General features: G+C 44.8%; 1 protein-coding gene, 1 long non-coding RNA gene and 1 pseudogene across 4 annotated transcripts; 1 reads left to right on the forward strand and 2 right to left on the reverse strand.

Moving 5' to 3' along the window:
• Positions 1-2,368: 2,368 nt before the first annotated feature.
• Positions 2,369-110,580, reverse strand: ANAPC5 (anaphase promoting complex subunit 5). 3 transcript variants are annotated; one of them, XM_073585970.1, is made up of 17 exons: positions 110,528-110,580; positions 102,737-102,816; positions 87,191-87,300; positions 86,854-87,082; positions 85,707-85,773; positions 84,428-84,529; positions 81,743-81,933; positions 63,664-63,745; positions 44,842-44,934; positions 44,579-44,760; positions 37,301-37,436; positions 35,304-35,378; positions 25,172-25,293; positions 24,967-25,074; positions 17,094-17,241; positions 14,885-15,047; positions 2,369-4,283 (listed from the first exon to the last, which is right to left on the reverse strand). In XM_073585970.1, the coding sequence occupies exons 2-17, from the start codon at positions 102,805-102,807 to the stop codon at positions 4,072-4,074; spliced, it is 2,091 nt and encodes a 696-aa protein (XP_073442071.1). In that variant the 5' UTR covers positions 102,808-102,816; positions 110,528-110,580; the 3' UTR covers positions 2,369-4,071. The 3 variants fall into 3 exon arrangements, with proteins under 3 accessions (XP_073442071.1, XP_073442070.1, XP_073442072.1); XM_073585969.1 differs by lacking the exon at positions 110,528-110,580 and adding an exon at positions 104,490-104,932; XM_073585971.1 differs by lacking the exon at positions 110,528-110,580 and adding an exon at positions 103,657-103,675.
• Positions 89,784-101,167, reverse strand: LOC141098384 (DEP domain-containing protein 1B-like; annotated as a pseudogene).
• LOC141098316 (uncharacterized) lies at positions 104,659-106,316 on the forward strand. Its single transcript, XR_012234209.1, has 2 exons — positions 104,659-104,785; positions 106,062-106,316. It is a non-coding gene; the product is annotated as an uncharacterized lncRNA (long non-coding RNA).
• Positions 110,581-144,179: the final 33,599 nt, after the last annotated feature.

Below are 144,179 nucleotides of genomic sequence, written 5' to 3' on the forward strand. Positions count from 1 at the left end.
ATATCATTCAGAGGTTCTGATCCACGCTGCAACTTGCACACCCTAGTCATATTTTCCAATCCATACAGCATGCTCCTTACTTAAACACTTATCGTATCTCTCAGCATCCATTCCTTGGCATTCCTGCCTTTTCAAGAATTGTCAGCGGTATTGTTAACTGCTTTATAATCCTGCCCATGACGCAGGTCCTTTATCTTATATCTCGGATCCGTAGTCTGTCCTGACCTGGTGTGCCTAGCACTCATAACAGCTGTCAAAGGTAGTGACCCCTATCTTCAGACCTGTTATGTAATAGCGGGATCCCACTGGACTACTACAATAGCCAGCAATCCTACTATCAAAGCAATAACCTGAACCGCAGCTCTCTGTTCTATCCTGATGCTGATACTCTCCCAAACAATTAGACAGATTACGGTCAACAACACAGTTCCAAACACAAGCGCTATATACTCATACATCTGGATCTGAGCCCTTACTAGACTCTGAATATGCAAGGTCTATTTCTGAATCCACTCCAGGTTCAATAAGATAATATCCGTGCGTGATATTATTGTGCCACCTTGGCATATACCATCTAGAGTCCAATACATCTACCCAGCTTTTAAACAATGCATATGACAAGAATATACTCTGCATCCATACCTTTAACACTGATGGTTGCTAGTTAGCTACTGTACAGAGGAGAACATATACAGTACAGACCAAAAGTTTGGACACACCTCATTCAAAGAGTTTTCTTTATTTTCATGACTATGAAAATTGTAGATTCACTCTGAAGGCATCAAAACTATGAATTTACACATGTGGAATTATATAATTAACAAAAAGTGTGAAACAACTGAAAATATGTGTTATATTCTAGGTTCTTCAAAGTAGCCACCTTTTGCTTTGATTACTGCTTTGCACACTCTTGGCATTCTCTTGATGAGCTTCAAGAGGTAGTCACCGGAAATGGTCTTCCAACAGTCTTGAAGGAGTTCCCAGAGATGCTTAGCACTTGTTGGCCCTTTTGCCTTCACTCGGCGGTCCAGCTCACCCCAAACCATTTCGATTGGGTTCAGGTCTGGTGACTGTGGAGGCCAGGTCATCTGGCGTAGCACCCCATCACTCTCCTTCTTGGTCAAATAGCCCTTACACAGCCTGGAGGTGTGTTTGGGGTCATTGTCCTGTTGAAAAATAAATGATGGTCCAACTAAACACAAACCGGATGGAATAGCATGCCGCTGCAAGATGCTGTGGTAGTCATGCTGGTTCAGTATGCCTTCAATTTTGAATAAATCCCCAACAGTGTCACCAGCAAAGCAGCCCCACACCATTACACCTCCTCCTCCATGCTTCACCATGGGAACCAGGCATGTAGAGTCCATCCGTTCACCTTTTCTGAGTCGCACAAAGACACGGTGGTTGGAACAAAAGATCTCAAATTTGGACTCATCAGACGAAAGCACAGATTTCCACTGGTCTAATGTCCATTCCTTGTGTTCTTTAGCCCAAACAAGTCTCTTCTGCTTGTTGTCTGTCCTTAGCAGTGGTTTCCTAGCAGCTATTTTACCATGAAGGCCTGCTGCACAAAGTCTCCTCTTAACAGTTGTTGTAGAGATGTCTCTGCTGCTAGAACTCTGTGTGGCATTGACCTGGTCTCTAATCTGAGCTGCTGTTAACCTGCGATTTCTGAGGCTGGTGACTCGGATGAACTTATCTTCTGCAGCAGAGGTGACTCTTAGTCTTCCTTTCCTGGGGCGGTCCTCATGTGAGCGAGTTTCTTTGTAGCGCTTGATGGTTTTTGCCACTGCAATTGGGGATACTTTCAAAGTTTTCCCAATTTTTCAGACTGACTGACCTTCATTTCTTAAAGTAATGATGGCCACTCATTTCTCTTTACTTAGCAGCTAACAGTCTATTCAGTAGGACTATGAGCTGTGTATCCACCATACTTCTGCACAACACAACTGATGGTCCCAACCCCATTTATAAGGCAAGAAATCCCACTTATTAAACCTGACAGGGCACACCTGTGAAGTGAAAATTATTTCCGGTGACTACCTCTTGAAGCTCATCAAGAGAATGCCAAGAGTGTGCAAAGCAGTAATCAAAGCAAAAGGTGGCTACTTTGAAGAACCTAGAATATCAGACACACAGTATTTTCAGTTGTTTCACCCCTTTTTTGTTAATTATATAATTACACGTGTTAATTCATAGTTTTGATGCCTTCAGATTAAATCTACTATTTCCATAGTCATGAAAATAAAGAAAACTTTTTGAATGAGGTGTCTCCAAACTTTTGGTCTGTACTGTACATAAACTCATATGCATCATTAGACCAGATTTTCAGAAATATATTGCATATACTCAAAAACAAGGGTTCATAGAAAGAGAACAGAACTCAGTAGTTTATTAGAAAAAACTTTATGTACAACTATTAATGAGTGCCGGCATATAAATTGAAGGGGTTGTCTGGGACAAAACAATTGACAAATGTGATCGGCGGGGATTCAACACACAGCATTCCCACCAATCATCTAAAATCTGCTCTGGCCCTGGCCAGATCTAAGCAATGTAAGTGGTGGAGCACCTTATCTTCTATTTAAATGAATGGAAGACAAACTACAGTAGTCAGCAGCAGACACCAAGTGATGCACAGGGCTGCGGTGTTCTGCTCCATATATTGCTTGGATCTGGCCAATTCCGGAGCAGATTTCAGCTGTATGGTGGGAATGGCAGGTGTTGGAGTTGATGCGAGATAAACGGCAGTACTGGGCAGTAACCACTAAACGATGGACAGAGCTAGTGTTTCGCTGCCGTGTTCCAGCCACTCCTAGAGCACATTTCACTGATTTGCAGGGGTACCAATTGTCGGACCTCCACCAATTACGGTACATATTATTGACCCATCCTATGGTCATCATTTGTTACATTCAGGGAAACCCTTAGAATTATTTTACATGGTGCATCAATTTTTCAGTGAAAATTCTGGCACCAGGAACTTGTAACTACGTAGTATACATATAAAAAATGTTTCCAAAAATCTAGTGGAATTTATATTCAATGTCCCTAAAACAAAGCTTAAGTTCAACATAGTATCCCTGCCATATAAAAGCTTCAAAGTCAGTTAGGCCAAATCTTACCTGACATCTGTGACCACCCACGTGACCACTACAGCCATTCACTGGCTCCAGCAGTGCTTCGCTTTTAGCAAGTGATTTGCTGCAGTGCTTACATGGGTCGTCAGTAACTGCAGGACAGTATCCAATACCCGAGGCTGCTGCATTAATGATGTGCCCAACATCTCCACAGGAACAATGCAGCCAATCACTGACCTAAGCAGTAACTTTATGCAATGGTCACATGGGTACAGCATCACTGCTGGAAAGACCAGAGCACTCGCATTGGACTGTTTAGGCAAGTAACCTGTTTTTCCTTGTCTTTTAACTGAATACACCCTATGCACGTGATCTATCAAACAAGGAGATGCACAATGTGCCAGAACAAGATTTACAACCATGGGAATTCCCATCATTGGAGAGATCAACCAGTGTCCTAATAATGGATATATTATTAAATCAGCGGCAAATTGCCTGTTATTGTGGTAAATATATTATAAAACTGATAAACAAAAATTGCAGTGTATCCTACAATGCAGTAATGGAACTAGTAAACTTTAAATGGCATTTTAAGAGTATGTTTACACATAGCAGATTTGATGCTAATTTTTCAGCAGTGTATCTGCATGTATTAAATGTGGCCATGGATTTCATGCTTTGCCTTGTAACAGATGAAATTTGCACTCTCGGCACAGATATGGATTTTGAAATTTGCACTACGCTTTCCTCAATGTGTACATGAGGTTTGCAGAAATCTCATCTATTTTATTACACTGCAGAATTTTCAAGTGCAAATCTGCAGCGGCCATTACACGACGTGCAGAGCATTAGTGCTCTGCATTCCTGATACCCGCTACTGCCGGAGGAGACATCAGCTGACTCATGACGGTGCTGGACCTGCATCCATCACATATGGATAGGTCAACATTTGTACAGTTTGTGGCAACGTGTGAACATGGCTTAAAACTCTTCATAAACGGATTAATAACGAGACTCCATGGCACGGTAGCTCCTGATGTATCTGTCGAAAGAGCATGGCACACTTGTTCCTTTCTTGCATTTTTCCTAAACTATTGTACAATCTGGCTTGTAAATACAGGATGTCTCGTATCTGTTCTTTGCAGTCCACTTTAGAAAAGTAGGTTTTAGCTTCATCCAGATTAAGTATGGCTGATTCCAAAGCTGCAACAAAACAGGAAAGCCAGAAGTTAATTGTTAAAAATAAAACCTAACTACATTATATAGATACACGTTAGCACACACATTAGTTCTAGGATTAGAATGACCTGTGTAAGGGGAAGGGAAAACAACCTGAGAATTTATAGTGTCATGTTTATTGGTGCATGGATGGAGCAAATGGGGGTCCTTTCAATTTATGTACCGTTATATTAAGAAAAAACAGTTCACACAGCCATCATGTCTCCATCACTACCTTTAACAGAAAGAGAGGAATCATTCTCATAAGCTGTGAGGGCCCCAGAAGATGGGCCCTCACCAAACAAATATCAGATACATGGAAAAACTCCTTTAATCCATGTAATAATTAGTGGGATTTGTACTGTCTTTTCCATACTGTGTGTATATATATATATATATATATATATATATATATATATATATATATATATATATATATATGTTGTATTGTTCTAGGAATCAAATATTCTGCTATTGTCTACCACAATAGAAGCTACATATTTTTGATTCATGGTGTTTATAGCGCTCATTATGCTGTATGCAGCTTACAATTGCTAAATCACGTTGACATGTAATATTCTTCCCAAATATATCAAACACTTTCCCTCCGTTGTAGGGTACATATGCACTCGCATCTCCCCTCCCCCTATTAAACATTCACTATGTTATCCATCCCTATCTGCTGCAATAAATTATGTCAATCGGTTTTTATTATTAAGGAGTATATTAGGGACTCTGGGCTTGGGCACATTTTTAGTTTTTCACAAACAGGCAGGTAGTTGCCTGTTGTGCTCAGTGTTCTTCATTGCAGACACAGAGCGGTCAAAGACCTTTTCTGACGGGGATTCAGCTGCATGTGCTGATGTCACGTCGAAACAACATGCTGCCGAATCCACGGCAGAAAAGGTCTGCAACCTCTCTGTCCCGGGCAAAACAGGCAGGTACAGTTATGCTCAAAAGTTTACATACCCCGGCAGAATTTTTGCTTTCTTGGCTTTTTAGTTTCCAGAGAATATGAATGATAACACAAAACCTTTTTCTCCACTCATGGTTAGTGATTGGGTGAAGCTATTTATTGTCAGCCTACTGTGTTTTCTCTTTTTAAATCATAATGACAACCCAAAACATCCAAATGACCCTGATCAAAAGTTCACACACCCCATTTCTTAATACCGTGTATTGCCCCCTCTAACATCAATGACAGCTTGAAGTCTCTTGTAGTAGTTGTGGATGAGGTAAATAACTAACTATAGGTAGCAACTACCTTGCCTGTTTGTGAAAAACAAAAAAATGTGCCTAAGCACTAAGTCCCGGGTTCACCCTTTCATTGCCAGTGTCTATTTTCAAAGAAAAAAAACCGAACCATTTAAAAAAAAAAAAAAAAAAAGCAGAGAATCATGAATGGGCAAAAAATTCTGGAATAGAATTTTGTCAAATAGGTTAAAGAAAATACTTAAAACCATGAGGTTCCATTGTTCAAAAATATTTTCTCTGTGTGAATAAACCCAAATGTTCTAAAGGGAATGATCTAAAATAAATAGCCATTGCCTACTCTGTTAATCTCCTGTAGCTGCAGCGGTCCTTGCTCGTTAGTGGAAGGGATGATCCATCAGTTACATGTCTGATGCAGACTCTCTCTTTGCTCTGGTGGAGTAATTTGCATGCATGACAGGTGACAGTTGAGGCCACTGACTGGTTAAAGAAATGTGACTGATCGACGGAACGTCAGCTCTTTTAGCATTGGAGAATTCAAAGGGTAGGTAAAGCACTTTTATTTTATTAGTGTCCCTACTCTATAGCAAATTTTGAAATGTTTCAGAAAGTTGTGAACCAAAATGTTTTGGCTCTTTAATATATTATATCACAGAATAAAATATAGCTAATTAAATGTAGACAAAAAAAAAATGGGGAAAGATTCCGGAACAACCATCCAAGGACAAAATGGATTCTTTATTCAAACGAAGTTGAAACATTAAAAGGCGAGGCTCGTACCTGACGCATTTCAATTAGCCTATGACTAAGGGTGTGTATACACCTGAAACTCGTCAGGTACGAGGCCTCGCCTTTTAATATTTTAACTATGTTTGAATAAAGAATCCATTTTGTCCTTGGATGGTTGTGCTGGAATCTTTGCCCATTATTTGTCGACTTTACTGTGATCACCAGTGGAAAGGGCACCCTCAGGAGGAACTCCAGGTCAAGTTTCCCGCTACACATTCTCAGCATGGTAAGCTCCTTCGTCCCTCTCCCTGCATCTCACTAATTAAATGTAATCTGTGGAAAGAGTATGACACGCTTGTTCCTTTCATGAATATTTCCCATTTAACTATTTTACTCAATTATATAGAGCCATTAATTCCACAGCACTTTACAGACATTATCAGCACTGTCCCTGATGGGGATCACAATCTAAATTCCCTGTCAGTATGTCTATAGCAGGGCTGTGGAGTCGTGGAGTCCGAGTCCATTTTGCTGGAGTCGGTATAAAATGGACCGACTCAGATTCCTAAAATATATAATAAATTGGGTACAGTAGTTCAATGCAGTTTGTGGGAAATATTTTTTTCATAAGAATTTGGGAAAATTATGACATGTCCTATAAATGTCTGTCCTATTCTTGATCTAAGGACTAGACTTTTAGCTGAGATGAATCTGTGCTGCAGTTTATGTTTATGATAAGTAGTGAAGCTCCTCCTCTACAGATAAGGGGAAAAAATAAAACACACAGGGAAGGAATGCCTGCATTCATCTCATAACCTCTAGAGAGAACAGGAAAGAAGGATTAAGGTAAGTACTTCTTAAAGCTTATCTAAACTTTCAATACACTGTGCATAAATCAATAGTCCAGTATGTGGCGTCTCTGTATGCTTGATATTTTACTTTGTTTTTCCTCTTAGCGCATGTTTGGGGAAATTAGCTGCTCTGATGACTTCTATACACAATACATAGACTATAAGGGGAAAAACTGTTTTCTAACATCTCAAATCTGGAAATACAGTAACAGGATCGATGAGGACATGTATATTTGTGTGTATGTGTTCTGGAATATGATTCAGGTAAACATACTCCCTCCCTCCTCCCCTCCTCATAGACTGTGAAGAAATATGATGTGAAGCATTTAGTGAGCTGTAACATGAGACAAGCCTGACAATGAAAGTTCAGAGTAAAGCTATCTAACAACATATTTTACAAACTTTATACTTATCATCTGTCCTATTGATTTATGCAAAGATTGTTTAATTTCTATCCTAAATTATACAGTGCATGATTCTCTATTCTTGCAAGAATTACAATACACCATTTTTTTTTACAGGACAAAATTTTTAGAGTGAATTTACATAATTATAAAGTGTCTAAGAAGCATCTTATGAAGTCAGCTGTATTTGAGCATTTCAGTGACTCAAGATAAAAAAACATTTTGTGTGTCAGTGTATAAGTGACCCAGATGACAACAAATGCTGTGATGCCAAAATCAGTTCACACTCCGGCAGTGATAAAAATGTTCCTTCAATAGCTACCAATCTAAAAAAGATATTTACAATGCTGCCACCCAGAAATTTACAAAGCTGTGATTGAAAAGGATCACCCCCAGCACCAAGAAACCAGCACCAAGAAAGAGCGCCTCAAACATCAATTACAAGATATTTTGTAAGTGACAAAGTTACTGTAACAATGACAGCAGATGTGTTTAAAAGACAGCTCTGAGCTTGTAGTGAAGGACGGTGTACCATTATCATTATTTGCATGACCAGCTTTTACAGCTCTTAATGGAGAAATGGCCCGCAAATTTGGTGTTTCACTGGAAAGAGAAAGTATTAGAAAATTAGTGATTGAAGAAGCCCTTAACCAAAAGGAAGATCTTAAAAAGACTCTCAAGAGATGCTTTGTATTTCTTAACCCCTTAAGCCCCAAGGGTGGTTTGCACGTTCATGACCGGGCCAATTTTTACAATTCTGACCACTGTCCCTTTATGAGGTTATAACTCTGAAACGCTTCCATGGATCCCGGTGATTCTGACATTGTTTTCTTGTGACATATTGTACTTCATGTTAGTGGTGAAATTTCATTCATATAACTTGCGTTTATTTGTGAAAAAAACGGAAATTTGGCGAAAATTTCACAATTTTCCAACTTTGAATTTTTATGCCCTTAAATCACAGAGATATGGCACACAAAAACTTGATAAATAACATTTCCCACATGTTTACTTTACATCAGCACAATTTTGGAACCAAAATTTTTTTTTGTTAGGAAGTTATAAGGGTTAAAAATTGACCAGCGATTTCTCATTTTTGCAACACCATTTTATTTTTACGGACCACATCACATTTGAAGCCACTTTGAGGGGTCTATATGATAGAAAATACCCAAAAAGTGACACCATTCTAAAAACTGCACCCCTTAAGGTGCTCAAAACCACATTCAAGAAGTTTATTAACCCTTTAGGTGCGTCACAGGAATTTTTTGAATATTTAAAAAAAATGAACATTTAACTTTTTTTCACAAAAAATATACTTCAGGTTCAATTTTTTTTATTTTACCAAGGGTAACAGGAGAAATTTGACTGCAAAAGTTATTGTGCAATTTGTCCCGAGTATGCCGATTCCTGATTTGTGGGGGGAACCACTATTTCGGCGCATGGCAGACCTCAGAAGGGAAAGCGCCATTTGACTTTTTCAATGCAAAATTGGCTGGAATTGAGATCGGACGCCATGTCGCGTTTGGAGAGCCCCTGATGTACCTAAACAGTGGAAACCCCCCACAAGTGACCCCATTTTGGAAACTAGACCCCCCAAGGAACTTATCTAGATACGTGGGGAGAACTTTGAACCCACAAGGGCTTCACAGAAGTTTATAACGTACAGCGGTACAATTAAAAAAAAATCATATTTTTTCCACAAAAATGATCTTTTCACCCCCAATTTTTATTTTTCCAAGGGTAACATGACCCTAAAAGTTATTGTGCAATTTGTCCTGAGTACGCTGATACCCCATATGTGGGTGTAAATGACTATTTGGGCGCATGGCAGAGCTCGGAAGGGAAGCAGCGCCATTTGACGTTTTTGGCTGGAATTGAGATCGGACACCATGTCGCGATTGGAAAACCCCTGATGTACCAAAACAGTGGAAACCCCCCACAAATGACACCATTTTGGAAACTAGACCCCCTAAGGAACTTATCTAGATGTGTGGTGAGCACTTTGAACCCCCCAGTGCTTCACAGAAGTTTATAACGACCGGGCGTGAAAATAAAAATATCGTATTTTTTCAACAAACATTTTTTAGTCACCAATTTCTTTATTTTCCCAAGGGTACAAGGAAAAATTGGACCCCAAAAGTTGTTCAATTTGTCCTGAGTACGCTGATACCTCATATGTGGGAGAAAACTACTGTATGGGCACACGTTGGGGCTCGGAAGGGAAGTGGTGACGTTTTGGAATGCAGACTTTGATGGAATGGTCTGCGGGTGTCATGTTGTTTTTGGAGAGCCCCTGATGTACCTAAACAGTGGAAACCTCCCACAAGTGACCCCATTTTGGAAACTAGACCCCCTAAGGAACTTATTTTAGATGTGTGGTGAGCACTTTGAACCCTCCAGTGCTTCACAGAAGTTTATAATGCCCAGGCATGAAAATAAAAAAATCGTATTTTTTTTCCACAAACATGATCAATTAGTCTCCAATTTTTTTTATTTTCCCAAGGGTAACAGGAGAAATTGGACGCCAAAAGTTGTTGTCCAATTTGTCCTGAGTACGCTGATACCTCATATGTGGGAGAAAACTACTGTATGGGCACACGTCGGGGCTAGGAAGGGAAGTAGTGACGTTTTGGAATGCAGACTTTGATGGATTGGTCTGCAGGTGTCATGTGCGTTTGGAGAGCCCCTGATATACCTAAACTATTGAAACTCCCCACAAGTGACCCCATTTTGGAAACTAGACCCCCCACGGAACTTATCTAGATGTGTGGTGAGCACTTTGAACCCCCAAGTGCTTCACAGAAATTTATAACGCCTGGGCGTGAAAATAAAAAAAAAATCATTTTTTTCCACAAAAATGATATTTTTGCCCCCAATTTTTTATTTTCCTAAGGGTAACAGGAGAAATTGGACCCCAAAAGTTGTTTTGCAATTTGTCCTGAGTATGCTGATACCCTATATGTGGGGGTAAAACACTGTTTGGGCGCATGGCAGAGCTTGGAAGGGAAGGAGCACCATTTGACTTTTTCAACGCAGAATTGGCTGGAATTGAGATCAGACGCCATATTGTATTTGGAGAGCCCCTGATGTCACCAAACAGTGGAAACCCCCCAATTATAACTCCAACCCTAACCCCAACACACCCCTAACCCTAATCTCCGCCCTAGCCCTAACGGGAAAATGGAAATAAATACATTTTTTTTATTTTATTTTTTTTCCCTAACTAAGGGGGTGATAATGGGTGGTTTGATTTACTATTTATGGCGGTTTTTATGTTTGGCAGCTGTCACACGCTAAAAGACGCCTTTTATTGTAAAAATAGTTTTTGCATTACCACATATTGACAGCTATAATTTTTCCGTATTTTGACCCACCGAGTCATGTGAGGTCTTATTCTTTGCGGGACGAGTTGACATTTTTATTAGTACCATTTTCGGGCACGTGACATTTTTTGATCGCTTTTTATTCCGATTTTTGGGACGCAGAATGAACAAAAACCAGCGTTTCATGAATTTCTTTTGGGGGGGTGCGTTTACACTGTTCCGCGTGCGGTAAAATTGATAAAGCGGTTTTATTCTTCGGGTCAGTACGGTTACAGCGATACATCATTTAGTTTTTTTTTGTGTTTTGGCGGTTTTATGCAATGAAAACTATTTTATATAAAAAATTATTATTTTTGCATCGCTTTATTCTGCGAGCTATAACTTTTTTATTTTTTTGCGGATGATGCTGTATGGCGGCTCGTTTTTTGCGGGACAAGCTGACGTTTTCAGCGGTTCCATGGATATTTATATGCGTCTTTTTGATCGTGCGTTATTGCACTTTTTGTTCGGTGGTATGATAATAAATCATTTTTTGCTTGGTTTTTTATTTTTATTTTTTAAGGGGTTCGCTAAAGGGGTTAACTAATGAGACAGTTTTATAGGGCGGGTCGGTACGGACGCGGCGATACCAAATATGTGTACTTTTGTTTTTTTTTTGGTTTTTTACTAATTTATTTAGCGATTTTTTTAAAAATTATTTTTACACTTTTTTTTTTTTTTTTAACTTTATTACATTGTTCCAGGTGGGACATCACTGTCCTGTGACAGATCGCTGATCTGTCACATCACAGATCACTGTGACAGATCAGCGATCTGTCACAGGCACTGCTGCAGACTTCCTCATGCCTGCGCTTTGCAGGCAGTGAGGAAGTCAGCTCCCTACAGGCCCCCGAAGGTCCCCGTCGCCATCTTGGATCCAGGGGCCTGTAGGGAAAGAGCCCCGCGCAGCAGCGCTGCACATTGCGCTGCTGTGGGGGGCTCAGGGAAGCACGGAGGGAGCCCCCTCCTTGCCGATGCTTCCCTTTAACCCCCGGTACATCGCGATCGTGTTTGATCGCGGTGTACAAGGGGTTAACGTGTCGGGGGGCGGTCCGTGACTGCCCCTGACACATTGTGCCGGGTGTCAGCTGTGATAATCAGCTGACACCTGGCCGCGATCAGTGGCGCTCACCACGTGGGCGCCGCTGATCGCTATGATGTACTATCCCGTCCCTGGGAATTAAGTCCCAGGGCACATGGACGGGATAGTACGTCTGATGGCAGAAAGGAGTTAAAATGGATGCCTGCACATGTCACAGAGTGAACTATTTTGCTAACAACGTTCTATAGGTTTGTGACAACAAAAAAATTGTTACTAATACGTAAGAGATACTAAAGCTCATCACAGCAGCCAGTTTCTCCAGACCTTAGTGGAAAAAGTTCTGCAAGATTATGAACTCACAAAAGAACAGGTTTTTGCTATTGTAACTGATAATGCTTCAAACATAAGTACACTAAACTGATGAATGAGAATAATGAAGGTGAACAGCAGCCAGAAGAACATTTCACATTCAGTATGTTGGAGATGGAAGGCCACAGTCCTGTTCCAATAATGAAGGAGCAAACAGATTACTACAGAAGAACCGCAAAATGATTCTTCACAATTAGATTATCTGGTTGAAGCTGCTTCACACCTCTTTCCTTTTCATCACATGCGCTGTGTTGTGCACACGCTACAGATGGCAATAAGAGACAGTTCATAAGAGGGACATGCTGGAACTCTGATTAGCAAAGTGAGGAAATTGGCTATTGCTGCAAGAACACCTAAAATTGATTCTATTTTGAAGAGACCTGCTGGAAAAGGGGCAATTGTGGAACAAGCCACTCGGTGGGGCAGCACTTATTTAATGATTGAGCGATTGCTTGAGCACAAACCCTTCCTTGTAGATATGGCCAACCCTTAGGTAAAAATTACATGAAGGTCAACGGACACAGGTGCCTAAATTGAAGGAATTGCTTCATTACCCATTTACAGCAACTAAAAAGTTACAAGCTGATGATTATAACTCCTGGCATTTTTATAAAGGCGTGGAAGAACTTGTTGTTTTGCCTGTCCCAAAGAGGTTTAATCGCAGAAGGCATTGCTGCTTCAATGAAACGGAGACACTATTAGAAAATAAAATTCTTGTGGCAGCTGTTTATGTGGGCACGAGTCATCGTATATTGATGGATGATCAACAGTTTACTAAAGGAAAAGAAGCTCTGACTGAGGTAGCAGTTAGGATGAGTGGGCTACAGGACGGCCAAGAGCAAGAGGACTCGGATCCTGCCAGTGCTGCTGCTGCCGTTTCGTCATCCTCATCAGATGAGAAGTTTGATTTCGAAAAGTATTTGGATGACATGGAGCAGGCATAGTGTTGCCGCAGAGAAAAAGATTCCACTCCCATAGAAAACAGACTGACCATATTTCAGCAACATTTTTCACTTGCTCTCAAAGAGTTCAATCGTTCATCAAAACTGACTGTGCACAAGGCAATTCCTTTATACCCTGAAATTGTTAGAGATGTCCATGTGGTCACTGCTTTGCCACCAACCTAAGTTGGTGTAGAGAGGTTGCTCTCTAGCTTTAAAATTATTAGGTCAGATTTGAGGTCATCTATGAAGGAGGATCTGATGGAGGCGATACTATTTCTCAGAACAAACTCAAAGACTGCACAAATGCTATTCAGTACTTTTTGTTGAAAACTGTTTTTTCCCACTTACTGCAGAGTGTATAATAAATTGTAAATATGCAAAAGTTGTATTCCAATAAATACATTTTATGTTCTATCTAAATGATTTCATTATTGTATCATAATAATGATTAAAAGCCTGATGACTACAGAAAATGTATCACTTAAACATGAGCCATGTATGAGGGAGTCGTGGCGTCGGAGTTGGTGTCGGAGTCAGAGGTTTGGCTTACCGACTCCACAGCCCTGGTCTTTGGAGTGTGGGAGGAAACAGGAGTACCCGGAGGATACCCACGCAAACATGGGGAGAACATACAAACTCCTTGCACAGATGTTGTTACTCATTTATATAGTGCCAATAACTCCTCAGCGCTTTACAGACATTATTGGCACTGTGCCCGATGGGGCTCACAATCTAAATTACCCATCAGTACGTCTTTGGAATGTGGGAGGAAACCAGAGTACCCGGAGGAAACCCACGCAAACACGGGGAGAACATAAACTCCTTGCAGATGTTGTCCTTGGTGGGATTTGAACCCACTGAGCCACCGTGCCACCCCGTACTATTGTACAATCTTCTGGCTTGTAAATACTGGATGTCACGTATCTAATCTTTGCAGTCCACCTTAGAAAAGTATATTTTAGCTTCATCCACACTGTTATTTTCTGCTTGATTTTGGAAACTTCTTAGAAATTAATAGCGCTCTCACTTTTCACCAGTAGTTTGTCTTAAAGGGAATCTGTCACTAGGTTTTTGCCACCTAATCTGAGAGCAGCAAAATGTAGGCGTAGAGACCCTGATTCCAGTGATGCTTCACATACTGAGCTGCTTGCCATAGTTTTGTAAAAAAAAAATCTTCACTTTATTAGCAGTAAAGCCTGTGTGTGTGGCTGTGTGTGTAAAAAGGACCTGCAGTGAGGTCATGACCATGTGATCTATACCTCACCTGTTGTCTAGTTATCACTAGAGGAGCAGTAGTCATTCTGCCATGTAGTCCTCCATATTTATGAGCTCTGTATAACCCTGCCCCCCCCCCACCGGGCAGCAACTTTCAGTGTTCACTGTGCATAGGCAGAAAGCTGCCAATCAGTGGTGTAGATGCGGTTATACACCGCTCAGCATTCAGAGAACTGGCAGAGCTGTAACTCTCAGGTAGCGTAGAAAGAACCTGGTGACATATTCCCGATAGTTAAGTTAAACTTACATTAACTTTAAGTGAAGTACAATTTTGTCTGCCGTTCCTGTAGGAAGTAATTTTGTATCCGGCTACATAATAATACACTGAAACCGCAAAAAATAAAAAACACATTTTTCCATTATTAAAAAAATATATAAAGTGTTAAAACGGTTACCATCAGTCTTTTTTTGTGAACTATATGATGCTGCTGATGCTACTTGACACTTGGCCACAAGAAACATTGCCCGGCCTTTATCCAAAACAGCTCCATGAGCCAGAATGGGCTCTATTGCCATGTGCAGGATATTCAGTGCTTGCTCCGGGATGCCAAGCATCAACTGTAACAGTACAATAGTGTCAAAGGGAGGGCGGAATGCAGACATTAGTGGTCAAAAGAACAACTGTACGTAGCAAGCTAAATTGAGAAAATTATTTCTGCTAAATTAGTAAGTACGTGGAAAGAGATTTCTGTACATTAATTATATTATATACATTTGTATTATTTATACTATTTACCCACGTAAATAATTTATCTAAATAATACAGTGAATAGACAGGGAGGAGGAAATAAGAGGGATGAGGAGGTAATGAGGAGAGAAAATATGCATTTCCAGAAAAGCTCATTAAAGGGGTTGACCATCCCTGAGGGGACTTTCGCCTGTCACCTGCTCACTACAGTCTCAGCATCTCTTCTTAGAACATTGTGAGAGCAGCAGTTGAGACTCTAGTTAGCATGTGGCCACAACTATGTAAATCATAAACTTGCAATCGTGTGATGATAGGTAGAATGACTCCTAACTGTGTGTATATTACAAATTACGAGGATTTGGTAAACTGCAGGGCTTGCCGAAAGTTTCCTCAGTACTGGTCGATGTGTTTAATGACAAAACTTCTTGCTGCATTATATTTAATATACCATATTTTTCAGACTATAAGACACAACTAGGTTTTAGAGGAGGAAATTAGGGAAAAAAATTAAGCAAAAAATATGTGGTCAACTCTGTACATAATATCCCCTATCCTTTTAAATATGGTTCCCTCATCCCCATCCTGATACACTTGGCCCCTAATCCCTATCCTGGTATGCATGGCTCCCTCATCCCCATCCTGGTATGTATGGCTCCCTCATCCCCATCCTGGTATGCATGGCCCTCTCAACCCTATCCTGATATGCAGGCATCCTTATCCCTAGCCTTGTAGGAATGGTCCCCCTCATCCTTATCCTGGCAGGAATGATCGCCCTCATCCTTATCCTGGTATGCAGGCTCCCCATCCTTATTCTGGTATGATTGGCCCCATCCCGATCCTGGTATGAATTGTCCCATCCTTATCCTGGTATGATTGGCACCACCCCCATCTTGGTACGCATGGACCCATCAGAAAAGATTAACAAAAACCAAACCATTACACTTACCTTCCTCCGCTCCCTCGCAGTGTCTTGGCATGGCAGGGACGTTATGCGCTGCTCACAAGCAGAGCACAGCTGCCAGAATACTCACCGGGACTGTTCATCGCAGAGATCAGTGAGTATTCCTTGCTCTTCAGTAGCGCGCAGTGTCAGCTGGAGCCTTCCTGCTGCTACCGGTGGTCACGTGCCGCTACTTAAGAGAAATGAATATTCAGAATATTCATTTCTCTTAAGTAGCGGCACACATGACCGACAGTACAGTAGCAGCAGGAAGCCGGTGGCTGACACTGCGCGCTACTGAAGAGCAATGAATACTCACTGCTCTCTGCGATGAACAGTCCCGGTGAGTATTCCGGCAGCTGTGCTCTGCAGGTGAGCACTGCATGACGTCCCTGCCATGCCAGGACACTGCGAAGGAGCGGAGGAAGGCAAGTGTAATGTGTTTTTTTTTTTTTTTATCTTGTCTGATGGGGCCATGCATAACAGGACCGGGATGGGGCCAATCATACCAGGATAAGGATAGGACCAATCATACCAGGAACGGAATGGGGCCAATCACACTAGGATGCCAAAAAGAAACGAATATTCATTGCCCTCCAGGCTTGGAATGCTTGGAATGCAGTGAATATTCATTTCTCTTCAGCAGCGGGCAAAGGAGTTAGCCGCAGTAGCCAGCTCCTGCCTCTGTGACCCGCTGCTCTGCCAAAACTGCTCCCCCAATTCCCCGGCACAGCTAGAGCCGGTACATCCAGACTATAAGACGCACCCCCCATTTTGGGATGAAAAAAATGCGTCTTATAGTCTGAAATATACAGTACATCTAAAGCTCGCTGTAGTTTATATTTGCAATAATAAATGCACCTAAATGCTTGATGTAGTCTGAAATATACAGTACATCTAAAGCTCGCTGTAGTTTATATTTGCAATAATAAATGCACCTAAATGCTTGATGGAAAAAAAATGTAACTGTTCCCACCTGTGAAAAAGCCAAATTAAGCACTGTCTCAGAGGCCAAGTACTGTAAGCGGTATTCTCTAGATAGAGCTAGTGCTTGGAGTAGCACAGGCAACGCTACCGGGTGACATGAAGACATGAAGTGGAGTTCTGCTAAGGAAACAAGGACTCTGAAAAGACAAAGCAAATACAGGAACGTGTTTTCTATTTCACTGCAAAACATCAGGGTGCACAACCCAATATTAGTACATAAAAAGGCATCAAGCGCTCGGGACGTTTCAATTTCACTGTCCACTATTAAACTAAAAATGAATGATAAACTTCAAGAAACATTTAAATGAATCCAGCAGAAAAGGAAATATTGCCACATATTGAGACATTTCTCACACTTAAAAAAGAGTCAGCGCTGTTTATTTTCAAATATTTTGATTAGAATTTTAAATTTATGTAAGGGAAAAGGGGAGGTGTGGAAGGGATGGAACATCTGAGGAACAATAAAAGTTAGAAAGCTCTTTACAATACTTTGAGCAATATCATTAGAAGATAATCATACAGAACGACAATCATAAAATATATCTAAAGTATTGAAAACTTATGTTTAAATGTGATCGATGATCAGCTCATACTAAAAGGTTTTGTAACTGGACACTGAGACGGACATAAATCAAAACACGAATGCTATCTGGCAATTTAGAGTTTGTTGAACATAGTTGGTTCTAGTCAGCGTTGTTTAAATTATTTCATAAATCAACTTTAAAAGATGGCAGTTGCTGCTCCTATTTCAGCAATAGAAAAGTCTGTATTCACTCAAGACAGATTTTACCCGTCCTCACAAAGAACAATGGCTTTATCCAATTCTTTAAAAAGTGATATCCTATCCAAAATACCCCCTTACACTTTAGACCAATGGAAGCCGAACCCCCTGACATGGACAGCTTTGGCCGACATTGTAATATGTATGGAAGCCCCTAGCAGGCGATTGTCAGGGAAATTAAGGATTCGGCACACCCGAGTTCGGACTGTCAATCCTTGTGTTCTCTAGGAATAAGCTGCTGGCAGAGAGGTCTGTAAATGACCCTCTCATAAAGAACACAGACGTGCTCAGCAAAATGAGCATTCCAGTGAATTGTGGGCCAAAATGCGGACAGTGGTGGATTCCTAAATACTGGTTTAGGAAAATGCACAACATCTTTAGAGATTTGGTGTGGAAAAGAGGGACCCCAATTGTCTTACAATAATTGGGAGGGAGGGGGATTTACGGGAGATACTGGAATCACACAAATTTGTAGGTAGCCCAAGTATATACCCTATTCAGTCACTGGTCCATAAAATTTGGTGGACATGTAAAAGACTGTTTGGGATGAAATAAGAACAGAGAAGACAGGCTAGCGGGGCGCTAAGCTGGCGGTCAGTAGGGACAAGAAGGAGGAAGTTCACTGCCGCTCTTGCCGGGTACCTCAGAAGAGGAATAAATAATAAGATGCAAAATATCCCGGCTACAAGGTAGCGCAAAGAACACAGATGAGGAGGTAAAAAATTTCTTTGTTTATTAATATATTAATAAACAAATATTTTGCACCTTGTTTGAGATGAGAGACTGCTCAAAGTGCACCCCTATCTGGAATAACTTTAATCTAGAGGAGTTGCGGAGATTGGAGGGATTTGGAGAATGGAAGAATCGGGGATTGAAATACGTGCATCAGTTATACTCTCATAACCATTTCAAGTCATTTGAACAGCTGAAACCGGAGTTTAATTTGATCAAAACTGAATTCTATAAATACTGGCAACTAAGACACAATACAGGCTCAGGAAGCCATCTCTGATGTTTCTATATGCTCTAATGAGCTGTTAGACTTTGTACTACAGGCAAAAAAACTACGAGAATAGAATCATAGAGTTGGAAGGGACCTCCTGGGCCATCTGGTCCAACCCCCTGCTCAAAGCAGGATTCGGTAAATCATCCCAGATAGATGTCTGTCCAGCCTCTGTTTGAAGACCTCTATTGAAGGAGAACTCACCACCTCCGGTGGTAGCCTGTTCCACTAATTGATCACTCTGTCAAAAATTTTTTTCTAATATCTAATCTGTGTCTCCTTCCATTGCTTCTAGTCTTTCCTTGTGCAAATGAGAATAAGGATGATCCTTCTTCAATGTGACAGCCCTTGAGAAATTTGCAGACAGCTATTAAGTCTCCTCTCTTTTGCAGGCTAAACATTCCCAAATCCTGCAACCTTTCCTCATAAGACAGGGTTTGCAGACCAGTCACCATTCTGGTCGCTCTTTTCTGAACTTGCTCCAGTTTGTTGATGTCTTTTTTAAAATGTGGCGCCCAAAACTGGACAAAGTATTCCAGATGAGGTCTGACCAAAGAGGAGTAGAGGGCAATAATGACTTCACGTGATCTAGACTGTATGCTTCTGTTAATACATCCTAGAATTGCATTTGCCTTTTTTGCTGCTGCATCACACTGTTGACTCATATTCAGTCTGTGATCTATTAGTATACCCAAGTCTTTTTCACATGTGCTGTTGCTTAGCCCTATTCCTCCCATTCTGTATATGCTTTTTTCATTTTTATTGCCCAGATGTAGTACTTTGCATTTTTCCCTGTTAAAAACCATTCTGTTAGTTGCTGCCCATTGCTCCAGTTTATTTATATCTTTTTGAATCCTCTCTCTCTTCTCTAGTATTAGCTATCCCTCCTAGCTTTGTGTCATCAGCAAATTTAATCAGTTTACCCTCAGTTCCTTCATCTAAATCATTGATAAAGATGTTGAACAATACAGGGCCCAGAACGGAGCCCTGAGGTACCCCACTTGAGACATACTTCCAACTGGATGTGCAGCCATTTACGACCACTCTTTGGGTCCGATCACTAAGCCAGTTATGAATCCACCTAACAGTTGCCTTGTCCATTCCATACTTAGTCATTTTTTCAATAAGGATTGTGTGAGATACTTTGTCAAATGCTTTGCTGAAGTCAAGATATACAATATCTACAGCATTTCCCTGATCCACCCAATCAGTGATTCTGTCGTAGAAGGAAATTAAGTTAGTCTGACAGGACTTATTAGTTACAAACCCATGCTGACTCTGTTTATTCACTTCATTCTTATCCAGGTACTGACATACATGTTGTTTAATAATTTGTTCAAAGATCTTTCCTGGTATACAAGTCAGACTCACCGGCCTATAGTTGCCTGGGTCCACCTTCTTCCCCTTTTTGAAGATAGGAACATTTGCTCTTCTCCAGTCTTCTGGGACTTCTCCTGTTCTCCAAGAATTTTCAAAGATTATGGAGAGTGGTTCAAAAACTTCTTCTGCCATCTCCTTCAGTACTTTGGGGTGTAATTCATCTGGACCTGGAGACTTGAATTCATTTAGGTTAGTCAAGTGTTTCCTCACTATATTTCTGTTATAGATATTTTGGATTCTTGTATTCCCTTAATAGGACAGTGAAGAACAGTTGATGTTACATTTCCTTTCTGAGAGAAAACAGATGCAAAATAGGAATTTAAAAGTTCAGCCTTCTCAACATCCTGTCTTACCATTTCATAATTTTCATCCTGTAAAAATCCTATATCATCTTTGGCTTTTCTTTTACTTTGGACATATCCCAAAATCCTTTATTATTGCTTTTGACATCTCTTGCAAGCCTCAATTCATTGTCAGCTTCAGATAATCTGATTTGTGCCCTGCAAGTTCTGCAGACAGCATTATATTCTTCTTTAGATATGCCTCCCTCTTTCAATTTATTTCTTTCTTCCTTCCATTTTAGCATGTGCTTAAGTTCTGTGTTCATCCATCCTGGTTTCCTTAAATGCTTCCTATTCTTCCTTCTTTTCGGAATTGTTAACAATTGTGCTTTGAGAATTTCATTTTTCAAGATTTCCCATCCTTCCTGGACATTTTTGTCCTTAAGGATATCCAGCCATTGGATCCCTCCAATTCTCTTTCTGAGTCCCTTAAAATCTGCCTTTCTGAAATCTAACCTTGACGTCTGAGTCTTCACAGGTCTTCCTCCTCTAGTTATCCAAAATTCTAAAATAGCATGGTCGCTACCTCCTAGGGTCCCAGCCACTTTTACCTCCTCAACCATTTCCTCCCTGTTTATAAGGATTAGATCCAAGGTAGCAGTTCCCCTTGTTTTCTCCCCTACCTTTTGGAAGATAAAGTTGTCAGCAAGAGAGAATAAGAATTTTCTTGACCTGTTAGTTTTGTCTGAGAGAGATTCCCAACAAATGTCTGGATAGTTGAAATCTCCCATGACAACTATGTCATATTTTTTGAAGAACTTGGCCATTTGATGCATAAAGAGTTCATCCATATCTTCAGCTTGCACAGGCGGCCTGTAGTAAATGCCTACAATAGTGTCCTTTCCATTGTTCTGTCCTTGTATTCTTACCCAAACAGTTTCCACAGAACTCCCAGGCTCTGAAGCTTCAATCTCTGTGCAGATATACGCGTTTCTAACATACAATGCGACACCTCCTCCTCGTTTATCAAGTCTGTTTCTAGCAAATAAGTTGTATCCTTCTAACCTTGTATTCCAATGACATCATATTTCTTTTCCTGCGTTAGTAGTTCCAATTCTCCTTGTTTGTTGCCCATGCTTTGTGCTTTAGTATAGAAACATTTTAGTTTGTGATTGGTTTCTCTTTCTCCAATATTTTTATTATTTAGATTCTTTTGTCTTTGTTCTTCCTTTCCACTTCTAATAGCAGAGTTCTCAATAGCATTTGTCAAGTGTATGGCTTTTTCTGGCCTTTTGCTTCCCTTCCCACATTGTTCTAGTTTAAAGCTCTCCTGATGAGTGTAGCAAGGTGACTTCCAAATACATGCTTTCCAGTCTTCGTAAGGTGCACCCCATCTCTAGCAAGTTGTCCATCGTATAGGTAATTCACTCCATGATCCAGAAATCCAAATCCTTGCTGATGGCACCATCGACATAGCCAGTTGTTCACCTGCAGAATCTTATTCCACCTCCTTGTTCCATGACCATCCACTGAGAGGATGGAAGAGAAGACCACCTGCGCTCCCAGTTCTTTCACTTCCTTACCTAAGTTTTCAAAGTCACTGCAGATGGTTTCCAGGTCATTTCTTGAGGTGTCATTTGTCCCCACATGCATTAGCAGGAATGGGTAGTCATCAGTAGGTCTGAAGAGTCCTGATATCCTGTCAGACACATCTTTAATTTTTGCACCTGGAAGACAGCACATTTCTCTTGAGGTTATATCCGGTCTGCAGATAGAGGCCTCTGTTCCTCTTCACAGGGAATCCCCCATGACCACCACTCTCCATTTCTTCTTCACAACATTTTTCTTTCTCCATCCAGGAGGATTCTGAAGGTGTACCAGGTTGCTGTTTGTGGGCAAAGTTTTATCCTGATGTATTTCTTCATCGTTCTCCTGCGTGAGAGCCTGGTACTGGTTCCTTAGCAGTATGGGCGCTGACCGCTTCCCGATCCTCCTGGTTCTCTGGGTCACATGCTTCCATTCCTCTGTTTCTTCAGGTGCACTTCGAATTTCTTCACTTTCTGTAACATGAAGAGATAATTCTGCTCTAAGAACTCTTCACCTTCCTTAATGATCTTCAGTGTAGCTAACCTCTCTTCGAGATTTTGCAACATTTCCTCCATCAGGGACACAAGCTTGCATTTGTGGCATGTGAAGTTTGGCTTTTACCCTGGTAAGTCTGTAGCAAGAAATGCAGCTCACCAAATGGCTCCTGGCCTCTTCCATATTGTTATTGTCAAAGAGATTTCAAAGTGATGAAAAATGAGCCGATTTCCTCTTTTCAGCTGCAACAGCCAAAATCCAGTGATCGTTGAGCTTGCGGAGACTCTTCACTTATCCCAGAAGGCACTGGGAATATGCAAATTCTCACCTCAGGACTCTTCCCCTGGTTTACAACTCATTGTTGCTAAAGATTTTGGGTAACCCAATGGCTAAGGTTCGGAGTGAGTGGGAGGAGAATGTGGGCAATATTTCTACAGAGGAATGGGAAGAGGTGCTGGAATCTCCAAAGTTGCTTTCAATAAACACGACGCAAAGAAGATCAACTGTTTCTAGTCCATAGAGGATAAAGGACCCCCCAAGGTAATATATAGAATGGGCCTAAAGTCTGATGACTGTTGTCCCCGTTGCAGGGAAGAATATGCGGACCTGATGCACATATTTTGGACATGCCAGAGACTGGTGGGGCTTTTTTTGGTGGGAGGGGGTGGGATGGTAGAGTAATAGCAGAAGTGTTTAATATTCAAACCGTGCTTAGAACAAAAACTTTTGTGTTACAATTAACAGCGAAGGTTGGAGGATCTCCCCAGGTACAGTTACCTATTGCTAAAATACTCTACGAGACTAGAAAATCTATAGCCACACACTGGCTGGCAACCGGACCTCCCTGTGTAGAAGAAGTGGTCCAAGCTCTCAACTATATTATTTTAATGGAAAAAGGGTTTGGTATGGGGAGACTGGATAAGGTGCGCAGCTGTGGTTTCGGAGGAGCTGGCTAGAGAGGTCTTATTTAATTTACTAATCCTGTAAATTATGATTGACACCTGTCTGGGTAGCAGGATAATGTATTTGACTAATTGTCTAAGACTAACACCTATGTCAGTATGGGTAAGGTTTTATTGTACTGCAGACTGGGGGAATGTTAGTTCTGGGTTGGGAAGGGAAAACTGTATGGTGGTTATTTAAAGGTCATTGAATTAATAATTGGATTATATAGGCACCATTCCTGTATATCTACTGTATGACGACATGTAAAGTAATTATTCTGCTGTAAACTATGTTACTTGGTGTTCTGTCAAAGTTTTATTGATTTAAAAAAACCCTCAGTCTGTGGGAAACTCGCAGCGCCTTTTTACGATCAAATGGCATGTGATGCTCGGGTTAGGGCCAAGTCCTTTCTAATGTTTACCAGGCACAGCTCCATACTTTAGAGGGGCATTCCCATATCCAAGATCCTATCCCAATATGTAGTAGGTGTAATAATATTAATATTAGCAAATACGTCCAATCAGAAATGCAGTATAGTTTTTCTGATTCGCCAAGTCTCTTTTCTCACGTGCAAACATTGCAGGACCTTGGGTATTCATGGTTACGACCACTAGCAATTAGCTAACTAACTGTCACTATATCAGTGGTCATAACCATGGATACCTAAGGTCCTGTAGTGCCTGCACATAAGGAGAGAGACATAGCAAATAAGAAAAACTATACTGCATTTTTAATTGGAGGTATTTGATTACTATTATTACACCTATTACATATTGGGATAGGATCTTGGAGATGGGAATACCCTTTAAGCAGCTGCTGTACCTGGTGTTGTTGCTTAGTCTCATTTATTTAAATGTGATGAAGCAGTAGTGAGCTACTAAGATATGTAGCAGTGCCTGCGAAACAATAAAGGAGAGTGGTTTAGATCCCACCTATCAAATATTTAAAAGTGTTAAAGAATTGTATAAGGCTAGTTTCACATTTGCGGATGGAGGGCTGCGGACTTCCTCCGTGAAGCCCCGCCCCCTGCTGCGCCTCCTCCTGTTAGCTCCGCCCATTTATGTGTGCGGCCCCTATCTTTAACATTGGGTACGCAGGCCGTGCCGCAGCATGCGGATGCTCACGGAGAAAGTCCGCAGCCCTCCGTCCGCAAATGTGAAACCAGCCTAACCCCTCTAAGGTCTAAAATATAAAACTTTTCTGGGCTATCTAGACACGTAGAATAATGACAAGTGTGTCTTTCAATGTGACACATGGTAATGTGAGTGACTTTCTATGTCCACATTTTAACCTCTGACTGTAAAGTCAGATAAATGCTCCTCCATAAATTCTGTAGAAAATTAACCCTTCCCTTCTGAGGAGCACTTGGCATACGTTAGCTGTAACTGACCTTATAACCATCTCCATGTTCTTTACTTTCTGACAGTGAGTCAGAAGCACTTGTAGAATTTTATGAGCTTCTGCTGTTTGGTTTTGTGCTTTTAGAACAATGGCTTTCCTAAGAAAAGAAAGAAGAAAAAAAAGGAAAAAATCATTTCAGAAGTGTTCCTGCTTCCAGTATAGCAGAGCACAAATGACGTAACAGCTTGATATACCTGTACAATCCCTCAACGCTGTTTAGGGCGGTGATTGCTGTCACTAGTGATTCAGTAATGTGATACTTCCCATCATTCATGGCTCGATCAAATTGTATTTTCTGATCAAACCGCATCCACAGCTGAAAAAAATAATACCAAGCAAGTGAACCTTTTTTTTTTTAATTTATATTTAAAACTTTAAAAGGTGACAAATTGCTTTTTGTGAGAGATCAAAGTAATAGATCAATTATCACTGAAAGGAAAAGGTACATTTATAGTAATAATAAAAAAATTTATTTCTATAGCGCCGACATATTCCGCAGCACTTTACATTTCAGAGGGGACTTGTACAGACGATAGACATTACAGCATAACAATAATCACATAGATCATAACAGATACCAAGAGGAATGAGGGCCCTGCTCGCAAGCTTACAATCTATGAGGAAAAAAAAAAGGTAGACATGAAAGGTGGGTGGTAACAATTGCCCTGATTGTTTGGACCACCCATAATGTTAAGTGTGTAACAGTACAGACACAGAGGGCTGATAGACGCATAAAGCATGTGGGAACATGATGTGAGGAACCTGGTTATGGTAAAACTTTTGGCTGTGCCACCCAGGGATAGATTAGGTTAATGTGTTGAGGCGGTAGGCCAGTCTGAATAAATGAGTTTTTAGGGCACGCTTAAAACTGTAGGGATTGGGGACTAATCGTATTGACCTGGGAAGTGCATTCCAAAGAATTGGCGCAGCACGCGTATAGTCTTGGAGACGGGAGTGGGAGGTTCTGATTATTGAGGATGCCAACCTCAGGTCATCAGCAGAACGGAGGGCACGGGTAGGGTGGTAGACTGAGATGAGGGACGAGATGTAGGGTGGTGCTGGTGCTAGTACCAGTGTAGCACAGGACAGCCTGACATACTGGCTGTCATTTTTTATGTTCAGCTATACATCTTCATGTCATTAACAATTTCTTCCTGATAAGTCAGAATGCTTGAATATCTTACATAGTTACATAGGTTGAACAAAGACCTAGGTCCATCAAGTTCAACCTTTCTCCACCAATTGTACATTTCATCACTAATTTAAAGGGAAACTGTCACCACTTTTTTGGCCTACTAGGTAAAAATATAATTTAATTGAGTGTCAGCTATGCGTTCCACAACTAGTTGTAAAACCCCGACTCATGCATCACCCATCAAACCCATGCATCACCCATAAAATCCTTTTTTGTCCCGCGCTGTATTGTAATCTAGATACAAACCAGACAGGCCTAAATGCATCTGCACTAATACAGGGTGCAGCGGACCCAAGTAAAATGGCAGCTGCACAGGTGCATAAATACCAAATGAAACAGCCAGCCTACAATCAGGGATTGGCCGTGTGGTACACCAGTGCAGAAGAAATAATCCGCATGTGGCAGCGTTCACACAGGAAAAGCAGGGCTTCTGGTTCACAACCTCTTAGCAACACCATATAGGGGGGCTGCCCAGTGCCAACTAGAATGCATCCCGTGTGAACAGAGGCCACAAGTTTGCAGAATCATTTGGGCCCAACTGCACCCTGAAAGAAATATAAAAGGTTTTCACGCTAGAGTAGGACTGGCAAGTGTAAGGAACTTTGACGCAGTTTGCCAGCTTCCATATTAAGGCCTTAATATCAACCAATACCTTACATATATATTGATATGTTTTTTGTGCACTTTTTATATTTCTTTCAGGGTGCAGTTGGGCCCAAATGATTCTGCAAACTTGTGCCGGGTCAGGCTTCAAGATGACTATCTTCTAGAATTTTGGTCAACGGTGGCGCTGTTGATAGAGCCTGAATACCGCTTACCCTGTGAGACTATGCTAGCGCCGCTAGAAGCACAGTTTTAATGATAAGATATTAAGGGGAGCTGACTGGATAGGTTCAAATGGGGGACCTGTTAGTGCAGATAGTACAAGATTCGGGTCCCATGATGGTAATTTCAGGCTAACTATTGGCCTAGACCTGGTTGCGGCCCTGATAAACCGTGCTACCCAGGGAATTGCCTGCCACATCCTGGTTATAAAAGGCACCTAAGGCCGCTATCTGTACTTTCAGTGTGTTAACCACTAGTCCCTGCTGTAAGCCCCTCTGCAGAAATTCAAGAATTTTGTCAATCTGGACTCCATCCTGGACCCTGGAGGTGGACAGAAACTTCCTTCAAGTTCTCCCATAGGCTCTTGTCGTGACCGGTTTCCTACTCTTTTGTAGTGTAGAAACTAGGCTTTTAGAGAAACCCCTTTCTCTCAGCAGTGCCCTTTCAAATTCCATGTGTTAAATGGAGGTTCACTGCTCGAGAGTGTAACACTGGCCTCTGAGACAGTAGGTCTGGGAGATCTTGTACAACCCAAGCGTCGGTTATTGAGAGCATTCTCGGCCAGGAGAACCAAGTTCTTTTTGGCCAGAAGGGAGCCATTAGTATCATTCTCGCTCCATCCTCTCTGACTTTCCTTATGACTGCCGGAATGAGAATGATCGGGGGAAAGGCATACATTAGGCTCTGTGTCCACGGGAGCATAAGAGCGTCCAGGGCCCGAGGATTCCCCCTGGGGTCTAGGGAACGAAAAAAGGTTTCACTTTTTTGTTTTTGTAGTTGGCATACAGATCTATGTCTGGGGTTCCCCACATTTCTACAATGTGCAGAAAAAAGGACTGTTTTAGGACCCATTCTCCCTGGCGTAAAATGGTGCGACTCAGAAGGTCTGCTCTCCAGTTCTCTGTTCCCCGTATGTGCAGTGCCGAGAGAGATACTCAGATAGGGTGAGGATTTTGGAAGACGTGTTCATTAGGGCTCGGGACCTGGTTCCTCCCTGATGATTTATATAAGCCACCATCACCTGATTGTCCGAAAATATGCGGACATGACGACCTCACAGCACGGGTAGGAAGTGTGTTAAGGCGTAGCCTACTGCCCGAGTTCCTTTTGGTTCAAGGAGGCTTCTAATTCCTGGCCTCACCCTTCCCTCTGGGCCACCCTGCTGTTCATGTATGCTTCCCATCCTGTGGGACTGGCACCGGGGTAATTATATGTGTGATTTTTTTTTTTACCCAAGAAATCCCTTTGGATAGGTTGTCTTTGTTTCCACGCCAGGCTAGGAAATGAATAGTTTTAGAATCTAGGGTAATGCAGCCCCCTAAGTGACCTTGTAATGCTAACTGGCTGGCTAATACATCCCATTGGAGAGGTCTCATATTTAGCTGTGCCCATTGGACCGCTCGTAGGCAGGCAGAGAGACCCTAGTAATGACATTGCTTTTCTTAGTGTCATGGAAGGGTTCTGAATCGCTCTTGCTACCATTTGAGCGATGCTCTCTTTTTTGCGGTCCGGGAGGTATTGCTCTTGGGTGTTTGAGTCCAGTGATAGTCCTAGGAACTCCCGAACGTGTTGGCTCCAACCTCAATTCTCTCAGGTTCAGAAGCTAGCCGAGGTTCTGTAGAGTGTTCATCACTCTGTCCCTTCCATTTTAGGGGCGCGCCGCTATTAAAAGTCGTCCAATATGGGATTATTAATTTGTCCTGCTCCCTTAGGCGGGCCATCATTTCTGCTACTAGTTTTGTGAATACTCGTGGGGCTATAGATATTCCGAACGGCAAGGTCCCGTATTGGACCCCTTTTATCTCGCCCTCTATAGCGACCGCCAGTCTGAGGTATTTTCTGGAGTCTTCGTGGATGGAGACGTGATAGTACGCATCGCTGAGATCTAATACTGTCCTGAAGCAGTGTGGGAACAGGATTTTGGTGGGTAATTAGATCGACTCCATTTTGAATTTTTGTTTTTTGACATAGACTTTTCAAATTTATAATTATCCGGAAGGTGCCGTCCGGTTTGGTCACCAGAAAAAGAGGGGAATAGAAGCCTCTGCCCCTCTCCTGCAGGGAAACCTCATGGAGGACTCCTTTCTTTACTAAGCTTAGGACCTCATTTTCGAGCGCTTTTATTCTCGTATAGAGGATCTTAGCGGAGTTACTACATATTTTTTGAGGTGGGAGAGAGAGAGAAAGTCTATCCTTAGGCCCGAGGCAGTCAGAATTAATAACCAAGGGTTGTCCGAGATTTCATTCCACAAACTGTCAGTTAGAAGGTTTCTTGTCTCGGGATAAGTTACCGAAGAGGACCTCTATCTCCTCTTCTCTCATCCCATTCCTGTTCCCTCGGTGACCTCCTCTGAAAGAACTTTGTTATGAAAGGACCTTTTAAAAGCTATAGGCTCCAGGTTTGGGCATCCCTTCATTTTATCCCCTGCCTTTAGAGGATGTGATCCAACGTCTCCCTGAATAGGAACTTCGTTTCGCAGGGGATCGAGCATAGCTTCATTTAAGCTTGTAAATCCCCTGGCCAACATTTGAGCCACAACTTTCTTCAGGCTGCGTTTTGACAGGGCTGCCGCTTTGGATTTGATAATCTTACTGAGTCGGCTGATAAGTCCGCCGAGAAGGCCGCCTGCTCCTCTTATTCTTGGAATAGATTCCCGAATCTTTTCCCCTGGGTGTACCTTCCCTCAACTATTTATCCACCCATACCATAAGGCTCTGGAGGTACAGACATGGCCAAAAGTTTAGAGAATGACACAAATATTAATTTTTACAAAGTCTACTGCTTCATTTTTTCTAATGGCAATTTGCATATACTCCAGAATGTTATAAAGAGTGATCAGCTTAACAGCAATTACTTGCAAAGTCAATATTTGCCTAGAAAATTAACTTTATCCCCCAAAACACATTTCAACATCATTGCAGCCCTGCCTTAAAAGGACCAGCTAACATCGTTTCAGTGATTGCTCCATTAACACAGGTGTGGGTGTTGATGAGGACAGGGCTGGAGAGCAATCTGTCATGATTAAGAATGACACCACTGGACACTTTAAAAGGAGGCTGGTGCTTGGCATCATTGTTTCTCTTCTGTTAACCATGGTTATCTCTAAAGAAACACGTGCAGTCATCATTGCACTGCACAAAAATGGCCTAACAGGAAAGATTGCACCTCAGTCAACAATCTATCGCATCATCAAGAACTTCAAGGAGAGAGGTTCCCTTGTTGCCAAAAAGGCTCCAGGGCGCCCAAGACCAGCAAGCGCCAGGACCATCTCTTAAAAGTGTTTCAGCTGCGGGATCGGGCTACCAGCAGTGAAGAGCTTGCTCAGGAATGGCAACAGGCACGTGTGAGTGCATCTGCACGCACTGTGAGGCGGAGACTTTTGGAGCAAGGCCTGGTCTCAAGGAGGGCAGCAAAGAAGCCACTTCTCTCCAGAAAAAACATCATGGACAGACTGATATTCTGCAAGAGGTACAGGGAGTGGACTAATGAGGACTGGGGTAAAGTCATTTTCTCTGATGAATCCCCTTTTCGATTGTTTGGGACATCTAGAAAACGGCTTATTCGGAGAAGACCAGGTGAGCGCTACCACCAGTCTTGTCTCATGCCAACTGTCAAGCATCCTGAAACCATTCATGTGTGGGGTTGCTTCTCAGCCAAGGGAATGGGCTATCTCTCAGTCTTGCCTAAAAACACAGCCATGAATAAAGAATGGTACCAGAATGTCCTCCAAGAGCAACTTCTCCCAACCGTCCAAGAGCAGTTTGGCGATCAACAATGCCTTTTTCAACATGATGGAGCACCTTGCCATAAAGCAAAGGTGATAACTAAATGGCTCAGGGAACAAAACAGAGATTTTGGGACCATGGCCTGGAAACTCCCCAGATCTTAATCCCATTGAGAACTTGTGGTCAATCATCAAGAGACGGGTGGACAAACAAAAACCTTCAAATTCAGACAAAATAAAAGCATTGATTTTGCAAGAATGGACTGCTATCAGTCAGGATTTGATCCAGAAGTTGATTGAGAGCATGCCAGGGAGAATTGCTGAGGTCCTGAAGAAGAAGGGTCAACACTGCAAATATTGACTTGCTGCATTAACTCATTCTAACTGTCAATATAACCTTTTGTTACTCATAATATGATTGCAATTATATTTCTGTATGTGATAAAAACATCTGACAAACACACATAAAAACCAGAGGCCAGCAGATCATGTGAAAATATAATATTTGTGTCATTCTCTAAACTTTTGGCCATGACTGTACATGTTGCCGCTATAGCTGGCCTATTGCTTCCCAAGCACCCTTGAGGAAGGTATCAGCCTTTTTATCTAAGGAGTGATTCAGAGTACCCCTGTCCTCAAAGGGGAGTGCAAACTTTTTTTTTTTTTTTTTTTTTTTTTTTTGAGGCTTTGGCGACAGCTACTTCGGATTTTGAGGCCTTGTCCCAAGATGTGGACGCCCCTTCGTCAAAGGGATATTTCCTCTTAAGGGAAGAGACTGCCTATCCGGCTTTTCTTTTTTTTTTCCCTGTACATTCTCATTTAGAAGGAACACCCTGCGTTTCTTTTGGCCCAGTCCCCCAACATTATGTCCTGGACTAGCCTATCAGGGTGAGGGTCTGCCACCCCCATGGTAGATCTTATTGCCTTTACCAGCGTTGTCTACCTCCTCTAGGGGAAAACAATGACGGCCTCCCGTTTGCTCGTCTGAGGATGATGAGCCGGTGTCCGAGGTATGTGTGGTAATCTCCTCTGACGTCGAGACATGTGACTGGGAACCCGCTATGGCGTCCCTCCCTTTAACTTCCCCCCCCCCATGTCAGGGATGAAAAGGGGGGTACTCTGAACTGACTACAGCTCTTCGGTCCGCGGGATTCACGGAGCCTCTTATCTCATGAGATTGGTCGGGCTCTGCTACCAGTGAGGCATACCCCGTTCTTTGTTTTCCCCCTTCTTATTTCCCTGATAAGGGAAAAGAAGTCTGTTACAATGGTGAACATTCTCGAAGGTCACTCACCAGGTATGCGCGGTTGCAGGTACCAGTTTGGGAGGTGGATTCAGGTCCCGTACGGGCTGATCCAAGGATGGTGACTGCTCCTTGCAGCCGATCTGCTGTGCTGCGTGGAGTGGCTACTAGACCGGTCACCACGCCTGTCCGCTCTTTTTTGTCGCTGCTGCCTGGCTCCTACTTGGGTTGCTGCTGTTCCCCTGTCCCCCACTTCCGGGACGCTTCCAGCCAGGAGCACTTTCAGCGCTTTCATTTTCGAATCTCCCAGCGTGTGACGTCACCTCCTCTCCCAGGCTGCACCGCTCTGTCCGGGGAGTGCGCAGTGCACATGCGCCAACCGCGGGGACCCGGAAGTCGCATGTTCATTTCTGGGGCAGCGCCATGTTGATACACCTCTGTACAAGAGCGCGGCCCGCGCGTGCCCTGGGGTCCCCACCAGCCCCAGCCTCCTTTCCGGAGCGGTGGCTCGGTCCTCTGCCCCCCACCCACCCTGTCAAGCCCGTCGGCTGCAGCGGTGGCGGCTTCAGGACCGACCCCGCCATGACAGGGGCCTCCCCGCTGTCAATCCTCGGACGGGACAGCCCTGGATCTCCTCTTTGGTAAGCTGCTGCTGCTGGTTCTGTAGGTCACCCGTCGGGGACAGGAACCCAACTGAAGGCGGAGGAGAGGTACCGCCCTTTTTATCTGTAGGTTCCTGTCCAGGATGGGCGGATCCCCTCTCTCCGTGGTGCTGTCATGGGTGAGAGAGAAATTGCAATTTCCAAACTTTGAATGATTATCTCTTTAATCCAGGTAGTTATACAGTAGCAAAACATTAATAAATAATATTTCCCACATGTCTGCTTTAAATTGGCACCATTTGTAAAATGTTTTTGAACTTCGTTAACCTTTTAAGAGGTTTAAAAATGTACCAGCAATCTTTCCTTTTTCCATGGAAATTTACAAAATATTTTTTTTTTTTTTTTAGGGACCTATCCAGGTTTGAAGTGACTTTGGGAATCCTATATATTAGAAATCCCCCAAAAGCGATACAATTTTAAAGACAGCACCCCTTGATGTATTGAAAACTGATGTCAGGTAGTTTATTGACCCTTCAGGTGCTTTTCAGGAATTAATGCAAAGTGACATAACAGGAATGAAAAAATGTATTTTCAAGACCTAAATGTCACTAATGCCTGAACATGTTACTATAGCCAGCAGACTCTAAGGCCGCTATCTGGTCATGAATTGCCATGGGAAACATCAAGACTACACAATCATGATCTCAGGGTGCTCTTGGGGACAAATAGGAAGCCCCCACACTCTGTTAAACATTTATATGACGTATTCCCTATTGACAGCAGCATCTAAGGGGTTAAACAGATATGGACGGTGCCAAATTAATAGTTGATTATTTTATGATTTTTTGTTTTCATTAGGAGACTTTTAGGCTAAGTGCACACGTTGCAGAAAATTTATGCTCAAAAACCTGAATCTCTTCCAGCAAAATTAATTAGCATGCTGTGGTTTTTACCGCGATGCGTTTTTTTCGCGGTAAAAAACGCATCAATGTGCACAAAGTGCAAAATGCATAGAAATGACTGGGAAGCTTATTTTTAGCGGTTTTATAGTGAAAACCCTGGTAAAAACCGCTAAAAAAAACGCTGTGTGTGAACACAGCCTTAAAGGGTTATTGTCATCTTTGGAAGTAATCATCTATACACAGGCTATGGGACTGCTGGAGATAGACAAGTACAGAGCTCGGATTTTTCCTGTAGTCCCATAGAGATGGTGAGGTCATGAGCAGGTTCAGCTACTACTCCTTCCAGGCAGGGCTCTCCGGATCAATGGGGATCCCAGCAGTTGGACCTCTAGCGATCAGCAGCTAATCATCTCTTCTATGGGTAGGGGAAAATTTATAAAGATGGAAATTACCCTTAAATTTTTGTCTTTGACAATATATTACACGCATAAGTTAGAGTATAAAACAATTAACTTAAGCGAGGCTGGTTAAAAGCATAGCATATCAGTACTATATTGAATATTAAAGGATTATAGAGTCAGGACAGTTTTCACAGATTTCAGCTGTTAGTGAAGTTGTCAATCACAATACTACTCTCAATGGTGACTGTATAGATCCAGCTATTGTGTACAAGCAATCATCGGGGCACACGTATGACATTGTATAGGAATGAACTTCCACTGATGATGCACATAGATGTTTTGGCAAAATTTATCCCCTTCCTGACCAGGCCAAATCTTACATTTCTGATCAGTGTCACTTTATGTGGTAATAACTCTGGAACTGTTTAATGTATCCTAGTGATTCTGACACATTCGTGACACATTGAACTTTATGCTAGTGGTAAATTTAGGTTGATATTTTTGACATTTGCTTGTGAAAATATCGGAATCTTGGAGAACATTTGGAAAATGTCGCAATTTTCAAACTTAATTTGTGTGCCCTTAAATATCTGGTTTAACTATTAAATCTGTTATATAACTAACATTTCTCACATGTATACTTTACATCTGCATCATTTTTTTAAAGCAGGCCACTGTCGCTGTCAGACCCGGAGTTAGTCATGAAGACCTCAGGTTGCAATGATGACCATTGGAGCCTCGCAATGACGTCGTGGGGGCGCCGATCAGAAGGCAGAGGGAGTCTCTTCCCTCTCCCAGACTCATTAATGTTGCAATCTATATTGATTGCGGCATTTAGGGGTTAAACAGCCTATGAAAGGAGAGTCTCGGCCATCATGTAAGCCGAGCTCCTGATTACAAATGCACTGGCACAGCTCATGTGCCCCGCACGATTGTCACGACGTACCTTTAAGCCATTAGTCGGGAACCAATCAAATGTCATGAAGGGATGCAAACAAAAAATTATATATAATTTATTTATTTATTTAAAGTGGTTTTCCACTATAGTTTCTTAGTGGAAAGGAATAATAATAATTAAAAAAAAGTAATAATATTACTGTGAGAATGTGACCCCTGCTCACGAATTGCTGCTCCCATGGTCTCTGGCAGACCAATAGTGAGGACTGCTTGACCACTAATAATATGAACGCTGTAGCAACTTATAACTGAAGGGTCAGGTGACTGGTGGTCTAGACGCCATTTCTTCCAGACCAGGGCTGGATCAGAGGGTGTATTTGGGAGTAAGTGTGGCTTATTTTTTTTTCCATTTTGAAGCACAGCTTTACAATGTGAAGTTTTATACCAAGAAGGGAAAGAGAAAGTTTTACATTTGCATGAACATACAAAGAATAATCAAAAGACATAGGCGCAGGTATTATAGTGTAAAGCGTTACCTTTGCATGCTGGGAGTTTGGAGGGAATCTTTCCTTTAAATGTGTTAAGATCTCAGAAGCAGCAGAAAAACAGCCCTACAAAAAAAAACAAGATTTACCTCAGCACGTACTTATATTAGGGATATACATAACACTTTACAATAATCCACTTTTAGTGTAGAGAAAGAGAGCAGTTGCTAAAACAAGTGTAAATCGATTGTATATACAGTGGGGGAAATAAGTATTGATCTCTTGACATTAACTCAACTCACTGTGTTTGGAGGAAAAGAAATGCTGCCTACAACCGAAAGAACACCATCCCCACTGTCAAGCATAGAGGTGAAAACACATTATGTTTTGGGGCGTTTCTCTGCTAAGGGCACAGGACTACTTCACCTCATCAATGGGAGAATGGATGGAGCCATGTACCATAAAATCCTGAGTGACAACCTCCTTCCCTCCGCCAGGACATTAAAAATGGGTCGTGGCTGGGTCTTCCAGCAAGACAATGACCCAAAACATACAGCCAAGGCAACAAAGGCGTGGCTCAAAAAGAAGCACATTAAGGTCATGTAGTGGCCCAATCAGTCTCCAGACCTTAATCCCATATGTTATGATTGAGTCACCGTAGGAGGCAAAAATAGAAATGCTAGCTAAGTCCAGAAAACCAGAGAAGTTGGCAGCTATCGGATTGCAGACCCCTGAACCTATCAACACAACTAGCAGTAGCCGTGGGGGGCTCCTACGATGCCCTAGGCCCCTCGATCACAGCCGGAGGACTACATAGCCTAAAGACAGAAAGGGAAATCTAAACTGCCCCAGAGCAGACCCCAAAGCAAAAGGCAGCCCCCCACATATAATGACGGTGAAGCAAGAAGAAAGAACAAAACACAGACAGAAAGACTGAGCAAAGACGGGGCCCATGCTAGCTTAGATAGGAAAGGACAGGAAGGCTGCTGTCTGCAATCCGTGAAAAACCCTATGAAAATAAGAGCCAACCAACTGACAGTAAAAAAGGCCCTGAAGACGCTAGGCTTCAAAAAAGCTATGTCAGTACTCAGGAATATTCTGAAGACAGAGCAACAGGCAAAAGGAGATTCAGCTCACCCCAGCAGGGAATGGCAGAATCCAGAAAAGCAAGGAAAACAAAACACTAATGCAAAAAGGCAAAGCAGAAATCTTAGCTTTAGATGAGCAGGAATCAGACTGGTTTCCTAGAAGTCCACAGAGAAATTACCCGCAGGCCAGAAGGGCGTCGGCAGCCTTATATCCAGTCATTAACTCCACTCAGCCAGTCATCATCATCAGCCCCAGGTGTTTGACAATCAGGCTCACTACCTTTCTTCACCAGAAGAGGGAGTTCCTCGGGCCTCAGTAGTGAAGGGGAAAATGAACTCACAACACCCATAGAAAACATATGGAGGGAGTTAAAGCTCCGAGTTGCCAAGCGATAATTTCTAAATCATTAAGATTTTGAGGCTATCTGCAAAGAGGAGTGGACGAAAATTCCTCCTGACATGTGCGCAAACCTCATCATCAACTACAAATACGTTTAACTGCTGTGCTTGCCAACAAGGGTTTTGCCACCAAGTACGAAGTCTTGTTTGCCAGAAGGATCAAATACTTATTTGTCACTGCAAAATGCAAATAAATTTATATAATTTATACAATGTGATTTTCTGGATTTTATTTTTGATATTCTACCTCTTAATGTTAAAATTAACCTACCCTTAACATTATAGACTGTTCATGTCTTTGTCAGTGGGCAAACTTACAAAATCTGCAAGGGATCAAATTCTTATTATCCCCACTGTAGTTAAATATAGCTGATACATCCTTACGTATACATAATCTATAGCTGGAGACATCCTTTATTGGTCGCGTGCTTGTGCATAAGCGGCACAGCCATAAACAATACGCAATTTTACTCACTTTCTTATAATCAACTGGAAAGTCACAGCGACTGTTACATATGACCTTTACCCTTAATAATGTGCTCAATAAAATATCACACTCACCTGTTCTGCATGTAGCTCTGCAAGATGACATAAAACTACTGCAAATGATTCAGTGTTGTTCTGCTGGACGCTCACATTAACAGAATCCAAACTGTTTATACTGAGGAGCATCTGTGCCTGCTGTAATGCCATAGTGCTATAAGAGATAATACCCAAATGTCAAATTTCATAGGTGTTCATGCTGAGGAGCATCTGTACCTGCTGTAATGTCATTTTTCTGTTATGGACAATTTAGGCAACACAGGAATGTATTCTAGATTACCCGCATTACCCCCAGGGTTATGCAAAACAAACATCTGGGAAATGTGTACAAAGACATTTGTTTGGGCATACGGTATCGATGACCTATTTACATCAATAGCAGATTGCTGGGGGTACAACAAATGCACCTCCATTGATCTGCTCATGCAGTGGTCAGATGTTAAGACTTTGAAAGGAACTGGCGATTGCAGCTCTGGTCAAAGAGTAGAAGCCACTGCCGGATACTGTAGCAAAGCTCTTATCCAAACATACACGAGCTGTGCTGCAACATCCATGAACATGAATGACTTACAACACCGCAGGTCCAGGCTGCTCCCATATCATCAGCCCCTGTTTGGGACTTCTGAAAATGCTCTAATTAATCTTTTCCTTGACACTACTTGAGTATGGTTTGAGAAAGGCCTCTTAGTAGGTCGAAACGTAACCATAGTATACTCATATCCTGGATTACGATATTATACCCACATTTTGGATACTTCTTTTGTCTGCGGTGTTACACTATTTGATGTATTTGAAATAAAAATCCAAAAATTTCACAAAATCTTCAAGATTTTTTGGCAAGATTAATCCACACTTGAGTGCGACTGTTTATCTACTGACTGATCCATGAACAGCTGGCATAGATCAAACTTTGCGTGGAGCTGCTTAGCGCAACTCTGGCCAAAGTGTTTATATTCAGCCGCTGCCGGAGGAAATAGCAGCAGATTGGTGGCGGCAATGGATGCTGAGCCCTACCAATCTACTATCCATAGCTTATCAATACTGTAAGGCTGAGTTCACACGTGGCGTTTTTTTCGCGTTTCCGCGGCGGTTTTAACTGCTCGATTTTGCCGCGAAAAATAAGCATCCCATGCATTCCTATGGGATTCCGCAATGCTGTGCTAATGATGCGGTTTTTACCGCGGCAGAATCGCTTCGCGGTAAAAAACGCAGCATGCTCATTAATTTTGCGGAATCGCGGCGATCCCGCACCCATAGGAATACATTGTTCTGCTTACTTTCCGCATGCGGCTGTGCACACCATGCGAAAAGTAAGCAGAACAATTGTGGATGGTACCCACGGTCCGGAGGAGAGGAGACTGTCCTCCGGGCTTTGGGTACCATATCCCTGTAAAAAATAGAATTTAAAATAAAAAAATAGCTTAGTTACTCACCGATAACGTGTTTCTCGGAACCCATGACAGCACCACGGAGAGAGGGGATCCGCCCTTCAGGGACAGGAACCTACAGATAAAAAGGGCGGTACCTCTCCTCCGCCTTCAGATGGTTACAGAGCATCAGAGGGTCTCCAGGTTAGTTAGACAACAGAAATATATACACAATATCATACTGCTTATTTATCAAAAGCACCGTGCCTAAACGGAAACACTCTAATAAAAGTAAAACGTGCTCACCACACTTGTGAAGGTGGAGGGGAATTAAGCGGGTGCTGTCATGGGTTCCGAGAAACACCGTTACCGGTGAGTAACTAAGCTATTCTCTCTCACCCATGACAGCACCACGGAGAGAATTACAGAGATTGGTAGCTTAGGGAGGGACCACCGCCTGAAGGACCCTTCTCCCGAAGGTCAGGTCAGATGGAGAGGCTAGATCTAATCTACAGTGCCCGAAAAAGGTCGAAGGTGATGACCAGGTGGCGGCCTTACAGATTTGTTCTATTGATACCTCAGATCTTTCAGCCCATGAGGTCGCCATTGCCCTTGTGGAATGAGCTCTCAGCCCCTCCGGGATGGTATTTCCTCTGGATGAATATGCCAGGGCAATCGCATCCCTTATCCACCTTGCTAGGGTACTCTTGGATGCCTTGAGCCCCTTCCGAGGACCCTGGAAACATACAAAGAGAGAGCCTTCCTTTCTACATTTTTTGGTGGCCTCTAAGTACTGTACTAGGCACCTTTTGACATCTAAAGTGTGGAATTTTTCTTCCCCCTTATTTTTTGGATTTGGGCAGAAGGAAGGAAGGACTACCTCTTGGGACCTGTGGAAATGTGATGATACTTTAGGTAGATAGGCCAGGTCAGGTTTTAGGATGACTCTATCCTCTAGAATTTTTGTAAAAGGTGGCCCTGCTGATAAGGCTTGGATATCGCTCACTCTTCGAGCTGATGTTAGTGCCACCAGAAGCACCGTTTTAAGTGATTCAGGTCCCATGACGGTAACCTTTGACTAGTTATTGGCTTAGATCTGGTTGCGGCTTTAATAAACCGTGCTACCCAAGGGTCACCTGCTACATCATGGTTATAGAGGGCGCCTATCGCCGCTATTTGTACTTTTAATGTGTTGACCACCAGACCCTGTTCTAGGCCCTTTTGTAGAAATTCTAGGATCTTATTAATCTGAACCCCGTCCTGAACCTTTGCCCTAGAAGTAGATAGGAATTTTTTCCATGTTCTGCCGTAAGCTCTCATTGTATCCGGTTTCCTACTTTTTTGTAGTGTAGTTATTAGGTTCTCTGAAAATCCCCTGTCCCTCATCAGCGCCCTCTCAAATTCCATGCTGTTAAATGGAGGTTCGGTGCCTGAGGATGTAACACTGGGTCCTGCGATAGCAGGTCCGGGAGATCCAGTAGGATCCATGGGTCGGTTACAGAGCATTCTTAGCCAGGAAAACCAGGTTCTTTTGGGCCAGAAAGGGGCTATCAGTATCATTCTTGCCCCGTCCTCCCTGACTTTCCTTAGGACCGCTGGAATGAGCTCGATTGGGGGAAAGGCATATGTTAGACTCTGTGTCCATGGGAGCATAAACGCGTCCAGAGTTAGAGGATTCCCCCTGGGATCTAGGGAGAAGGTGTCTACTTTTTTGTTTTTTAAATCGGCAAACAGATCTATGTCTGGGGTCCCCCACATTTTTACAATCTGCCGAAAAATGGACCACTTTAGTAGCCATTCCCCCTGTCGTAATTGGGTGCGACTCAGAAAGTCTGCCCTTTGATTCTCTGTACCCCGGATGTGTAGGGCTGACAGAGATAGCAGGTTTGCCTCCACTAGTTTGAGGATTCTGGCGGATGTGTCCATTAGGGCTTGGGACCTGGTTCCCCCAATGATTTATATAGGCCACTGTGACTCGATTGTCCGAAAGAATGCGGACATGGTGATTCTGGAGCCGGGGTAGGAAGTGTGTCAGTGCATAGCCTACTGCTAGAAGCTCTTTTTGATTTGAGGAGGCTTTTAGTTCTTGATCTCCCCATACGTCTTGAGTCACCTCGTTCATGTGTGCTCCCCATCCTGTGGGACTGGCATCCGTTGTCACTATGTGTGTTATCTTTGTTACCCAGGGGATCCCTTTGGACAGATTTTCCCGGTTTCCCCACCAAGCTAGGGAATGAATAGTTCTTGAATTTAGGGTAATACGACCCTCTAGGTGTCCCCCTATTGCTGCCTGGTTGGCTAATGCGTCCCACTGGAGATCTCTCGTGTGTAACTGAGCCCATTGAACTGCTGGCAGGCAGGCAGATAGGGAACCCAGCAGTGACATAGCTTTCCTTAATGTCATAGAGGGATTTTGGATTGCTCTTTCTGTGATTTGAGCGATTTTCTCCTTTTTGTGGTCTGGGAGGCGACACTCCTGAATGTTTGAGTCTAGTGTTAGGCCCAAGAATTCTTGTACCCTGCTGGGCGCCAATCTTGATTTTTTTAGATTTAGAAGCCAGCCTAGGCCTTGTAGAGTGTCCATCACCCTGTCCCTCTGTTCTCTGCATTTTCGAGCCAATACGGGATTATTACTATATCTTGTTCCCTTATATGAGCCATCATTTCTGCTATTATTTTGGTGAATACCCGCGGGGCTATCGATATTCCAAACGGCAGGGCTCTGTACTGGAATTCTTTCACCTTGTCCTTTATTGAAACGGCTAACCTGAGATATTTTCTGGAGTCTTTGTGGATAGGGACGTGATAATAGGCGTCGCTGAGATCTATCACCGTCATGTAGCAGTTTGGGAACAGGACTTTGGTGGTGGACCTGATCGACTCCATTTTGAAGCTCTGATTCCTGACGTATTCGTTTAGCTTTTTCAGATTTATAATCGTTCGAAAGGTGCCGTCCGGTTTGGTTACTAGAAAAAGAGGGGAGTAGAACCCTTTGCCCATTTCCCGCAGGGGAACCTCCTGGAGGACTCCTTTTTTTTACTAGACCTAGGACCTCGCTTTCTAGCGCTTCCTGTTCTCGCATACTGGATCTCAGCGGCGTTGTTACATACTTTTGAAGTGGAAGAGAGAGAAAGTCTATTCTTAGGCCCTCCTGGATTAGGTTTACTATCCATGGGTTGTTTGAAATTCTCCTCCAGGCTGGGAGAAAAAGGGTTAACCTTCCCCCCACCCTGGGCGTACTGTCACTTGGAGGGCTTTTTGTCTCGGGAGGAGTTATTAAAGAAGAACCCTCTCTCTTCTTTTGTCATCCCACTTTTGTTCCCTCGGTGGTCTCCTCTGAAAAAACCTCCTATTTCGAAACGGCCTTTTAAATGCTGCTGGCCCTAAATTTGGGAATCCTTTCTTCTTGTCCCCTGCTTTCTGGAGATGTCATCTAACGTTTCTCCAAAAAGGAATTTCCCTTCACAGGGGATTGAACATAATTTCATTTTGGTCTGTAGGTCCCCTGGCCAACTTTTAAACCATAGTGTCCTTCGGGCCGCGTTTGAAAGTGCTGCTGTTTTGGACGATAGCCTGACTGAATAGGCCGATGAGTCCGCTAGGAAGGCAGCCACGCCCCTTATTACTGGGATAGAATCTAAGATTTTTTCTCTTGGTGTCCCTTCCCTCAGCTGTTTCTCAAGTTGGTCTACCCATACCATTAGGGCTCTTGAGGTACATGTCGCCGCTATGGCTGGCCTGAGGTTACCGCCTGCTGACTCCCATGCCCCCTTTAGAAAGGTATCCGCCTTTTTATCTAGGGGGTCCCTGAGGGTGCCCATGTCCTCAAAGGGAAGGGCAAATTTCTTTGAGGCCTTTGCGACTGCTACATCGAGCTTCGGGGCTTTATCCCAAGATGTAGATGCCTCCTCCTCAAATGGATATTTTCTTTTAATGGAAGGGACTGTGGGTATTTTTCCTGTCTGGCTTGTCCCATTCTTTTTTGATTAGGCCCTTGACAATTTCGTTAAGCGGAAATACTCTCAGTTTTTCTGGCCTAGTCCCCCGAACATTATGCTCTGGACTGTTTTATCCGGCCTAGGGTCCAATACCCCCATGGTAGACCTTACAGCTTGTACTAGTCTGTCCACCTCTTCTAGGGGAAACAGTGACGCCCTCCTGTTTCCTCGTCTGAGGATGAGGAGCCGGATTCCGAGGTTTTAGACGTGATTTCTCCCGACGTGGTGACTGGCAGGTTTCTATCGTATCTTTCTTCCTCGTTTTATCCCTATGCTTAAGGGATACGAGGGCACTCTGAACCTCTGATTTAATTGCGGCCCTTAGGTCGGATGCGAAATCCGGAGTCTCCTGGCAAAGAATTTCATTTGTGCAAGACTCTCAGAGTTTTTTCTCCCATGATACGGGTAGGGGTCTAGTGCAAGTCAGGCATTCCCTGTTCTTCTTTTTCCCCTTCTTCTTTCCCTAATAAGGGAGAGGAATATATTACAAGGATGAACATTCACGAAGATCACTCACCCCTAAAGGTGCGCGGCTGCAGGTACCAGTTCGGGAGATGGAGTCAGGTCCTGTATAGGCTGATCTCCTGGTGGCGATTTGCTCCTTGCCGCTGACATACTGCGCCGCGTTGAGTGGCTGCTGGAACGGCCATCTTTGTCTCGTTCCTTCTGCCGGTGGTGGTGTTGGTGGTGCTGCTGCTGCTTGGGCTGCAGCCTGGCATGCTGCTCCTGTTGCTGGTCGCTATCCTCCATTATCAGGATCGCTTCCAGCCAGGAGTTGAGAATCCACCATTTTAATTTTGCCGCCCCCGTGACGTCACCGCTCCCATCCTGCACCGCGCTGGCCGGGGAGCGCGCTCCTGCGCATGCGCCGGTTCCAGGGACCCGGAAGCCGTTCCTCTACTTCCGGGGCAGCGGCCATCTTGGTACTCTCTGTACTATGGCGCTGCCCGCACTTCCACCGGGTCCCCGCGAGCCCCAATCTCCTTTCCGGAGCGGCGGCTCTGACGTCTCCCCCGCCCGCTCACCTGGCAGCCCGCATCGGCCCCAGCGGTGGCGGCTTCGGGCACCGCTCCTGCCGCGACAGGGGCCTCCCCGCTGCCGTATACAGGACAGGTCGGCCCCGGATCCGGACTTCCTCTCACACGCAGGTACGCCGTACTGTGGGTCCCCCCGTCAGGGACAGGAACCAAACTGAAGGCGGAGGAGAGGTACCGCCCTTTTTATCTGTAGATTCCTGTCCCTGAAGGGCGGATCCCCTCTCTCCGTGGTGCTGTCATGGGTGAGAGAGAAATATTGTTATTCTTACCTTCCGACGTCCCGCGCAGCCTTCCCGCCTCTCTCCACGCTGCCGTTCCCAGTAATCCTTTGCGAAAATGCCCGCGAATTACCGCGAGACGTCGCGATCCCGCGAGAACGGATGTCATCACGGGCATTTTCGCAAAGGATTACTGGGAACGGCAGCGTGGAGAGAGGCGGGAAGGCTGCGCGGGACGTCGGAAGGTAAGAATAACACCATTTTTTATTTATTTTATTATTTTTTACATTTTAGCTTTTACAACTGATGCTGCATAGGCGGCCTCAGTAGTAAAAAGTTGGTCACACTTGTCAAACACTATGTTTGACGAGTGTGACCAACCTGTCAATCAGTTCTCCAAGCGATGCTACAGATCGCTTGGAAAACGCTAGCATTTTGCAAGCTAATTACGCTTGCAAAATGGTAGTTTTTCCGCGGGAAAATCGCGGGAATTTAAAATGCGATTTTCCCGCGGAATGGAATTCCGGAACTCTCGTGGTAATTTCCGCGAGAGTTCCGCTACGTGTGAACTTATCCTTAACCTGAACAACAGCTATAAACACTCCACAGTAAGAGGACTGCTAATCTTAAATATTGTTTCAAAAACTTTCCACATTTCATATAAAGAATATGATACCTCTGTCCATACAATCTCCAGATTGCGGTCTTTTGAGCAGTACTGATGTCAATAAGCTCAGACAAACTGTGCTTCCAATGAAGAAGGTCAGAGTCTTTAAGTGCATCCATAAGCTTATCTGCGGTCTTTCCTGCAAATGCCCTTTGCTGAACCAATGACTGAATGCCAAGGGAAGCCAGATACTGAAAGAGAAATTGTTGCTTTTGTTATCATTTACATACTGAATGCAGTCCTCAACATTATGAAGAAAAGTATTAACCTACCGGCAGCCCAAAGTGCAGAGCTTTCTTTACAGAATGTTCCAGCAACACACTGTTGTCCTCACCTTTTCTGCTCTTTAGGATGTACAACCAACTCTGGATAAAGAAAAAAGTTACAGAACACTTCATCAGAAGCTAGCAAACAGTATTCTGAAGTTAAAAAAAAATAAATCTCAGTTTTAGCACAATCTTGTTGTAGTGCTTTACCGATTTACTATATATGCAGCAGAAAATGGTATAAATAGTAGCTAAGATATAAGCTACAATCAGTTTATGGTGCACAGACAGCCCAAAGAAGTCCCAAATGTTTAAAGAAATATGCACCTCTTAAAAAGTTTGGGTGTCTTATTCCTGAGGACTTTTTACATTGAAAGGGATATGAAAAATTTATCTTGAAAAATTCCTAGAATAACGCTTACGATATGAAATTCTCCGTGAAATGAAGGCTCCAAGAAAGATTTTACGGTGAGTACCAAAAATCCTTCTTTCTTTATTGGTTCATTGGGGGACACAGGTAATGTCATGGAGTGACTGTAGCGGTGTGACACGACTCAAAGGGTGGTCAGTCAGTCAGGGGTTAGAACAACACACAACGGGGATGGAATTGGTGAGAGGTAGGCCATAACAATAGGGAATGAGGGAAGGGCCTCTCCCTGCACTCCGATAATGCCCTATGCGGGTCCTTTCCCCCTGCCGCCATCAAGATACCTCATCCCTAGTTGTCACCTATATCTTCCCTGGCTAGTGCACTGGCTGGCAAGGAGCACTAGTCTCACCTCTGCAGATAATACACACAAAGTGGAAGTGACACCAAAGGGTCAAGGTAACAAAAACGCAACTTAGCTTTCTCTGCTGCAAAGCACCGCACAGCAGAACAAGGCACCAGAAAAGCGAACTCAGCAAAGTACCACTGCACCCAGAGAGCTCCTTACTCTAGCTTGGTCACTGTAGAATGCTCTAACACCAACAGTCAGCTGATGCACCAGGTGACCTTTTAAAGGATGGTGGGAGTGGTCAACACTCATATCAGCTGACACAGCAACAATGCAATTACACCAGCTTGCCAGCGGGGAAAACCTGACATTTAACTCCCGCTGGCCTGAAAGGAAAACAGGATTTTTGGTTGCTTACTGTAAAATCTGTTTTTCGGGAGTCTTCATTAGGGGACACAGAAACCATGGGTGTGCGCTGCTGCTGCCACTAGGAGGTTGACACTATGCCGTGAAAAAAATGTTAACGCCGCCTCCGTAGTATACTACTGTAGGACAATCAGTTAGTGAGAAAGCAGTAAGAGAAAACATCATATAAGCCAATCAAATACTCATAACAAGTAATATAAACATGGGATGGTGCTGTGTCCCCCAATGAAGACTCCGAGAAACAGATTTTACGGTAAGCAACCAAAAATCCTGGAGTTTTCTCTATCGTTTCATTGGGGGACACAGAAACCATGGGACGTCCTAAAGTAGTCCCTGGGTGGGAAAAAACAAACTTCATTCAGGTCGGAGAGCTCACCACTGCCGCCTGCAAAATTCTTCTGCCTAGGCTGGCGTCCGCTGAAGCATAGGTATGGACCTTATAGAACCTTGAAAAGGTATGAACGGACGACCAGGTAGCCGCCTTGCACAGTTGTTTGGCTGATGCCCTATGGTGCACCGCCCAGGAGACGCCCACCACCCGGGTAGAGCGAGCCTTAACCCCAGCAGGGAGCACCTTGTTCTTAATCTGGTAGGCCTCCTGAATTGCCATTCTGATCCAGCGGGTGCCTTAGAGGCCAGCAAGCCTCTTCTCACACCATTAGGAATTACAAAGAGTGAGTCTGTCTTCCTGAAAGGGGCAGTCCTAGCCAGATAGACCCTTATCGCCCTGACCAGGTCTAGCTTATTCAAAGAACGCTCCAGAGGATGAGTTGGAGCAGGGCAGAATGAAGGAAGAATTATATCCTCATTCAGGTGAAAGGCGGACACCACCTTGGGAAGGAAAGAAGGAAGGCGAGGCAACAAGACAACCTTGTCTTGGTGAATAATCAAAAAGGGAGGGCGTCATGAAAGAGCCGCCAGCTCTGAAACACGTCTGATAGAAGTGATGGCTACAAGAAATACCACCTTCCAGGACAAGAAGGACATGGAAACTTCCCAGAGAGGTTCAAAGGGGGGATTTGTCAAAGCTTCCAGGACCAGGCTAAGATCCCAGGGGGCCACTGGAGACCTGTACAGAGGGGCTGTATATGCCACCCCTGGAAGAAAGGTTTTAACCTGCAGATGGGAAGCTACATTCTTCTGAAAAAGAATAGAGAAAGCTTATACTTGGCCTTTTCAGGAACTCAGGGCATCTAACCCTGCCTGAAGAAAGGCCAGGACAGATGGTAAGGAACAGGACATAGGTGTGATGTGATTAGATTCACACCAGCTAAATCCGGCTGCTCTCAGCATCATGGTTTCAACAGCCATGCCATCAAATTGAGCAACCAAGAATTCGGGTGGTAGAACGGCCCCTGAGCCAAAAGATTGGTCTGTCGGGGAACCTTCAGGGGGTGTCTGTTAGAAAATTGATTACTTCTGCGAACCAGGCCCTCCTGGGCCAATAGGGATCGATCAGTATGACCGGCACCTCTCCACCTTGATCTTCTTCACCAATCTGGGAAGGAGGGGAAGGGGAGGGAACAGGTATGGGAGTCTGAACTGTGACCAAGGAATGGCCAGAGCGTTGACCCCCTACTGCAAGAGGATCGCGTCACCTGGAGACAAACTGTTGGACCTTTCTGTTCTGCCAAGACGCCAGAAGGTCCACATCCGGGGTCCCCCCATCGAAGACAGATCTGACGAAATACCTCCTGAAGTAAGGACCATTCCCCTGCCTCAAGCCCCTCCCGGCTGAGAAAGTCGGCAGCCTTGCTGTCTATGCCGGGGATGCAAACTGCCAGAATTGATGTTTCTGCCCAGCTGAAGATTTTGGATACCTCAGCCAGTGCCCGGGAGCTTCAGGTCCCCCCTGGTGGTTGATGCATGCCAATGCTGTGTCATTGTCTGTTTAAATCCGGACCGGCTGGTCCTTGAGAAGTCCTTCCCAATGAAGGAGGGATAGAAGGAATGCCCTCAGCTCGAGAAAGTTGAATGACAGCAGAGATTCAGGAGTCGACCAACGTCCCTGGACCGTCAAGTGACGGAATACCGCCCCCCTGCCTAGGAGGATGGCATCCGTAGTTATCACCTGCCAGTGGACGGGAAGAAAAGCCCGACCCAGATGAACAAGAGGGGAGGTTAGCCACCACCTGAGGAACTGGTTGGCCTGAATAGAAGGGCAAAAAGGGCGATCCAGAGAAAGGATGGACCTGTCCCACTGAAGGAGGATGTCTCTGAAGTATCCTGGAATGGAACAGGTCAAAGGGGACTGCTTCTGAAGCCACTACCATCCTCCCCAGGCCGAGAGAAAAGACAAGTCGGGATTCTAGCAGCAAGAGAATTCCCTGCTGGAGAGTTGTCTTTTTCCCTTCAGGGAGAAAAACCCTTGACCCAGTAGCGTAGCTACCGGGGGGGCAGAGGGGGCGGTGGCGCTACGCTACAGATGCACTTTGCGGCAGAGCAGGGAGAGTCTGGCCGCTATAGGCCCCTGAGCAGGCGGGGGGGGGGCCCCGCCCGTCATCGCAGGGCCAGCGGTGTCGGCTACATGCCGACACAGCTGACCGCATTGATGACAGAAGGAGCGAGCGCTCCTTCTCTCATCATCCCCCTGTCAGCGTCTGACGTCACCAACGCCGACACTGACAGGGGGCGATGACGTCAGTACCCAGCGCCTGCAGTCGGAGATGAGCGGGATCAGCGCAGGAACCAGGAGGAAGAGAGGTGAGTATTTAGTTTATGGGGGAGTGGTGCATTATCCTACAGAGGGTGGCTATGGGGATGCATATGCATAAGGTAGGTATGCGGGAGCATATACAGAGGATGGCTATTGGGGGGCAATACAGAGGGTGGTTATGGAGGTGCATATACAGAGGACCGCTATCGGGGGTGCATATACAGAGGATCGCTATGGGGGGGTGCATATACAGAGGATGGCTAGGGGGGGTGCATATGCATAGGGTAGCTATGGGGGTGCATATACAGAGGATGGCTATGGGGGTGCATATGCATAGGGTAGCTATGGGGGTGCATATACAGAGAATCGCTATGAGGGGTGCATATACAGAGGATCGCTATGGGGGGTGCATATGCATAGGGTAGCTATGGGGGTGCATATACAGAGGATGGCTATGGGGGTGCATATGCATAGGGTAGCTATGGGGGTGCATATACAGAGGATGGCTATGGGGGTGCATATACAGAGGATGGCTATGGGGGTGCATATACAGAGGATGGCTATGGGGGGTGCATATACAGAGGATGGCTATGGGGGGTGCATATACAGAGGATGGCTATGGGGGGTGCATATACAGAGGATGGCTATGGGGGGTGCATATACAGAGGATGGCTATGGGGGGTGCATATACAGAGGATGGCTATTGGGGGTGCATATACAGAGGATGGCTATTGGGGGTGCATATACAGAAGGTGGCTATGGGGGTGCATATACAGAGGGTGGCTATGGGGGTGCATATACAGAGGGTGGCTATGGGGGTGCATATACTACAGAGGATGGCTATGGGGGTGCATATACTACAGAGGATGGCTATGGGGTTGCATATACTACAGAGGATGGCTATGGGGTTGCATATACTACAGAGGATGGCTATGGGGTTGCATATACTACAGAGGGTGGATATGGGGGTGCATATACAGAGGGTGGCTATGGGGGTACATTATACTACAGAGGGTAGCTATGGGGGTACATTATACTACAGAGGGTGGCTATAGGGGTGCATTACATTATAGAGGCTGCCTATGGGGGTGCATTACACAACAGAGGCTGTCTATGGGGAGTGCATTACACTATAGAGGCTGCCTATAGGGGTGCATTACACTACAGAGGCTTCCTATGTGGAATTCATTATACTATAGAGTCTGCCTATGGGGAGTGCATTATGTACAGTATAGAGTCTGCCTATGGGGAGTGCATTATACAATATAGAGTAAAAAAAACATTACTACGTTCTAGGGGATAAAATGTGGGCACTGTTTTTTCGGGCACTTGCACCCGGCCTTAGTATTTTCTAGAGGGTTGCTTTAAAATTTAGAGGTCACACAGGGCCACACAGCAGGTGCATTAATAGGGTCACATACGACAGCAGCGGATCAGCATTGGGGCATCAGCAGGATGAGGCGTTTGTGCAGGTTGGGGATAGTCCCATTTTGGACAGTGAGAAGTGAAACATGTCTTTGTTGTATTCTCTATAGCAGAGTCCTGGCTGAAGAAGTTGTCATGTCGGTATGGGCCAGATGGAAAAGACGTGAAAAGTGAACGGTTCCTTCAGAAAGAATGTCAGCGGTAGGTTATTATCTGTAGCTATGCTGTGATCTCTTATACAGTATGTTCTGTAGGACGGGTATCTACCACTGACCATATGGCGGTAATTTCAATGTTGGTCTTTATATAGCAATTATTTTCAGTAACAGCGCGGTCATCTGCTGAGGTTCTCCTCCACTATTAAGGTGCGTCAGCCAGTTATAATCAAGGTTACCTGGTTAGGGGCCCACTCAGAAGTTTCGACCCCCTGAACCAAAACCCTAGCTACGCCTCTGCCTTGACCGAATGGTGTCCAATAGCATGCGTAACAACTCTAGGCGTTGCATTGGCATAAGGCAGGATTTTTCCCTGTTGATGAGCCAACCAAACTGGGACAGAGTGTCGAGGACCATGGATATGTTTTCCTGGGCCTGGGCGAAGGACGGCACTTTGACGAGAATATCGTTGAGATACGGGACTAGCACTATGCCCTTGACCCTTAAAATAGCTACCAGTGCTGCCATAATCTTATAACTCTGGGGGCTGTTGCCAGCCCAAATGGTAGGGCCAGAAACTGGAAATGATCCTGCTGGATAGCGAAGCGCAGGAATTTCTGATGTCCCGGAAAAATAGGAACGTGCAGGTAGGCGTCCCAAATGTCTATGGAGCGCAGGAATTCCTGATCCTCCATAGAAGAAATCACTGAACGAATTGACTCCATCCTGAAGTGACGCAGGCGAACTCATTTGTTTAGTGCAGTGGTTCCCAAACTCCAGTCCTCGCGGTCCCCAACAGGTCATGTTTTCAGGATTTCCATAGTGTTACACATGTGAGAGAATTCCTGATGCCTTGATGATACTTCCATCACCTGTGAAATACTAAGGAAATCCTGAAAACATGACCTGTTGGGGTCCGCGAGGACTGGAGTTTGGGAACCACTGGTTTAGCATATTGAGGTCTAATATCGGCCGAACTGAGCCATCCTTTTTTGGTATCACGAACAGGTTTGAGTAAAAATCTGTGTAACGCTCTTGTGCGGGAACGGGGATGATTATTCATGAGCTGAGGAGGAAGTCGATAGCTGTAAAAAAACCCCCGAAGCCAGGGAAGCATCTCTTGGCGGATGGGATACGAAAAAACGGTCTTACGGAAGCGATTTGAAGTCTATTTTGCATCCTGTGGATACCACCTCTCTTACCCAAGCATCTTCTACCGAACTCAGCCAAATGTCTCTGAGGAAGAGAAGACGACCTCCTAGTTTGGGAAGAAAGCTGGGATCCCTGTAAGCGTCAGGCTGAAAAGGATATACCTGGCCCCATCCTGGTAGATCTGCAGTGGGAACGCCATGAAGGGGTGACTCGAAAATACACTTTCTTTTTATCCTTAGGCACCTGCGGTCTCTGCTAGCCCTGGGCATAAGCGTCTGTCGTCGGGGTACGACGAAAGGAGTAAAAGGGTAGGGCCTTTCGTTTGAGGGCTATCGGCGAGACTTGGACTGAGGGAGAAGGGAGCTTGTGCCACCGGTCGCGTCTTTAATGATTTGGTCCAACACTGGACCAAAGAGGCGGGAGCCTTGAAAAGGAAGACAAGTCAGGGATTTTTTGTGGATAAAATCGGCTTTCCAGGCCTTTAGCCAGACCGTCCGCTTGACAGCTACCATGTTACTGGACGCTTGAGCTGCACAAGACTGCTGATACCATATACCTCCCTGCCTGTGAGATCTGGTTCGTGAGATCTGCTAGTTCTGTCGGTGGAGCCCCCGCCAAAATGCCCTGTCTAAGCTGTTTGGCCCACTCTGTAACAGATTTAGTTACCCAAGATGAGGAAAAGGCCGGACACAATGTCGTGGCCGCTGCTTCAAAGGCAGATTTTATCAAGGATTCCACCATCCTGTCATTAGGATCTCTAAGGGCTGCCCCACTGGCAAGTGGAAGGACTGTATTGGTAGATAGTCTCGACACTGGCGGATCCACCGAAGGGGAGGCAATCCAGTTGGCGGCGAGTTCCGGAGGGAAGGAAAATATAGGATCCCAAACCGGCTCCCTCTCTGAAACCGCCTGGTCGGGTTCTCCCTCTCCCTGGCCAATACTTCCTCAAAATCTCTGTGGGAAGCGAAGACTTTGGAGGGGGACTTATGCCGCTTAAACGAAATCGCCTGATCGGGTTTCGATGTGGAGTCCTTAATGTTAAAGGTCTCATTGACCGCGGCAATGAAGCCCAGGACCATATCCTTGATGTCCTGGGACTGCTCTGGCCCGTACACCGAACTCTCCTCTGAGTGCGTCTCTGATAACACCTCGCCTGATTCCGGAGAGGAGGATCGGGACGAGGCAGACTGCCAGACAAACTCTGGCGGTGAGATGGAGCGAGAAGGGGACCTGGGCTGGTGGTCCTGTCTGAACCTTTTACGGCCTCTAGAAGCCCCAAAAAAGGACTCCTTCAGCGTGCCGGAAGCCACTGGAGTCTGAAGTGGCAATTTGTCGAGTACAGTTACCAAGGTCTGTGGTACCTTGGTAAGCTCGGCCACGGATTTAGACAAGGAAGAGGCCCAACCTGGGCAAGGAATTTCACTGTCCCCTGAGGCAAAGGACTCCCCCTGGGCGGCAGGCAAGACAGCTTCATCAGGCTCCAGGGATAATGCAGGGGTTCTGGCAGGGAAGGTAGGGGGGCTGCGTAGGTGATACAGTGGGTTTACTACAGTCCAGGCACAGAGGGGAGGGCTGACCAGAAGGAAGCCTGCTATTACATGAGGTACATACAAAATATTAATCCATGGGATCCAGGGCTGTGGAGTCGGAGTCGTGGAGTCAGAGGCGATATAAAATGGACCGACTCCGACAATATATAATAAATTGGGTACAGTAATTCAATGCAGAATGTGCTGAATATTTTTTCATAGGAATTTGGGAAAGTTATGAAATGTTCTACAAATGGCTGTTCTATTCCTGATCTAAGGCTACATTCACACACAGCGTTTTTGCTGCTTTTTTTTATATGTTTTTCAGCTGCAAAAGCAGATCAGATTTTTTAAAAAACGCATCACCTGAAAGGTTTTTGAGCTCATGTTTTCAATAGCAAAAGCAGATTAGAAATCTGCTCTGTCTATCCATTTATCCATATCTGTCTATCCATATCTTATCTGTACCAAAAACAATGAAAGCCAGATAGTCTCTGTGCTAACACTTTTTTTTTTTTTTTTTTTAGCACCAGTCAGGTACACCTCATAGCTGCCCAAAAGGACGCCCAGGACAGGCATTGCTCGTCTTCAGTAACACATCAACATCAATTGATAGTTGGAATAAATAGACTGCATTCACCACATCTTCTTAAGGTGCAGGCTTTATTTTCAAGTGTAGGGGTGTGCAGTATGACGTTCGCAGCAGCTGAGGTGTCAGTGGTGAACTCTAGCACCAGTGAAGCTCCTCCTCTACAGACAAGGGTACAACACAGACCAGTAAACATATTCAGAAAGAAGGAAGGCACTTATCTCAGAATAATTTCTAGAGTGAACAGGACAACAAGAATAAGGTAATTACTTCTTAAAGCATATTTAAACTTTCAATAAACTGTGCATAAATCAATAGTCCAGTATACTGTATGTTCTCCCTGTATGCTTGATGCTGGTTTGTTTTTTCTTTGAGCTCATATACTTTTGGGAAGCTAGCTTTTATACAATACTAGATTATGGCCCGATGCTATCGCATCGGGAGGATGCGATAGCATCACACCTCTTGCCATGTTAACCCTCAACACACACACTCCTCTCACCTTTCACCATCTCCACTCACGTCCACTCACTTTCACTCCACATACGACCCCTTCTCTCACTCCGTCTCTCATACTCACGCCGTCATCGCCGCTGCTCCACGATCCCCGACATCTTCTTCCGCCGGCGCCATCCTGGATCCAGACGTTGTCCACGCCGGCGACATGTTCTTGCGGCGACGCCATCTTGAGTATCATGAAATCCTGCGATACTCAAGATGGCGTCGCCGGAAGAACATGTCGCCGGCGTGGACGACGTCGGGATCCAAAATGGCATCGGCGAAATCTCGCGAGTTTTCGCCGACGCCATTTTGGATCCCGACGTCGTCCTCGCCGGCGACATGTTCTTGCGGCGACGCCATCTTGAGTATCGCGGGATTTCACCGATCCAAAATAACGTCGCCGTAGGAATATGTCGCCGGCGTGGATGCCGTCGGGATCCAAAATGGCGTTGGCGAAATCTCGCGAGATTTCGCCGACGCCATTTTGGATCCCGACGTCCTCCACGCCGGCGACATGTTCTTGCGGCGACGCCATCTTGAGTATTTCGGGATTTCGCGATACTCAAGATGGCGTCGCCGCAAGAACATGTCGCCGGCGTGGAGGACGTCTGGATCCCGGATGGCGCCGGCGGAAGATGTCGGGGATCGTGGATCAGCGGCGATGACGGCGTGAGTATGAGAGACGGAGTGAGAGAAAGGGTCGTATGTGGAGTGAAAGAGTGAGTGGACGTGAGTGGAGAAGGTGAAAGGTGAGAGGAGTGTGTGTGTTGAGGGTTAACATGGAAAGAGGTGTGCGGTGACGTCACCGGTTACAACTGGACGGAAGTTGTTACAACCGGAAGCTGCCTAGGGCATTTATTATTATAGATACATACAATATACAGGGAAAATACAGCAACAGGATTGATGAGGACTTATATGAGGACTTGTATAGGTATAGAAGCCAAAACATCAAGATATTAGCTCTGTTATCAGTTTCTTTGTTCCTGGAGTATGATACACAACAAACTTGCTCCCTCCCTCCTCCCCTCTTCATAGACTGTGAAGCATTTAGTGAGCTGTACCCTAATAAGAAAAGCCTTGGAAATTCAAAGTAAAGCTATCTAATAACATATTTTACAAACTTTATATTTGTCATCTGTACTATTGATTTATGCAAAGTTTGTTTTATTTCTATCTAAAATTATACAGTGGGGAAAGTATGTATTTGATACACTGTCGATTCCCACCTACAAAGAATGGAGAGGTCTGAAATTTTTAATCATAGGTACATTTCAACTGAGAGAAACAGAATCTACAGGAAATGTCTGACATCTGTAATTGCAAACAAAGGTTTCTCTACCAAATATTAAGTTCTGTTTTTCTATTGTATCAAATACGTATTTCATTCAATAAAATGCATATTATTTAAATCATACAATGTGATTTTCTGGATTTTTTTAGTCTGTCTCTCACAGGTGAAGTGTACAATTGTAGACCTCTCCATTCTTTGTAGGTGGGAAAACATGCAAAATTGTCAGTGTAACAAATTCTTATTTTCCCCACTGTACATGGTTCCCTGTTCTTGCTGGAATTATAATATACATTATTTTATAGGACAAAATTATTTTGAGAGTGAATTTATATGATTACAAAATGTCTAAGAAGCTCCCCATGAAGTCAGCTGTATTTGAGCATTTCACAGTGACTAAAGATGAAAAATATTTTGGGTGTCAATGTATGACAAGTGACCCAGAGGAAAACAAATGCTGTGATGCCAAAATCAGCGCATACTCAGGCAGTGATAAAAATGCTCCTACAAGAGCTTCCAATCTAAAAAGACATTTACAACGCTTCCATCCAGAAGTTTTCAAAGCTGTGACTGAGAAAGATAACAGCAGCACCAAGAAACCCGCGCCCAGCACTTCCTGCCAGGCAAATGAGGAGGAAAGAGCTTCGCAAACATCATTAACAAGATATTTTGTAAGTGACAAAGTTACTGTAACAATGACAGCAGATATGTTTAAAAGACAGCTCATACAGCTTGTTGTGAAGGACGGTGTACCATTATCACTATTTGCACGACCAGCTATTACAGCTCTTAATGGAGAAATGGCCCGCAAACTTGGTGTTTCTCTGGAAAGAGAAAGTATTAGAAAATTAGTGATTGAAGAAGTCCTTAAACAAAAGGAAGATCTTAAAAAGACTCTCAAAAGACGCTTCATGTTTCTTAAAATGGATGCCTGCACATGTCACAGAGTGAACTATTTTGCCATCAATGTTCGATATATTTGTGACAACAAAGAAATTGTTACCAAGACATTGGCAGTAAAAGATACTAAAGCTCATCACAGCAGCCAGTTTCTCCAGGCCTTAGTGGAAAAAGTCCTGCAAGATTACAAACTCAAAAAAGAAGAGGTTCTTGCAATTGTAATGGACAATGCTTCAAACATGATAAGTACAATTAAACTGATGAATGAGAGTAATGAACAACAGCTAGAAGAAAATTTAGGATTTAGTATGTTTGAGATGGAAGGCCACAGTGCTGTTCATGTAACTGAGGAACAAACAGATATTACAGCAGAAGAACAGCAAAATTATACTTTAGAAATAGATGATCTTGTTGAAGCTGCTTCAAAACACTTTCCTATTCATCACATGCGATGTGTTGTGCACACGCTGCAGCTGGCAATATGAGATAGTCTGCAAGAGGGACATGCTGGATATCTGATTGGAAAAGTGAGGAAATTGGCTATTGCCGCCAGAACCCCTAAAATTGATTCCATCTTGAAGAGACGTGCTGGGAAAGGGGCAATTGTTGATCAAGCCACTCGGTGGGGCAGCACTTATTTAATGATTGAGCGATTACTTGAACTAAAACCGTTTCTTACAGATATGGTAAACCCTCAGGTAACCCTAAATGAAGGTTAATGGACACAGGTGGCTGAATTGAAGGAATTGCTTAATCACCCATTTACCGTGACTAAAAAATTACAAGTTGAGTATTTAACTCCTAGCATTTTCATAAGGGAGTGGAAGAACTTGCTATTTTGCTTGTCCCAAAGAGGTGGTTTAATCGCAGATGGCATTTCTGCTTCAATGAAATGGAGAGAGACAGAGCATAAAATTTTTCTGGCAGGTGTTTATGTGGACCCAAGTCATCGTATACTGCTTGATGATCAACAGCTTACTAAAGGAAAAGAAGCTCTGACTGAGGTAGCATTTAGGATGAGTGGCCTACAGGAGGACTGCCAGGTGCAAGAAGACTTGGGTCCTGACAGTGCTAATGCTGCCATATCTTCATCCTCATCAGATGAGGAGTATGACTTTGACAAGTATTTGGATGACATGGAGCATTTCACTCTGTCTCCTATAGCAAGCAGATTGACCATATCTCAGCAAAATGTTTCACTTGCTCTCAAGGAAATAGAAAAATTCAACCGTTCATCAAAACTGACTGTGCATGAGGCAATTCCTTTATACCCGGAAATTGTTATAGATGCTGCCCATGTGGTTACGGCTTTGCCTCCAACCCAAGTTAGTGTAGAGAGGTTGTTCTCTAGCCTTAAAATTATTAGGTCAGATTTGAGGTCACATATGAAGGAGGATCTGATGGAGGCAATTCTATTTCCTAGGACAAATTCATAGACTGCACAAATGTTATTTAGTATGTTTTTGTTGAAAACTGTTTTTTGCCACTTACATAGTTTATTACACAGTGTTATATATGTAATCGATATTACACAGTGTATTAAATATTTACAATTTATTACAGTTTTTTGTGTTCTAAAGTTGTATTCCAATAAACATATATTATGTTCTATCTAAATATCTTGATTATTGCATCATAAAAATGATTAAGTGTCTGATGTTCACATCGTACTACAATAAATTTTTCACTTGAATATAAGCAATATATGTGGGAGTCGGAGTCATGGAGTCAGTGTAAGGGAAATTGAGGAGTCGGAGTCGCAGGTTTGGCTTACCAACTCCACAGCCCTGATGGTAGCCGATTAAGAGGAGGAGGAATGAGACCGCTCTCCCATGGGCATACTGACTGACCCACTAACTGATGCTGGCTGTCAGAGGCTAAAAAGCGGTGTGGAGAAAGTAACTGCTGTAGTGCAACTACTCACAGTACCGCCATCAGGAAGATCAGCTGAGTCCTGCTTCAGAGAAGGCACCACAAACCCGGAGAGAGAGAGGGGAGAGACGTGGACAGCATATGCCCGTCTTGAAGTTTTCATATAGCCCCCGGAAGCCGGTGGGCGGAACACGCGCCAGTCTTGAAGTCCCAAGATGGCGCCAATCCCGGAAGAAACCACTAGGGGGCGGAGCCTACCCCGGAAGGGCTTTTGCTCGAGACACACCGGGTACTTGCTGTTGGGCGTGCGCTGGGCCCAGCGGGATGCCAGAGCCCAGTAAAAACAGCACCGCCGCCTGGGAAAAGGGAGAGGGGGACATTGCAAGAAAGCGGCACTCCAGGGTTTGCTGGAAGGAAGCACTGGGCTCTGCATGGAGCCAGGATCTCTGGTGCCCCTACCACGGGGCTTTGGTGCCTGACCTGCTCTAGAGAAAAAAAGGTAAACCTATTTTCTTCCCCACCTGTGGCTTAAAAATATAAAGGAACAAAAAAATGTAAAATGCAAAATTCAAACTGCACAATGTAAAATGCTGCAGTCCTTTGCCTCCTGTACACCCTATGAAAGGGAGCAGTTTTTACCTGGAAGAAAAGATTGCTGTCCTAAATCTTTTCTGCAGGGCGTCTCCCTCACTCATCAGGCTCTGGTGGGTGAGTGATGGGAGACGGAGGTCAGGACCGGGTCCGATCTCCTAAACACGGTTCCGTGTTAGGGGTTAAGGTCCTGCCTATGGGAATTATGAGGATATGAGGTGGCAGTACACGCCATACTCATAGTCCCTGTGCGGGAATACAGTCGTAACAGATATACTCTCTATCTCTCCAATGGTTACCTGAAAAGGAACGACGCACATTGAGGTAGGCATAGGTCTGGTAAGAGACCAATGTCCACCTCCTGCTGACACTAAGCAAAACTGATTCTCCTACAGCGTGTCGGAAGGGTCTATACTGCGGAGGCAGAGTTAACTTTTTTCACGGCATAATGTCAACCTCCTAGCAACAGCAGCACAAACCCATGGTTTCTGTATCCCCCAATGAAACGACAGAGAAAAAGTTTCAACTTCATGGAGCCAGAGCTGCCACAAATCCAAAAATGGATTGTGACAGGTAACCATGGGACGTCCCAAAGCAGTCCCAAGGGTGATAAACAAAAACAATGCAAAGAAAGACACAGACTTAGGTCAGCTGATGCGTAACCGCCGCCTGCAGCATCTTCCTTCCCAGGCTTGCATCAGACGAGGCATGGGTATAAACCCTGTAAAATCTCGAGGAAGTGTGCAAAGAAGAGCAGGTTGCGGCTTTACAAATCTGTAAAACCTAAGCCTGGTGGAAGAAGCCTTTACCCCCAGATGAGGCTGTTTGTCCTGAACGCGGTCTGCCTCCAATATTGCCGAACGAATCCAACCTGCAATAGTGCACTCAGAAGCTGGGAGCCCCTTAGAGAGATGACAAATATGGCATCAGAAAGACAAAGGGAAGCAGTCCTTGAGCGGTATACTCGGATAGCTCTGACCAGATCCAACTTGTGAAGAGACTTCTCCAGGGGATGAACCGAAGAGGGGCATAGAGGGAAGGACAATTTCTTCATTAATGTGAAATGAAGAAACCAGCTTAGGAAAGAAGGAAGGAACGGATCTGAGAACTACCTTGCCCTGATGAAGAATCGGGAATGGAGAACGGCAAGACAATACCGCTAACTCAGAAACTCTCCTGATGGACGTAATGGCAACTAAGAAGGCCACTTTCCATGACAGTAGAGAAGACAGAATGTCTTGAATGGGCTCAAAAGGAGCATGCTGGAGTGCATCAAGGACAATATTAAGATCCCATGGCTCTATCGGAGGACGATAAGGAGGTGCCAGGTGGGCGACTCCTTGAAGAAAAAAGTCTTTACCAGGGAATGAGAAGCCAGATCTCATTGAAAAAGGATTGACAGAGCAGAAACTTGACCCTTAAGGGTACTGAATGATCAACCAGAGTTAAGACCCACTTGTAGAAAAGAACAGAAACCCAAAAGAAGATATTCAAAAAATATTGACTAAGTTTTATAGACACCACAAAAATTTTTCGATAAAATAAAATATTTGTTCATGACAGAAAACCCAGGATGGAAGGAAGGGAAAAAGACATAGGGACCAAATTGTTGTCCTCACTCCACCAAAAGAAGGCCTTCCAGTATCTGTGATAGATATGTGAGGATGCAGGTTTTTCTTGCCCTAATCATGGTCTGAATGAGCTGATGGGAAAAGCTGGCCTCCCTCAGGACTGTGGCCTCAATGGCTGCCCAATTTTCCACCCCCGGAATGTGCATTGCTGATATGGTGGGAACGAGAGACTCCGCCCATCGCAGAATCTTTCTTACCTCTGCCGTCACCTCTTTGCTGCGAATCCTTCCTTGATGGTTTAAGTAAGCCAGTGGCGTTGTCCGATTGTATATGGACCGGCTGGCCTGCGAGGAAGGACTGCCAGTGGCGAAGGGAAGGAAAATTGCCCTGATCTCCAGATTGATTGGGAAAGCGGCTTCGTGGCCATTTCAGCGACCCTGCGCTGTACGATGAAGAAAGACCGTTCCCCAACCGAGGAGACTGGCGTCGGTGGTGATGACCACCGGAGAGGAAGGAAGGATTTCCCTCGTAGGACTGACGCTGATAGCATCCACCAGGTCAGGGACTGCCTCACCTTGAGAGGCAGTAGAATGGGCCGGTCCAGGGAAGCGGTCCTCTTGCCCCAAGCAGACAAGAGGGCCAGCTGAAGGGGACGGGTATGGAACTGGGCAAAGGGGACTGCCTCCATGGCAGCAATCATCTTCCCCAGAACTCTCATGCAGGACCGTGGGTGGAGAGGAGCTGGTCGCTTTGGAGTGCGGATCCCTTGGCAGAGGGATAAGAACTTCTCCTTTGGAAGGAAGACACAGGCTTGTGTCGTGTCGAACCTCATTCCCAGAAACACCAGGTGCTGAGATGGGATCAGGGAGGACATCTCTCTGTTGACAATCCAGCCGAGACGGGCCAGAGTGTCCTAGGCGATCTTAAGACTCTGGTCACAGTCTCAGCGGGACGGCCCCTTGATCAAAAGATCATCCAAGTAAGGGATTATGAGAATCCCCTTGGAGTGAAGAATAGCTGCCATAACCTTCGTGAATACTCTGGGGGCAGAGGACAGGCCGAAGGGAAGAGCCATGAACTGATAATGGTCCTCCTGGATCGTAATCCGTAGGAATCTCCGATGCTGAACACAAACAGGAATGTGAAGATAAGCATCCAGAACAGAGAAATTCCCCCAGTTTTATGGAGGCGATTACCAAACGTAAGGACTCCATCCTGAAATGACGGATCCAAACATGGCTTGAGGTTCAAAATCGGACAGAGATCAGTCTTTCTTTGGGACTATGAAAAGAATGGAGTAGAACCCTGAAAACTGTTCGTTCCGGGGAACAGGTACGATTACTCATGTGCGTAGTAGGGCAGAGATGGCCTGAAAAACACCTGGGGCCTGAGACCGGAGCCTTGGCGGGCTAGACAGAAAGAAACATATTCCTGGGGGGGGGGGGGGGGGGGGGGAGAGAAATTTAGGTTTTGTAACCAGATTTATCTATCTCTCTGACTAAGGCATCGTCGACCACTGACAACCAAGCGTCCCGGAAGAGAAGAAGCCAGCCTCCCTCCCTGGAGAGATTCCGGGGTGGTGGGGACCAGTCACGCTGAGGAGAGCCTGTTGGTGCGGGACCCAGGGGGCATGGAGAAGCAACCCTTTGGCCGCCGGTGGGATGCAGGTTTGAAAGACAGCTTCTTCCTTTCCCCTTGGGTAGAAGAGCGGCCATGCTGAGAGGAAGTCCCTGAAAAAGAGAAGGGCTGAAAGGAGCAAAAATAAAGCGACCGCTTCCTATTGAAAGGACGTTTAGGCCTGGACTGGGGAAGAGGCGCTTTTCCCGCCGGTAGCATCCGAAATTATCTGATCCAGTTTGGACCCGAAAAGCCTAGAGCCTTGAAAGGCAAGGTTAGTGAGAGACTTTTTTTGAGGGTGGATCTGTATTCCACACCTTCAACCAGAGGATGCGGCGTATAGCAAAGATGTTGCTGTTTGCTCTGGTGGAACAATTGGCCACATCCAAAGAGGCTGTTAGAAGATATTTGCTGGCATGGGCAATCTGGCCTGCCAAATCTGCCAACTCATCCGGTGAAGCTAACGCTAAGATGCCCTAGCGAGGTACTCTTACAGAGGCGGACGTGAACTTTGCCACCCAGGCGAAGGCAAAGATGGGACAGAGGGAGGTCCCAGCCGCTTGAAAGTTTGATTTAGCCAAAGCCTCATTCTGCCTATCCATAGCGTCCGATAGAGACAAGACTATCTTGGAAGACAGGCAAGAAACCGGCTTGAAGGAAACTGAGTGCTCTTGAGCAGTTGCCTCGCCCTCCTTTAAATTCAGGGTTTGGGTAATTGCCAAGATAAGGCTATCGACCAGAACCTGCATTTTTGAGACCTGGTCCGAATCAGACTCAGACTGGGAATCTGTATCCGACCCAAAAGCCGCCTCCGAGGAGGGGCCCTAGGGAGAGGGGGACATCCTAGAGTATGCAGAGGGACCCGGGGAACTGGAGGAAGAACCGGAAAGAGCTCGCTTCCTTGCCTTAGAACCCGATTTGTCCCTGGGAAGGTCGTGGTCAGGTGCATGCTAATCACCGTGAGAGGCGGTTCAGAGCACTGATTGTAGCAGAGATGTGGAAGACTCTCCAGGCCATGGACCAGGGACTGTGATACTTTGGTCAGGTCAAAGACCGAGCCCACTCTGGAGGGAGGGGTGTGCTCTCCTCCTGGGCGTTAGAGTGCTCCTGTGGGGGGGGGCAGACATGGTGGCAGGGGTGCGGGACTGGTAGAATGGGGAAGGCTGGCCTGAAGTCCACTTTCTTTGGAAGAGGGCACCGGCGTAATGGATCACAGTTGGTTTAGAGGGGCAACGAGAAGCCTTTCTAGGGTTGGGCATGTCGAGCCTTGTGAATACTGTTGGGAAGGGCTATAGAAAGAGAGAGGATAAAGCCTACCCGATATCAGCGATGACCGTGTAGCTGCCTGTGTCCCCCTGTAGCAAGCGTGGAGAGGCTCTGATGAGTAGTGCAGAGGCAATCCTATCTGCCGGGGCACAAGCTAAAAGCGGAGCATCAGCTGTGCTGAGTCCCAGCATGCACGATGGACAGCGGAGGGCGTGCCTGAAATGCCGGCCGGTGAAAGTACCCCTCCAATAGGCTGAAAAGTTGCGGGCGTGTATCGGCATGGATGGAGAGGAAGCTCCGTGATAGGAGGAAAAGCACACCGGGAATACGCTTGCTGTGGAGCAGGGGGCATGGCCAAGTCTACAGCTCAGACAAGCCTTTCTAATGGGCTAAAAAGGCGCGCGATTCAAACGCGCAATAGACGTATATCTTCTAAGTTAAAATTTTGCCACACAGTGGATGAGATTTAGTAAAATGTCACACTTTTTACCTAGTACTGTAATATGCAGAAATTTTTCTGAACAAAAAATTCACGTTCAATCTGAAAAAACTATTATTGTGCTGAACATACCAGACAGTGCTGCAGGCAAACATGGTCACTTGATTCTTGCGCTATCCTTATTGCTTCTTGCAGGGCCAGCTCGGCTTGATGACTACAGAAAGCAAACATTAAAAACACTGAAAAGTATACACTTTTTTTTCTTTAAATAAAATGTACATATAAGTTTATACTACAGTATGTACTGTGATGCAGTGACCCCTGTGACAGCTAGGGGGTACTGTATGGGCTTCCCAGGACATGCATGCAGGCGTTTCCTTTATTGTGATGGGGAAATGGTGAGCGGCAGGATTGTAAATGGCCGATATGTATCACAAGGGTGGGTGCCTTGTGATGGAAGTTGGAACGTGTATTGATCAGCAGAGGTACTGCTGAGGTATTGTTACTGTGTATAAGGGAAGCTTCCAGGTAACTTGGTGAGATGGGTGGGATCAGTCACCTACAAACCCACCCAGGGGCATGTGTCTGAACGCCCAATGTAAAGCCTGTATGTGTGTGGCTGTGTGTGGAATAGGACCTGTAGTGAGGTCATGACCATGTGATCCATACCTCACCTGTGGGTGTGGTTATGTACCATATAATGTGTCTGAGGTCTGGTCACATGTAGAGAGAGTGTGTACCTGAGTGGTTTCAGAGTGCAAGGTCCTGGAGGGTCAGTGTTGGGAGAAGGATCAGATCCCTGGAGCACGTGCTGCGACCTTGGACCTGGTGAGGCATGAGTGTTGGACGGTCTCTGGAGGGGACAGACGTCCTGAATAGCACCCGCTGAGACCCTGGACCTGGTGGCCGGTGTGTTGGCAGACCCTGGGAGGAGGGTTGGATCCCTGAATAGCACCCGGTGTTGGTGGTTCCAAAGTGGGGACGGATGTCCTGAATAGCACACAGAAAGGCCACGTGTGTTTGCAGAGTCAGTGGCGGCACTGCATTGGGGGAGCTACTGTCCGTCTGTGGATCTGGACTGTCAGGTGGCCTGGTGAGCAAGGCGTTGTCCTGGACGGTGATCCCAGTTCGGCAGCTTCCCTGAGAGAGTACTCACAGGAGTCAGCGTGCGGAGCAGGAGCTCATAAGAGGTAACCCCCGACATGAGGATATACAGTCATATGTTAAAGTTTGGGCACCCCTATTAATGTTAACTTTTTTTTATAACAATTTTGGTTTTTGCAACAGCTATTTCAGTTTCATATATCTAATAACTGATGGACTTATATTTCTGGATTCAAATGAGGTTTATTGTACTAACAGAAAATGTGCAATCTGCATTTAAACAAAATTTGACCGGTGCAAAAGTATGGGCACCCTTATCATTTTCTTGATTTGAACTCTCCTAACTACTTTTTACTGACTTCCTGAAGCACTAAATTGGTTTTGTAACCTCATTGAGCTTTGAACTTCATAGCCAGGTGTATCAAATCATGAGAAAAGGTATTTAAGGTGGCCACTTGCAAGTAGTTCTCCTATTTGATTCTCCTATGAAGAGTGGCATCATGGGCTCCTCAAAACAACTCTCAAATGATCTGAAAACAAAGATTATTCAAAATAGCTTTTCAGGGGAAGGATACAAAAAGTTGTCTCAGAGATTTAACCTGTCAGTTTCCACTGTGAGGAACATAGTAAGGAAATGGAAGAACACAGGTACAGTTCTTGTTAAGCCCAGAAGTGGCAGGCCAAGAAAAATATCAGAAAGGCAGAGAAGAATGGTGAGAACAGTCAAGGACAATCCACAGACCACCTCCAAAGACCTGCAGCATCATCTTGCTGCAGATGGTGTCACTGTGCATCAGTCAACAATACAGCGCACGTTGCACAAGGAGAAGCTGTATGGGAGAGTGATGCGAAAGAAGCTGTTTCTGCAAGCACGTCACAAACAGAGTCGCCTGAGGTATGCAAAAGCACATTTGGACAAGCCAGTCAATTTTGGAAGAAGGACCTGTGGACTGATGAAACAAAGATTGAGTTGTTTGGTCATACAAAAAGGCGTTATGCATGGAGGCTAAAAAACACAGCACTCCAAGAAAAACACTTGCTACCCACAGTAAAATTTGGTGGAGGTTCCATCATGCTTTAGGGCTGTGTGGCCAATGCCGGCACCAGGAATCTTGTTAAAGTTGAGGGTCGCATGGATTCAACTCAGTATCAGCAGATTCTTGACAATAATGTGCAAGAATCAGTGCCGAAGTTGAAGTTACGCAGGGGATGGATATTTCAGCAAGACAATGATCCAAAACACCGCTCCAAATCTACTCAGGCATTCATGCAGAGGAACAATTACAATGTTCTGGAATGGCCATCCCAGTCCCCAGACCTGAATATCATTGAACATCTGTGGGATGATTTGAAGCGGGCTGTCCATGCTCGGCGACCATCAAATTTAACTGAACTGGAATTGTTCTGTAAACAGGAATGGTCACAAATACCTTCATCCAGGATCCAGGAACTCAATAATAGCTACAGGAAGCGACAAGAGGCTGTTATTTTTGCAAAAGGAGGATCTACGAAATATTAATGTCACTTTTATGTTGAGGTGCCCATACTTTTGCACCGGACAAATTTTGTTAAAATGCAGATTGCACATTTCCTGTTAGTACAATAAACCTCATTTGAATCCAGAAATATAACTGAGTCCATCAGTTATTAGATATATGAAACTGAAATAGCTGTTGCAAAAACCAAAATTGTTCTAAAGAAAAAAGGTTAACATTAATAGGGGTGCCCAAACTTTAACTGTAACTGTTGGTGCATGTGAGGTTCTATGAACGTTAATGAACTGTTTGGAGTGCGGTCACCCACGGGCGCTGGACAGAGAGGTCCAGCGTGTTTAGAGACTGCAAGGAAAAGCCATAACCTGTAAATATTCTGGACTATGTGTTAAGCCTGTGAAGTGTAACATGGCCTACAGCGGTTTATGATGTTTGAATAAACAAAATGGACTGTTTATGTGGAAAACACCAAGGTTACTTAACGGTAGCCGGTTTTTCCGGAGCCCATGACGGCACACATGAGAGAGGGGATCCGCCTAGTCAGGACAGGAACCCTACTGAAGATAAAAGGGGCGGTACCTCTCCCTCGCTTCAGTTGGTTTACAGAGCATGAGAGGCCCCCCGGGTTAGTACACATGGTAAAACTATCACATTATATCTAACAAAAAAAAAAAAAAAGCACCCAAGCTATAGTGCACACCAAAGGAGTGAAAGGGGGGGGGAAATATACAGGTGCCGTCATGGGCTCTGGAAAAACCGGCTCTCGGTAAGTAACCTTGGTATTTTCCCGTTTCCCATGACGGCACACGAGAGACTTTTGTAGAATAAGACACCTTACGGAGGGACCACCGCTTGAAGCACCCTTCTACCAAATGTTAGGTCAGTAGAGGAAGATAGATCAAGTCGGTAGTGCTTAAAAAAGGTTGAAGGTGAGGACCAAATAGCGGCTTTACAAATCTGCTCAATCGATACCTCAGCCTTCTCTGCCCAGGAGGTAGCCACGGCTCTGGTGGAGTGAGACTTGATGCCTTCTGGAACCGGAGCGCCACTTGCGGAATAGGATAACATAATGGCCTTCCTGATCCATCTGGCAATGGTACTCTTAGCTACCCCGTGCCCTTTTCTACTACCCTGAAAGGCTACAAAAAGGGACTGATCTTTCCTCCACTGACTAGTTACTGACATATATTGGACTATGGCTCTTCTTACATCTAATGTATGGAACTTTTGCTCCCCAGGGTTTCTAGGATTGTTACAGAAAGATGGCAAGGAGATCTCCTGAGTCCTATGAAACTTTTGGACTACCTTGAGGAGATAGGCCGGGTCTGGTCTTAGAACCACACGGTCATCCAAGGTCTGTGTATATGGAGGACATATAGCTAGAGCTTGTAGGTCGCTCACTCTTCGGGCTGATGTTAAGGCTACCAGTAAGACAGTTTTAAGTGTAAGTAGCTTTGGTGACAGCTCTAGTAGTGGTTCAAAGGGATCTTTGGTTAAGGCAGAACTTCCTGACCTTCCGGTTGTGTGCGGTAGCGAACAGGTCTATTTCTGGTTTGCCCCAGGCCTGAACTATTTGTTGGAAGACTTGGGGGTTAAGGGACCATTCCCCTTGTCTTAGGTGCCTGCGACTCAGGAAGTCTGCCTGTATATTTTCTACCCCCTTTATGTGCAGTGCTGTGATGGATAACAGATGTTGTTCTGCTAGCTGGAAGAGTAGATCCGATATTTGCATGAGGCCCCGAGATCTCGTTCCCCCCCTGGTGATTGATGTAGGCTACTACTGCCTGATTGTCCGTCATGACTCGGGTGTGGCGGCCCCGAAGTAAAGGAAGGAAATGTTTCACGGCTTTTTCCACTGCCCATAGTTCTTTTACATTTGAACCGTGATCCTTTTCTAGCGAGGATCAGGTTCCCTGTATTGAGTGGGATCTCAGGTGTGCTCCCCATCCTGTGGCACTCGCGTCTGTTGTAATGATGTCCTCGACTGGTTTTTGTCACGGGACACCGACTGTTAGATTCTTTTCTACAGTCCACAGAGCAGGGAATCTCTTACAGCCACTGAGAGACATAGTTTGACTCCTAAATGTCCTTTTAATTGTTTCTGTGCTGACAGAACTTCCCACTGTTGTTGCCTTAAGTGGTACTGCGCCCATGCTACTGCGGGTATGCATGATGTCAACGAGCCTAAAAGGGACATTGCGTTCCTCAGTGTCATATTTGGTCTTTGTATTGCTGTGCGAGCTAGGCCTCTTATCTTGGTCACTTTGCTCTCTGGTAGGAGGCAGCGTTGTTGCTCGGAGTCCAATATCAACCCTAGGAAGGATTTCTCTTTTACTGGGGTTATCCTTGACTTGGGGATGTTTACTATCCATCCTAGTCCTACTAGAATTGCTATCACTTGATGTGCGCAGTGGGACTTCGACCTCCCAATTACAAGAAAGTTGTCTAGGTATGGGACGATCACTATGTCCCTAGAACGAAGAAAAGACATTACTTCGGCCATCACTTTGGTGAATACTCTGGGGGCTGTAGACAGGCCAAACGGAAGGGCTGCGTATTGGTAGTGTTTCACCTGCCCCTGGACATAGAGCGCTACTCTTAAATATTTTTGGTACTCCCGATGAATTGGGATGTGATAGTAGGCATCTTTTAAGTCTATCACTGCCATGAGGCAATGCTGGAACAGGATCTTTGTGTGTTGATTGACTCCATTTTGAAGGAGCAAATGTCTACCCACTGATTGAGTCTCCTCAGGTTGACAATGGTTCTCCAAGAGCCGTCTGGTTTTTGTATTAAGATGAGGGGGGAGTAGAACCCCCTTCCTTCTTCTTGCACTGGGACTTCCTGTAGGACTTGTTTTTTCACTAGTCTCAAGACTTCCGTCTCCAGGGCCAGCTGTTGCTCTTGGGCTTTCCTTCTGGGTGTCATTTTGAAGGTATGCCTGGGCGGCGGATGAATTTTATTTTTAAACCGTCCTTTATTATGTTTAGGACCCATGTACTGGGGGAGATATTTGCCCAGGCGGAAAGGAAGAGCGAAAGCCTTCCCCCTACCTCCGGCCCTTTGTCATTGGGGAGATTTTTTGGAGGAAGTGGAGGGCCCTTTAAACATATAGCCCGATCCTCTTCTTTCTTTAAAGTCCCAGATTTTTCTATCTCCCGGTGGACGACCCCTGCTAAATCTCCTCCTCCGAAAGGGCTGCTTTTTAGGTTCTCCCAGAAATAGGGGAAAGCTTTTCTTCCTATCCCCCGCATGTTCCAAAATCTCCTCTAGTTTTTTTACGAAGAGGAATTGGCCATCGCATGGAATGGAACATAACCTATGTTTTGATGGTAAATCTCCGGGACACCCTTTAAGCCACAGGGCTCGTCTTGCTGCATTTGACAGGCTTGCTGCTCTAGCTGTCAATCTTGCGGAATCTGAAGAGGAATCCGCTAGGAAAGCCGCTGCTCCGTGTACCAGTGTCAGATTAGACAGAATTTCGTCCCTAGGAACTCTATCCCTGATCTGGTCTTCTATTTGTTGTAGCCAGACCATGAGGGCACGAGCGGTACAGGTACCAGCTATCGCTGGCTTTAATCCACCTGCCGAAGCTTCCCAGATATGGTTTTAGGAAACCATCTGCTTTTTTATCAAGCGGGTCTTTCAACATGCCCGAGTCCTCTAATGGTAGAGATACCTTTTTTGAGGATTTGGCTATGGCCCCATCAATTTTTGGGACTTTTTCCCAGGTCTCTGAATCCTTTTATTCAAAAGGGTACCTTCTTTTTGATGTAGAAGGCAAGCCCCCTGACCTCTCAGGTTTTTTCCATTCCCTGTCAATTAGGGCCTTTATTTTATCATTTACAGGGAAGGTGCGTTTTTTCCTTTCCTCCAATCCTCCAAACATCATATCCTCCAATGATTTAGGAGTCTTTTCCTCCTTAAGGCCCATTGTAGCCCTAATAGCTTTGACCAGCTTTTCCACATCCTCTGTTGGGAAACATGGACGGCCACCTATATCGCTGTCCGGGGAGGATTCTGAGGACTGAGTAGAGGAAGAGGAGGTGGAGGGGGACAAGGATCTTTCCCGCCCCTTCTGCCCTGGCGAGGCCTCTGAATCAGAATCCCTTCTATGACCTCTTTTATCCTTCTTTTTAAGGGCTGCCTTTAGGGAACCTTTCACCTCATGCTGTATTAACGCCTTAAGGCTGGTTACCAAATCAGGGGTTTCCTCCTGTATAGTTTTATTTATACAGTCAGCGCAGAGGTCTATCTGCCAGCGGGTGTTTGCATAGGGCGCATTCTCTATTTTTGGTTTTGCTGCTGGCCTTCCTTGACCCCTAGTGATCAAACAGAGAAAAAAGGAACCCCGTTACCATAAGGGTGACATTCACATAGATCACTCACAACCGCTGTCAATCAGGGGTACCGATCTCGGAGGCTCCTCAGATGCACTCGTGACGTTTCTTCTGGACGTCTCAGAGTCATGCCGGTCGCGTTTACGACTGCTGCTCCCACCACTCGAGCGGCTGCTCCTGGTATGCTGGCGGCCCGGCCTGGCATCTGGCGAGAGCTCTTGCTGCTGCTGTCGCTCATCTTGCCCCACTTCCATCATGAAGCCTTGGGCATGAGTGCGTCTTCTGTGGTCATCCCCCTTATGTAAGGGAGATCCACTGCACTCTCCGCCTCCTCCGGTTACCCCCACAGCCCCTCCCCCCCGCCATGCCGCCGGGATCTTATCTTGCCGGCCGGAGTTTTTCCCTATGGGCGCCGCCATCTTGGATCCTGGCGCCGCCTCCCGACGTCACGCCCCTTCCCAGCGTGCCCTGAGTGTGACGTTAGAGGGGCGCGACCCAGAAGCGGCCGCTCCTGACGCTTTCTCCGTGCTCCACGATGCGGCAGAGGGGGAGAGGGCGGCGCGGCAGCCATGGTAGAGCCCCAGGACCCCAGGCCGTGCTGCTTCTGCGCCCGCTCGGACACTGAGCCCCCGGGGGACCCGCGGACGGCGTTTCCCTCTCCCGACGCACAGCGCCCAGGACCCAGCCCGTTCTTCCACGCCGGCACGAGAGAGGGGCAGGTACGTAATCTTCAGTACATGGGTCCCTGTCAGGACAGGAAACCCAACTGAAGCGAGGGAGAGGTATCGCCCCTTTTATCTTCAGTAGGGTTCCTGTCCTGACTGGGCGGATCCCCTCTCTCATGTGTGCAGTCATGGGAGATGGGAAAAACCTGTGCCTGACCCTATTAATCTGCTGCCAAGTGAGTGTCCCCCAACACTAACAATAAGCGCTACCTTACAGTACATATAAGTTTATACAAATGCAGCACATCTTAAATAACATCACAAATAAAGAGCAATATTCATCAGAGTTTGTGATGCTTTCCCTTTTAGTTAGCATGCTGCACTTCAACCAGGGAACCTTTTTTAAACCAAAGGCCATATGGATATTTAAACCATCAATCGTGGACCATACAAAATTTTCAACTTGAAAATTACCCCGCTATATTTGGTCAAATATTTAACCCACCCCTCATGTGACGGCTGAAACTGCTCCTCTTTGATGTGACTGTGATGTTACATGGTAGTGATGTTACTACTTGTAACCGCTTTTCCAAAAGTGTACCATCTGGAGCAGGCAACTCTTTGCGATAAGTTTTGTAAAAACTTACAGCAGTAAGTCGTCCCGAACACAGATGTATATTACACTGCAGGTCTCTTCACAGTGGGAAATTCATTACTGCTCACGCTATATTTATAGGACTCAAGCAGTGAGAGGTCTGCAGTATACACATCCCCAAGGAGACGCTGTGGCATACACAACCCAAAAGGAGACACCAGGGCTGCAGCATACACATCCAATGAGACGCCGGAGCTGCGGCATAGACATCCCATGAGACACCGGAGCTGCAGCATACACATCCCATGAGCTATGGGGCTGCGGCATACACATCACAGGAGACGCTGCCGCCAAGAACCAGAAGCGCACTGTGCACCAACTCCGCCAGCAAAGTACATTCTGACGTGGGCACTGTCCAACGTCACGATATACTCTTTCATTTCACATGCAGCAAAGCTCAGTAGTTAACGTACCGTGGGTGTGCTTGCAAAGTAAGAACAAATTTAAAGGGCTGGCAGCTGTGAAAACGCAGAGCTGGCCTGAGCACTGTGGTCTCTGGAAGTAAAGGTCATTGTGGGCCATAAACTGCATGCGGGCTTGAGTGTTAGGAACGGCAGAACGCACTAAAAAAAAATGATAATAAAGTGCGTTCGCCGCTCGGGGTCCACCGTGCAGTAGGTGATATAACCGCTGCTAAGTGGTGGCAGGAGCAATATGGCGGAAATGCGCACAGGGTTAAACTTTACCCAGGTGCGCAGAGCAATCTCAGTTAACTCACAGAGATGCCAAAAAGTACAGACACAAATGACTGAGCCTGTTGTAGTCACAGTACTCATTAAAAAACACACACACGGTATAAGGTCACAGGAGTAGCCCAAGACGGCGGCACTACATCCGTCTAGACCTACCGTGTGCGCGGCGTTGCAACTGCGAACGCAAAGGAGGCTGCTACTGCAGCACGGAGTGGACACTGCCGCTAAACGACAAAGGCAAGGCGCAAGCGCAATGTCGGACGCTAGCAGCTGTGGAAGCAGAGGAGCGCTGGCGCTGTTTCTAACTAAGTCCCTATCCACATGCGTAATATCAGAGGGAAGGGGTTTCCAATGAGTCAGTCACCAGAATCATGCATCCGTCCTCACACACACAGCAGCAAGTAAGTCTATACTAGCGCATGGCGGAACAGCCATGCGCGCCTTTTATAGCAGCCGGGACCTTCTGCAAGCCTCCAGATCTCTGAGATGGACAAGAGATTTGGAGCAGGACCTGAGCACATGACTCCCGATCTCCAATGGGAGATCGTCCCATGAGCATGCTCAGTAGGAGGACAGAAGGACTTAGCCTCAGGAGAGATTTGCTGCAAGGCAATCACCTCTGCAGTGGGTAAACAGCAGGAGACTGCAGAATGTGAGGGTCTGGATCCCTGCGGAGTAAACGCAGAAATCCGACGCCTAACATTGAGGTTTCCGACCCCTGGCTTGAACATTCACGTTACACTAGATAACATTTTATAAACAGGTATATAAAACATCTTCTAAAAAGGCCTACAATACAAGAAGGCAAGTTAGTGTCTTACTAATATCCACAATTAGAAACACATGCATATTCAAAACATGAGGCATCCATCTATGGTTTACATGAAGTATTAATAGGGTTATCCAATCTTAGGCAACAAATGAGCAGTCACTCCAGTGCCGGGGATACCACATGTATGCGATGTGCATACTTCCAGCCACATTTTGACTAGATTGTGTCCTGCCTGGCTCAATACACTTGCATTGAGTGAGGCAGCATTCATCTAGTCAGCACATGATACACACAGTTTTATAATATATGCATCAGATAGCAGCACAAACTTGAGCAGATTTTGGTGCAATACTTCCTGAGTAATGCGGTTGTCCAACGTAAAATATAAATGGAAAAAGTCAGGCAGCACTCCAGTTCAAGGAAAAATTGTGGATTTTATTCCAGCACCAAGTGGTGCAACGTTTCAACCTCACAGCACAGTCTTTTTTTTATAATATATTTTATATATATCCAAGCCCAAGGTTTAGTAATGAACAGGTGTCAGCCAGATACCCTCATTAAAATGGTGCATAAAGAGTTAAAGATACACACATACACAAGCCTATGTAGGAGCATTACCATAATTAGCCTACATATGCTGTAACAAAACAGCAACTGTCAGAAATCTGCTGAAACGAAATGTTTATTTTTCACAAAAATGAAAAAAAAAAAAATTGAGTGGGCTCCCGCATAATTTTCATAACCAGCAGAGGGAAAGCACATGACTGCTGTTATATTTCTGGGAAGGAACTAATAGCCATAAAGATTCCCACGCTATTAATATCAGCTCACAGATGTTTGCTTGGCCTTTACTGGCTAGTTTACAGGGAAACCCAAGAAAAAAATTGACATGGGGTCCCCCAATGGGGGAGAAAAAAAAAAAAAAAAAATCGAACCAGCAAAGGTTAGGCAGACAGCTGCAGGCTGATGTTAATAACCTAGGAAGTGGCCATGTATATTGGCATCCCCCAGGCTAAAAACACCAGCTCTCATCTTATCTTATAGATGCGTCAATTCTGGCACTTAGGCTGAGTTCACACATGGCGTTTTTTTCGCATTTCCGCGGCGGTTTTAACCACGCGATTTTGCCGCGAAAAATACAGGGCTGTGGAGTCGGAGTCGTGGAGTCGGTGCTCATTTTGGTGGAGTCGGAGTTGGAGTCGGTATAAAATGGACCGACTCCGACTCCTAAAATATATAATAAATTGGGTACAGTAATTCAATGCAGGATGTGCTGAATATTTTTTTTATAGGAGTTTGGGAAAGTTATGAAATGTCCTATAAATGACTGTTCTATTCCTGATCTAAGGCTACATTCACGCACAGCGTTTTTCCTGTGTTTTTTGAGGATACGTTTTTCAGCTGCAAAAGCTGATCATCTTTTTAAAAAACTGCATCACCTGAAAGGTTTTTGAGCTCATAGATAATGTTTTCAATAGCAAAAGCAGATTAGAAATCTGCTCTATCTATATATCCATTTATCCATATCTGTCTATCCATATCGTATCTGTACCAAAAAGAATGAAAACCGGGTAGTACACCAATATATATTTCGTTCTATCTAAATATCTTGATTATTGGATCATAAAAATGATTAAATGTCTGAGGTTCACATTGTACTACAATAAATTTTTCACTTAAATATAAGCAATATGTGTGGGAGTCGGAGTCGGAGTCGTGGAGTCGGAGTTGGAGTCGGTGTAAGGGAAATTGAGGAGTCGGAGTCGGAGTCGCAGGTTTGGCTTACCGACTCCACAGCCCTGGAAAAATAAGCATCCCATGCATTCCTATGGGATTCCGCAATGCTGTGCTAATGCGGCGCTTTTTACCGCGGCGGAATCGCTTTGCGGTAAAAACCGCAGCATGCTCATTAGTTTTGCGGAATCGCGGCGATCCCGCACCCATAGGAATGCATTGTTCCGCTTACTTCCCACATGTGGCTGTGCACACCATGCGGAAAGTAAGCAGAACATTTGCTGATGGTACCCACGGTCCGGAGGAGAGGAGACTGTCCTCCGGGCTTTGGGTACCATATCCCTGTAAAAAATAGAATTTAAAAATAAAAAATATTGTTATTCTCACCCTCCGACGTCCTGCGCAGCCTTCCCGCCTCTCTTCATGCTCTCGTTCCCAGTAGTCCTTTGCGAAAATGCCTGCGATGGCGTCCATTCTCGCGGGATCGCGAAGTCTCGCGGTCATTCGCGCGACGTCATCGCGAATTACCGCGAGTCATCGCGGGCATTTTCACAAAGGATTACTGGGAACGGATGCGCGGGACGTCGGAAGGTAAGAATAACACCATTTTTTTTTTTTACATTTTTACACTATGTTTGACGAGTGTGACCAACCTGTCAATCAGTTCTCCAAGCGATGCTACAGATCGCTTGGAAAACGCTAGCATTTTGCAAGCTAAATACGCTTGCAAAATGCTAGTTTTTCCGCGGGAAAATCGCGGGAATTTAAAATGCGATTTTCCCGCGGACTGGAATTCCGGAATTCTCGCGGTAATTTCCGCGAGAGTTCCGGTACGTGTGCACTTAGCCATAGGGCCCCGTCACACATAGCGATTCACCAGCGATCCTGACAACGATATGAACTTGTCAGGATCGCTGGTGTGTCGCTACATGATCGCTGGTGAGTTGTCAAACAAACAGTTTCACCAGCGATCAGGACAGCGACACGTGGGTAACAAGCGACGCACGTCGCTTAGTTACCCGCAGTGTACCTTAAGATACCAGCGCGCTGGCGCAGGGAGCTGGTAACCAAGGTAAACATCGGGTTACTAAGCGCTGCGCTTAGAAACCCGATGTTTACCTTAGTTACCAGCTCCCTGCGCCAGCGCACTGGTATCTAACGTACACATCGGGTTTCTAAGTGCCGCTTAGAAACCCGATGTTTACCTTGGTTACCAGCTCCAGCTCGCTGGTCTCCCGCCTGCCACATGCAGCGATGCGTGCTGGCCAGTGAGAGACCAGCGATCAAAAAAATGTCCTGGCCATTCGAGGCCGATCAGCGATAACCGGCAGGGGGGCCGGTCGCTGATAAATGTCACACACAGCGATCTCGCTGGTGAGATCGCTGTTGCATCACAAAACTTGTGACTCAGCAGCGAACTCGCTAGCGAGATCGCTGTGTGTGACGGGAGCTTTAGTCTCGCTCTTCCCACTTGCCCTGTACCAGTGGCAAGTGAGGTTCATATCTGTGAGGTTGATGTCACCTTTGTATTATCAGGTGACATCAAGCCCACGGCTTAGTAATGGAGAGGCGTCTATAAGACACCTATCCATTAATAATCCTATAGTTATATGGTAAATAAACACAGCCAGAATAAAGTCCTTTATTTGAAATAATCACACAGACTCCTTTATTGAATCTAAATTAACCATACTTACTGAACGCCTAATCCCCGACGCCCTCATCTCCTGCAATCAAAAAATAATAAACCAACATGTAATACTATCCTGTTCAACATAGTCCATTTAATACCGAGTGTCCCACTGCAATCTCACGTATAGAACAGTCAAACCGGGAGATGTGACTACTCTACCTGGCCTCCGGCAATAGAGTGCGGGAGAGATTACCTCCGGTCACTGTATCACTGCGCTGCCGTGAGAATTCACCAGAGTTCATCAGCTCCGGTGGTGCTCACTTACAGCACTACCGCTGTGTGAGAACTTTCTCACGGAGCAGTGCCATAAGTGAGAGCACTGGAACTGATCAGATGATTTACTCCGGAGAACTCTCACGGCGGCTCAGTGACAAATTGTCAGTGTATTTTCGGCGGCAGGGTGATATCGATGTGGGACACTCAGCATTAACCCCTTTACCCCCAAAGGTGGTTTGCATGTTAATGACAGGCAAATTTTTACAATTCTGACCACTGTCCCTTTATGAGGTAATAACTCTGGAACGCTTTCATGGATCCTGGTGATTCTGACAATGTTTTCTCATGACATGTTGTACTTCGTGATAGTGGTAAAATTTCTTTGATATGACTTGCGTTTATTTGTGGAAAAAGCGGAAATTTGGCAAAAATTTAGAAAATTTTGCAATTTTCCAACTTTGAATTTTCATGCCCTTAAATCACAGAGATGTGTCACATAAAATACTTAATAAGTGACATTTCCCACATGTTTACTTTACATCAGCACAATTTTGGAACCAAATTTTTTTAGTTAGGAAGTTATAAGGGTTAAAAGTTAAACAGCGATTTCTCATTTTTACAACACCATTTTTTTTTTTAGGGACCACATCACTTTTGAAGTCACTTTGAGGGGTCTATATGATATTAAATACCCAAAAGTTACACCATTCCAAAAACTGCACCCCTCAAGGTGATCAAAACCACATTCAAGAAGTTTATTAACCGTTCAGGTGCTTCACAGGAATTTTTGTAATATTAAAAAAAAAAAAAAAACTAACATTTAACTTTTTTTCACAAACAAATTACTTCAGATGCAATTTTTTTTATTTTACCAAGGGTAACGGGAGAAGTTGGACCCCAAAAGTTGTTGTGCAATTTCTCCTGAGTACGCTGATACCCCATATACGCAGGTAAACCACTGTTTGGGCACATGGCAGAGCTCGGAAGGGAAGGAGCGCTGTTTGACTTTTCAATGCAAAATTGGCTGGAATTGAGATCGGACACCATGTCGCATATGGAGAGCCCCTGATGTGCCTAAACAGTGGAAACCCCCCACAAGTGACAGCATTTTGGAAACTAGAACCCATAAGGAGCTTATTTAGATGTTTGGCGAGTACTTCGAACCCCCAAATGCGTCACAGAAGTTTATAACGTAGAGCCGTACAAAATTAAAAAAAAAAAAAAAAAAAAAATTTCACAAAAATGATCTTTTCACTCCCAATTTTTTATTTTCCCAAGGGCAACAGAAGAAATTAGACCCCAAAAGTTATTGTGAAAATTGTCCTGAGTACGCCGATCCCCATATGTGGGGGTAAACCATCGTTTGGGTGCATGGCATAGCTCAGAAGGGAAGAAGCGCCAGATTTTACTGTTATTGTTTGTAGGTGTCATGACCCACTGGGGGTGCCAAAACAGCAGAACTCCCCCGTAAGTGACCCCATTTTACAAACTACACCTCTCAATGAATTCATCTAGATATGCAGTGATCATATTGACACCATGGGTATGTCACAGAATTTTATACCATTGGGCAGTGAGGACAAAACTACATTTTTACCTTCAAAATTTTGCTTTAGCCAAAAAATTTACATTTTCATACGAGTAAAAACGGCAACAAAATTTGTCCCCACAATTTCTACTGAATGTGGCAATACCCCATATGTGGCTGTACAGTACTACTTAGCCATGCAGAGAGACTCAGGAGGAACGGAGCGCTATTTGCCTATTCAAGTGAATGGGTCTGTGCACATGTCAGTGTGTTTCCACGGACCGTGTGTCCATGGGCAAGACACGCTGACATGTCCGTTTTTTAATGTCAGCACGGGCCATAAAACGTCCCGCACACGTGCATACACATAACACACATTGATGTCATCCATGTGACACGCATCAGCGCCGGAGGAGAAGCGTTACAGGAAGCGCTGTTGCCCGGTGTCGGGTGCTGAACACAGCTCTCATCATTCTCCCCTGCTCTGCCGGCGATCGGCACAAGCAGGGAAGAATGATGAGCGTTACATTTAAGTAATAAAAGAGACAGCAGGTGGCAGCTGATTTGACTATTACTCCCATCAGCCTACCCCTGCTGCTGCTAACAACAGTGAAAGCAGAAGCTGTGGATGGGAATTTAAATAAATAAAAAAAAAAAAAAAAAAAAAAAGCGTGGGGTCCCCCCTATTTTTGACAATCTGATCGCAGCTCAGCCCGGCTAGGAAAGGAGCTCAGTCACCACCACCGCCACCTGCTGTCTTTTTCTTTTAGTACTTAAATGTAACTCATCATTCTCCCCTGCTTGCGCCGATCTCCAGCAGAGCAGGGGAGAATGATGAGAGCCGTGTTCAGCACCCGGCGCCGAGGAACAGCGCTTACTGTAACGCTTCTTCCTTGGCGCCCGTCCTTGTAGTACTGATACAGCACACGCATGCCACACGTGTGCCGCAAGTATTACATACACGGACACTGACAACTCCGGTACCGGAAATATCAGGACGTGTGAAAGAGGAACTATAGCGGGTTTTTATGTTTGGCAGCGGTCACACGCTAAAAGACGCTTTTTATTGCAAAAAATAGTTCTTGCATCACCACATTTTGAGAGCTATAATTTTTCCATATTTTGGCCCACAGAGTCATGGTAGGTCTTATTTTTTGCGGGACAAGCTGACGTTGTTTTTAGTACCATTTTCGGGCACATGACATTTTTTGATCATTTTCTATTCCGATTTTTGGGAGACAAAATGAGCAAAAACCAACAATTCATGAATTTCTTTTTTTCTTTTTTTTTTGGGGGGGGGGGGCATTTATACCATTCCGTGTGTGGTAAAATTGATAAGGCAGTTTTATTCTTTGGATCAGCAGGATTACAGCAATATCTCATTTTTTATGTTTTGACACTTATAATATAAACTTTTTACAGAAAAAATTATTTTTGCATCGTTTTATTCTGAGAGCTATAACTTATTTTTCCACTGAAGGAGCTGTATAGCGGCTCGTTTTTTGCAGAACAGGAGGACGTTTTCAGTGGTACCATGTTTATTTATATCCATCTTTTTGATTGCGTGTTACTCCACTTTTTGTTTGGCGGTATGATGATAAAGCATTGTTTTTTGCCTTTTTTTAATGGTGTTCACTGAAGGGGTTAACTAGTAGGGCAGTTTTATAGGTCGGGTCGCTGTGGACACAGATACCAAATGTGTACTTTTATTGTTTAGATTTTTTTTCATTCAAATATTTAGTGATAAAATATATTGATTTATTATTTTTTTTCTAAATACTTTTACAATTAATTTTTTTTTTTTATTTTCCTAAATTTTACACTTTGTCCCACTATGGGACAATCATTTTTTGCAGGCTGATCGCTTCTATAGCATGCAGATGAAGCAGCATCTGCATACCATAGAAGCTAGCAACATAGGAAGACTTGCTGATCATGCACTGCGCATGATCAACAAGTTTCCCTAGTTTCCTAGCTCTGGTGAGCCAGATGTCGTCATGACGACATCCGCTCACCATGGCAACAATTGTGACCCCGCGTCACGCAGCAGGGTCTCCTATCCAAAGGCAGAGGGGCTGTCAGCCCTGCACCGGCTCTCGAAATGCTGCGATCTTGTTTGATTGCAGTATTTTGGGGGTTAAAGTGCCGGAAGGGGTCTGTGACCACTCCTGGCACCTAGTGCCGGGTGTCAGCTGTGAGAATCAGCTGACACCCGGCTGCGATCGGCCGCGCACCCCCCGTGAGCGCGGCCGATCGTGATGACTTACTATCCCGTGCCAGGTCATGTGGACGGAATGGTACATCAGAAAGGGGTTAAATGGACTATGGTGGACAGGGAGTACATGTTGGTTTACTATTTTTGATTGCTTGCAGGAGACGCGAGCGTCGGGGGATTAGGTGTTCGGTGAATATGTTTATTGTATGTGATTATGTCAATGTTTTGATTTTTTTTCTTTTTTTCACAATTGAGCTCAGGTGCCGGATGATGAGACTATTCTCCCATCATCGGCTCATGCTTTCTCGGTTATATGTGACAGCAGACATAGCCAGATGGGAATAGTAGTCCCAATCAGACGACGCCCAAGTACAATCACTATGGGTTGTTCGTCGCATGGGTACACACCCGCAGACAGAGACACATGCAAACAGACACGCAATACTCTCCGCTCACACACTCTTCCTCCTTCTGACATCATTTTCTTTGACAATTCTGCAGCGTTTTTGGCAGCAAATCCGCAAACCTTTTTACACCTGCGTTTTTGCTGCAGATTTGACTGACTCCATTGAAGTCAATGAGTCAAAAACGCTGCAGAAACGCAAAAAGAATGGACATGAAAATAAAACGCTGCAAATACGGACGGAAATTTCTACATATTGTGCACAACAATTCAGGATTGTCATTGCATTACCGTGCTTTAGTATTCTATTGCGTTTTTAGAGCATTTCCACGCGTATAAAAATGCCATAAAAAACGCACCGTGTGCACATAGCCTTAGACTCCTAAAATATATATTAAATTGGATACAGTAGTTCAATGTAGTATGTGCTGTAAATGTTTTCATAATAATTTGGGAAAGTTATGAAATGTCCTATAAATGACTGTTCTATTCCTGATCTAAGGATCTGGACTTTTAGAGGAGATGAATCTGTGCTGTCCTTTATGTATATGTTCAGTAGTGAGGCAGTGCGGAGGAGTCTGAAATTGAGGAGTCAAGAGTTTTGGCTTACTGACTTCACAGCCCTCACGCGCCCGCCACCAGCACAGAAGAATCTGGATAATTTCTTTAATACTAAATAATCATGCTCAGAAATTACATACTAGTGTCCAAAGCGACAGTGGAGAGCAGCCAGGTTGAGTGCAGCATATCGTAGGCTCCGTCCATAACCTTCATCTCCATTGCTTTTACTCTCTGCTCCAGTGAGGATGAGGCGATCAAAATAATGAAGCAGGCTATGTGTTGAGCTGAAAACATCTTGGACACGCAAACTATTTAAATAGCTTAGATAATGCTGAAATAAAAAAAAAAAAAAAGAAGAAAAAAAATTATTAAAGAGTTAGTTAACAGATTCCGGTAGCGATGTGAACTAAAGTCACACCACTACTGTTGTATCATGTTATCCAATTCCCTGCAGTGCCTGCTGAAGCGAACATGCTTGGCTGGCGATGGCTTCTCCAGCAAAATCAACTATGTTTTGGGGGCGCCAGTAGCAGGAATAATCAGTCAGTCTCTCCTACAGGAGCATTTTGAAAAGAGTCAACTATAAAATGACAATCCTAATGGCTTTTAAAAGAAGACATCAGTTTATCCAATTGTACATAGATTATGAGTATTCCATTAGATTTATTGACTGGTTCATAAGGCAGTGCAATCGAGCAAAAGATAATACAATAGAGCTACATCAGACCTTACGCCTGGAGATTAACAGTAATTATAAGTCTGCAGAGACATGTACTGGTGACCCCATAAATAACCAGCGCATGCAAAATAAGAGACAGACTGGAACACATGTATCAATGTCTTTTTTTCTTTTACTCCAAAATAGTCTAATATTTGCTGCTTGTGTTATTCCTTTGCTCTTTTCTGAATAAAATTGCAAAATGCTTGTCAAATCAAGCAGCTTTGCAATTTACACCTTAGAAAAAAAAATTCTCTTCTTTCTCATTGGAATTATTTTTAATTTTCTTGTTTATTGATCATTACCTAGGCTACTAGCCTGCACTATAATTGAGCATTTGAAGCGCTTACAAGCAGTTTACAAGAGCTCTGACACTGGCCATGATTGCAGTAGCACTTTGTTAACGCCTGGTATTAGTCTTTTGGGCCTTTGTGATGCTGCAGAGGCAAACCTGACTCATAACATCATCTTAGAGTCAATCAAGCAGGACCACAACATGCCCGCAGCAAGCCGGGAGCCTGTGGAGCGGCGCACTCTTGCTGATGATCATGGAAATAACCCTGAAACAATTTGCACCAGAATTTTGTGCTATTTACATCATAAACAGGCGTGTGTAAGGCTATGTGTCCACGTTGCGTGTTAAAACGCACACTGAAAACCAGACTCCTTTCCAGAAATCGCGCGGTTTTTTTCCGCGCGATTTCACTGCGATTTTCGTGTGCAGTATTCAAGCACTTTCCAAGCGATTTGAAGCATCGCTTTGAAAGTGATTGACAGGTTGGTCACACTCGTCAAACATAGTGTTTGACAAGTGTGACCAGCTTTTTACTATTGAGGCTGCCTATGCGCCCTCAATAGTAAAAGATAAAATGTTAAAAATGATAAAAAAATTAAAAAAAAAATCGGGGTATATTTACCTTCCGACGTCCCGCGCTGCCATCCCAGGCCTCAGCGTTCCCAGTAATGCCTTGCGAGACCTGTGATAACGTTGGTCTCGTGTTGCTATTGCGATCTCGCGAGACCGCTAGAGTCACGCGAGACTACGTCACCACAGGACCTTGCCGCAAGGCATTTCTGGGAACGCTTAGGCCGGGAATGCAGCGCAGGACGTCAGAAGGTAAATATACCCCGATTTTTTTATTCTTTTTTTTTTTTTTACAGGGGTATGGTGCCCAGGGCCTGGAGGACAGTCTCCTCTCCTCCACACCATGGGTACCAACCGCACGAGATGCTTAACTTCCCGCATGGTGGGCATAGCCACATGCGGGAAGTAAGCAATTCTCATGCATTCCTATGGGTGCGGAATCGCGGCAATTCTTTGCGATTCCGCACAAAAGAATGATCATGCTGCGATTTCTTCCGCGATGCGATTCCGCCGCGGAAAAAGCACAGCATTAGCACAGCATGTGCGGAATGCCATAGGAATGCATGGGGGGGCGGTCTGTACATGATTTTTAAACGTTTTTTGCAGCGTTTTCGCGCCGAAAATTGCAGCAAAAATGCTTAAAAATCGCATCGTGGGCACACAGCCTTAAAGTCAAGTGTAAATGAAATATTAAAACAAGTGAAAAAAAATGTTTGTATCTGCACTCCAAAACAGGAGGAATTTTACATTTTGGGAGGTGTAAGCAAATTAATGAAAAAAAAAAATAAAATAATAGAGGGAAACTTCTGACATTCGTCAATAAAAAAAAAAAACGTGTGTTCTCTCATGCAGACGCCATTTTGCATAAACATATGCTTTTACTGAGGCATCATTGTCTGCACTTGTCAAAAAAGATTATGGTTGTCTAATATAGACTAGAAGCAATGGATTCGGCAGTGCCAGTGAGGAACGTTTCGTATAGCTACATTGATGTCAGAGATGTAAGTGACAAATGTATAAAATTGTATAAGTCAAAAGTTTGTTGTGATGTACATCAATATGTTAGAGTAGACATTTGCTAAATTTACACCGCATTATTTGATACAATTGGATCATTATGTGGCATTCAAAACCAAACCCTCAGTTTAAACGTTTTTTGGGGACCAGTCGCAAAAAGAAAAAAACAAACAAAACAAATGCACCTATTCACAAAAATGCAACCAACGTTCCTAGAAAACTCACAGCTTCAGCAAAATCTGGATTAAACTTCAGTAGATTATTCAGCTCTTTTTGCAACAAGACAGGAGACAGAGCTTTACTTTCATCATTCTTCAGTAATGAGGCCTGGAAAGCATAATAATTAGATTAAGGATGCACTGGAATGAAGAAGTAGCCAATATACAATAACTTACAGCCTTATCCTATTATAAATGTCATGCAGAAAATGACGCCTAGGGTTTCTGTACATCGCTTAATACAAAGCATCCAATAAGGGAATGGTATGAGCGCTGTCAAAATGTATACAGTATCAATCAGAATTAACGTGTGTGGGAATAGACATATATTAAACGGGCTTTCCCGTGAACAAAGTTAATTTTAATAAACATTTAGTTTTGGCTGGCTACACAAAACACTTTCACCAGTGTTAAACAGCCTTTATCATTTTAGTGTTAAGCTGAAATAGGGGGAAAAAAGAACATTGAGGCTGTGTGCCCACGTTGCGTTTTTTAAGCATTTTTGATGCGTTTTTCAGGGTCAAACCGCATCAAAAACGCTTAAAAGAAGCATCCCATTCATTTTGGCCTTTTTGTGCCAATAGATGCATTTTTTACCGCTAAGGAAACGCTTAGCGGTAAAAAACGCAGCATGTTCACTAATTTCCGCTTAGGTCCAAATGAGGCGCGGAAAAAAAACGCATCAAAAAAGCGCGGTTTTTGCGCAAAAATCACGGAAAAAACGCGGGGAAAAAAACGCGCGTTTTCTGGGAAGGAGACCCGTTTCCTGAGCGTTTAAAAACACTAACGTGGGCACATAGCCATAAAGCGCACATGACAGTGGATACATGCTGCCAGATCTAGGGGTAGCATGCATCAGACTGGCTGTATACAATTACAGCCATATACAGTATGCATGATTCTGAGACACTGCAATGTTTCTAAGAAAAACCTACTTCTCACTGCCGGCTGCCAATGACTGCGAGGTCTTTCCCTAATACATCCACACAGGGAGAGACCCGGCAGTTATTGGAGCAGGCAGAGACAAGGCACCAAGGACTCACCTTTTCGATAAGTCTCCTGTGCGGCTCGGTCCCCGATCAGGTTTCCAAGTATGTCTGAAACATTGCAGCGTTTCAGAGTCAATCACATATGATTGGAATCATGCAGCCAGGGTCTGATACATTCTGCACGTGGTTCGAATCCACTATCAGATTCTTTTTAAATACTATTGTGAAGTCTAATACTTGATAAATTAAATCTTAAAGTGACATGCAATTATAAATCATATTCAAAAATTCACAAACCTGATGGGACAGGAAATATTCCGCCTGCTTTTGGGACAGAGGTCCATTACATGCTAATTCTTCTTCTCTAAGGGAAAATAATTGAGAACTAGCATCTTGTATATATGATACATCAAGTACTAATGCAAAAAAAATGCTGTCAGAGGGCGCGAAGCGCCAATGATAGATCATATTACGTTCCACCATTTTCCTGTGATTTTTTTACAACCTAATCTGCAGTCAAAAACATCAGAAACCAGAGGAAGCCCATTATAAGCTTATGAGATCAGTAGTGGTGTATTAGAGAACAGATCTGTCCTAGCTGTCAGTGCTCTATAATGGTAGTATGAAGAGACTAACATATCTATGCTAACAACACTAACAAAACAGTACAAATATTTGTAAACCCTTGTGAAATTGGGGTATGCACAAGAAAACTTGTACACTGCACTTTGCCTACTACAGCAGTGTACCTCAACTGATGGATGAATTACACTGTAGTGGATCGGGTTCACAGTACACACACATATAATACAGTTCCAAATATATACATACATATGTATATACAAGGCCCTCCAAAATCAGTGATTCGTTTTAACAAAATAGAACATTTCATACAAAGCTCCACATATATTTCTATATCTGTGGCTATTTTTGGTGTATTTTACTCTTATCTGCTTGGCAACATATTTATTAATTTGTGCCAGAATTTACAGACATTTTGGTCAGGTACATCAAGTGTAAAATTTTAATGAAAAGTGGGCTTATTGAGCTGATTTGTCAGAATTTAAATATAATTATAAAAAGTTTAGGTAATTCAAAAGATTTATAAAAAAAAAAAAAAAAAAAGATTGGACAGATGAAATCCAACTGCCTGATCTGATCTCCTCCTCCTCTGACATTAGCTATCAGTGGCATGCTGGAAAGACCCAATAGACATTAGATGGTAGGCAGCTCCTGCCAAAATGTGCGCAGACAACCTAAAGGGGTTATCCGATTCAGCTTTCTTCTGCATCAGGAGGCAAGCATGCTGAATATGTACTAGAATAGGGCAGGTGCCGATCGTACATGCGTCCTATCAGATTCTATATATAAGGCTGTTATATGAGCTGCTCTTGACCCTCTAACTTTTTGAGATTAGAAAGAAAATAGGCCCATTTCATATTACCCAATAGGGCCGTCAAGGTCTTCTTTCGCCATTTCTCGATCATCACTTAATTCTTGCTCCTCTTCATCTTCAGTGTTTGTGAGCTCCATGTCAGCCACTTCACTTTCTGTCTTTGATGCTGCCTTGCCTTTATCACACTGGAAGTAATTCTGCAGCGAGGTGTACAATTTGTATACCTGACTGAATGACAGTTTGTTGTAGGCCAAGATCATGTGGCGAAGAAAAAGACCTTAAAAAGTATATATTCTGTGTCAGAATAGATATAATGTACTTAGGTGAGTAGAATTCATTATACATAAACACTTTTACCATCAATTAGTTTCAATGCTGCACTTACCCACAACACTCGTTTTGTGAACATCTGGTTCCGTTCCTGAGAAGGAGTCTGAAAGTTCATCAAAAAACTGCTCCATGTCTTTTAGCTCTCCTTCAGCCATGAGCTTTATCCTAGGAAAGGATTAAATGAGATACTGAGGGAACTGAGCTCAGTAAATGACAGACACCTGCATCTCCTTTTCTCTTATAACAGTCTCTTATAACAGGGGTGGTGCCACAGGATTGGAGGATGGCTGATGTGGTACCAATATTTAAGAAAGGCAAGAAGGTGGTTCCAGGTAACTACTGTCCGGTAAGCCTGACATCAGTAGTGTGCAAAATTTTTGAGGGCATTATAAGAGATGACCTGCAAAGATAGGCTGAAGTAATCCTATTGCTGCATATACATTAAATGGGAGTATACTAGAGACTACAGATCAAGGGAAGGACTTGGGTATTCTGGTTACAAGTAAGCTGAGCAGCAGTACTCAATGTCAAGCAGCAGCTGCAAAAGCAAACAAGATTTTAGGATGTATAAAAAGAGATAAAATCCCATGATCTCAATGTATTGTTACCTCTTTATAAAATCACTGGTGAGGCCACATCTAGATTATGGGATCCAGTTTTGAGCTCCACATTTTAAAAACGATATTCAGAAGTTAGAGTCCGTACAAAGGCAGGCAACTAGATTATCACAGGTGATGGAAGGCCTCTCATATGATGAAAGGTTGGAAAAGTTGGGCTTGTTTAACTTAGAAAAAAAAAGATGCTTCAGAGATCTCATTTACATGTATAAATATATGTGTGGTCAGTACAAAACACTTGCCCATGACTCATTCCTTCCAAACACCATACTGAGGACCAGGGGGGACTCATTACGGGTGAATGGCGATTCTGGCAGCTAAATAGGAAAGGGTTCTTTACAGTTAGAGCAGTGAGACTGTGGATTGCCCTACCACAAGAGGTATAGTGTCTGCCATTATTAACAGCTTTTAAAAAAGAGCTGGATGATTTCATCAGTACACAAAACATTGTGCGTTATAGTTAATTTCATGACAAAATGTACAATTGGTGGAGAAAGGTTGAACTTGATGGATCTAGGTGTTTTTTCAACCTATATAACTAAGTAGATCTAATGTGGCATGAAATAATCAAAAGGAAAAATTGGTCCTTGTCTGTCCTTATATCTTGTTGCTGTCGGATTACATGATAAAAACGGCTGACTAATTCCCTTTAACCTGAGTGTCACTATATATTGAGAAAGCGCAATACTTATGATGAGGCAGTGATGTACTGGTTATGTAACAATCATTACAAACTGCTCTTATTAATGGAATTCACAATCTTACTACTATAGTGGCAAAACTGTGAATATACAATATGTCCATGTTGTGGACATTTTGACTCCTTACCTTTTTGTATTCACCATAGCAGTTTATCTAAGAAAGGTTCAGAATATAGATCAAAAACATTACATAATATTTATTTAGCGAACGCCCCAAACAAAACCAAAGGCGTCGCTATCTGCTTCAAAAAAATCAGTTCCCTTCGTTTTTAAATTCTTGGTCGTAGACAAAGAAGGCCGTTATTGAAAGGTGACGGGCTCAATTTCAGATGAATTGGTGACTATTGTTTCCTACTATGCTCCTAACACTCATCAAGCCGCCTTTTTTCCCAATTATTGGAACTAGTCTCCGAACATGCCCAAGGGACTACGCTATTATGCGGGGACTCCAACTGTATACTTAAAGCCAGCCTTGACAAGTCCACAAGCCCTCAATCCCCTACTCCCTTGCCATTATTTTCTTCTGCGGACTCAGCTGCCCTTAACAAGCTCCTCTCCCAACATCATTGGGTGGACTTATGGAGAGACTTGCATCCCTCAGATACTGTAAAGACTATACTTACTTCTCCTCACGCCACTTAGTGTACACTAGAATTGACCATATCTTTGTTCATCCACCCTTTATTCCAAATGTGTCAAATATTTCTATTTAATCTACTCCATGGTCAGATCACTCTCCAATTCAACTCACATGCTCTACTCTCCACCCACGGCCCCGATCATTCAACTGGACTCTGAACGATTCATTGCTCTCTTACCCTGATATCGCTCAAAAACTGAAAAACCACCTTGATGATTACTTCTCCTTGAATCAACAATCAGCTTCCTCGCCAATTTCCCTATGAGAAGCTCATAAGGCAGTGCTGAGAGGCTTCTGTATTCAAGAGGCCTCGCGCAAGAAAAAAGACAGACGTGCAAGGGTAGCTGAATTAGAGAGCAAGGTATCAGTTTTAGAGTCCCGGATGAAGAACTGACCCTCACCTGCTACGTACCAAAACCTTTCCCACGCTCGTACAGAATTAGACCTCTGTCTTTCTGAGAACGCGGACCGGGCCATACGCTGGTCACAACGCTTCTACGCCCTTAATAATAAGAATAATTCTAACTTAGCTCGTTGCTTAAAATGCCTACCCCTACCCTGCCCCCCCATACGTTTAGGCCTCTTTCACACTTCCGTTTTTGACCATCAGTCAAAATCCGCCAGGTTTTGAAAAAAACGGATCCGCCATTTTGTTTTGAGGATCCGTTTTTTTCCCCATTGACTTGCATTACTGACGGATGGCCATCCGTTGGATCCGTTTTTGTGAGGATCCTCCACATTTTTTGCGTCCGCCGGCATGCCTGGACGGACCCTGCAACGTTTTTTTGCTTGTTGGATCCGCATTTTCCATTGCGCATGCCAGGAAACAATTCTCATTTTTAGAGGTCCCGACGGATTTACGGCCCTCTATTATAAAAAATAAGCATCGGTACTAATTCCCCACCTCACTAACTACTTTAACTCTTTAAGGGACAGTAACAATCCAGGAGGAGCCTCTTTAATGGCCGCTATATACTTGATACCAAAACCCAACTCAGACCACTTACTCTGGTCTAATTATAGACCAATATCCCTTATTAACGTAGACCTTAGAATTTTAGCTAGTATTTTATCTCAGCGGTTGAACTCAGGTTTGGGAACCCTAATACATAGAGATCAAGTAGGCTTTGTCCCTTGTAGACAAGCCTCAGACAACATACGTAGGGTCTCCCTCCTGCTGCACCTCTGCAAACAGTGCAACATATCAAGCATATTACTGTCACTGGATATTTTTTTTTTTTCGTTTATTGAACCAAAGGCAGGATATACAATATGCAAACTGACAGCCAGAGGTCACGCTACATATTTTTCAGAGGAGTAAAAATACTCCTCCCAATATTTTTGAGGAGTATTTTTCACCACGGAGGAGTACGCAATTTGTATGAATTAAAATTGGCCATACAGGGGTATACATTGCCGTGCTATTAAAAAAAAAAGGGAGAATGCAAAAATGCTATCAGGATTTCTCTAACATAACTATGCCCCGCACCCCACTATGCGTATACTGCACCACCATCTCCATAATAGTGCTGACCACCGTACGAGTGACACCCACGTCACATGCCGCCAATAACGCACAGCCAGCAAGCCCTGCCCCCGGCTGCCATTGGCTGCGGAGAGGCCGACTGATGGTACACACGCTGAGATGCACAGAGAGAGCGCGCCGCGATGACATCAGTCGCGTGGGTCACGTGTCCGTATGGCCGCTGCTGCACGCTACCACCCGCTGAGACAAGTACAGAGGAGGGCGTGCCGCGATGACGTAGTCGCGTGGGTCACGTGTCCGTATGGCCGCTGCTGCACGCTACCACCCGCTGAGAGACAAGCACAGAGGGCGCGCCGCGATGACGTGAGTCGCTCCGCAACATCTGATACTGCCCTTTCCCCAGCTCCGTCCAACTCGCTGCCACTGTAGCTTAGAACGATGCGTCCCGTGGACGTATCATACTAATCTGCAGGCGTTTTTTCGCCTGCCTGTGCGTCATAGACGCCCAGACAGGCGTTAATGCGACCTCTGCTGACAGCAATGAAATATCATGTAACACACATACATATCACAGAGCATCGATGTGAAACAGCATGTGTATACCAACTGTGCATTGAATAAAACATACCGTCAATTGCCTTACATTAGTCTGTGTATTATTATTCAAATAATAAAGCCTGCCTCCTTCTAAAACATTACTACTACTACAAAACAACTATTTGCAGCCTATGTCTATATATTTAGCTCTCTATCATGCGATATCTCCGTCCTACAACGTAAGGTGACAGGAATTCCACCTCTCCCATATCTTCTCAAATTTACCGGGGCACCCTCTGTTTTGGTAAAGCGTGCGCTCGTATGGTATAATTGAGTTCACCAATTCTATCCAGGCCCTAAGGGAGGGATCCAAACCCCCCATCCACCGCAGTGCCAACACCTTCCGTGCCATGAACAATGTCTCCCGTAAGAAAATCCCCGTACAATGTCCCCATGTCTCATCATCCCACACCCCAAACAGACAAACCAATGGCTCAAGGGGAACAGGAATCTGCGCCAGGGAGGTTAATAATGACGTTACCTCTTTCCAATAATGTATTATAATTGGACATTGCCAAATCATATGAACAAAATCCGCATCGGATGCATGGCATCTCAGACACTCCAAAGATTGGAAACGGCCCATCTTAAAAAGTCGAGTCAAATATGATTGGTTTATGATATAAAGTTGTATCATTCTATTGTTAATTGACGGAGACACCTTAGTTGGTGACTCCAAAATTTCCTCCCACTCCTCTCCCTGTGTATCAGGGATGAGCCTTTCCCATTTCCACCTAACCAAGAATACGGCAGATTCCTTCCCCACCGATAGCATGTGTGTGTACAGAGAGGAGAGGAGACCCTGGGGACCCTGTGATTTAAGAATGCCTATCAAGGGTAGAGACGAAATAGCATTATTCATACCGACATGTCTCATGTGCGACTGAAAGGCTAATCTTAATTGCAAATATCGGAAGAATTGTGACCTCGGGACATTGCACTTAGCTTGTAATTGTTCAAACTATAATAGTGTACCGCATTCATATATATCCCCTATCGTAGAGACATTGCACTGAGGCCAGAATTCAGCAGATGGGTGGGCAAGCAGTGTCGGAAAATAACTTATGATAACACTAAATCCGACCACCCTCTTAATGTGTCTCCAAACTAGTCTTGCCAGACGAAGCACGGTAGCAGATGTGGGACTTTTACTTATTCCATCTCCTTGGGCAATCAGCATGTGCAGCAAGAAGCAAATGGCTCTCAGAATTAGGAAGATGATTACCAGGCATCCACTTATTTATAGCCCTTGGCTGTCCCGCCAGATAATATAGAAAAAAATCCGGTAGCGCCACCCCCCCCCCCTTTTTACGGTCACTGGATATTAAAAAAGCCTTTGACTCCATTTCCTGGCCTTATCTGTTTGCGGTCTTGCGGAAGTGGAAGTTCCCTGTCCACTTTCTTTCTTGGATTCACGCTCTTTACAGGTCCCCATCCGCTTACGTACGCTACAATGGCTTTTCCTCTGCACTTTTCCCCCATTAGTAGAGGCACTCGGCAAGGATGCCCTCTTTCGCCCTTATTATTCCTTTTGGCATTCAAACCATTAGCTATTTATCTTCACCTCAACTCTAATATACAGGGTGTAAAAATAGCGTCAGTTTCTCACAAGCTCTTTTTGTTCGCAGATGACATGCTACTTAATAATAATAATAATCTTTATTTATAAAGCGCCAACATATTCCACAGCGCTTTACAGTTTAACAGTTTCAAAACACAAGTCATAAGTAACAACGTTAACAATACAATAAAGCAAAATAAGACGAAATAAGACGACCCTGCTCGTGAGAGCTTACAATCTACAATGAGGTGAGGGAGATACAAAGTACAGGTGTGTATTTACAATGGTGTATTTACAATGAAGGTCCAGACATCTTGAGGGAGTGAAGGATGGATGGAGATAGTGAATGGGCTACACACGCACACTTACACAGAGAGTGACTTTGAAAGTTTGTTGTTTTTTTTTTTTTAAAACGTTCCCCGAGAATAATACAGTTTTAGATTTTCAGTGGTCATAATTAAAATCCACACTTCATAAAGGGAAAAAAGTTTTGAAATGTCTGCATAAAAAAAAAAAATGCAATTTTTGTTAAAATCTGGCCTATTGAATGGATAGAATACTGATAAGTGGTCATCGGATCTCGTGTCTTGCGGCACCGTAAAGTATCATTATCATGTGTTGTGAACAGTCACGTAGATTCATGGTGCAGTCGGAGCTTTCTCTTACATGCGAAAGCTTCGTGTCCTCAGAGATGACTGGAAAGGCCGCTTTAGAGTGAAAAATGAGAGCTGAGGTAATAGGCCTGTTTTCTCTGGGAATATTGCGGCTTCACTCTCTGGTGTGGGGAAACGTTCCTTGTAGACTTGAAAGTGGGCTCTCTGGAACTGTTTCAGCTTCTTCTTCTTTTCCTTGGAGGACATAGACTTGTCATTTATGAGGTCTTCCAGTGCATTCTTCACAGGATCCTGAGGTTGGCTCAGCTTCTGATATTCATACTCACGTGTTATACCCCGTGGCTTAATGAAAGCTGGATGAAGCGTACTGTCGATGTTTGCCCCTGGATACTTTACCTGGACTCTTCTTTGGTGTGCCATGTAATCTTCAACAGAGTTTTTATAAGATGCCGGTACAGTCAGAATGTCCTGACAATTGTCCATCATGAAGGTTACCAGCTTTGTGGATAGAAGTTCACCCAGGTCCACCTCCTCTTTAGAGCGAATGACAGAGCGAGAAAAGGTCTGCACCATCAGCGCTCGGTTCCCAGCAGTATCACACAGAGGTGGCATTTCTCGGTTAAGGCTTATCCTCGCCATCATCCTCATTAACAGTTATTATTATTATTATTATTATTATTATTATTTATTGTTATAGCGCCATTTATTCCATGGCGCTTTACATGTGAGGAGGGGTATACATAAAAACAAGTACAATAATCTTAAACAATACAAGTCATAACTGGTACAGGAGGAGAGAGGACCCTGCCCGCGAGGGCTCACAATCTTCAAGGGATGGGTGATAATACAGTAGGCGAGGGTAGAGCTGGTCGTGCAGCGGTTTGGTCGATCGGTGGTTACTGCAGGTTATAGGCTTATCGGAAGAGGTGGGTCTTCAGGCTCTTTTTGAAGGTTTCGATGGTAGGTGAGAGTCTGATATGTTGTGGTAGAGAGTTCCAGAGTAGGGGTGATGCGCGAGAGAAATCTTGTATGCGATTGTGGGAAGAGGAGATAAGAGGGGAGTAGAGAAGGAGATCTTGTGAGGATCGGAGGTTGCGTGCAGGAAAGTACCGGGAGACGAGGTCACAGATGTATGGAGGAGACAAGTTGTGGATGGCTTTGTATGTCATGGTTAGGGTTTTGTAATGGAGTCTCTGGGCAATTGGGAGCCAGTGAAGGGATTGACAGAGGGGAGAAGCTGGGGAATAGCGGGGGGACAGGTGGATTAGTCGGGCAGCAGAGTTTAGAATAGATTGGAGGGGTGCGAGAGTGTTTGAGGGGAGGCCACAGAGCATGAGGTTGCAGTAGTCAAGGCGAGAGATGATGAGGGCATGGACTAGGGTTTTTGCAGATTCTTGGGTGAGGAATGAACGGATGCGTGAAATATTTTTGAGTTGAAGTCGGCAGGAAGTGGAAAGGGTTTGGATATGTGGTTTGAAGGAGAGATCAGCGTCAAGGATTACTCCGAGGCAGCGAGCTTGTGGGACTGGGGAGAGTGGGCAGTCATTTACTGTAATTGATAGGTTCGTAGGGGGGGTCACGTGAGATGGGGGAAAGATGATGAATTCTGTTTTGTCCATGTTGAGTTTCAGATATCTAGTGGAGAAGAAGGATGAAATAGTGGACAGACATTGAGGGATTCTGGTTAGTAGGGAGGTGATATCTGGTCCAGAGATGTAGATCTGTGTGTCATCAGCATAAAGATGATACTGAAAGCCATGAGATTCTATGAGCTGTCCCAGGCCAAAGGTGTAAATAGAGAACAGCAGGGGCCCAAGGACTGAACCTTGTGGGACTCCGACAGATAGGGGGCGAGGTGAGGAGGTGGTGTGTGAGTGGGAGACGCTGAATGTCCGGTCTGTTAGGTATGATGAGATCCAGGAGAGGGCCAAGTCTGTGATGCCGAGGGATGAGAGGGTCTGTAATAATAGGGAATGGTCCACTGTGTCAAAGGCAGCCGACAGGTCCAGGAGGAGGAGGACAGAGTAGTGTCGCTTGCTCTTGGCAGTTAAGAGGTCATTGGTGACCTTAGTAAGGGCAGTTTCAGTGGAGTGGTGTGACCGGAAGCCAGATTGTAAGCGGTCGAAGAGGGAGCAAGAAGAGAGATGGGAGGACAGTTCAAGGTAGACGTGTTGTTCCAGTAGCTTGGAGGCGTATGGGAGAAGTGATATAGGGCGATAGCTAGATACAGAGGATGGGTCAAGAGAGGGCTTTTTGAGGATAGGTGTGATGGAGGCATGTTTAAAGCTTGAGGGGAAAACACCAGTTGTTAGTGATAGGTTGAAGAGATGGGTTAGGGTTGGGATGAAGACTGTGGTGAGGTTTGGGATGAAGTGGGATGGGATCGGGTCGAGTGCACAGGTGGTGAGATGTGATCTTGAGAGTAGAGTGGAGAGTCGATCTTCTGTAATGGTGGAGAAGTTGGTTTTGAAGGTGGAGGGCTGGGAAGTCGGGAGGAAGGGCTCTGGGGGTTGTTGACCAAAACTGTCCCTGATGTTATCAATTTTCTGCTTGAAAAATGAGGCAAAGTCTTCAGCTGAGATGAGTGGGAAGGGAGGAGGTGCTGGGGGGCGGAGGAGAGAATTGAAGGTGTTGAATAACTGTTTAGGGTTGTGAGACAGGGAGGATATGAGAGATGAGAAGTAGGTTTGTTTAGCTGTGGCGAGTGTGGTCTTGAAAGTAGTGAGGGACTGTTTGAATGCGATGAAGTGCTCGTTGGAGTGGGATCTTTTCCATCTGCGCTCAGCAGCCCTGGAAGCTCGCCTCAGCTCTTTGGTCAGGCTGGTGTGCCAGGGCTGTCTGTTGATTTTGCGAGTTTTGGTATGTGTAAGTGGGGCAGCGGATTCCAAAGCTACAGCTATTGTGGTGTTATATAGAGCGGCAGCGTCATCCGCATTGTGTAAGGAACTTATATCTGTAAGAGGGAGGAGGGATTCAGAGAATGAGTGTAGGTCAAGGTGTTTAAGATTCCTGCGAGGGTGTGAAAGTTTGTGGGGTGGGGATTGTAGACATGGAGTGAAGAGGGAAGAGAATGTGAGCAGGTTGTGGTCAGAGAGAGGAAGAGGTGAGTTAGAGAGGTTAGATAGGGAGCAGAGGCGGGTGAAGATGAGGTCCAGTGTGTGGCCATCTTCGTGGGTGGCTGTAGAAGACCATTGAGTGAGGCCGAAGGAGGAAGTGAGAGATAGAAGTTTAGTGGCAGCTGAGAGGGAAGTGTCAATGGGGATGTTGAAGTCGCCCATGATGATAGTAGGGATGTCCGCGGAAAGGAAATGAAGTAACCAGGTGGTGAAGTGGTCAAAGAAGGTGGTGGCTGGCCCTGGGGGCCGGTAGATGACAGCCAGTTGGAGGTTGGAGGGGGAGTAGATGCGCACAGAGTGCACCTCAAAGGAAGGGAGGGTAACAGAGGGTGGCAGTGGGATTGGGGTGAAGGAGCAGGTATCTGACAGGAGAAAACCAACTCCTCCACCATGTTTGCAGCTGGGGCGGGGGGTGTGAGAAAGGTGGAAGCCGCCATACGAAAGTGCAGCAGGAGAGGCTGTGTCAGAAGGGGTGAGCCAGGTTTCGGTGATGGCGAGGAAGGAGAGTTTGGTAGTAACAAAAAGATCATGGATGTAGGAAAGCTTGTTGCAGACAGAGCGAGCGTTCCACAGAGCTCCTGTTAGTGGGACTGGGGAAGCGGGGGCTGGGTGAATGGGTATAAGGTTGGAGAGGTTACGGAAGGTTGTGATAGAGTGTGGATGGGAGGTAGAAATGACTGTGGGAATGTGGTGAGGAGGACCAGGATTTGGAGAGATATCACCAGCAGTGAGAAGGAGCAGAGAAAGTGTTAGCAGGTGGGAGCAGGAGAGGGCATGAGGGGGCTGTCTGTGTTTGGAGACAGAGGATTGTATGTTAAGGAACAGTTTTGAGGCGGAGGTGAGGTGGATGGGGAGGATTGAAGAAGAGATGAACAGTTCCTTACTAGGAGTAGGGATTAGGGGAATTAGCAGAAAGTGAAGGATTATTGGGGTGAAAGTGAAAACAAACAGAAACATTGTTTACAGTGACTGTGCACAGTTACCTTCAGTTCCCTTCTGGTTCAATTCTGGTTTTAATTCTTAAATTAATCTTCACACTTCTAGAACACACTTATAGGAATCACAATGCAGACTGAAATCTATGCAGACTTGTGCTCTGCAATATATGTACAACTAAGTGCAGTCAGGTGTGAAGCAGAGAGGAGTGGTCTCTGCTCTTCTTGGTCAGACAATTAAGAGTGGACCAGATGTATATGATCAAGCCAGAGTAAACAAGGTCATAAATAACACTGGGGTAAGCTGGGGTTAGCTGAAAGGCATACCATGTGAATGCTAGGTGCAGAGGCAAGTCTATGTGCAAAGCTGGGTGATGCACTGTGTGTCCTTCATAGACAGACAGCAGGAGAGCAGGAGAGCTGGGTGGATGGACATACCATGTGAATGCTAGGTGCAGAGGCAAGTCTATGTGCAAAGCTGGGTGATGCACTGTGTGTCCTTCATAGACAGACAGCAGGAGAGCAGGGTGGATGGACATACCATGTGAATGCTAGGTGCAGAGGCAAGTCTATGTGCAAAGCTGGGTGATGCACTGTGTGTCCTTCATAGACAGACAGCAGGAGAGCAGGAGAGCTGGGTGGATGGACATACCATGTGAATGCTAGGTGCAGAGGCAAGTCTATGTGCAAAGCTGGGTGATGCACTGTGTGTCCTTCATAGACAGACAGCAGGAGAGCAGGGTGGATGGACATACCATGTGAATGCTAGGTGCAGAGGCAAGTCTATGTGCAAAGCTGGGTGATGCACTGTGTGTCCTTCATAGACAGACAGCAGGAGAGCAGGAGAGCAGGGTGGATGGACATACCTGTCGGAAGAATAGAGATGCTTGTTAGAGTGCGATGGTGGCAGGTAGCAGGGCACAGTCTGTATACATCCTAATGGTTTTAATTCTTAAATTAATCGTCACACTTCTAGAACACACTTATAGGAATCACAATGCAGACTGTTGCAGTTTCCTACGATTTTCCGGTGGTAGAAGCAGACAGCAAACCTGGAGAGCTTCAATAGCTATGGGCCGCTTTTGCAGAAGACCAAATACGTATGTTCACAAAAACATCAAACAGCGGAAATGTCAGAAGTGGCTCCTGTAGAGAGCTGTAATAGTCAGCGATGGTCCTAAATACATCTCGCTCAAAGCCCAAATACATTGGCTGCTTCATTATCGAGCAATTTGGCCACTTCGCCAAGCATTTCATTGCCGACAGCAGCCAATGGGGAAGCGCCTTTGATCGATCATCCATCAGCACGATCCCCTGCTTGTTGACATTGTACACGTTGTGCATTACATGCTTCCTATTTGTTTGCTTAATGTCCATCACTTCATCCAGAGAATCAAGTCCAAAAATCTTTTGTAAACGTAATAGCGTCCTAGATTTCCATATTTCTTCAATGTTTTCTGCGGTTAACTCTTTTTGATATAGCAGCCGACAGACTGGCACCTCTCCTATGGCTACACTGTGCCGTTTATACCACATCTCAGAATTCATTACAAGAGGTTTCACAGGAATATAAGCATGTGACATCACAGATTCTTCATCAGACCAGCGAGGGAATGGGAGAGGGTCCACTCTTTGCTGAGGTCTTTTGGGGTATGGTTTAAGAGGTGATGTTGGCGGTGATGTTGGCGGTGATGATGTTCTTCTATCAACCCCTCAGACATCCTTGCTGGCCCTACTTCAAACCCTTAGTAATTGTGAATCTATCTCCGGTCTAGAGGTTAATCCTTCAAAATCTTATGCCATGAATATATCCCTCCCTTCACCTATTGTTTCACAGCTCCAACACGACTTTCCGTTTCAATGGGCCACTAACCATCTGGATTACCTAGGGGTGAAACTGACTGCCAGTTTAGACTCCCTTTATGCAGCCAATTATCCTCACATGCTCTGCAAACTCCATCTACTACTTCAGTCATGGGAGAAGCTACATCTCTCCTGGCTCGGCCGGGTACGAGCACTAAAGATGACCATTCTCCCCAAATTACTTTACTTATTTCGTGTCTTGCCAGTCCCTGTCCCTTCACACTACCTCAAAATAGCCCAACGATTAGTAGATGCTTTTGTTTGGAGAGGTGGCCTCCCCAGGGTTAATAAAGCTACCCTCTACCGTCACCGTTTGAAAGGAGGCTTGGGAGTTCCCAATCTTTCTAAATATTACCATGCAGCCCAATTGGGTCAACTGACCCTATATCATGCCTACTCCGAACCCCCAATGTGGCTATCTCTAGAGGCCCCTGAATTTCACTCAGTTACCCTCGGCCCACTACTATTATGGATTCTCCCAGTCCAGCGAAAACACATCTCGAATCCTATTATAACGCACTCTCTTAGGATTTGGGACTCGTTGAAATATTCCTCACAGCTAATCTCACCATTTTTACCCCTCGCCCCCCTTTGGGGCAATCTCCAGTTTCCCCCAGGCATGGAATCCCTTAGGAACTTTCGTTTATGGGTCGCTGCAGGGATAACCAGAGTCCACCATCTTTTTAACGTTGACGGGATTATTCCATTCTCGGTCCTGAGTGAAAAATATAATTTCCCCCCTGGAGAGGTATTTCGCTATCTACAACTTAAAAGCTTTGTCAACTCATTACTAAAAAATTCTACTCCTCCCTACTCCTTTACTCCCTTCGAACAAAAATGCCGTCAAAATCCACATGCAACAGGTACTATATCTCTCCTCTACTCACATATCAACTCCTCCCCTCATAGGTGCTGCTTAAAATACACTTCTCGCTGGGAGTCCGACATTGGTTCCACCTTGACAGATTAGGAGTGGTCCCAAATTTGGTCCTCCTCTACTGGAGGAATATTAAATACCCTTATGTTGGAAACTAACTATAAGGTGTTAACCCGATGGTACCTGACCCCAGCCAGAGTGGCTAAGGCAGTCGCCAACTACTCTCCAAATTGCTTTAGAGGGTGCAACTCCACAGGAGATATGTTCCATACATGGTGGCTATGCCCGACCGTACATAGATTTTGGATCAGAATCTACCATTTGGTTTCCTCTATAACAAATATAAACCTTAAAAAAAACTCTTGGGAGGCCTTACTCAACAAACGCATCCCCAACATCCCTAAACACTCTCAAACCCTCATTGCATTCATATTCCTGGCAGCCAAACAAACCATAGCTTTGGCATGGAAAAAAACAAATTTAGATTTATCTGCGGTTAAAACACGCCTTACTTGGTATATGATCAACGAAAAAATATCTGCCATACTTACAGATAAAGTCGGTAAGTTTGAGAAAATATGGCTTCCCTGGGCGGAGTACGCCAACCACACCCCCTTTGCCACACCTGTATTTCATCTAACCAACCCAGATCCCCCTGATTCTGATTGAATCATTAACGATAATTGGACACAACATACCCCCCTCCTCAGGCTTCCCCCCCCTCCTTTACCTCCTACCCTGTCGTTAGTTTGTCTGTTTGTCAACCGTTTACATGCTCTCTTATGCATATTGCAAATACAGCTCTGTATTGAGATTTGCTATCACCTTATTTGTAAAATGTAAACTTTCAATAAAAAATTTATTGTTCAAAAAAAAAACAAAAAACATTACATTATACAGTATAGTAGACCTAGGCAACAGCAGTTCCCGGACCGCGACAGTCAAAAAGCTGGAAATGTTGGTATCCTGCACCACGCGGCCAGCCTCCGCCCGGCACCTGCATCGTTAGCTTCCTCTTCTACCATTTAGCCTGTCGTCTGAGAGCTAAGCAGGTGCAATGATGTCACTACATCGCGACAGCTGTGCAGAGCCTCAGAACATGCCACAGACTGGCGCAGCAGGGGAATTGGGAGAGGTGCATTACACAGTACATTATATAGTGTTGATTAGCTGACAATGATAATACAAGATACAATAACCCCTATTGTAACATATTAGTAGTAGCAGCTAGCCAACGGACAATTCTGAATAATATTAAGCAATAAAATGAATATAAAACATTAATAATGAGCATAACTAAGTTCAGACGGTTGGTTCATCCTACCACATATGGACCCTTGGAAAAAGTAATCTACCCATGCACTATAGGAACACCTTAAAATATAATGTCCCCATCATCAACATAATTTGATTGATGGGTTTTCTTATACCCATGCTTACATAAGTTGTCCAAGACATTAAAAAAAAAGTGATGACCTATCCCTACACTAATAGCTAATCAATATCAAATTGGTCAGGGTCCAACACCCCTACTGGTCAGCTGGGGGTCCTACACACCCATTGATCAGCTGCCAGATGTACACAATGGACAGAGCTGAATAGGTCTGCTCTAGAGATGAGCAAACCGGACACCAAGTGTCAGTGCTGAACTCCGAACACAGATTTCTGGAAGTCCATGTTACAGTTTGAGAGTCTGGGGAGGAAAGGGAGAGAGAGATATTCCAGCTCAAAAGTTTGGTTCCCCATTGATTTCAATGGGATTAGGGTTAAGGTTCATGTTCTGGTTCAGTTTCGGTAACCGGACCAAATTTTGGACTAAAGTTTGGTCAGGTACTAGAACCTGAACTTCCACAGGTCCACTCATACTTAGTCCATTCAAAGTGTAGTGCCGACTGTCAGGTGTCAGTCAGCACAAAGTGATTGTTCAAACCAAGCACTAGCGCACGGTGTTCCTTTGGCATAGCAAAACAATTCAGTGCACCTTTTCATCTGAAGAGGAAAAAGCAAACTTGATGTTCCAGCTCATTGCAGTAAAATATAAAAATTTATTCCATAATTTTAAAAACATGACATGCTCCTGGACCGCACAGTGGTGCAAATGAGGACAAAGCTTTGATAAAGATCGCTACAGCGATCGAAATGCATCACTCTTTGTCCTCATAATAAGCGCCATAGTGTTGTCCAGGAGCATGTCACATTTTTAAAATTATGGAATACATTTTGAAATTTTACTACAAGGAGCTGAAACATCAAGTTTGTTTTTTCCTCTTCATATTTCCATGTCTCGATCAGGACGGAGTTCCGGGCACCTCCTAAGTATTGGTGAGCTGGCTTTTTCTTTTCACTTTTCCATCTACTTGATTTGCATCTACTTCCACCCTCCTCTTCCATGATTGACAGCATAGGTTTTGCATGAGCCAGACAAGGGCTGACACAGAAAACAAGTAGGGGAAGGTGCACTGAACTGTGTGACCATGCCCAATCTACACTGAGCACCACTGCTGGGTTTGAATAATCATTTTGTACTGACAGATTTTAACTGATGAAGGTCTCAAATACCGTTAGAGCAATTCATTCCGAGTATGAGAACCTACCTGATTTGTAAAGAACTTGCCACATTTGGACAACAGTCATTAACAATCTTAATAAGCTTTGAAAGTGACATGTCAGGACCCTAGGAAAAAAAGAGAAAATATATTTACACATATGTTCACATCGGCTAACGTTAGTCTAAAAGCTAAATACAATTATACATTCAGGAGAAAACGTTTTAACAACTATATAACATATTTGCTGAAAAACTGTGACCTAGTTTTAAGCTAAAAACAAATAATGTTTTACTATTATTATTCTTCTAAAATGTTGACTTCCCTTGCTGTGTTAGAATACAGAAGACAGGCCTGCTGGGTTTAGTTTTGTGACCAAAAAGGTGCAAGAATTGCAAGGCAGTAAACTCAACAAAATGTATGGATTTTCATGTAGATTTTACTTTTTCATTAAATCTTCACTAGAAAGATAAAAAATGTATCATAGTAATAAAAATGCTTCCCTGCCTGCACTTCCCCAGCACCCCATCTAACCTGTTTTTTTTCCAAGCCCCGGTAATGTTGGGTTCACACATGTGACTGCCTCAGATTGTGAATGGCAGCAGAGGTCATACACTGACATATAAGTCATACATAGTGACATGGTGTCACTAGCGCACAGTAAACTAAGATTGACAGGAGAAACAAAATAGCATGATCAAAGGAGAGCAGGTTGATCAATCATCCCAGGTAGGTGCAAAATGTCTATTTATTTTATTATGTTCCCTTATATAGCACCATCATACCTTGCAGCACTTTACATACATTGTAATCAGTATCGCTAGAGAGTTACAATCTAAATAATATATCAGTAATGTTTTCATCTAGACTGTCTCATTAAAGCAGTTGTCCTGTTTATTTCTTAGTCCATAGGCTTCTAAAATAAACTGAGCTGTTATTCAACCTCCTCGGGCCCAGGGATTACTCACTGCCTTTGATTCGGTGTTTGATAATCTGCTGCAAAACTAATGTCATGTCTACAGCAGTGGTCTGCAGCCTCTGATCTCTGCAGCTTGTGCTGTCTACACTGGCTGAGCCCAGTGATTGGATGCAGCAGTTCATGAGTGCTTTAGACATGACATCACTTTTGCAGCAGATCAACAAAGACCAAATCAAAAGCAGAGAGTAAACACTGGGCCCAAGGAGGCCGAGTAACAGCTTTATTTTAGAATACTTGAAGCATCTGGACTAAAAAAAAAAAAAAATGGAAACAGGACAACCCACTCAAGAGGTTCACATAGTTGTCCAGCAATTCAGAAAGCCTCCTGAGCAGTCCAATGATGGCTGCGGCCCCAGCTTCCCCAACCCGGCCTCCCAATGAAAACCATATGGCAGATGGAACAGACCCTTTATTTACAAGATACACTATGTAATATTCTGTGAGATTCCCCTACACTTTGTGTATCAGCTCTGCAGTTTTCCATATCTTTGCTTTGCTATTAATGAAAGGAAACATTCAGAACCTGATATCCCATCCTGATCATGGCCAGCTGGTACAGGAGAGGAAATGACTGCAACATCAACTCACAGCCTTCTAACTGAAGTACTACAACTCTCAGCATTACCCTGACAGCCCACAAAGCAGTGATCTATCCCATTTCTCATCCATACCTGGTTCTAACCTGTGATCTAGGGGGCTGTTCAGATGCTGCCCTACACTCCCCTCACTATAGCTGTTCTCAGAGACCGACACCTCCCCTGCAGCCCTCACAACTGGCACATCGCCTGGTGACCACAGAATGCAGCGATCTGTGCCAATCACCTGGAGAAGAGGCAGGATCTGCTTGTTCAGCCGCTTCTTGTCCACCACAGTGACCTCTGTGCTTCCAGTCATCTCGCTCAGCAGCAAAAGCACAGAGATCTTGTACGGGGTCACCCAGTCCTTGATACCAAACACATTAGCATGCACAACGCCATTGGTCATCATGGGGTTAAAATACAGGCTCTCGTGAACGCTGGCCATGTCCTGCCGGGCACCAGACTCTGCCCAGTGCTCCACTCGGCAGCGCCTACAGTTCGCAGCTTGACACACAGGCGCGACATGAAACGGACCAATCGGTAGGTAAGCTGAGCATCATGTGACCTGAGGCCGCTGTCCTTTCTCTAAACGCTTCCCTTGGAGACATATGTACGTTAATAAGTGTTCCGCGCTGAAAAGTGTTGCCCGCGATCAGTCTCCAGTACCACATTGTGCCTGACTACATGTAGTGTACACAGTGGCCAAAACACAAACCTAGGCCTAAAACGTGTCACATCCAGCAGCAAAAATAAATATTTACAAAGAAAAGGCGTCCAGTTTTCTTAGCATCACTTGGCAACTGCAAGAAACCTGACTCCAGGGACACTTAGGAATGTGGCACAAGCAGCGCGACCCCATAACCCACAGCCCTTTTGCATATGTCCCAAGTATTACAGAACAGAGGGTACGTGTCTTGCTGAAAATTTTGCCCAAGCTGCACCCATTTACTATCTCTTTCTACCCTGGCAGGAGGAGAGGTCAGAGGGGCGGTGACCACTACATCCTGAAGAAAGAACGAACATAGTACTTATAGGTCCAAAGACATGGAGCGGTATTATAGATCTCTTATGCTTCTTGGATATGAAATGAACATGAATTATATGTAGATAATAGAAAAATGAACACAGATCCCATATAAACAGTTGCATATTATATTCCCTGAGCTGTATAGGTGGGGAAGGAACATGAGATATATGTAGATAATAGAGGAATGAACACATCCCATAGAAGCAGATGTATATTATATTTACCTCATATAAGCAGGTGCTTTATATCTACATATATTTCATGTTCATTCCCCACCTATAAAGCTCAGAGAATATAATATATACCTGTTTATACGGGATCTGCGTTGATTTATTAATTGTCTACATATAATTCATGTTCATTTCATATCCAAGATGCTTAATAAATCTATAATACCTCTCCATGTCTTTGGACCTATAAGTTACTATGTTCATTCTTTTTCTTCATTCTTTTTAGTATGTCCCCATCTGTTCTCCATTTTTATGCCTTCTCCCCCTTATTTCAGGGTTCCCCAACTCTGGTCCTCAGGGCCCACCAACAGATCATGTTTTCAGGATTTCCTTAGTATTGCTCAGGTGATAATTGCTTCACCTGTGCAATGCAAAGGAAATTCTGAAAACATGACCTGTTGGTGGGCCCTGAGGACTGGAGTTGGGGAACCCTGCCTTATTTGATGTGTTTTTGGTTCTAATATGAAGCTGCGTTTTTAATGGGTTTTTTTATAGTACAGAAAAGCTGTGATTCTGAAATTAATAGTATCTTCAGGTTTTTACATGTGTTTTGTTTTAGGCTCCACATAGAAGACAAGAGAGAAAAAAAAGCACCAACACTGCAGAGCTCAGCAGCGTCTCTAGGACTGCTAAACTGTTTTCAGGAAATCACATCCGCTTTCCTTGGACAATGAAACACAGCAGAATTTGTGAGCAAAAGCAGCAGCAGGTGCACCATATCATGATTTGGTCGTCTGTATTCTCAGAGTGACTGCAGGCATTTATCCCGTGTCTTTAATAACTTTATAATAAATTATGAAATTATTAAATAGAATGCAGCTCGTGGTTACTGAATTGTTATACTTGTTAGGGGGCAGACAGACGGACGTATTTCTCGTACGAAGATAGCATCGCAATCCTCGGTCTGACAGTTGGCTCTCCTGGCCTGAGTGTAACAGCTGCATAGTAATCTGTCACACTCATGTCAGGAGCAGCAGCAGCCAGTCCGAGGATTGCGAAGCGATCCTCGCATGAGTTTTATGGCCGTCTGCCTGCACCATTATGCTAAAGCCGGGGTCACACTTGCGAGAAACTCGCACCACATAAGTGGCCCTGTCTCCCAGTGGCCCCCTCTGCTCACCCAGTAGCTATGCTACTGAATCTCCTGCATACGCAACACCACACATGTACCACAAATTATACCGGAATGATGGACAACTGCCGTGGTATCTCTATAGGGTTAGTCTTGTCACACAGTATAGCACAACCCCCAGAGTAAGTCCACGCAAAACGCACATTGGATCTGCTGAGGTGGTATTCCACCTGAGTAATATGGGTAAAAGTTAATTGCGTCTTTGTGCTGGATATAGTTTTTACTAATGTGCATGTGGTCTAGCATATAGCAGTGTTATAATTCAGGCCATATTGGCATATACCCATGACTGATGCATATAGACTGACTACCTGTCTAATCAACTGACCTACATTCAGCATTTACGATAAAAGGCTATCAATATAGAAACACTAGCACTTTATGGTATTTTATTTTATATACTCTTCCTGCCTCAATATACATGTGTGGATTACATGCCACTAGTACCTCATTCCCCCCCCTTTTTTTGCTACTGAGTTTGTCTGTACTGTATGTATTGTGTGTGTATATGTATATATATATATATATATATTCCTTCTTATTACAGTTTAATAAAAAAATATTGTTAGATTTTATTGGTGGACTATTGACTCCATCTCTTTAGTAGTTAACCCCTTCACACTGTAGCGGTTCAAAAACAGCTGACGTGCTGGGGAAAGATGTGGTCTCAACGCCGGAGTCCACATCAAAGGCATACCTCCCAACTTTTGAAGAAGGGAACGAGGGACAAAGGCTGTTGCGTGCGTAGCGCATCGTGGCAAATTTTAGGCCACACCCTGACCACACCCATTTCACAACTAGTCATACCCACGCCCCAACCACACCCATTTAGCACTGCCGATCATACTGACTGGTACCGAGGACACAGTAACTGGTACTGAGGAAAAGAAAGAGGGGAAAGAAAGAAAGCACATAGAGAGAGAAAGAAAGAAAGAGAGGAAAGAAAGAGAGATGGGAATGAAAGAACAAAGAGAGAAAGAACAGAACACCCCTTATCCCCCTATTTTTACCATTTGCTTTGGCAATGCTAACATGTCCTTAGTCCTGCCAATAAAGCTCATTTGAATTTGAAAGAAAGAACAGAGGATTAAACACTAGCCAGGAGCTGTAGCAGGATCGCAGCCATTTTTCACCCAGTCAGGACCATCAATTATACGGAAGGCAGATAGAGCTGCAGGTATCGGAGGCAATGGGCAGCAGAGGGTAAGCGCGGGCGAGTGACGTCAGCAGCGTGATCACATGACATGATCACACTGCTCCCATTGCTCTGACCCGGCGGTCAGAGCTTCAGTTGTACTCGAGTCTGTAAGACACAAGTACAATTGATTCCTGGGAGTCGGCACACTGCAGCTTCTCTGTGCCGGCTGTCAGCTTGACACAGAGAACGGCTGACTTCCAGTCCAGGGTGCAGGACAAGTAACATCCCAAGACGGTTGGGAGGTATGCATTAGACAGTACCTATATTCTGTGACTGTCCCCCCCCCCCCTAAGCCTGCCTCTGTACGTGATTAGGTGGCACAGCCGTTGCAATGACTGGGGTCCAGACATAGATGCAATCATATACCCATCCCCATCTGTGGCATTGCTGAGACCAGTAGTGCCCTGCACCTCACATACCTGCTCTTGCTGCACGATGTCAAGGACACTGCAGCTCGGCATGAGCAGGCTGAGCTCTGCTCAGCGTGACCCCTGTGACCTCGCCGCTGTCAGCACTGAGCCTTGGGCACATAACTGTGCACACAGCTGCCCCGCTCGCTCCTCACCTGTCTGTGCGCTGTGATCTTCAGAGCTGACAGGCGCTACCCGGTTATGGGCAATTTTAGCGCAGGCGGCTCCAGAAGATCTGCTCGGCGATCACCTGCTGACGTCAGGAGATCACATGACAGTGACGATCACACGGTCCAGGACTCACAGGGGGCTTTTTTTGGGGGGGAAACGGAGCGATGTCATTGCTAGGATTTATTAGCAGTGAGGGGCTTATCAGTGCAGTGCGGGAAAAGAAAGCTCACAGCCGGGATAGCGGAGCAGACTCTCCAAATTGGGACTATCCCGCTGGATCCGGGACGGTTGGGAAGTATGAATGCTCCCCACCATACACCTCGTACACGCACGGCTCCACACACCTCATACACACATGGTTCTGATTTGTATGCATTGTACACACATGGTTCCACTTTGTAAACCTTGTACACATGCGGCTCTGCTCCGTACACCTCATACACTAACGATTCATCTTTGTATGCCTTGTACAGACATGGCTCCGCTCCGTACACACAAGGCTCGGCTCTACTCCGTACACCTCGTACACACGCGGATTTGCTCCTTTCACCTCGTACACACGTGGCTCTCCTCCGTACACCTCGTACTTGATTATACACCTGGACCCGTAGAAGCATCTACGACGCAAAACGGCCGTCGTCTCCTGCACCTGCTTGTCCCATGAACTGTGTCCAAATGCCTTGCATGGCTGAATAAAGGACTTGATTTAATACTGCTTATGGGTGAGTGCTGCATTTCTAAAGTTTAGTAAACTTCTTGAATGTGGTTTTGTACACTTTGAAGGGTGCAGTTTTTAGAATGGTGTCACTTTTGGCTATTTTCTGTTATATTGACACCCCAAAACTCACTTCTAATGTGATGCAGTCCCTAAAAAAAAGGGTTTTCTAAAAATGAGAAATCACTGGTCAATGTTTAACCCTTATAACTTCCTAACAAAAAAAGTTATGTTTCCAAAATGGTGCTGAAGTAAAGTTGACATGTGGGAAATGTTATTTATTAACTATTTTGTGTGACAGCACTCTCTGAATTAAGGGTGCAAAAATTAAAAGTTTGAAAACAGCCAAATTTTCAAAATTTTTGCAAAATTTCAGTTTTTCCATAAATAAACGCAAGTGTTACCACTAATATGAAGTACAATATATCATGGAAAAAAAATCTCAATCAGTGGGATACATTGAAGAAGAAAAATCAAAACCTGAGGAGCCCTGTGCGGAAAAAGTGATTCCCTCCCCCCCTTAAAACATACATTATGTAATTTGTATCACATCTTTGGGAAGCCGAGTTCAATTTCCAGACCCTGGGGGATACCAACCATAATATGGGAAAGCACCATCAATGAATTGATATATATTCTTGTGATGACGAAAGCATGCCGCTGCCACCAAATTGTGACGAGCGACAGCACCCTGTGCCACCAATACGTCACAGTCCCACCACTGGCACCAGTAGCCGGCACACGGCTATCAAAGGCACAGTGGGGGCTTATCTTAGTTATCCCACCACTGGTACCATGTGACAAAAATATACAGCAAGCTAATCTCGCTCTAACAATTTACCGCAGGGGGGTTATTTTGGATGCCCACTACTGCTGACAACCTTCCAAGAACTGCAAGGATTTATGTATATCCCACTTTCTCAGTTCCACTTTGGAACTCGCAGCTCTCTGGCGCCCCCTTACCCTCAGGTCAGTCAGGGAACTGCATCTAGGATAATTAGTCGCCGGATGGGCTGCTTGTTGTGCACGGGCAATTAGACTACTGCAGTAAGGGAATTATCAATGCTGTGGCCGCAGCCCCCCTTCAGCAATATAAGACCCTTCCGGACTGCCATCCAGCCTAACCCACCGCACACACCACGCTGCCACCAGCCACGATTCACTTAATCAAACAATTAATTAAGAGGGTCCGTGGCAAACCCCCAAATTAGTAGCGATTATCTAAAAAAGGCGCATAGTTCGTTTCTTAGAGCATGGAGTCAAAATGATAATTTTACGATATATTCCCCAAAGTCGGGCAGTGATTACAAATGTAAAAGTTGTTACAAAGTTGAGACATTAAATATGTACAATGCAGTATAAAACAAACGGATTAAAAAACACAGAGATTAACACTTACATTTGCTTAGTTGGTATTAGGCATCCCATGTGGCTAGGGGGATGGGCCGCAGCCAGACATCCCAAGACATCTACAGTCCTTCTAGCATCAGATCTCCAGCTTCAACTGACTGGTTTTTCCAAGGGAATGCCTTATAGCCTCTGCTGTGTGACATCACGGAAGGGGCCGTCTGAAGAGGGTCAGCCCCCTACTCTTGGATTACAAAACTTAATATAACTGTATCTCGTAGGCGGAAGTTCGCACAAACACGCACATGGTATCATTCTTTGTAGTTTGTTGATTACAATAATTCAAAACCAAATATGCAGTAGTTCTGACACACCGTTTAGAAGGAATCCATATCTCAGTTTCTGGGGGTGATAGAACCGTGAAAACTAGGGGTAGAAAAGCTGGTTTCGTGCCTTTCGCAGAAATGTAATTTTTATATCTCTGCGGGGTATGGTTTTTTGCAATATGACTTGTTTTAATACTACTCATATTGATCACAGCACATGTCTAGAGAACAAAAGACTTCCTTTCCTGGCTGTGCAGGGAGGGGGAGAGAGAGAATCCTCATGGTGATCTCAGATTTCACAGAGCTGCAAGCAGGAAGACACTGGTGTGTGTGTTGTGGGGAAGAGGGGGGTTGCAGCTACATGACAGGCTGGTCTCCTCAGTGTGTAAAAATGGGAGATTCTAGAAAGTTCAGCAAAATCATATCTTACATTACAATTCTGCATACATTGTATAGATTAACCCCTTACCGATAACGGGCATAATAGGATGCCAATGTCGGCCTCCATTACTTTGAGGTGGGCTCCGGCGATGAGCCCACATCTTTCTAGTGACGTCACCTGTTTTGAACAGCTGACATATGCCCACAATAGCCGCGGGTGGAATCGCGATCCATCCGTGGCTATTAACTAGTTAAATGCTGCTGTTAAACTCTGACAGTGGCATTTAGCAAGCGCTTCCGGCAATCGCGCCGGAAATACGCACATTGGTGATCCCCATCACGTGATAGTGGGTCATCGGTGTGTCAGCATGACAACCCGAGGTCTCCTGGAGACCCCTATGGTTGTCAGTGGCGGCTTGCTGTGAGCGCCACCCAGTGGTCGGTGCTCATAGCAAGTCAGTAATTCAGCTACATATAGGCGAACTGAGCATCGCCTCTTTTGCAGCTGAGCCGATCGGGCTGTGGCAGCTTCTAGCCTCCCATGCTATTGAAGCATGTCAAAAGTAAAATTAAAATGTTTTTAAAAATATAAAAAAAATAAGTTCAAATCACCCCCCTTTCGCCCAATTCAAAATAAAACAATAAAAATAAAATCAAACATACACATATTCGGTATCACCGTGTTGAGAATCGCCCGATCTATCAACAAAAAAATAGGATTAACCTGATCGCTAAATGGCATAGCGGGAAAAAAAATCAAAACACCAGAATTATGTTTTTTTTTGGTCGTCACAGCATTGCATTAAAATGCAGTAACAGGCGATCAAAAGATCGTATCTGCACCAAAATGGTATAAATAAAAATGTCAGCTCAACACGCAAAACATAAGCCCTAATTCTTCCCGAGATCACGAAAAATAGAGACTCTACAGGTCTCGGAAAATGGCGCAATTTTTTTTAAAGCAAAGTTTGGATATTTTTTTCACCATGGAGATAAAAAATAATATAGATGGGTTTGGTGTCTATGAACTCGTAATGACCTGGAGAATCATAATGGAAAATCAGTTTTAACATTTAGTGAACCTAGCATAAAAGCCAAACAAAAAACAAGTGTGGGATTGCACTTTTTTTTGCAATTTCACCGTACTTGGAATTTTTTCCCGTTTTCAAGTACATGACATGGTAAAGCTAATGGTGTCATTCAAAAGTACAACTCGCCCCGCAAAAAACAAGCCCTCACATGACCATATTGATGGAAAATATAAAAGTTATAGCTCTGGAAAGAAAGGGAGCGAAAAACAAAAACGCAAAACCGAAAAAAGCTCTGGGAGTTAAGGGGTTCAATACTTGCCATCTACCTGATATACTGATAAAAACATCACTGGTAATCACTAGTTTTCTCAGGGTGGTCATAATAAATGATTTTCATTCTATAGATCCTCTCATCATTATCCATTGTGATAAGACAGTGGTTGTTTGTCTACTCCATACAACCACTGTCTACTCTACCTCTGAACTGATCCACCCTGCATGTATCTTACTCCATTCACTGTTAGCAAGCAGTCTGAATGGTAACAATGTCATTCAACTCCATTCATCAGTTATACTGTATTGTTCTCAGTACTTACTGTTGTATATCCATGGGGGCGGGGATCTCTGTAAGATGTTATCTCAGGAGAGGTGCTATAGCATAGAGATGGAATATGGCCTGTGTCTTTTATCATTTTTTTCCACACCAGGATGTGTTGAGCAGCTGTTGCTAATTTAAAACTAATGAGCTCCCATAATCCCTCTCTCTTGTCCTTGTAGTGTGGTGTATAAATTTAGAATCATTCTAAGGGGTGCATGCATGTGTGGGGTCGCACGCATTTAGCAAAAGCATTGCCCCTGTCGGTCTCTCCACAACACAACGTCTGCTCCCTCGGTCCTCTGTCTCACACGGCTTCCTGTCTGTTGTCCTACTCTCTGTCAATTGCCACTTCAGAGCGCCCCCTGCTCCTTTTAAGCTTGCCCCGCCCCCTGCTTCCCTGACAACTTCAGTCAAGTCTTTCCTTTTACTGTCCTCCCAGTATCGTTCCCTCAGGAACCCTGATGGCGGTCCCCTGGGTACCTGTCCTTTCACTGTCTGGGAGTCCTCCTCCCCACAGTTGCGCCCTAGACAGAACCCTATCACATTGCATGGGTTCAGAAGTTCGTTTGAAAGGCAGCACCCCCTCTCGCGTGGTTTTACGTTCACGTAAACGTCGATCAATTTGAATGGCTAATGACATGGGGTCGTTAAGACCAGAGGGGACAGGGTATCCCACCATAACATCTTTTACGGTTTCTGCCAGACTTTTCCGAAAGAGAGCTGCTAGGGCATCATCATTCCATTTAGTAAGGACCGCCCACTTTTAGAATTTTTGACAATATAACTCTGCAGCATCCTGACCCTGGTTCAGTGCCAATAAGGTTTTTTTCAGCTTGATCAATAGCATTAGGTTCATCATACAACAACCCCAGGGCTTGAAAAAACACATCCTCGTTAGCCAGAATAGGATCTCCAGGTGTCAGAGAAAAAGCCCAGTCCTGGGGATCGCCGTGCAGCAGGGAGATGACAATTTTAACCTACTACACCGAGCTCCCCGATGAGTTCAAAGCAAGAAATAGTTTACAATTATTCTTAAAATTCAAACATTTTGACCGATCCACAGAAAACACATCAGGAGTAGGGATCTTTGGTTCTACAGCAGACGATTGAGCGAGACAGGCAGAAATTCCCTGCACTTCAGCAGCGAGCTGCTCAACACCATCGGACAATTGCTCAGTCTCCATTAAAGAAAAAATCCTCCTACGGCCCCAGAGAAAAAGAGGAAAAAATATATAAAAAAATTCTGACAATATAGTAAAGGAAAAGACATAAATACTGACGAGCATGCTGTTATTCATGTCTAAAGATAACCAGATGGGAGGACGGAAGAAAAAATTAAGGAAAAAAAATTTGAATAATAGAAAAATGGACCTACCCGACTGCTTTAGATAATTTGGTAAGGAGGTAATACGATAAGAAATGTGTCAACTCCTGATGAAATAATATAAGGTATTATAAGGTTAATGAGCTGAAGGTAAATGCTCATACAGATAATACCCAGGTATTATGGAATCATACCTGATGTAAGGACTGTAATGGTGGGCTGTCCAGCTCACTGTCAGTATTTGTCTTTTCCTTTACTATATTGCTGTTCCAATTATTGCATACAATGTCTTTGCAATATCATGATGGTCAGGTCATCATTTTCATTAAAATTTTGTTTTCTTGTTCTATCGCAGACTGATGAAGGCCATGTAGGCCGAAACGTTTTTTGCAGACTGCATAAATAAAATTCTTTTCCATTTTCATGAACGCCATAAGTTGAGTGCCAAGTTATTTTCATTATTGCATGTGGCATGTCCTGACGAAGGGGTCACCTGAACCCTGAAACGCATTGAATAAACCACGTTGAATCTTTATTTCTTTTGGAATTCTTCTTGCGGCAGCGCCGTGGTGATCCTCCTTTTCCTACTAAGTATATACCTCTATCAGGTCATGCATTGACCTGTGGATCTGCAGCAGCCGCCATTATTACATGTCCTTTCTCATCCTCACCAGGTGAGTGGTTCTCTTGGTGGGTTAACCCTGTGTAACGTGAGATAAGACCCTATTGCGCTTTTGTGTCTCACTTTCCCTTTCTGATTGACATAATAAAAGAGGAAACTATGTAACTAAGGATGGTGTTATACAGAATTAGTGAGTACTCTATATACTAAGGGACTGTGTTATACATAATAAGTACGTACACTATATACTAAGGGACTGTGTTAGACATAGTAAGTGAGTACACTATATACTAAGGGACTGTGTTAGACATAATAAGCGATAATGTTCCTAAGGCTATTATAAGTCCCCCTTCCTCCCATCCCAATCCCCCACACCCCTCATTGTCCTACTCTCCCCCGCATCCCATTATTGCCCTCTCCACCACCCCATCATTGCCTTCTCCCCATCACCCCCATCATTGCTTTCTCCATCACCCCCATCATTGCCTTCTCCCCATCACCCCCATCATTGCCTTCTTCCCATCACCCCCATCATTCCCCTCTCCTCCACTTACATACACACACACACAGCACATCTCACCTGTTCACAGCATCACTTGCACCCGCACTTCCTCGCTCTGGCACAGCGGCCGCTGAATGATGACATCATCCAGCAGCGCTGCTCTGTGTCAGAGACAGGAAGCGCGGGCGGCGGGCAGAGAGCAGGACGGATCCTTGCAGCTCCGCTCCTGCTATTTTCTCTTGCAGGCAGCGGAGCTGCTGGGATCACCCCCTTCCCGCTGCACATGAGATTGACCTCATTATTAGTCGCCCGGCAGGGACCCCCTGGAGCCTCTGGGCCCCGATGCAGCCGCACTGGTTGAACCGGCGGTATGTCCGCCCATGCTCTTCATTTTATTTATGGTCTTTAGAATATTTTTTCAATACATTTTAAATATTTGTGATAGACTCACGCTAAAAAACCCAAGAAGTGGGAGAAAAGCTAGTCACTTATTAATGAGACAAATAGAAGAATATTTACCGTATATACTCGTGTATAAGCTGAGTTTTTTAGCACATTTTTTTGTGCTGAAAACACCCCCCTCGGCTTATACACGAGTCACAGTCCCAGAAAGTCAATGGCGAAGGGGAGCAGCAGGTCACAGAGGTCATCAGCTTCCAGCACACCATACTCACTTGCCTGCATGCCTCTCCACACCCATAGGCGTGGAGCGCATATTCATTACCTTAATGAGCGGTACCACGTGATCGCTCGGCAGAAAGAGCTGCAGGCTCCGGCAGCCAGAAGGAGATGCAGAGCCACCAAGGGCGTGCAGGAAGGTAAAAAGGATGGTTTTACCAGTTATAGGGCCTGATGGTTCTGCTGGACAATTGTTTCTCCAAAGATCATTGTATATACAGGGACCTAATTTCTTACTGATCAGGCACCAGGAAGCCCTGGATGAGATCTGGCGTTTCCGCTGTGGAGTCTGATACTTGCCTGGCGTTCATCATGAGCCACCTGACTCATGAATATAATGCCAGTCCTGTAGGGAAGACTGGCACTGATGCATAATGAAGCTCTGCAGGGGAACAGTCTTGAAGAGATCAATTGCATATTCCCAGTGCCTTCTGGGATAAGTGAAGAGTCTCCGCGAGCTCAACGATCACTGGGTTTTGGCCGTTGCAGCTGAAAAGAGGAAATCGGAACACCAGGGGAAGAGTCTTGAGGAGATCATTTGCATATTCCCAGTGCCTTCTGGGATAAGTGAAGAGTCTCCACGAGCTCAACGATCACTGGGTTTTGGCCGTTGCAGCTGAAAAGAGGAAATCGGAAAAGAAATCTCAATATGGAAGAGGCCAGGAGCCATTTGGTGAGCTGCAGTTCTTGCTACATGTTCACAGACTTACCAGTGGAAAAGCCAAACTTCACATGCCACAAATGCAAGCTTGTGTCCCTGTTGGAGGAAAAGTTGCAAAATCTCGAAGAGAGTAGCTACGTTGAAGATCATTAAGGAAGGTGAAGAGTTCTTAGACAGAGCAGAATTATCTCTTCATGTTACAGAAAGAGAAGAAATTCGAAGTGCACCTGAAGAAACAGAGGAATGGAGACATGTGACCCAGAGAAGCAGGAGGATCAGGAGGCAGTCAGCACCCATACTTCTCAGGAACCAGTACCAGGCTCTCACGCAGGAAAACGATGAAGAAATACATCAGGATAAGACTTTGCCCACAAACAGGAATCTTGTACGCCTTCAGAGTCCTCCAGGATGGAGAAAGAAAAATGTTGTGAAGAAACGGAGAGTGGTGGTCATGGGGGATTCCCTGTTGAGAGGAACAGAGGCCGCTATCTGCAGACCGGATATAACTTCAAGAGAAATGTGCTGTCTTCCAGGTGCAAAAATTAAAGATGTGTCTGACAGGATATCAGGACTCTTCAGACCTACAGATGACTACCCATTCTTGCTACTACATGTGGAGACAAATGACACTGCAAGAAATGACCTGGAAACCATCTGCAGAGACTTTGAAGACTTAGGCAAGAAAGTGAAAGAACTGGGAGCGCAGGTGGTCTTCTCTTCCATCCTCCCAGTGGATGGCCATGGAACAAGGAGGTGGAATAAGATTCTGCAGGTGAACAACTGGCTACGTCGATGGTGCCGTCAGCAACGATTTGGATTTATGGATCACGGAGTGAATTACCTATACGATGGACTACTTGTTAGAGATGGGGTGCACCTTACGAAGACTGGAAAACATGTATTTGGAAGTCGCCTTGCTACACTTGTAAGGAGAGCTTTAAACTAGAACAACGTGGGATGGGAAGCAAAAGACCAGAAAAAGCCATACACCTGACAAATGCTATTGAGAACTCTGCTATTAGAAGTGGAAAGGAAGAACAAAGACAAAAGAATCTAAATAATAAAAATATTGGAGAAAGAGAAACCAATCACAAACTAAAATGTTTCTATACTAATGCACAAAGCATGGGCAACAAACAAGGAGAATTGGAACTACTAACACAGGAAAAGAAATATGATGTCATTGGAATCACTGAAACTTGGTGGGACGATACACATGATTGGAATACAAGACTAGAAGGATACAACTTATTTGCAAGAAACAGATTTGATAAACGAGGAAGAGGTGTTGCATTGTATGTTAGAAACGCGTATATCTGCACAGAGATTGAAGCTTCAGAGACCGGGAGTTCTGTGGAAACTGTTTGGGTAAGAATACAAGGACAGAACAATGGAAAGGACACCATTGTAGGCATTTACTACAGGCAGCCTGTGCAAGCTGAAGATATGGATGAACTCTTTATGCATCAAATGGCCAAGTTCTCCAAAAAATATGACACAGTTGTCATGGGAGATTTCAACTATCCAGACATTTGTTGGGAATCTCTCTCAGGCAAAACTAACAGGTCAAGGAAATTCTTATCCTCTCTTGCTGACAACTTTATCTTCCAAAAGGTAGGGGAGAAAACAAGGGGAACTGCTACCTTGGATCTAATCCTTATAAACAGGGAGGAAATGGTTGAGGAGGTGAAAGTGGCTGGGACCCTAGGAAGTAGCGACCATGCTATTTTAGAATTTTGGATAACTAGAGGAGGAAGACCTGTAAAGACTCAGACTCAAGGTTAGATTTCAGAAAGGCAGATTTTAAGGGATTCAGAAAGAGAATTGGAGGGATCCAATGCCTGGATATCCTTAAAGACAAAAATGTCCAGGAAGGATGGGAAATCTTGAAAAATGAAATTCTCAAAGTACAATTGTTAACAATTCCAAAAAGAGGGAAGAATAGGAAGCATTTAAGGCAACCGGGATGGATGAACACAGAACTTAAGCACATGCTAAAAAGGAAGAAAAAAATGTTTATAAAATGGAAAGAGGGAGGCATATCTAAAGAAGAATATAATGCTGTCTGCAGAACCTGCAGGGCACAAATCAGATTATCTAAAGCTGACAATGAATTGAGGCTTGCAAGAGATGTCAAAAGCAATAATAAAGGATTTTGGGGATATGTCAAAAGTAAAAGAAAAGTCAAAGATGCTATAGGATTTTTACAGGATGAAAATGATGAAATGGTAAGACAGGATGTTGAGAAGGCCGAACTTTTAAATTCCTATTTTGCATCTGTTTTCTCTCAGAAAGGAAATGTAACATCAACTGTTCTTCACTGTCCTATTAAGGGAATAGAAGAATCCAGGATATCTATAAACAGAAAGATAGTGAGGAAACACTTAGCTAACCTAAATGAATTCAAGTCTCCAGGTCCAAATGAATTACACCCCAGAGTACTGAAGGAGATAGCAGAATAAAATTTTGAACCCCTCTCCATAATCTTTGAAAATTCTTGGAGAACAGGAGAAGTCCCAGAAGACTGGAGAAGAGCAAATGTTGTTCCTATCTTCAAAAAGGGGAAGGTGGACCCAGGCAACTATAGGCCGGTGAGTCTGACTTCTATACCAGGAAAGATCTTTGAACAAATTATTAAACAACATGTATGTCAGTACCTGGATAAGAATGAAGTGATTAAACAGAGTCAGAATGGGTTTGTAACTAAAATGTCATGTCAGACTAACTTAATTTCCTTCTATGACGGAATCACTGATTGGGTGGATCAAGGAAATGCTGTAGATATAGTATATCTTGACTTCAGCAAAGCATTTGACAAAGTATCTCATACAATCCTTATTGAAAAAATGACTAAGTATGGAATGGACAAGGCAAATGTTAGGTGGATTCATAACTGGATTAGTGATCGGACCCAAAGAGTGGTCGTAAATGGCTGCACATCCAGTTGGAAGAATGTCTCAAGTGGGGTACCACAGGGCTCTGTCATGGGCCCTGTATTGTTCAACATCTTTATCAACTATTTAGATGAAGGAATTGAGGGTAAACTGATTAAATTTGCTGATGACACAAAGCTAGGAGGGATAGCTAATACTAGAGAAGAGAGAGAGAGGATTCAAAAAGATATAAATAAACTGGAGAAGTGGGCAGCAACTAACAGAATGGTTTTTAACAGGGTAAAATGCAAAGTACTACATCTGGGCCATAAAAATGACAAAAGCATATACAGAATGGGAGGAATAGGGCTAAGCAACAGCACATGTGAAAAAGACTTGGGTATACTAATAGATCACAGACTGAATATGAGTCAACAGTGTGATGCAGCAGCAAAAAAGGCAAATGCAATTCTAGGATTCTAGGACAGTCTAGATCTTGTGAAGTCATTATTTCCCTCTACTCCTCTTTGGTCAGACCTCATCTGGAATATTGTGTCCAGTTTTGGGCACCACATTTTAAAAAAGACATCAACAAACTGGAGCAAGTTCAGAAAAGAGCGACCAGAATGGTGACCGGTCTGCAAACCCTGTCTTATGAGGAAAGGTTGCAGGATTTGGGAATGTTTAGTTTGCAAAAGAGAAGACTGAGAGGAGACTTAATAGCTCTCTACAAATATCTCAAGGGCTGTCACATTGTAGAAGGATCAACTTTATTCTCATTTGCACAAGGAAAGACTAGAAGCAATGGGATGAAACTGAATGGGAGGAGACACAGATTAGATATTAGAAAAACTTTTTGACAGTTAGAGTGATCAATGAGTGGAACAGGCTGCCACGAGAAGTGGTGAGTTCTCCTTCAATGGAAGTCTTCAAACAGAGGCTGGACAGACATCTGACTGGGATGATTTAGCGAATCCTGCTTTGAGCAGGGGGTTGGACCAGATGGCCCAGGAGGTCCCTTCCAACTCTACGATTCTATGATTCTATGATTCCCGAGGGCTGGTTAACTCTTCAGCCACTGCACAGATCTCTGCTGGTGTTAGGGGGTGGTCTCAAGGGCCCCCTGACTATTGTGCTCAGTGTTATAATTGTGTCCCCTTTATGTTGGGGTCTCCCAGCTGACAGAGGATGAATGGCCTGTGTGCAGTGAGCTGAGGCCCCTGGAGTGGTAGGTGGACTGCAGATTAATCTGCAGATTAGTGCGAGTCCCTCTTTGTCTCCCCTCACACCCCACTCACAGGACGTCTCCTCCTCTCCATGGACTGACTTTTGCTTATGCTCCACAGTCAGGGCTGCAGTGTAAAGCATGGAGACTGAGGAGCACACTAGGCCTCTGGTGATGGGGATCTTAATGAGCACATACAGCTGAGCTAGTCACTTACCACACCTGCTCCATAATGAAGCACAGCTGCAGTGTAAAGCAGGAGGGAAGGAAAACAGGACTTGGAACCAGTTATGGGGCAGGAAGTGAAATGTACATGACATCGGGCTCTAACAGACAGTGCAACGAAGCTAAAGGGCTGGTCCTGGCCTATGAATAGCTGATAATGGGGACCAATAGCTGCAGGAATGTATAATGTGTACAGTAAAGATTGTTCTAAATATTCACTGTCATTACAAAAAATAATCCGTGTTTTATGGCCAGAACGAAATGTAGTGCCACCGAGGGTGCGCAGGCAGGTAAATAGGATGTTTCTTTTATTTTGTTTTTAACAGGAATCATACATACAAAGATAGGGGATAAGGAGCCATGCATACAATGACAGGGACGGGGGGGGATCATGCACACCACAATAGGGATGAGGGGACAATGCATATGGGTTGCCCCCCCAGGGCTGTGGGGAACTCGGTACCGGGCCGGTCTCTCAGAGGGGAATGTCACAGCAGCGGTGACCCGGTCCGTGTCCCTGGGTGCCCATGTAAAAGGGATGAAGTGATGAGTGATGGAATAAAGTTTATTAATGAATGATTCGTGACGCTACCTGTGGTATTCGGCAATGAAGATGTTAAGCCGACGCTGCGGACAGATCCTCTGGGACAGATGGTGTGGTGCAGCAATGATGGTGTAGCCCTCCACAGGCAGGGCTGTAGTCCCAGGGCAGAGTAGATGAAGAGATAGGGGAGAGACGTGAACGGTGCAGGGCTAGGCACAAGGATGTAGCAGTGCTGGGTGTGTTGACACAGGAATAAGTGGAGGACACCAAGGCATGTAGTTCCAAAGCTTTACTCACAGTCTGTTGCAGGTACAGGTGCCTGCTTCGGTGCCGTGTCCTCCAGGTCAGGGGCTCAGCCAACCTCCAGGCAAGATGAAGTACTCCTTTCCAACACTCCGCCAACATATGTGCCTTTTCTGAACATCTCCCTTTTGCGCCTATAGTGAAGTACTCACAGTACTGAGTTACACTGGAGTTCCTCCTGTCAGATGTTCCTATGAACTCTACTTGTACGGCAGACAGCTGTAGCCTGCTTCGGTGACTCCTTGCTACTAAGTCCCGGCTCACTATCGTTGCTGTTGTGCCCCCAAGTCTTGTGTGGGAATAAAGTGGTGACAACTTCAATTCCTCCGGTGTCTGCTGCAGGACCATTAGTATCCATACAACCTCGGGGACCAAACCCCGGCCTTGCGCTGTGAACTTGAGAAGGGTTCTCCTCTAACCCTAATCCTTAGTCCTCCTCTCCTCACGTTCCGTACAAATCCTTCTTTCTTATGGAGAGAGTCAGGCTTTCTATCAATGTTCCTTTCCTGTGCCAGCGGACTCAGGTCACTGAGGTCGGCTGCAGCACTTCCTTCATCCATCCCACTCAGAGGATCTTCACTCACTGACTCCCTGAGTCAGACTGACCAAATCCTAAACTCTTCCCACTCTTTTGATGCTAACTAACTCCACACGCCTCCCAGCACGCTTCGTGTTCCAAGCAGGGAGCCACCAAAGGGTGCTTTGCTACACTACTATGTTGTGTGGGATGCAGGTGGTGGAGTGTGGTCACCTTACCTGGACGTTGGGGTACCACACCTCAGGAGGAGGTGCAGTACCTCTGTGGCGACTGAACCCCCAGGGGCGCCACACATACCCGGCTTATATTCGAGTCAATAAGTTTACCCAGTTTTTCGTGGCAAAAGTAACTGCTTCGGCTTATACTCGAGTATATACGGTAATAGGTAAAACCTGACAAGAATATGCAATAAATTGCAGTTAGCCCAATCGTGGGGATAAATAGCTGAGAAATAAATAGTGATTAGTATATCTTAATAAATATATTGCAACTCGCCCAGAGCAAAACTGTGAGAAAATGGTAGTTAATGGAAATAGTAAGTATTTCACCCAAACAGTTGATTAACCAAGGAGAGATGACATGTACCTGAATAGAATTCTCCTAGAGGCTGCAAATAAGAGCGGCAGGAAGTAAAGGGTTAATATGTACATAGAACACACAATTGGGTGAAAATATTGAATGGTCATAAGCAATATATCCCGGCATAAAGAGTCTGATTATATCCTTAGTTAATGCTTGGTATATACCTGCATTTATAAAATAGTCTAATGTCTATACTCGTGGGGAGAGCTACCCCGGCCGGTGACAGGTACTTCAAATACTTTGTCCATTGAGTGGAGGGCTCGTGCCCTGTGAAATAGCGCGCCCAACAGTACAAGGTGATTTCACCATATATAGTTGTAAGCGAGCGTTGCTACTCACAATACCTCCGATGGTCTGCGTAAGGATCCGGTGACTTCGTTCTGGCTGGTGCAGTAAAGGTCGGACCTGGGAGATGAGGTGATATGCCGAGGTGTAGTGGATACAGCCGGGACCAGCTGCTTGGAAAGCATCGCCGTACCAGGGATTGAAGCTTGAGGAAGATAATTTGCACATTCCAGGTGCCTTCTGAGAAAAGCTAAGAGTCTCCCTAAGCAAGAGGGTCGTTGGATACAGCCGGGACTAGCTGCTTGGAAAGCATCGCCGAACCAGGGATTGAAGCTAGAGGAAGATAATTTGCACATTCCAGGTGCCTTCTGGGAAAAGCTAAGAGTCTCCCTAAGCAAGAGGATCGTTGGATACAGCCGGGACCAGCTGCTAGGAAAGCATCGCCGAACCAGGGATTGAAGCTTGAGGAAGATAATTTGCATATTTTTGCCTCTAGGACATTATTGCAAGAAAGCTTGCCTGATTGAGTAGATTACACAAGAAGGAAGACACGCAGCAAGTCAGCAGGATCTAGGAGCAACATGGCAGATGTGACAACCTACATGGTGAGCTGCAACATGTGCTACATGTTCACAGACCAACCAGAAGAAGAATCCAACTTCACCTGCCAGAAGTGTAGATTAGTGGCCCTTTTAGAAGAAAAGGTGCGTGGTCTGGAAAAAAGAATTGCAACTTTGAAACTCATCAAAGAAAATGAAGACTTCCTAGACAGAACAGAAGCAACTCTACTAGTCACAGAAGGTGAAGAAAGTGTCAGAGAACCTCCAAAAGCAGACGAGTGGAAGCATGTGACCAAAAGAAGCAAGAAGACCATAGAGACATTACCAACCACACAACTGACAAACCAATACCAAGGCCTTGCGGAGGATGACGATGCTGCACCTAAGGATGAGGCACAATCAGCAAGCAAAGAAGAAAAGGGCACACAGCAACACCCAGAAGTGACAACAAAAAGTACAGCCAAGAAGCGAAGAAGAGTGGTAGTGGTGGGAGACTCACTACTGAGAGGCACAGAAGCAGCCATTTGCAGATCGGATATAACCGCAAGAGAAGTATGCCTCCCAGGTGTGAAGATCAAGGATGGGACCGATAGGATACCAAAGCTCATCAGTTCCAAGGACGTCCACCCATTTCTTCTGATACATGTTGGCACCAATGACACAGCAAGGAAGGACCTACCGACAATCTGCAAGGACTTTGAAGAGTTGGGAAAGAAAGTAAAGGAACTGGATGCACAGGTAGTTTTTTCTTCTATCCTTCCAGTAGATGGGCATGGCACCAGGAGATGGAACAGGATCCTTGATGCGAACAACTGGCTAAGACGATGGTGCAGACAACAAGGATTCGTATTCCTGGACTACGGTGTGAATTACCTGTACGATGGACTCCTCGCCAGAGACGGACTACACCTCAACAAACCTGGGAAACACACATTTGCCAGAAGACTCGCTTTCACAATTGGTGCAGTATCCAACAAGAGGAGCAGCACTTTTAGACCTAATACTATCTAACAGACCTGACAGAATAACAAATCTGCAGGTTGTTGGGCATCTAGGAAATAGCGACCACAATATTGTACAGTTTCACTTGTCTTTCGCTAGGGGGACATGTCAGGGAGTCACAAAAACACAACTTTAGGAAGGCAAAGTTTGACCAGCTTAGAGATGCCCTAAATCTGGTTGACTGGGACAATGTCCTCAGAAATAAGAATACAGAAAATAAATGGGAAATGTTTAAGAACATCCTTAATAGGCACTGTAAGCGGTTTATACCTTGTGGGAATAAAAGGACAAGAAATAGGAAAAACCCAATGTGGCTAAACAAAAAAGTAAGAGGAGCAATTAACAGTAAAAAGAAAGCATTTTAACTACTAAAGCAGGATGGCACCGTTGAAGCTCTAAAAAACTATAAGGAGAAAAATTATTTATCTTAAAAAATAATTAAAGCTGCCAATCTAATCAGTTTTTATGAAGAGGTAAGCTGGACCAAGGTGAGTCATTGGATGTGGTATATCTTGATTTTTCCAAAGCGTTTGATACCGTGCCACACAAGAGGTTGGTACACAAAATGAGAATGCCGGGTCTGGGGGAAAATGTGTGTAATTGGGTAAGTAACTGGCTTAGTGATAGAACGCAGAGGGTGGTTATAAATGGTATATTCTCTAACTGGGTCGCTGTGACCAGTGGGGTACCGCAGGGGTCGGTGTTGGGACCTCTTCTCTAAAACATATTTATTAACGATCTGGTAGAAGGTTTGCACAGTAAAATATCGATATTTGCAGATCATACAAAACTATGTAAAGCAGTCAATATAAGAGAAGATAGTATTCTGCTACAGATGGATCTGGATAAGTTGGGAACTTGGGCCGAAAGGTGGCAGATGCAGTTTAACAATGATAAATGTAAGGTTATACACATGGGAAGAAGGAATCAATATCAACATTACACACTGAACGGTAAACCACTGGGTAAATTCGACCTGGAGAAGGACTTGGGGATCCTAGTTAATGATAAACTTACCTGGAGCAGACAGTGCCAGTGTGACGGCCGTCTGCGAATCTGGGCTGCAGTGGGGCAGCACCCCGAGTAACCCCGAGACCCTTAACCCCTATACAGGGATCTGGAATTGTAGCAAGGCCCAGGAGGTAGCTGTCTAGATTAGCAGTGGACCAGAGCAGGACGGCCACCAAGGGGTCAAAACTAAAACCCGTAATCAAGGTCAGGATGCAGGAGTCTGAGACCAGGGCGCCGCAGAGGCACGAAATCAGCAGACAGAAGGAGAGTCAAAAGTCCAGGCCAGGGTCAGTAAAACCAGGAGGGCAGCGAGGTACAGAATCAGCAGGCAGAAGGAGAGTCAGGAATCCAAGCAAAGGTCAGCATCAAAAAGTCGGAAGAGAGGCGGAGGTACAAAAACGTCAGGCAATAGAATGGTCAAGAATCCAGGCTGAGGTCAGAGTATACACTATAGCAATTCACACAGTAACAAGCAGGGGAACCAAGAATATATCCGGCGGCTTGCAAGACCAGTCCCCAGGTATTTGAGGGATCAGGTCCTCCCTCACAGGTTCACGGCCCGATGATGTAACCAGGACCGCCCCCGGACCAGGCCAGATGGACATGCAGTAAGCCCTACATGACTGACAGAGGGGCGGAGCCTGCGCCCACCAGATGCCTGCGCAGGAGCCCCCTCTCTGCCACCACCCTCACCCTGGAGCGAACCACGGCGCCTCCCAGTGGCTGAGGCAGGAATAGCCGTCCCTGAGTCCGACGGCGACGTGACGGTCCGGCGCCCCCGAGTGGCCGAGACCGGAACTGCAGGCCCTGAGTCTGGCAGTGACGTCCGGCGCCTCCTAGTGGCCGACGCCGGAACAGCAGGTCCTGAGTCTGGCTGCAACGTGACAGCCAGGCAGCGGCTGCCAAGGCAAACAGGGTCATGGGGTGCATTAAAAGAGGTTTGGATACACATGATGAGCGCATTATACTGCCTCTGTACAAATCTCTGGTTAGACCGCACATGGAGTACTGTGTACAGTTTTGGGCACCGGTGCTCAGGAAGGATATAATGGAACTAGAGCGGGTACAAAGGAGGGCAACAAAATTAATAAAGGGGATGGGGGAACTACAATACCCAGAGAGATTAGCAAAATTAGGATTATTTAGTCTAGAAAAAAGACGACTGAGGGGCGATCTAATAACCATGTATAAGTATATAAGGGGACAATACAAATATCTCTCCAAGGATCTGTTTATACCAAGGAAGGTGACAGTCACAAGGGGGCATTCTCTGCGTCTGGAGGAGAAAAGGTTTTTCCACCAACATAGAAGAGGATTCTTTACTGTTAGGGCAGTGAGAATCTGGAATTCCCTGCCTGAGGAGGTGGTGATGGCGAACTCAGTCATAGGGTTCAAGAGAGGCCTGGATGTCTTCCTGGAGCGTAACAATATTGTATCTTACAGTTATTGTTAGGTTCTTTAGAAGGACGTATATCTGGGGATTTATTCTGACAGAATTTTATAGGCTGAACTGGATGGACTAATGTCTTTTTTCGGCCTTACTAATAGTGTGAGACCAGCGCTCCTGCCCTACAGTGGTCGGTCACTATGGTCGATAGCTGCGTCCCGGCAGATGTGCAGTAGGAGCAGGACCTGTGTGATGAGGTGGATCACGTGGTGCCACGTAACTGGATGGAGGTACGGGTGGCAAAGAGGGCCAACACCAACGCGTTTCGGAAAACTCAGTTTCTTTCTTCAGGTCCGGGACATATTGCTTATGACCATTTAATATTTTCACCCAATTGTGTGTTCTATGTACATATTAACTAGAGTTGAGCGACTTTTGTTTTTTTAGGGTCGCGTTTCGTTTCGTGAAACCCGACTTTTCCAAAAGTCGGGTCGAGCAAGATCGTCCGATTATAGGGAAAAGTCGGGGTCGTCCCGAAACACGAAACCCAATGTAAGTCAATGGGGAATAAAAGTCGGCAGTGAGAGGAGGACAGGAAACACACCTACAGTGCCCATTTGAATGCCAAAAGCATCAATTCTTCTTTCTTAAGCTTGTCAACCTTAATTAACTTCATAATACAAGTTACGCACTGAAAAATGGGGGTTATTTGGCTAAAGTTGTGGGGGGGAGGGCTGGCTGCAGGTTTTCATGTGCCCTGGGCGAAAGAGCGCCCCTTTAACACATACCACAACTCATCATGCTCCGATACGGCAGAGAAATAGCGGTCTTGTACAATGAAAAATACCTCACTTTTTACATCTCATGACGAGGCCCATCTATTTCTCCATACAGAATCATTGGTCCCATATAATGTTTGAAACAGTATATGATGAGCTCCACATAATGCTACAGTATATGTTGGTCCCCATGGATGAAGCTCCACTGTCTTATGGGCCCAAATAATGCTCCAAACATAATGGGCCCCATTTCTAATGCTCTAGTGTATAATGGGCCCTGTAAATGCTGCTCCAGTGTCTGATGTCCACCTTTGGAATGTTCCAGTGTATGGTGGGCCCCATCTATCATTCTCCAGAGTATAGTGCTCCCCAAAAATTGCTGTCCCAACATTGAAAACAATCAAATAAGTCTCCTCGCTAGGGAATCCCTGTACTTGTCTGGACAGGTGCTGTAGCTTGCTTAACAGCTCGCCAGCCGTTCTCACGCCCAGTATGGATTACACGTGATTGCACAAAGGTGAGAAAGGGTACCGTATCCCCAGATAACATGTATGGATAGCGTACACATTCAAAATATATGTCTCAGGAGGGAGGCTCAGACGGTGTTAGGCCCAGTATGGATTGCACGTGATTGCACAAAGGTTAGAAAGGGTACCGTATCCCTGGATAACATGTATGGATAGCGTACACATTCAAAATATATGTCTATACAGCATGAGGCAGGCTCAGACGGTGTTAGGCCCAGTATGGATTGCACGTGATTGCACAAAGGTTAGAAAGGGTACCGTATCCCTGGATAACATGTATGGATAGCGTACACATTCAAAATATATGTCTCAGGAGGCAGGCTCAGACGGTGTTAGGCCCAGTATGGATTGCACGTGATTGCACAAAGGTTAGAAAGGGTACCGTATCCCTGGATAACATGTATGGATAGCGTACACATTCAAAATATATGTCTATACAGCATGAGGCAGGCTCAGACGGTGTTAGGCCCAGCATGGATTGCACGTGATTGCACAAAGGTTAGAAAGGGTACCGTATCCCTGGATAACATGTATGGATAGCGTACACATTCAAAATATATGTCTCAGGAGGAAGGCTCAGACGGTGTTAGGCCCAGTATGGATTGCACGTGATTGCACAAAGGTTAGAAAGGGTACCGTATCCCTGGATAACATGTATGGATAGCGTACACATTCAAAATATATGTCTATACAGCATGAGGCAGGCTCAGACGGTGTTAGGCCCAGTATGGATTGCACGTGATTGCACAAAGGTTAGAAAGGGTACCGTATCCCCGGATAACATGTATGGATAGCGTACACATTCAAAATATATGTCTCAGGAGGCAGGCTCAGACGGTGTTAGGCCCAGTATGGATTGCACGTGATTGCACAAAGGTCAGAAAGGGTACCGTATCCCTGGATAACATGTATGGATAGCGTACACATTCAAAATATATGTCTATACAGCATGAGGCAGGCTCAGACGGTGTTAGGCCCAGTATGGATTGCACGTGATTGCACAAAGGTTAGAAAGGGTACCGTATCCCTGGATAACATGTATGGATGGCGTACACATTCAAAATATATGTCTCAGGAGGCAGGCTCAGACGGTGTTAGGCCCAGTATGGATTGCACGTGATTGCACAAAGGTTAGAAAGGGTACCGTATCCCTGGATAACATGTATGGATAGCGTACACATTCAAAATATATGTCTCAGGAGGCAGGCTCAGACGGTGTCAGGCACAGTATGGATTTGACGGCCCAGATTACACAGCGGAGGAGCAGGGAGAGGTAAAGATTGCAAATGCTGGAGCCCTGCCCAAGCAAGGGGGGCCCACTCGTGGGCGTCGGTACTGGCACTGGGCCCCTCATAGTACAGCGGTGTGTTTGACGGCGGGTGTGCACCACCACCGTCAGAGACACTTGATTGCACTATGAGGGACCCTGTGCCAGTGCCCGCGCCCAAGAGTCGGCCTACCCACCTGTCGAGGGCAACGGCACTCGCACGGTGTCGTGCGGTAGGTGGTGACCCCGGCCATGGGGGGGGAGGCAGCACAGTTAGGGAGTTTTAGAAAGTGGCATATGTTGATGTTGGACATTCAGCTGATGCAAAAGGCGAAATAGGTGAAGTACCAGGAAGAGGTGGACCAAAGCAAGCCATTTTTCTGTCACCCTATGTGTCATCAGGGGAAGGTGGGACAAAATCCTTGGAAACCCATGCGTGGTTCATTTTAATGAAGGTTAGATCATCCACATTTTGGGTTGACAGACGGGTCCTTTTTTCTGTCAGGATTGATCCAGCTGCACTGAAGACTCTTTCCGATAGCACACTTGCAGCTGGGCAAGCCCAATAGTCAAAGGGGAATGACCTGTGTGGGAGAACATCGATATGGGAGGAAAAGTAGTTTGTAACCATAGTTGACAACTGCTGTCTCCTGTCACTTTCCATCGATGCAGTATTACCAGTTGTGTGAGCGGTGTTTGAAAAATCAGTCCACAACATTGTCATGAAACCCCTGTCTCCAACGCCACTTCTGCTGTGTGCACCATGAACACCTCTGCCAAGCTGCCCCCGGCCCGTACGGCTCGTGTGAGAACCATCACCGCTGCTGTGTGCTGGGAATGCCTCAAGCAACCGATTTACCAGAGTTGCTTGTTTATTAGCCAATATTAGGTCAAGGTTTTCCTGTGGCATGATGTTTTGTAATTTGCCTTTATAGCGTGGATCCAGGATGCTGGCCAACCAGTAGTCGTCATCGTTCATCATTTTGGCAATGCGGGGGTCCCTTTTTAGGATCCGCAAGGCATAATCTGACATGTGGGCCAATGTTCCCGGTGTCAATGATGCACTGCGAGTGCTGGTTGGAGGAGCACTTTCTGGCAAATCCACATCCCTCCAGTCACGCACAAACCCTGTACCAGACCTTGCCACGCCAACATTTTCACTTGCCCCACGAGATGCATCCTCCTCCCCTAAGTAATCATCCCCATCATCCTCCTCCTCCTCCTCTTCTTCCTCCACCTCGTCCAGGAGAGGTCCCTGAGCAGACAATGGCTGAATGTCATCAAGGATTCCCTCCTCCTCTTCCTCCTCATCAACATTGGCTGCAGACGCCTGCTCCTTAAGGTGCGTCAAAGTTTGCATGAGCAGACGCATAAGTGGGATGCTCATGCTTAGGATGGCGTCGTCTGCGCTTACCAGCCGTGTGCATTCCTCAAAACACTGAAGGACTTTACAAAGGTCTTTCAGCTTCGACCACTGCACACCTGTCAACTCCATGTCTGCTCTCAAAGTGCCTGGCCGTGTATCCTCCCACAAATGCATTATGGCCTGCCTCTGCTCGCACAGCCGCTCCACCATGTGCAGGGTGGAGTTCCACCTTGTTGCAATGTCGATAATGAGGCGGTGGTTGGGAAGGTGGAGCAATCGCTGCAGCTTCTGCATACGAACGGAGTGTACAGGCGACCGGCGGATGTGCGCGCACAGTCTTCGCACCTTCTGGAGCAGGGCTGTTAACTCCGGATAATTTTTGAGGAAGCACTGCACCACCAGGTTCAAGGTGTGAGCCAAGCAAGGTATGTGGCTGAGTTTTGAAAGGGCTATGGCTGCCACAAAATTACGGCCGTTATCACTAACTACCTTGCCTGCCTCAAGATGTACACTGCCCAGCCATGACTCAGTTTGTCGCTTCAAGTACTCGGCCAGCACCTCGGCGGTGTGTCTGTCGCCCAAACACATCATCTGCAACACAGCCTGCTGACGCTTTCCACTAGCTGCTCTATAGGGGGACACATCGTGTGCAACAGTGGCAGCTGCAGATGGAGTGCTCGTACGACTGCGCTCTGTGGACGAGCTTTCGCTTCTGGAGGAGGAGGAGGAGGAGGAGGGTCGAACGCCTACAGCCAACTGTTTCCTATACCGTGGGCTAGGCAGCACTGTCCCACCACCGCTGTCCCCTGTGGACCCTGCATCCACCACATTAACCCAGTGCGCAGTGATGGACACGTAACGGCCCTGGCCATGCCGACTGGACCATGCATCAGTTGTGAGGTGCACCTTTCCGCTCACTGACTGCTTGAGTGCATGGACAATGCGGTCTTTCACATGATGGTGGAGAGCTGGGATGGCTTTGCGAGAGAAGAAGTGGCGACTGGGTAGGTCATAGCGTGGTACTGCAAAGGCCATGAGTTCGCGGAAAGCTGTGCTTTCCACCAACCGAAAGGGCATCATCTCAAACGAGATTAGTTTGGCAATGTGGGCGTTCAAACCCAGTGTACGCGGATGAGAGACTGAGTACTTTCTTGACCTACTCATAGTGTCTGGGAGGGTGAGCTGGACTTGAGAGCTGCATATAGTGGAAGTAGCGGTGGAGAGGGCGGACTGAGAGAGGGTTGATGATGGTGATGGAGTTGGTGTTCTTTCTGATGGCCTAGAATAAGTCTTTCGTTGATATAACAGTGGGATTCCCTGACTGCTGTGGTCTTGCAACGACACCTCAACATTTGCTGCTGTGCTAACCGGTGGGCTAACAGTGGGGGAAACAATGTAGCGTTGCTGACTACCTTCGTTGTGATCAGTTGCACATGTGGCACTTGAGGTTTGGTGTTGTGTCCACGCTTGCAAGTGCATGCTGGTTAAATGTCTAAGCATGCAACTGGTATTCAAATTTTTCAGATTTTTCCCTCGGCTAAAGGTCTTTGCGCACTTCTTACAGATAACCTTGGCCTGATCATGAGGATTTTGTTCAAAAAAGTGCCACACTGCACTCTTCCTACTTTGGCAGACATTTTGCGGCCTAGCACGCTGTGATCTTTTGACCCTCTGGACAAGCTGTCCAGCAACTCTTTTGATGTTTGGAACCTGTCTTTGGAGTGCTCCGGGCCTGCCAGATAACAGCTGTTGCGATGTCGATGTCTGCTGTGGATGCTCCTCATCTGAGCTATTGGAAGCAGCACCCTCTTCCCCCAATGGATGCCAATCTGGGTCAACAACTGGGTCATCCATCACCTCCTATTCTATGTCATGTGCACCTTCCTCTGTGTCACTGTGTATGGTGGTATAGTGTGCGGGAAGGGGCACCTGAGTCTCATCAGGGTCAGAATCTGGCTCTGTACACTGCGAGGACAATGTAGTGCTCTGAGTGAATGTACCAGCAGAATCATCCATCAGCGGCTGTGCATCAGTGCACTCCATGTCAGATTCATCTTGGCCTGGGTAATTCACCATTTCACTTGATAATCCAGGCGTGGTATGTGAAAACAGCTCCATGGAGTAATCAGTAGTATGGCCTGCGTCATCCTTCAATCTTGGTTGGGGTGAAGGACACAAGGAAAGGTGTGGTTCATGAACATGAGCCTCCAATGACGACTCAGTGCTTTTACTTTTTACAACTGAAGAAGAGGAAGCGATAGAGCTGGAGGCTGAGTCAGCAATGTAAGACAAAACTTTTTCCTGATGCTCTGGCTTTAAAAGCGGTTTGCCAACTCCTAGAAAACTAAGCGTTCGAGGCCTTATGTAGCCAGACGATGACGCAGGGTCAGCACCTCCTGCATTCGGTCCTATTTTGCTCTTGCCACTACCATCAGATCCACCACCAACACCATCATTACCAGCTGCCAACCCCCGCCCAATTCCACGGCCTCTTCCACCAGCCTTCCTCATTATTGGTAGAAATGTAGACAAAATCCAACAAACTATATAGTAATGTAAAACAAGGTACAAGGTGTCTATAGGACAGGGGAGATTTTGAATTTCTGCACACACTTTTGGACACTGGACACTTTTGGATTGTGTGAGGCCCACTGATATCTGAGCGCTATGTGACAGGCTCGATGGCACAGCTGTGACAAAAGTGACTAGAGGATAAGGGAGATTTTGAATTTCTGCACACACTTTTGGACACTGGACACTTTTGGATTGTGTGAGGCCCACTGATATCTGAGCGCTATGTGACAGGCTCGATGGCACAGCTGTGACAAAAGTAACTAGAGGATAAGGGAGATTTTGAATCTCTGCACACACTTTTGGACACTGGACACTTTTGGATTGTGTGAGGCCCAATGAATATCTGAGCGCTATGTGACAGGCTCGATGGCACAGCTGTGACAAAAGTGACTAGAGGATAAGGGAGATTTTGAATCTCTGCACACACTTTTGGACACTGGACACTTTTGGATTGTGTGAGGCCCACTGATATCTGAGCGCTATGTGACAGGCTCGATGGCACAGCTGTGACAAAAGTGACTAGAGGATAAGGGAGATTTTGAATCTCTGCACACACTTTTGGACACTGGACACTTTTGGATTGTGTGAGGCCCAATGAATATCTGAGCGCTATGTGACAGGCTCGATGGCACAGCTGTGACAAAAGTGACTAGAGGATAAGGGAGATTTTGAATCTCTGCACACACTTTTGGACACTGGACACTTTTGGATTGTGTGAGGCCCACTGATATCTGAGCGCTATGTGACAGGCTCGATGGCACAGCTGTGACAAAAGTGACTAGAGGATAAGGGAGATTTTGAATCTCTGCACACACTTTTGGACACTGGACACTTTTGGATTGTGTGAGGCCCACTGATATCTGAGCGCTATGTGACAGGCTCGATGGCACAGCTGTGACAAAAGTGACTAGAGGATAAGGGAGATTTTGAATTTCTGCACACACTTTTGGACACTGGACACTTTTGGATTGTGTGAGGCCCACTGATATCTGAGCGCTATGTGACAGGCTCAATGGCACAGCTGTGACAAAAGTGACTAGAGGATAAGGGAGATTTTGAATCTCTGCACACACTTTTGGACACTGGACACTTTTGGATTGTGTGAGGCCCAATGAATATCTGAGCGCTATGTAACAGGCTCGATGGCACAACTGTGACAAAAGTGACTAGAGGATAAGGGAGATTTTGAATTTCTGCACACACTTGTGGACAGTGGACACTTTTGGATTGTGTGAGGCCCACTGATATCTGAGCGCTATGTGACAGGCTCGATGGCACAGCTGTGACAAAAGTGACTAGAGGATAAGGGAGATTTTGAATCTCTGCACACACTTTTGGACACTGGACACTTTTGGATTGTGTGAGGCCCAATGAATATCTGAGCGCTATGTGACAGGCTCGATGGCACAGCTGTGACAAAAGTGACTAGAGGATAACGGAGATTTTGAATCTCTGCACTCACTTTTGGACACTGGACACTTTTGGATTGTGTGAGGCCCAATGAATATCTGAGCGCTATGTGACAGGCTCGATGGCACAGCTGTGACAAAAGTGACTAGAGGATAAGGGAGATTTTGAATTTCTGCACACACTTGTGGACAGTGGACACTTTTGGATTGTGTGAGGCCCAATGAATATCTGAGCGCTATGTGACAGGCTCAATGGCACAGCTGTGACAAAAGTGACTAGAGGATAAGGGAGATTTTGAATCTCTGCACACACTTTTGGACACTGGACACTTTTGAATTGTGTGAGGCCCAATGAATATCTGAGCGCTATATGACAGGCTCGATGTCACAGCTGTGACAAAAGTGACTAGAAGATAAGGGAGATTTTGAATCTCTGCACACACTTTTGGACACTGGACACTTTTGGATTGTGTGAGGCCCACTGATATCTGAGCGCTATGTGACAGGCTCGATGGCACAGCTGTGACAAAAGTGACTAGAGGATAAGGGAGATTTTGAATTTCTGCACACACTTGTGGACAGTGGACACTTTTGGATTGTGTGAGGCCCACTGATATCTGAGCGCTATGTGACAGGCTCGATGGCACAGCTGTGACAAAAGTGACTAGAGGATAAGGGAGATTTTGAATCTCTGCACACACTTTTGGACACTGGACACTTTTGGATTGTGTGAGGCCCAATGAATATCTGAGCGCTATGTGACAGGCTCGATGGCACAGCTGTGACAAAAGTGACTAGAGGATAAGGGAGATTTTGAATTTCTGCACACACTTGTGGACAGTGGACACTTTTGGATTGTGTGAGGCCCACTGATATCTGAGCGCTATGTGACAGGCTCGATGGCACAGCTGTGACAAAAGTGACTAGAGGATAAGGGAGATTTTGAATCTCTGCACACACTTTTGGACACTGGACACTTTTGGATTGTTTGAGGCCCAATGAATATCTGAGCGCTATGTGACAGGCTCGATGGCACAGCTGTGACAAAAGTGACTAGAGGATAAGGGAGATTTTGAATCTCTGCACACACTTTTGGACACTGGACACTTTTGGATTGTGTGAGGCCCAATGAATATCTGAGCGCTATGTGACAGGCTCGATGGCACAGCTGTGACAAAAGTGACTAGAGGATAAGGGAGATTTTGAATTTCTGCACACACTTGTGGACAGTGGACACTTTTGGATTGTGTGAGGCCCACTGATATCTGAGCGCTATGTGACAGGCTCGATGGCACAGCTGTGACAAAAGTGACTAGAGGATAAGGGAGATTTTGAATCTCTGCACACACTTTTGGACACTGGACACTTTTGGATTGTGTGAGGCCCAATGAATATCTGAGCGCTATGTGACAGGCTCGATGGCACAGCTGTGACAAAAGTGACTAGAGGATAAGGGAGATTTTGAATCTCTGCACACACTTTTGGACACTGGACACTTTTGGATTGTGTGAGGCCCAATGAATATCTGAGCGCTATGTGACAGGCTCGATGGCACAGCTGTGACAAAAGTGACTAGAGGATAAGGGAGATTTTGAATCTCTGCACACACTTTTGGACACTGGACACTTTTGGATTGTGTGAGGCCCACTGATATCTGAGCGCTATGTGATAGGCTCGATGGCACAGCTGTGACAAAAGTGACTAGAGGATAAGGGAGATTTTGAATTTCTGCACACACTTTTGGACACTGGACACTTTTGGATTGTGTGAGGCCCACTGATATCTGAGCTCTATGTCACAGGCTCGATGGCACAGCTGTGACAAAAGTGACTAGAGGATAAGGGAGATTTTGAATCTCTGCACACACTTTTGGACACTGGACACTTTTGGATTGTGTGAGGCCCAATGAATATCTGAGCGCTATGTGACAGGCTCGATGGCACAGCTGTGACAAAAGTGACTAGAGGATAAGGGAGATTTTGAATTTCTGCACACACTTGTGGACAGTGGACACTTTTGGATTGTGTGAGGCCCACTGATATCTGAGCGCTATGTGACAGGCTCGATGGCACAGCTGTGACAAAAGTGACTAGAGGATAAGGGAGATTTTGAATCTCTGCACACACTTTTGGACACTGGACACTTTTGGATTGTGTGAGGCCCAATGAATATCTGAGCGCTATGTGATAGGCTCGATGGCACAGCTGTGACAAAAGTGACTAGAGGATAAGTGAGATTTTGAATCTCTGCACACACTTTTGGACACTGAACACTTTTGGATTGTGTGAGGCCCACTGATATCTGAGCGCTATGTGACAGGCTCGATGGCACAGCTGTGACAAAAGTGACTAGAGGATAAGTGAGATTTTGAATCTCTGCACACACTTTTGGACACTGGACACTTTTGGATTGTGTGAGGCCCAATGAATATCTGAGCGCTATGTGACAGCCAGGCTCGATGGCACAGCTGTGACAAAAGTGACTAGAGGATAAGGGAGATTGGATTGCTTTTAAAAAAGCAGTTTGCGGAGCAGTGGGTAAACAGCAATGCAGGAATGTCAGGAAGCCTTAGAAGGCAGCCCAACAACCAACACCACTGATACACCACTATATAGCCTCCCCTTGCACTGCACACACAGTGACTGGTGTGTTGTACAGGCCAAATTGCTAGCAGCAGAAGCAGTTTTTTTTTCTTCTCAGCAGGACAAAAAAAAAAATTGGGATTGCTTTTAAAAAAGCAGTTTGCGGAGCAGTGGGTAAACAGCAATGCAGGAATGTCAGGAAGCCTTAGAAGGCAGCCCAACAACCAACACCACTGATACACCACTATATAGCCTCCCCTTCCACTGCACACACAGTGACTGGTGTGTTGTGCAGGCCAAATCGCTAGCAGCAGAAGCAGTTTTTTTGTCTTCTTCCCTGCCTAATGCTCTCCCTACAGAATCAGCAGCAACCTCTCCCTATACTAAGATCGGCAGAAGTAAGATGGCGGTCGGCGTGCACGCCCTTTTATACCCCCTGTGACGCCCACCAAAGCAAGCCAATCACTTGCATGCCCTTCTGAAAGATGGTGGTGACCCGTGCCTATGTCATCACGTTGCCCACAGTGTCCGTGGATCCTGATTGGCTGAAAAAGAGCGCAAAACAAACTTTTGAAACGCGACTTTGGCGCGTAAGTCGCCGACCTCGTGGCCGACCTCATCCTAGGGTCGGGTTTCGTTTCATGAAACCCGACTTTGCCAAAAGTCGGTGACTTTTGAATTTTTTCGACCCGTTTCACTCAACTCTAATATTAACCCTTTACTTCCTGCCGCTCTTATTTGCAGCCTCTAGGAGAATTCTATTCAGGTACATGCCATCTCTCCTTGGCTAATCAACTGTTTGAGTGCAATACTTGCTATTTCCATTAAGTACCATTTTATCACAGCTTTGTACTGGGCGAGTTGCAATATAGCCTCCTAAGGGGGCACGTGTCTCCCTGCAGCATAAGTATCACTGCAGCAAAAGTATCGTGAAGATGCAGTTATTACAATGGCTGAGAATTAACATCCACCTCCTCTCCTCTCTTCACACAGATACAATCTCTTCTACTGCTATAATCCCTGCTTGCTGTCATCTAGTGCAACATTTCCTTTAATGGTACAATCTCTTCTACTGCTACAATCCCTGCTTGCTGTCATCTAGTGCAACATTTCCTTTAATAGTACAATCTCTTCTACTGCTACAATCCCTGCTTGCTGTCATCTAGTGCAACATTCCCTTTAATGGTACAATCCCTACTTGCTGTCAACTAGTGCAACATTTCCTTTAATGGTACAATCTCTTCTACTGCTACAATCCCTGCTTGCTGTCATCTAGTGCAACATTTCCTTTAATGGTACAATCTCTTCTACTGCTACAATCCCTGCTTGCTGTCATTTAGTACAACATTCCCTTTAATGGTACAATCCCTACTTGCTGTCAACTAGTGCAACATTTCCTTTAATAGTACAATCTCTTCTACTGCTACAATCCCTGCTTGCTGTCATCTAGTGCAACATTTCCTTTAATGGTACAATCTCTTCTACTGCTACAATCCCTGCTTGCGGTCATCTAGTACAACATTCCCTTTTATGGTACAATCCCTACTTGCTGTCAACTAGTGCATCATTCCCTTTAATGGTACAATCTCTTCTACTGCTACAATCCCTGCTTGCTGTCATCTAGTGCAACATTTCCTTTAATGGTACAATCTCTTCTACTGCTACAATCCCTGCTTGCTATCATCTAGTGCAACATTTCCTTTAATGGTACAGACTCTTATACTGCTACAATCCCTGCTTGCTGTCATCTAGTGCAACTTTTCCTTTAATGGTACAATATCTTCTACTGCTACAATCCCTGCTTGCTGTCATCTAGTGCAACATTTCCTTTAATGGCACAATCTCTTCTACTACTACAATCCCAGCTTGCTGTCATCTAGTGCAACATTTCCTTTAATGGTATATAACAGTGCCTACAGAATGTTTGCTAAATTCATTTGTTGCATTGAACTCAATACTTACTGCTGTATATCCATGTTGGGGCCAGTAGAGATGTTATCAGATGCAAGGTGTTACTAGCATATGGATGTAGCCAGGCCCTGTGCCTTTGATTATGTAACCTCCCCTGGTGTGCTAGGCAATTGGTAATTTATCGCAAATCATTTCCCACAATACCTCACATCTGATCCTCTACTCAGTCCTATATATTCAGATACCTCCTAAGGGGGCACGTGTGCAGCTCAGGCACGTGTCTCCCTGCAGCATAAGTATCGTGAAGATGCAGTTATTACAACGGCAGTTAGTCATGGCAGGAGTCAGGACCCCACACTATGTACTTGTCTCTTTTGGGTATGTCTGCCGAGTAAGCACTTCTTATTACTTGTATCTAGCTTTTCTATTAACCCTCCTACTCCATCACCATGTTTACATATGCCCTCACAGTGTTTGCTCCTTTAATCCTCACTCTCCTTTGCTATCCCCAAACCCCAGCACCCTCTAACCAAATAATCATCTCCCCTTCCCTCTTTCCTCCCCACCTCCTCTGCTGAACTGCTCCTCATCCTCAAATCTGTACTAATGAAACCTAAAAGAAGCTGCCCACTCTCCTTCTCCCATCTGCTCTCCCTTTCTCTGCTTCTCCTCACTGCTGGCGACATATCTCCCAATCCTGGACCCCCACAGCTCATAACCCCCATTACTACCCCTTCCTACCACTCCCTATCTAATAAAAAGTACCGCAATCTTTCCAACTTAAAACCCGTGCCATTGACACCCCACCCCCTGCTCCCTCTCTCTGGAGCACTTTGGAATGCCCGCTTCATCTGCAATAAGCTTCATATGATTCATGACCTCTTTTTCTCTCATAATCTTGCCTTTCTCGGCCTCACAGAAACCTGGCTGACACCCTCTGACACCACCTCCCCTGCTGCGCTGTGTTACGGCGGCCTCCACTTCACCCATACTCCTCGCCCTGGCAACAGACATGGTGGAGGAGTGGGTCTTCTCCTTTCTTCCAACTGCACCTTTAACCCAATCCCACCTCTTCCCTCCCTAATCCTCCCCTCTTTTGAAGTCCACTCTGTCCGCATCTACTCTCCCTCCAACCTCCAAGTGGCCGTCATATACTGACCTCCGGGCCCGACCACTGCCTTCATTGACCAATTCTTTACCTGGCTTCTTCACCTACTTTCAACTGACATCCCCACTATCATCATGGGTGACTTCAACAACCCCATTGATACCCTTCAGGCAGCAGTGTTGTGAGTTCATTTTCCCCTTCACCATTGAGGTCTGATGAACTCCCTCTTCTGATGAAGGAAGGTAGTGAGGCTGATTACCAAGCACCTGAGCAGGGAGATGATGACTGGGTGACGGGAATTGCTGACTGGATATAAGGCAGCCGACGCCCTTCTGCCTTGCTGGTGATTTCTCTGAGGGATTCTAGGAGACCAGTCTGATTCCTGCTCCTCAAAAGCTAAGTTTTCTGCTCTGCTTTTTGCATTTGTGTTTTGGTTTTGTTTTGCCTTGTTTTTCTGGATTTCTGCCATTCCCTGCTGGGGGTGAGCTGAATTCTTTTTTGTCTTTTTGCTCTGTCTTCAGAAAATACCTGAGTACTGATATAGTCTTTTTGAAGCCTAGCGTCTTCAGGGCTTTTTTCCCTATCAGTCTGTTGGCTCAGGTTTTGATAGGGTTTTGGCGGATTGCAGACAGCAGCTTTTCTATCCTGTCCTATTTAGTTAGCTTGGGCCCCATCATTTGCTCAGCCTATCTTTCTATCTGTGTTAGTGTTTTTTCATCTTGCTTCACCGTCAATATATGTTGGGGGCTGCCTATTGCTTTGGGGTCTGCTCTGGGGAAGTTTAGATTTCCCTTTCTGTCTTTAGGCTATTTAGTTCTCCGGCTGTGATCGAGGGGTCTAGGGCACCGTAGGAACCCCCCACGGCTACTGCTAGTTGTTGTTGATAGGTTCAGGGGTCTGTAATCCGATAGCCGCCAACTTCTCTGGTTTTCTGGACTTAGCTAGTATTTCTGTTTTTGCCTCCTATGGTGACTCATTCATAACAGAATCACTAGCCATACTGCAGATCCTAGGGTACTCAATAGCAGGAAAGAATTAAAAAAAAAAATAAGAAAAAAAAAAAAAGTGTGTATATTTTTTCCTCTATATCTCTGAGGCCGTAGGGGGAATTTTTTTTTCTCTCAATGGAGATAAAAAAAATTGTCTGATCGTGTGGAGCAGCTCACTGCGGAAGTGCGGGGAATTTCCGCCTACCTTGCTCATTCACATGCTGCTGAACCAAAGATCCCTACTCCTGATGTGTTTTTTGGGGATCGGTCTAAATTTTCAAATTTCAAAAATAATTGTAAATTATTTTTTGCCTTGAAGCCTAACTCGTCAGGGAGCTCCGCGCAGCAGGTTAAAATTGTCATCTCTTTGCTGCGCGGCGATCCCCAGGATTGGGCGTTTTCTTTGAAACCAGATGATCCTATTCTGACTAATGTGAACGCATTTTTTCAAGCCTTGGGGTTGTTGTATGATGAACCTAATGCTATTGATCAGGCTGAAAAGACCCTGTTGGCATTGAGCCAGGGTCGAGATTCTGCAGAATTGTACCGTCAAAAATTCCGAAAGTGGGTGGTCCTTACTACCTGGAATGATAATGCCTTGGCAGCTCTCTTTCGGAAGGGTTTGTCAGAAGCCATAAAAGAGACTATGGTGGGATTTCCTGTTCCCTCTGGTCTTGATGATTCTATGTCATTAGCCATTCAGGTTGATCGGCGTTTACGTGAACGCAGGACTGCACGAGAGGTGTTGCCACCTGTTGAACAAGTGTCTGAACCTATGCAATGTGATAGAGTTTTGTCCAGGGAGCAACGTCAGGAGTTCAGAAGGCGTAATAAGCTGTGTTTTTTTGTGGAGATGCCTCGCTTATTATTTCTGTCTGTCCTAAACGAGAGAAACGTTTTGCACACACGTTTTCTGTGGGTGGTGTTCAACTTAAGTTTCTTCTGGCAATTACTCTGATCTACTCCCTGTCCACATTTTCCGCCAAGGCTTTTGTGGATTCGGGAGCAGCCCTGAACCTAATGGACTTGGATTTTGCTAAACGTTGTGGATTTCCTATGACACCTCTGTGGACGCCTATCCCTTTGAGGGGGATTGATGATACTCCTTTGGCGAAAAATAAACCTCAGTTTTGGACCCAGGTGGTAATGCGGGTCGCCCCAGACCATCAAGAAAATTGCAGATTTTTGGTGTTGCATAATTTGCATGATACCATTGTTCTGTGGTTTCCCTGGTTGCAAATTCATAATCCAGTTTTGGATTGGAAATCTGTGTCTGTGGTGAGTTGGGGTTGTCGGTGTGCCCTTAGTGAGGCTCCGTTTTTTTCCACCTCTCCTCAGTCGCATGATGTTCCTGACTATTTGGCGGACTTTTATGATGTATTTAGTGAGAATGAGTCTGCGTCTTTGCCTCCTCATAGGAGTTATGACTGTGCAATTGAACTGAGCCCGGGGTGTAAATTTCCCAAGGGTCGGCTCTTCAATTTATCTGTACCCGAGCACGAGGCTATGCGATCCTATATTAAGGAGGCGTTGGAAAAGGGTCATATTAGACCATCCTCGTGACCCTTAGGTGCTGGGTTTTTTTTCGTGGCCAAAAAGGATGGTTCATTAAGGCCTTGTATTGATTATCGTGCCCTCAACAAAATTACTATTAAATATCCGTTACCCCTGATTTCGGATCTATTCTCCAGAGTTAAAGGTGCTTGCTGGTTTACCAAGCTTGACCTCAGGGGGTGTATAATCTTATCCACATTAAGCATGGGGATGAATGGAAGATGGCGTTTAATACTCTGGAGGGATATTTTGAGTATCTGGTGATGCCTTTTGGGCTCACTAATGCCCCTTCTGTCTTCCAGTGCTTCATGAACGACATTTTCTGAGATTTTGTGGATAAATTTTTGATTATCTATCTGGATGATATTTTGATCTTCTCCAAGGATTGGGATTCTCATGTGGAACATGTTCGAACTGTGTTCCGGATCTTGAGGGAGAATTCCCTGTATGTCAAAGGATCTAAATGCCTTTTTGGGGTGCAGAGGATTTCATTTTTGGGATTTATTTTGTCTCCGTCAACCATTGAAATGGACCCAGCCAAGGTACAGGCCATTTATGATTGGGTTCAGCCCACTTCTTTGAAGGCCCTCCAGAAGTTTTTGGGTTTTGCTAATTTTTATCGGAAATTTATAGCAAAATTTTCTAGTATTGCCAAGCCATTGACTGATCTGACTAAGAAGGGTGCTGATGTGTTGAATTGGTCTCCGGAGGCTGTTTCTTCCTTTCAGGAGCTGAAGCGAAGATTCACTTCTGCCCCGGTTTTGCGGCAACCTGATGTCTCACTCCCGTTCCAGGTGGAGGTGGACGCTTCTGAGATTGGTGCAGGAGCTGTTTTGTCCCAAAAGGATCCTGTAACATCTAAAATGAATCCCTGTGCTTTCTTTTCCCGAAAGTTCTCCCCATCTGAACGTAACTATGATGTGGGGAATCGGGAACTGTTAGCCATGAAATAGGCATTTGAGGAGTGGAGACATTGGTTG

Source organism: Dendrobates tinctorius, unplaced genomic scaffold (assembly GCF_039654945.1).
Source record: "Dendrobates tinctorius isolate UK_male_01 unplaced genomic scaffold, ASM3965494v1 ptg000090l, whole genome shotgun sequence".
NCBI lineage: Eukaryota > Metazoa > Chordata > Amphibia > Anura > Dendrobatidae > Dendrobates > Dendrobates tinctorius.

What these genes read in the sequence shown, in the direction of transcription:
- ANAPC5 (XM_073585969.1), bottom strand. Translation starts at nt 104,690, where the DNA reads ATGGCCAGCGTTCACGAGAGCCTGTATTTTAACCCCATGATGACCAAT. An exon ending in TGGAGATTGTATGGACAGAG is followed by an intron (nt 37,437 to 44,578) that starts GTATCATATTCT and finishes TATCTCTTATAG; the next exon opens with CACTATGGCATTACAGCAGG. An exon ending in AGCGTTGAGGGATTGTACAG is followed by an intron (nt 25,075 to 25,171) that starts GTATATCAAGCT and finishes TTCTTTTCTTAG; the next exon opens with GAAAGCCATTGTTCTAAAAG.